A 121,896-nucleotide genomic window follows, 5' to 3' on the forward strand; every position below is an offset into this window, starting at 1 on the left:
TCATAACAAATCCATATTTACAAGAGCGTAACTACCAAACTGTTATAGTTTCTGTTTTCTTGAGGGGAATTGTCCTAAACAGAGGACACATATTTATGTTGGCCTAGCAAAGGTTACAAAGCGTTTTAGTTTTATGTTCTTTGATTTCTTAACTGTTTTATTAACTAGGTGTGTGTGGGGGGGGGGGGGGGGAGGTTTATATGAACTTCTCATGTGGGTCTACTATTATAAAACCTAGACCTAGATATTTTGAGTTTTTTAGTCTGAGCCACAACTTTACCATGAATATGACACGTTATTTTATTTTTTTCTTAACTGTGGGTAATTGGGTGGAAAGACATGCTCCAATTCGAATTCTATTTCTGTAATTCTTCAAATTCTCTTTGTAAAATATCAAATTTTGTGCTGTTTTTATTGCTCTTTATATTATGCAAGCATCTGCAAATAATCTGACTTTTGTTCCAGAACTAATGCAATTTGGTAGGTCATTCATGTAAATCAGAAAGTGTAGGGGGGGGGCATGGACTGTTGCTTGAGGTCCACTTAAGTTTACTGTTACTGGAGTTGATTTGGTGTCATTTATTATTGCAGTTTGTTCCCTGGTGTAGTGGACCAGCTAGGCTGAAATATATTTTTCTAATTGAGCACAAAGATATCAAGGATAAAGTTTTCCCTTTCAGACCTTGCGATCTATGAGGCAAATGATGTTAAGGTCACCTGTTTCTTTGACCGAACGGTTAAAGAGCAGAGTTTCATGTGGCCAGCACAAAGACCAACCGCCTTTACTTTCCCCAAGTCCGGTACCCATTAGAGTTGGTGGACAAGGCTAAAGTAACATAATTAGGTCAACAGGGTGACTATGTAAGAAACAACTTGGAACAATGCTCTATAGCTGTACAGATAACATATCAGTTTCAGACTAGTTTTATTTCAAGTATTGTAGAAAAACAGTAAATTAGTTTCAAAAATAATTTCAATTTTGTTTCCTTTATACCAGGGGTTCTCAACCTGTTGGTCGCAACCCCCTTAGGGGTCGATTGACAATTTGCAAGGGGTAGCCTAAGACCATCGAAAATATGGATTGTTTTTGACTATTCTTCTATTGCTGTGTGGATGGGGTCGCCGAAGAGTGAGATTGTAAAAAGGGGGTCGCCGAGCTTAAAAGGTTGAGAACCGCTGCTTTATACCAATGTAATTCATAATGGATTCTGTAAATTTTTTCAACATTCATAGATGTTTTAATTATACCTGGTTCTTTTTTGGTCAGAACAGTTGAGCATACCTTTCTGCTTAAAATGTAATGGCATAACATTTAACAAATTGTAATTCTTGATAGCCAATATCTAAGTCATTAAGAATAAACAAAAAACACATTTTCATAATTGAGTTGAATTTAATTTAAATTGTGTATCAACATTGTGTATCAACATTGAGTATCAACATTGTGTATCAACAATAAGTATGCATTTTTTTTTTTATATTGAACATTTTCATGTATCGGAGAAAGCTAATTAGAGGTAGCTTTATGGTGTATCAGGTGTACAAACTAAAAGAAGTGTATTGTGTTGGCCTCCTTCAGCGGTTACGACTATAGTTTCTCTTGTAGAATACTTTTTCATGTCAAATACTTGGTCAAATACTGCGTACTAGGGCTATGTCTTCCCAGTGGTAAAGTTCCCCTTTCAGACCTTACGACAGGTTGATTGTTAATCTCCCTGTTATTGAACCCCTTCACACCATGGTTGCTGTGCCACTATTGCAGCTGGAGTTATTGAACCCCTTCACGCCATGGTTGCTATGCCACTACTGCAGCTGGAGTTATTGAAACCCTTCACACCATGGTTGCTATGCCACTACTGCAGCTGGAGTTATTGAACCCCTTCACAACATTGTTTGCAATGCCACTACTGCAGCTGGAGTTATTGAACCCCTTCACACCATGGTTGCTATGCCACTACTGCAGCTGGAGTTATTGAACCCCTTCACAACATTGTTTGCAATGCCACTACTGCAGATGGAGTTATTGAACCCCTTCACACCATGGTTGCTATGCCACTACTGCAGCTGGAGTTATTGAACCCCTTCACACCATGGTTGCTATGCCACTACTGCAGCTGGAGTTATTGAAGCAGATGGAGTTATTGAACCCCTTCACACCATGGTTGCTATGCCACTACTGCAGCTGGAGTTATTGAACCCCTTCACACCATGGTTGCTATGCCACTACTGCAGCTGGAGTTATTGAAGCAGCTGGAGTTATTGAACCCCTTCACACCATGGTTGCTATGCCACTATAGCAGCTGGAGTTATTGAAGCAGCTGGAGTTATTGAACCCCTTCACAACATTGTTTGCAATGCCACTACTGCAGCTGGAGTTATTGAAGCAGCTGGAGTTATTGAACCCTTTCACACCATGGTTTCTATGCCACTACAGCAGCTGGAGTTATTGAACCCCTTCACACCATGGTTGCTATGCCACTACAGCAGCTGGAGTTATTGAACCCCTTCACAACATTGTTTGCAATGCCACTACTGCAGCTGGAGTTATTGAAGCAGCTGGAGTTATTGAACCCCTTCACACCATGGTTGCTATGCCACTATAGCAGCTGGAGTTATTGAAGCAGCTGGAGTTATTGAACCCCTTCACAACATTGTTTGCAATGCCACTACTGCAGCTGGAGTTATTGAAGCAGCTGGAGTTATTGAACCCTTTCACACCATGGTTGCTATGCCACTACAGCAGCTGGAGTTATTGAACCCCTTCACACCATGGTTGCTATGCCACTACAGCAGCTGGAGTTATTGAACCCCTTCACAACATTGTTTGCAATGCCACTACTGCAGCTGGAGTTATTGAAGCAGATGGAGTTATTGAACCCCTTCACACCATGGTTGCTATGCCACTACTGCAGCTGGAGTTATTGAAGCAGCTGGAGTTATTGAACCCCTTCACAACATTGTTTGCAATGCCACTACTGCAGCTGGAGTTATTGAAGCAGCTGGAGTTATTGAACCCTTTCACACCATGGTTGCTATGCCACTATAGCAGCTGGAGTTATTGAAGCAGCTGGAGTTATTGAACCCCTTCACAACATTGTTTGCAATGCCACTACTGCAGCTGGAGTTATTGAAGCAGCTGGAGTTATTGAACCCTTTCACACCATGGTTTCTATGCCACTACAGCAGCTGGAGTTATTGAACCCCTTCACACCATGGTTGCTATGCCACTACAGCAGCTGGAGTTATTGAACCCCTTCACAACATTGTTTGCAATGCCACTACTGCAGCTGGAGTTATTGAAGCAGCTGGAGTTATTGAACCCCTTCACACCATGGTTGCTATGCCACTATAGCAGCTGGAGTTATTGAAGCAGCTGGAGTTATTGAACCCCTTCACAACATTGTTTGCAATGCCACTACTGCAGCTGGAGTTATTGAAGCAGCTGGAGTTATTGAACCCTTTCACACCATGGTTGCTATGCCACTACAGCAGCTGGAGTTATTGAACCCCTTCACACCATGGTTGCTATGCCACTACAGCAGCTGGAGTTATTGAACCCCTTCACAACATTGTTTGCAATGCCACTACTGCAGCTGGAGTTATTGAAGCAGATGGAGTTATTGAACCCCTTCACACCATGGTTGCTATGCCACTACTGCAGCTGGAGTTATTGAAGCAGCTGGAGTTATTGAACCCCTTCACAACATTGTTTGCAATGCCACTACTGCAGCTGGAGTTATTGAAGCAGCTGGAGTTATTGAACCCTTTCACACCATGGTGGCTATGCCACTACAGCAGCTGGAGTTATTGAACCCCTTCACACCATGGTTGCTATGCCACTACAGCAGCTGGAGTTATTGAACCCCTTCACAACATTGTTTGCAATGCCACTACTGCAGCTGGAGTTATTGAAGCAGATGGAGTTATTGAACCCCTTCACACCATGGTTGCTATGCCACTACAGCAGCTGGAGTTATTCAGGGTTTCTGCACCAAAGTCTAATTGAAATTCAAGGAGTTTTCAAGGAGAAATTAAAAAATTCCAGGACATATAATTCGCGCCAAAAAATTTTTAAAAATATTTATAGCCCATATATATATATATATATAGGTTGGAATAATTTAGATTTGATTACTAAATAAAAATAACTTACTCAAGATATTCAAAACATGCAAAAAATACATTATCAACTAGTATGAGTGTAAGGCCTACCATAAAACACATCTTGAACATCCATACTTTACAATATATTTACATATATACAAGGGTTTTTAATGTTTTTTAGAGTCCACTGATCTCCCTCACTTTGGTTTCGATTTCCAAAGTAAGTCTTTCAATATGCTCTTTTTTAAGCTTTGCAGAGCGACGTAAAGCATTGGATTCTATTAAAAATTTGTGACTGTTAGTGTTTTCTGCCTTTTTCTGCAAGCTTGTCCGCAGAGTCAGTGAGGCTTGTAATGTCCCTTTCAAACCTAGCTTTTTTGGCTTTCATTGCCTCAAGTTCTTCAATGTGATCGTTCCTTTTCCTTTTTAGGTTCTTTCTTTTTTCCTCCTCAGCCCTTTCTTCCAGATAAATTCTATACTTTGATCTGGCTGAAGCAGCAGCCATTCGCATGCCTGAAGAAATTGATACATTTTTAATTCCTCCCATTGCTTCAATGCTGTTACAAAATCATTCTCTTGGCTATAAGTGTTCTCTCCATCATGTTGACGCACATTGTCTCTTTATTGGTACTGAAACCTCTTTCGACCTGGGCTTGGCCATGAGACAGAATCAAAATTCCTCTTATTAGTGCCCATAGTTTACTGAATTCACTGTTAATATGTTGGTTAAAAAAAGTGTCCAGTCTATCACTTTGGATACTAAAGGACTGGAATACTATAGAATTTGTGGTGACAATGGAACTGTGCCACTGGGTGAATTCCGACTTGATATCATCACAGACATCTGCGCTGACACGGCCAAGCTGAACTAAGTAGCTCAAAGTGGCATCCAAATCTCTTAAAGAACCATCAAAATCATCAGTAATTAAAGACTGAATGAATTTGTTTACGTGGGGCCATACTTTGAGAGCTCTCTCTGCCACCTCAACATTCTCCACCCATCGATGCTGACAGTGTTCAAGAGGAAAATCACTGCTGCCAGTTAGTGATGTTAAGTCTTCCCTTCTTGCTGGGGTATCTTTGAAAAGCCAAGACAGCGATGAGAAAAAATGACCCAGTTCCCAGCCAGTTGATGCAAGGCCTGCACGAAAAGCATTGTGCATTGTATGAAGCCCACAACTGCCAATGTCCACAAACTTTTTTTCTGATGCTTTCTGGAGGTCCTCACTGAGTAATTTGAACAAGGCCCAGTTGACATTGGGGCCATCCATTGATATCTGAACAACACTTTTTCCGTCAAAGTGAAATTTTTCACATAATTTTTGGAGCAGGAATATAGAAGAATATGTTGTACACTTCAAAACAAAAAAAAAGATGAATACGTTTCTGCAGGCAGCGCATTGTAGAAGTCAATTGTCTGCACTGCTTCAAATTTGTCAAGCAGAGATGTCTGGCTTTGCAAGTAAATTATTTCCAGCTGCAGTAGTGACATAGCAACCTTGGTGTGAAGGGGTTCAATAAGTTATTCTATATTCCTGCTCCTAACGTCTGCTGACACTTTATAACCTCTAGGAAAATCACTTCTGAGTGTTTTTCACTATAAATTCTTGTAAACATATTTGACATTTAAATGTTTACTCAACAGTTTAACTCGGTTCGTGATTTATAATACCCAATCAGAAGTAGAAGATCCATTCAATTTTTTATTAGACATTGACAAGGACTATTCCCCAATATGAATAAGAAGGTGCCTTTGTAATTGAAAAGATCTAGAAAATTCTTTTGGACATAATTGACATTTAAATGGTTTAGCACCAGTATGAACCACCTGGTGATTTTTTAAATCAGAAGATCTAGAAAATTGTTTTGGGCATGTTTGACATTTGAAAGGCTTTTCACCAGTATGAACAAATTGATGCTTTTTCAAATGCTGAGATTGAGAAAATTCTTTTAGACATATCTGACACTTGAAATGTTTTTCACCAGTATGAATTAGACGGTGCTTTTTTAATAGAAACAAACTAAAAAATTCCTCCGAACAAATTTGACATTTGAATGGTTTTTCTCCAGTATGAATCATCTGGTAAGTTTTTAAATTATGAGCTTGAGAAAATTCTTTTTGGCATAGTTGACACTTGAAAGGTTTTGCACCAGTATGAACTTGCTGGTGCCTTTTTAATTGAAAAGATCTAGAAAATTCGTGCAGACATATTTGACACTTGAATGGTTTTTCTCCAGTATGAATTAGCTGGTGAGTTTTTAAATGATGTGACTGAGAAAATTCCTTTAGACATATTTGACACTTAAATGGTTTTTCTCCGGTATGAATTTGCTGGTGTTTTTTTAAATAATGAGACAGAGTAAATTTTTTTAGACATATTGGACATTGGAAAGGTTTTTCACCAGTATGAATTAGCTGGTGTCTTTGTAATTGAAAAAACCAACTGAATTCTTGTAAACATATTTCACATTTGAAAGGTATCTCCCCAGTATGAGTCCTCTGGTGTTGTTTCAAACTTGAAGAGTCAGAATATTCTTGTACACCTATTTTACAAGGCTGATTTTCACTTTCGTTACAAGAAGAATGTTCAATTTCATTTCCCAAAATAGTCTCATTAGCATGGTTTTGGTTTTTGTAATCTTGTTTGCTAGTAGTGAATGCACAAATTTCTCTTTTTGATTCAATTTCTTGTATCTGCTTGAAAAGAAAAAAAAAAGAATTAATAAATATTCACACATCATAAATTTATTGAATAACAAAATATGTATGGTTTAGACTCTTAGGCCTTTGGTCTCATCAAAAGTATAAAGATTTTTTTTATCTGGTCAATGGTTCAAGACATCTGCAACTATATATATCATGTTATTGTTTAGCTTGCTATATGTTATACAGTATAGTAGGAATTATTGACTTTAAAAAAAATTTTCTTTTTATGATTTATCTATATATTTATATTATATTGTAGTAACTCCAGTGGCGGACTGAAAGGGTTAATGTGTGTGTGGCCTACTGATACATACTACTCAGGCCAATCACACAGGTCAAGGGCTGTTGAATAAGGGGGACAGTACTGCTAGTGCCCGCAAGTATGACCTGTGCTGTGGTCATGTGACAGATAACCTTTACAGACGAGAGTGTATTAGAAAGGACAGTAGAGTCCAGGACAGCAAGCAGTAAGGACTGTGTGCTACAAAGCGAGTCATCAAAAATGTAGCTGTACGAGCTAGAGAGACTTGTAGTGATTAGCTAGGCAGTTCTGTTGTGTAGTAAAGCATTTGAAGTTAGTGAAGCCAATTGTGTTTGTTGGCTGTTGTTGATGTATTGGTTATTGAACTGCCACATTGTTTATTGAAGCTCTTGATGTCAAGTTGATATTTTAGATGTGTTGTGTTGTTGGGCAGTGTTTGCAGAAGGCCTGATTGAGAAGATCGTAACAATATTTTTATATTTTTTTTTAGTTACTTTAGTATGAAATTAGCAATAAGAATGGATTTCTGATCTTGTTTGTACAAAGTCAATAATAGAAATTTACTTGACTCACAAACACTTCTGGAACAGTGGTGTGTACAGGCATTATGATAGGTACAGGACAAAAACTGTTGTCTGCCTTCATTGACACTTCCAGTAATTTTGAAGCTAAGGTCCATGGTTTATTACTAGTTGTACAATCATTCCTTTCTATCTCTTGCTTTACAGTACTTTCCTATAAGATGAAAATTGTGACATCATGAGAATTGAAAGAACAAAAAATATAAATATTAACAGAAAGGTAGAAAGCATTCTATACAATTTTCTATTTCGCCTATTCATTATCTAGAATGTACTGAATTCTCTATTTCCTCTATTTTCCACTAATCTGAACAGTTTTGTCTTGTTCTTAAAAGTGTAGAATCCATTTTAATTATGAATTTGTTTTTGCTGTTTTGTGCTGGTTTGTTGATAGAAAAACTATTCCATATCAAAATGTGTCTCATTAAGTATCAGATTATTTTTAAATGCCAATATCTGATGAACTGTGTAGTAGTTTGCAGATTAAGCAAATCATACATTTTGTCTTTCAATGGGTGTCCTGGTCCTAGTAACTTGTTACTTTTAATCAAGTAGGTAACTTTGAAGAGCATCATCATTCTCTGATGACACTCCTCAAGGTTTGCTCATCCCAATTTTCATTTGATTCGAAAATCTAAAAAAAAGGTGCATCATTTTACCAAATGAATTGTCACTTCTGTGTGTGCTACGTGAGCTAGGCAATAAATATTTACTTTAAAAGTTGCAGTGTAGAGGATAAAGAAATACCATTGAAGTGTGACATATTATGTCTATAATAAAATAGCAGTGTAGAGAATAAAGAAATGTCATTGAAGTGTGACATATTATGTCTATAATAAAATAGCAGTGTAGAGAATAAAGAAATGCCATTGAAGTGTGACATATTATGTCTATAATAAAATAGCAGTGTACAGAATAAAGAAATGTCATTGAAGTGTGACATATTATGTCTATAATAAAATAGCAGTGTAGAGAATAAAGAAATACCATTGAAGTGTGACATATTATGTCTATAATAAAATAGCAGTGTACAGAATAAAGAAATACCATTGAAGTGTGACATATTATGTCTATAATAAAATAGCAGTGTACAGAATAAAGAAATGTCATTGAAGTGTGACATATTATGTCTATAATAAAATAGCAGTGTACAGAATAAAGAAATGTCATTGAAGTGTGACATATTATGTCTATAATAAAATAGCAGTGTACAGAATAAAGAAATGTCATTGAAGTGTGACATACTATGTCTATGATAAAATAGCCGTGTAGAGAATAAAGAAATGCTATTGAAGTGTGACATATTATGTCTATAATAAAATAGCAGTGTAGAGAATAAAGAAATACCATTGAAGTGTGACATATTATGTCTATAATAAAATAGCAGTGTACAGAATAAAGAAATGTCATTGAAGTGTGACATATTATGTCTATAATAAAATAGCAGAGTAGAGAATAAAGAAATGCTATTGAAGTGTGATATATTATGTCTATTATAAAATACCTCATGTCCATCTTTTAAATCAGAGTTAAGAGCACAGGGGTAGTTTTCAGATTGCTGGCGACACAGGGCTGATTGATCTGCTTCAATCTTTTCTAATTTTATGTTTAACACTTTAAAGTCTTCACATTGTTGTGTTAGCAAATCTGTTTCATCTATTTCTTCCTTCAGATGTTTTAAAGCATTGCTTAGAGCAAAAACAGAGTCATGGTTTGTATCAGCCATCATGGACATTTATAATATCTCAATGTCAGTTAAGTTTACTCATTTTCCTGGTATAAAAAAAAAATATTAAAAATTTTTTTTAATTAATTACAAACTTTAGGCTCATAAGTTAAAATAATTTTTGCATAATATGTTAAGAAATAGTTTTAATATGCTTTTCAAATGGATTCTAGAATTGTGTTAAGTCATGATCATACCCAAGAGTATCATTATTGACAATATTATTAACTGACTTTCAAGAGCATCTTTCACTTTGAAAGAAGATAAGGAAATGAATTCATGAAAGTAGGCAGGATTGAATGGAAGGTACAGTAAGCATGGGAGGAAGAAGAATTACTAACATGCCCTTAGAAAAATACATAAATGGTTTGAGAGGGACAGAAGAAGGGCTAGCAGGTTCGGTGATGTGTCTAGACAAGACACCCACAGCATATGGCATGTGAATCAATGTCTACACAAATTATGACCGAAAATTGCCAACAGGGCTTTAAATACCGGTCCCTCAAAGCTGTTGTTTTGGGTGAACGAACCGAACCTGAACTACTGGCCAGGATAGCACAGTCCACGGTGGCACTTGCAAAGCTCAAAACAATAGAATTTGGAAAGACAAAGGCATAGACCTGACACAAAAATCAGCCTGATTAGAAGAGAGAGGATCGTAACACTGGGGTCTAGAAGTGGGATTTCCTATTGCTTCTGTAAAACTGTTATATGAACTGAATCTGAAAGAACTTTAACAAGAGCTGAAATGTCGAGGACTGAAGTACTACGAAAGGAACAACGAATTTCTTAACAAACGTCTCCGGCAAGCCCTCATGGATGAAGAGGAAGATCCAAACATGTACCTGTTTGAACTCAAACCAGATTTCGTAGAGCTCATAAACGAGTTCAAACAAGCGATGTGTGCCATGCTGAGAAAGACAGATGAATCATTGGGTACCATGCTTAGGACGACAGATCAATTGATAGGTACCATGATGAGCAAGAGAGATGAATTGATGGGCATGTTTCACTCGAGAACTCCACCAGGATCAACTTCATGGCCGACTAACAGTCTCGGTCTCCTCACTGTCTTCTACTGAACTGCCCTGCTTTACAAATTACACACCCTGTCTCTGGTCCACCAAGGCTTCTGCTATAGTATCATATGACAACACTTCTTTCATACAAACAAACAAGACAATATCATATGAATATTCTAATATTGTAATTTAGTAAATATTGTATTATATAAATACGTTTCAGTAACTGTGAAACAAAATAGATCTAGAAATTAATCTAGAGATAGGGTAGATCTACACCTAGTGGATCTAAAACTAATGATCTATCATTACATATAGATCTAGCTGATTCTAGCTACACTATATCACTATAGACTATAGTACTATAGTCAATATATTTTTGTTTTTCTGAATATCTAGAATCTAGATTTTCTAGTTATAGATAGACTTAAGTACATTTACATTCTATATCTATCATTTACTGAGTTAATTTAGATTCTAGATCTAGATATGCTGATATCTTATTCTTATTTATTATTTAGTTATATATTATTTACTTTAAAAATAAAGTTAAAAGCCTATCTCAGCTGCTAGCTAAAACTAAAACTATAAAAGTCTAACTCTAACTCTAAGTGAACTAACTTAACTAAGTCAGTCTAAGTCACTCTAACTTTAAGTCTAAGTCTAAAGTCTAAGTCGACTAACTTGACTAAGTCTAAGTGAACTAAGTCCAAAGTAAAGCATAAACACTAACAGGCTAAAGCCAGTGCGGCAGTAGTCCGGGCTAAGTAGTAACTACTAGACTAGTACTAGAGTCTAGATCTGGTAGTAGATTTAGAAGTAGATATATGCTAGTAAAGTAATATATTAGTATTAGATCTATTTATATTCAATGTTATTGTTTTGTTTGGAAAAGGAAGTAGCTCTCCATCTCAGAACTTAAAAATAAAAAAATAACAGACAAGTATCACCGAACTATATATATACATTGCTTTTTTTTGTAAAAAAAAAATAATAATAGGTGCCGGTACTCAGTAATGGATTGCCTAACTTTAAACTACAAATAAATTAATAATAAACGTTAAAATATAAGAAAAGTAATAATTTTGCCCACATTGAAAATGGTGCCGGTACGCCGTAACGGTGCGTGCCGGCACAAAAAAAAAGCCCTATATAAGCACAGACGCAACAAAAGTTACAAACTCTAATGACCGAAAAAAATTGTTCGTCACGCGGTACGATCCGTTACTTACAAGACGTGCATCTGGCATTACAGAGTCAGCTGAATCTACTACTTAAACTTCTATTCAAAATAGCTGTGACCACTATCATGTCAAAAAAAAAAACAGTTACAGATGAATTGATTTGTAGAGTTATGTACTTATAAATACAACATAATTCTTTTTTTTTTTTCAAATACCATAGTAACTGTGGTAAAGTTTAACAAATGTCAGTTATCATTAAGATTTTGTCATGCCTTAATCGGTACAATAATATAAAACTTTATTTCATAAAATATTAACTAACTTAATGATAGAACTTAAATAATTTTAAGGGTTTAATTAATAGTCAGTTTTATCCAAGCAGCACTGCACGAATTGCTATTGCTCTCTTGCCTACATTCCATTGGCTTCTTGTGAAAGCGAGAATCGCATACAAGGTGGCCACACTTTGTCATCAGTGTATGAGGGGAAATGCCGTGGCTGATGCTCTAGCACGAGAAGGAGCGCTGGCCGTGCCCACTTTCGAAGCACCAAGTACGTACCAACAGGCTACCACAGTTATACGAGAGTGGGTATATGATAGATGGTTGAAATCCTGGGATGACTCCGAAACTGCCAGGGGAGTCTGGCAGCACATGCGCCGCCCAAATCGAAAGGACCCGTTTTGGAGGCTAAAAAGGCCGGAACAATCGATAATAGAGCAGTGGCGTACGCCGCGTACGGGACACTGCCCCATTGGTGCTTACTTTGCCCGGTTCCGGCCAAATTTTCATGCCCATTGCCGACACTGCGGGGAAACAGAAGAGACGGTAGTGCACGTCTTGCAAGAGTGTCCGCAGCTCCGCGTGTTGCAGGTAGACGTATCCAGTGGTCAAGTAGTTTTGTATGGAAGCTCTGAGGCACTACGCCACAAAGCAGTGTTCCTTACCAGGGCATTACGGGAGACCTAGGTCTCCCTGCCTTGTCACCAATTGGAGTTCATCTCAGTAGTGCCACGTTTCTCCCTCAAAAGCTACGTTTTGCGGGCTTTTTCAGTGCACGAACCAAAGGTATGGAATCCACTCCCGATTGTTCTCAGACAGACAACATGCCACACTACAATTTACTTTTTTTTTTACATTAGTTTGTCATTTTAGCTCTCGTGCCTACATAATGTTTGTTAACAGCGCTCTATACATTAAATATTACGGATACCACAATGATGCAAATATGGTAGGAGTTAACATCGGAATTCAAGCTCATATATTGTGGATTCCAAAGAGGTATTTAAAATATAAGAAAGAAATACATATAGTCCTACAAGCGTGTGAAAGTAGTAACTCCCAGCCTTTTGAATTATTTTAAGAATTATGATAGTGCACCTTGAATAAACCGGCAGGAGGTCTGTCGTAATTGAAATGGAATAAAATGACAGCTTTTGGCAGTTGAAAGGGGAGGCTAATCAGATGCAAGAAAGAAAAGACGTATATTAGCAGTGAGTGTATATAGCGTTTTATTTTTGTTTATATATACCCTATATATATTAATATATATATGTTATAGCAAGTTTACCCCGTGTATATTTATAAACAAACGTTATATTTAAGTTCCTTTTCAAAAGAGTTATATGCAGGTTTCCATCACTAAGAACTACACCTAGTAATTGAACATTGAAAATAAGAGTACGCTCGTCTCACAATTTTAACCACAACGGATAATCCACACCCATAATCTTGAAAGATCTAGTTAATCAATATATGGCTGCCTGGTCGTGCGGTTTGTGCGCTGGACTGTCGTTCAGATTTATCGGTGGTCCAGGGTTCAAACCCTGCCCGCTCCCATCCCCCGTCGTCCTGCGGGAGGTTTGGACTAGGAAGTAATTATCTTCAACTCTGAAGGAACATCCGAAACATGTAAAACATTTTACAAACAAACAAACATTTAAATGTACACACAATGATCACAATTAACAGACTTTAATTATTTTTGTTTAGGATTTTCGAAACATTATCTCCATGGAAACTAACCGGAAATGGCTTTGTTTCATTAGACTTGTTTGACTACTTTGTTAAGGTAGCTCATTCTAGTACAATCCGCGAAATGGTGTAGCATTATTTCTAGACTTTGAACACTAAAGATCTTTACATTTCTAGGTCAAATGTGATCGACTTTACTAGATTCGGGGTGACTTTCCTTACAGCTTGCGTACATAACAATCTCTCTCTCTCTCTCTCTCTCTCTATATATATATATATATATATATATAGTTCGTCCATAGTGATTCAATGATAACCACTTTGTCATCCAGGGGACTGTTTTGTTGTTTTTTTTTTGGGGGGGGGGGATGACAAGTGACTTGCGCTGGAATTCTGATTAAAGTGAGGAGGATTCGCGCAACACGTCGACCTCACTCTCTCGCCCTAAAGCCCATCCTTTTCCGGAAGCAAGATTTGGTCAAGACGTCCGGGGACAAGTTTGGGTGCAGTGGATGACCATAGACTTTCTGTGTGTCTTGTCCTGCTCTTGAGTGCTCCACAGCACTGTGCTGGTATTTGCCTTTCTGTCCGATTAGTCTAGATTTGTGACGTTACGCACAGGCCGCCAAGTCCAGACTTCACATGCTAGGTTTGACAGAACCTCAGTGTACTGAGTGCCATGGACACGTCAGATACCCTCTACCTGGTTTAGCCGGCCAGTCAAAGCCGTTTCTGGAGTGTGGCCGCTGCGCATGCTACAGCTTCTGGGAGCCACAGGTGAGAGTTGGGTACCGAGTGGGGAAGAAGAGTGAGCCAAGCTACCCTCATAAAGAGGGTACGACTGCCTGTCCACTAGAGGTGCTACCCCTCCTAGATACCCCATACACCCCTCTCTCTCTATATATATATATAATTCTGTGATCTATCACTAAAAAAAAGTAAAGTTTCCCCTTTCAGACCTTGCGATCTATGGGGGCAGATGATGTAAAGGTCATCTGTTTCTGTGGCCAACGGTGAACGAGCAGGATGACCAATCGCCTTTACTTTCCCCAACTAATGTCAGGTACCCATTAGAATTGGGTGGACTCAGGGGCGCCCTAAAAAATCCAGAAATTCAAAATCCCAGTGTTCACGAGATTCGAACCCCAGATTCGGTAGCCAAGTGCTTAGCCACCTCGCCCCCATGAGAATTTGTTTCTGTTTGCCAGTCTAGGTATAATATTTATAGGTCTGTGATTACAACAATCTAAAAGGGAGATAACACAAGATTACAACAAGGACTACATATGATCTTCTTATCTTATATAATACAGACGTTACTTCAAAAAAGAAGATGATTACGTCCGCGTGATGCATTTAGTCATGCATATTAACCAATGACTTAAATTCTGCCAAGTCACTGGTTTTCCTGGCTAGCTCAGGCAACCCATTCCATGCTCTAATAGCACTAGGGAAGAAGGAGTATTTGTACAAATTTGTCCTAGCATATGGGACGAGGAATGTGCCTTTATCTTTGTGTCTTTCGGAGTATTTTATTAAATTTTGTTTTTGTATTTGAAGATTATGGTTCAGTGTTTTATGTATGATTGCTACTTTACTTTTGAGCCTTCTGTCCTGAAGGCTTTCTAAATTTAGTGATTTTACTAAAGGTGTTACTCTAGTCAAATGTGAATATTCGTTTGTTATGAATCTCACTGCTCTATTTTGTGTCTGTTCCAGTTTCTTAATGTTTTCTTGAGTTGAGGGGTCCCAAACAGAGGATGCATATTCTATTATTGGCCTAACCAAGGTTAAGTAACATTTTAGTTTTATGTTCTTATTTGATTTATAGAAATTTCTTTTAATAAATCCTAATGCTTTGTTTGATTTTTTTGTAGTTTCATCAATATGTGGATTCCATGATAGTTTTTCATTTATTATAACACCTAGGTATTTTGCGTTTTTAGTCTGTGATACTGGTTTGCCATGAATAAGATAAGTGGAATTAATTTGTTTTAGTTTTTTTGTTACTCTTAACAACTGACATTTTTCTGGGTGGAAAGACATGCTCCAATTTGATTCCCATTTCTGTAATTCATCTGATTCTCTTTGTAAAATATCTGTGTCTTGTGTTGTTTTTATTGTTCTATATATTATGCAATCGTCTGCAAATAATCTGACTTTTGTTCCTGAACTAATGCAATTTGGTAAATCATTTATGTAAATTAAAAATAGTAGTGGACCCAAGACTGTACCTTGAGGTACACCTGAGTTTACTGTTATCGGTGTTGATTTAGAGCCATTTATTATTACAGTTTGTTCTCTCCCTATCAGAAAGTCTTTAATCCACTGATGCAGTGGACCATTAATGCCGAAATATTTTAATTTTTTAAGCAAACTATGGTGGTGAACTTTGTCAAAAGCCTTAGAAAAATCTAGTAAGATAGCATCTATTTGTTCACTATTATCTAAACCTTTTGAAAAATCATCAATTAGTCCTATTAGTTGTGTTTCACATGATCTATATTTCCTAAAGCCATGTTGGTATGGTGTGAGGACATTATGTTTGTCTAAGTGGTTTATGATGTTGCTACATATTATGTGTTCTAGGATTTTACATGTGATGCTGGTAAGTGATACTGGTCTGTAGTTTCCTGGGTCAGATTTTTCTCCTTTTTTAAATAGGGGGGTGACATTAGCTTCTTTCCAGTCCTTTGGTACTCTGCCCTGGTTAAGTGAAGCCTGAAAGAGTATTTTGAACACTGGGGATAGCTCATTACTTAGTTCTTTGAGTAATCTAGCTGGAATACCATCAGGTCCAGAAGCTTTATTTGGTTTGGTGTTGGCTAATAGTTTTTGAATTCCATTTTCTTGTACTACTATATCTTCTATGTTGTCTACTTGGTTCAAATTCAGTAATATGTCTTTGTCTCCTGGGGCTGAGAATGCTGATGCAAAGTATTTGTTTAGAATGTTTGCTTTAGTTTCATTATCATTATGTATTATGTTATGTTCATCTTTTAATGGCGCTACGCCTGTTGTTTCCATTTTCTTAGACTTAATGTAAGACCATAGGTTTTTGTTGTTATCTTTAGATATTACATTGTTTATGTATTCACTCTGCAGCTGTCTGCTTACTTTTTGGGTTAAGTGTTTAATTTTTATATACTTTTTGTAAACTCTTTCTGCATTAGTTTCTTTAAATTTTCTATAGAGGTTTTCCTTCTGTTTACAAAGCTTCTTTAGTATATTATTAAACCAGCATTTATTTATTTTGTTTGATGTGTATTTAGTTGGTATATGATTTTCTATAATGCTTTTAAGATGGTTTTTAATGAAATTCCAGAGGTCATCGACTGGTTGGTTAATGTCTTTTTCTAATAAGAATGTTTGTTGAAAGTTTAGTGCAGCTTGGTGTAGTTGTGTCAGGTTACATTTATTCCAGAGTAAGATTTTTCTTTTGGGTTTTGTATTGGCTACTGCTTTTATCTGACTGTGTATTTTTATGATCTCATGGTCTGATAGACCAGGGATAATTTCATAATCAACTACTAATCCAGGTCTGTTGGTTAAGAAGAGATCTAATGTGTTGTTTAATCTAGTTGGCTTTTTAATGATTTGATCTAAACTTAGGTTGTGTAAAGTTTCTATGAAAAGCTCATTTATGTCCTTAAGGTTTTGGTGTTTATCTATGGTTAGTGTTTTCCAATTTATATCAGGTAGGTTGAAATCACCCATAATCCAAAAAACTGCATTTTTATTTGTCTCTTTAAGTGTAGTAATCTGATTACATAGTTCCTGCATGTATTCTAAACTAGAATTTGGTGGTCTGTAAATGCTGCCTATTATATGATGGACTATTAAAGGAGACAACACTGATAAATAACAAAATTATATGAATGTTAATTGATCCTCAATATTACTCTGTTTATTGATTGGAATCATAATTTATAAGGTAATAAACAAAAAAAGGTAATTCAGTAAACACTACTTAATTGGGTCCATTTATTTTGTTTACAGTTGAGCTTTTAAAATGCTTTCTTTTACATTTCAGTTTAAACTGCAGATGCACCTCTTACAAGAACTGGACCTAACAAACACACATTATGCTCAGGTCATTTGGAATGGGTCTTGAAAAATGTTTTAATTATACCTGGTTCTTTTACTTTGACCAGAACACTAGAATATGCCTAACTGCTTACTACATAATTGCATAACATATAACACGCTTTCATTCTTGATGGTAAATATCTTAGTTAAAAGAATAAACAATGTACCGGTACATATTTTCATAAATTAGTAGGATTTAATTACCCGCGTCTTGGGGGAGCTACCACCTTCTACCAAGCGCGTCCCCAGGTGGCGGATAGGGGAAAGACCCTTAGATATAAGGGTTAGCTGTGAATAGCAAATAAACAGCCGCGGACCAACTGGTTTGCAGTCATGGAGGATGAGGTGAAGTATTCCAGTGGTTAGAATATTTACTAAAAACATCTCAGAAATCCAGGGAAATGATTGCAAAAAGCGAGTATAGGGCGCTCTAACTCTAAACCCGGGTAGATGAAACCCGTTAGCTAGGGATAGCAGTTCATCTAGGAGAGAAAACTCCGAAAATAAACACCTGCTGCCTTGCAGATGATCTTGGATGATCAAAGGCTATGGGAGCACACCCAGAAAGAAAAGCAGGCTGAAGTCGGAGTCATTGGGCCTCCTGGCGCATAACACATTGACACGCAACCTCATCTATGTTGGAGTTCAGTAACGATTCTAATAGATGTGGCGTCCTGCCTGTGGAATCCCGCCGCGCAGGTAGGGGGCCGGGCTCTCCGCCTCGAAGGAGCCCACACAAGCGAGCTGGTGGTTCTTCTATCTCTGCCTGTGGAGCCAGGAGCAGGGACAAGAAAGTAAATACTACTGGCCAACACTCCAAGACCAAAAGTCTAAAAATCTTACAATGGAACGCAGAGGGCATCCAAAAGAAAAAAGAAGCTCAAAAAATATTTCTGCATGAGAAAGAAATTGATGTAGCTTGCATCCAAGAAACTCATTTGAACAGTAATCTTCGTTTCTCCATTAGAGGCTACACCTGCATCAGACAAGACAGAGAAATCAGACCCAAAGGAGGAATCCTCACCCTCATTAAAAATGACATCCCTACCACAGACATAACTATGCCCAACTCCTCAGAATCAGAAATAATGGGAACTAGGCTAATTCTCCCAGATGGAAATATTAATCTATTTAACTGCTACTTCCCACCAGACAAGGAAATAGAGATTGACCACATACAAATACCTGACCAAGAAGACTGTCTAATCTTAGGAGATATGAATAGTCACTCTCAGAGCTGGGGATACCCAGACCTAAATGCCAGGGGAGAAGAAATTGAAGAATGGCAAGCAGAGAACAGACTTATCTTGCTAAATAAACCTGAGGACAAACCAACCTTTTTTTCAAGAGCCTGGCTAACATCAACCACTCCAGATCTAGCCTTTGCAACAGACAACTTATCCAAAAAGTGCACTAGAGAAGTTGCAGACCAGCTAGCCACCAGTGACCACAGACCCATATTGATCAGTATCGATACCTCCTTCAAAATATCAGAAAACTCCACCATCCCCAGATGGAACTACAAAAAAGCCAACTGGCACCTATTCTCAAAGCTCACAGACCTATATACAACTTCAATAAACTGCAAATCAAATCAGGTTAATAAGTCATTCTCAGCTTTCTCCAAAGCAATACTCCTAGCAGCTAAGGAATCAATTCCTAGAGGAGCAAGAAAAGATTATATCCCCAACTGGTCTGATCACCTTCAACAACTCCACAATGCCACTATTGAAGCCAGAAACACAGTAGAAAATAACCCTTGTATAGAAAATAACATAAATCTAAAAGCAGCTAACGCAGTTTTCAGGAAAAATTACCTTTCCGCCATGAGGAAAAGTTGGCATGAAAAAACAGAACAACTAAACGTAGATAGAGATGGCCACAAACTCTGGCGTATAGCCAAATGTCTCAACCAGGAAGAAAACAGAACAACTCCTATAGTAATAGAAAAGGACAACAAACCCCTGAAAGGCCAAGAAGCAGCAAATGAATTCATTAAGTTTTTCCAAAGCGTAGGACAAATACAAATTAATGAAAGTAGAAATAAAGATGTAAACTCAGAAATCCAAGATAAATTTAAAGAAAACAATCCAGCTTACTCCTTGGGAATGACCACTAATCTTAAAATGAAGGAACTAGATGAATCCCTAAAAGTCCTCAAACCAAAACAAGCCCCGGGCCCAGACAAAATATCAAATGACATGCTTCTTCACTTGGGTCCTCAAGCCAAAAGAAAACTGCTACAATTATTCAATGCTAGCTGGAAATCTGGCAGAATTCCAAACATCTGGAAAAAAGCCATTATGATCCCTATACTAAAGCACGGCAAGCCAAGAAATAAACTGGATAGCTACCGTCCCATCAGCCTCACTAGCTGTACTTGCAAACTGATGGAAAGAGTGATAAATAGAAGGCTGACATGGATCCTTGAGTCAAATAACCTACTCACTGAAGCCCAGGCTGGCTTTAGAAAAGGCAGATCAACAGAAGATCAAATTGCCTTCATCACACAAGAAATAGAAGACGGCTTTCAAGAAAAGAAACCAACAACAATTGTGTGGGTTGACTTAGAAAAAGCATTTGACAAAGTCTGGGAACAAGGTCTCTTGCTCAAGCTAATCCAGCATCACATATCCCACAGAATGTACAACTGGATAAAGGAATACCTAAATAATAGAAAAGCCTTAGTTTGCATGCAAGGACAAAGAAGCCACACAGTGGGTATAAAAAATGGTGTCCCCCAAGGAGGAGTCCTATCCCCAACACTTTTCCTAATATTCATAAACGATCTAAATCAAAACCTACCCAAAAAAGTTAAGAGCAGCATGTATGCAGATGACCTTGCCTTAATTAGCACAGAAGAATATTTAGGAACATCGAAATTTCGATTACAAGATGCTCTTGATAAACTCAATAATTGGTCCAAAGACTGGGGCATGTCCATTAACACAAAAAAGACAACATATACCATATTCTCACTGTCAACAAAACAACAAACAATAAAATTAACATTAGATAAGGAAGCTTTAGAAAAAAATGACAGCCCTACTTATCTTGGAGTCACCTATGACCCGAGACTAACCTGGAAAAACCAAATAGATAAAACACAGAGTAAAGGCATCCAGAGACTATCCCTCTTGAAAAAATTAGCTGGCACAGATTGGGGAGCTAATCACAACATCCTGAAAAAGACCTATACCAGTTATGTAAGACCTGTACTAGAATATGGTGCCACAGCATGGGGCTCAGCAGCCCAAACCAACCTAAGAAAAATAGACAAGGTTCAAAATATTGGTCTAAGGATAATGACAGGAGCAATCAAAACAACACCCATAAGAGCTATGGAGGAAACCGCTGCCCTGATCTCTCTGGATGAAAGAAGAGAAATAAAAATCCTTTCCCAATTCACTAAATTGGAAACCTTGGAGAGGCACCCACTCAGAACAAAAATCCACAAAACTGGCACAAAAAACCGTCTCAAAAGGACCAATTTCATACAGGAATCTCTAAACCTAAAAAAGAAACACCAACTTGAAAAAATTACTCTGGAATCCTCGATACACTATAATGAATCTCCACCCTGGGACGAAAGCCCTCTTCCTACTATAAGGGACCATATTGAAAACATAAAAAGAAAATCTGATTACAGACCAACAGAGCTCAAGGAAATAGTGAACTGTTTTCTACATACCAATTACCCTAGCAATCAGTGGATCAGAGTTTACACGGATGGCTCATCCCATAAAGCCACCACAAACGGAGGAGCTGGAATACTTATCGAATGGCCAGATGGAGGAAAACTAGAAAAATCCTTTGCAACTGGAGAGCTCTCTGACAGTCACAGAGCAGAAAGGGAAGCACTAGCACTAGCTGCTACCATGCTAGCAAATCATCCAAGTTCCCCTCACAGTCAGATTGTCTTTCTAACAGACGCAAAAACAACCCTCCAAAGCCTGCAAAACTCTGATTCCCCTTATATTAAAAACCTCAGAACAGCACTCACAAAGCTCAACCACAACAGCAAAAAAACTGTTATTCAATGGATACCAGCTCACATACAACTAGCAGGAAATGAGAAGGCTGACACACTCGCCAAGAGAGGGAGAACAAACTCACAAGTAAACTCTGCACTCTATCCAGAAGAAATGAAGAAATTAATTGTAGATAAAATAAATGAGAAATGGACGAGCTCCCATCCAAATCACAAGAAAGATGATGCTTACTATAAGCTATCCCGACAAGATCAACGTCTAATCTTTCGACTCAGGACCGGACACAACAGAATGCGACAACACATGTTCCGGAAGCTCAAAATTGGAACCAGTGAAATCTGCCCATGTGGAGTATCACCAGAAAATGCCGACCACGTCCTCCAAAACTGCTCTCTCTACCAAGAGGCCCGTATGAGACATTGGCCCCAAATCACCCCAATAGAAAGAAAACTATATGGAGAGCTCCCTGATTTGGAAACCACTGCGCAGTTCATCTCATGTATTGGTCTAGTCATATGAACACTCCAACATAACAATGAGAACGATGAAGAAGAAGAAGAATTACCCGCGTGTACCTAAATTGGCATGTATTTTTATATTGGAGATTCTCATATATTGGGGAAATGTTATATCTAATATATAAAGCAGAATGTAAGGAGTATGTATGTCTCGAATAGAAATAAAAACAATTTGACCAATCTTTATAAAATTTGAAATGAATGTTCTTTAGATCACTGCAGAGACCATAGTGTATGTCAACTCTTTCTTTCCGTAATTATTTACCACATTCTGGTGGAACCAACGTTGGTATCGTCAGTTAGGAGAGAAAGAGTTAAATGTCTCTCCCACAAAAAGACCCTTAAAATAAAAAATGCCTAAATGTATCTCTATTGAAGAACGAAACTTTTTAACAAATCGGGTAAACCCATTTTCACAATATTTTATATTAGCTATGTAAGGAAACATGGCACTAGATCAGTGATACACAAACTAAGGCCTGCGGAATGCGAGTCATACCATGCTAGTATTATATATAGCCAGATTATTGGAGTACTCAGTGTCCAAAATATAGTGTTCACAAGCTATGCCTTAAAATGTACAAGATAATTTGTGTGCGCTATTCAGCAGTGCATAATGACATTTTCCCAGCTCTTGGGTTTACAGCACATATTATTTAAATAAAAACACAAGACTTTTACTTTTTGACCTAATACATTTTAAAAAATGGACAACTAACTAATGGCAATGTCTTCCATTTCGAAGATTAAAGATGAGTGCAGTGCTTCACATGACTATATAATCAAACCCAGTTTGCATTTTCTTCCGCATTTAGCACAGACAAAAGCCGTTGTCCAGGGCTGTACAGGTATGTGTTGGCCCAAGTTTTCTTTTCGTCTTTAGCCCTGTCTTAAATAAAGGCTTTCTTTTGGGCAACTAACTACCAGTATATAAAAGACATTGGATATGAAGATTAAGGAAAAAAAAAAACAATGGAATGAACTAACACAGCGGTTCTCAACCTTTTAAGCTCGGCGACCCCTTTTTACAATCCCCACTCTGCAGCGACCCCCATCCACACACCAATAGAAGAATAGACAAAAACAATCCATATTTTCGATGGTCTTAGGCGACCCCTGGCAAATCGTCAATCGACCCCTAAAGGGGTCGCGACCCACAGGTTGAGAACCCCTGAACAAACATATAACAAAAACATGATACTTATAGAATAACACAATACGTATTAGAATGTAATCCTTTTATGGACCAAAACAATTCATAGTAATTTTTCAATCCTTCAATTAATCATTTCACTTCTATATATGCTGATAACAATACATTGCCCTTGAGGCACAATAATAGCATACTATACATAAAAGAAAGTAGTTGATACCCCAGTACCATATAGATGCCTCACTCACAACAGTTGAGATCTAAATGTAAAAAAAAAAAATTATTTTGTTCACCTACACATTTACATCACTGGAGCTTAAGTTATTTTACATAAATTGTGGTTTGCACAGTAAACCTAACGAGCATATTGGTTAAAGCCTTGCATGATAGCTATTGTTCTGTAACGTAATGAATGAAGTCCACACATAATTAGGGAATCGCAGTTTATTTTCAGACAACTAATGAAGGTAAATTTGTCTTGGATTTGATTATTAGATCTACATCCTAGCTCATAACCCCCCTCCAGAGACAGAGGCAGGCAGGGACAGCAGCCTAAAGCAGATACTACAGAAATGAAATCCCAGAAATGGCTTGGTTTATAATTCATTTGGATATGGAGCTGATATCAGAAGATGATGCTAATTTAATCAGTTTTGTTGACTTGTTTTTGACCACGATAAAGAAGAGTTCGATTGGATCTGCCTTCAACATTGTTCAACAGGTCTATGACCTCAACTTTGTGTTAACTAAAGGGTTTGTACTTTTTTTTTTTAGGAAATCTTTCTTATGAAGAAATGGCAGTTAAAAAAATTTATTTTCCACTTCTGTCACCTAAATTTTTACCATTACAATTGTTGCCAAATGAATTGTTTTGCATCATACCTCTCAGGTCATCATTGATACATTTTGTGCAATATTTTGCAACTTCTGTACTGTATTGCCCACAGAAACTTATCAATCTCTGAGATGCCACAACACATTTATTGTTTTTCCCTGCTCTTAATGACAGCTGGTATATTTGTTTTTAATCTGAAGAACTAGATAATTCCCTTTTGATAAATTGTTTTTGAAATTTTAATTTTTCTCACTAATAATTATAGTGATCAAACTATATTGCTGTTTGTTTGTATAAAATTATCTAATTCTTGTCGACCGATTTGAATGTTTATTCAACAGTTTCAATCAACTGGTGATTTATTAATTCAGAAGAAGATGATCTATTCAATTCTTTTAGACCATTCAAAGGTTTTTCACAAGTATGAATTAGTTGGTGCTTTTTTAAATGTTGAGGCCTTGAAAATCTTTTTAGACATATTTGACATTCAAAAGGTTTTTCACCAGTATGAATTCGATGATGTATTTTTAAATATTGAGATTGAGAAAATTCTTTAAGACATATCAGACATTTGAAAGGTTTTTCACCAGTATGAATAAGCTGATGAGTTTTTAGATGTTGGGGTCGAGAAAATCCTTTTAGACATATTTGACATTTGAAAGGTTTTTCACCGATATTTTTTTTTAAATGTTGTTTTTGACAATTTAAAGGTTTTTCATTAGTATGAATTCGCTGGTGCTTTTTTAAATTATAAGACTCAGAAAATTCTTTTAGACATATTTGACATTTGAAAGGTTTTTCATCAGTATGAATTCGCTGGTGCTTTTTTAAATTATACGACAGAGAAAATTCTTTCTGACATATCTGACATTCAAAAGGTTTTTCACCAGTATGAATTAGATGGTGCTGTTTTAAATGTTGAGATCTAGAAAAACGTTTTTGACATATTTGACATTCGAAAGGTCTTTCACCAGTATGAATTCGTTGGTGATCTTTCAAATGTTGAGATTGAGAAAATTCTTTAAGACATATCTGACATTTGAAAGGTTTTTCACCAGTATGAATAAGCTGATGAGTTTTTAATTGTCCAAAGAGAGAAAATCCTTTTAGACATATTTGACATTCGAAACGCTTTTCACCAGTATGAATTCGCTGGTGACCTTTTAAATGCTGAGACTGAGTAAACTCTTTCAGACATATTTGACATTTGAAAGGTTTTTCACCAGTATGAATTAGTTGGTGCATTTTGAAGTGACTTAGACTGAAAAATACTTTCAGACATACTTGACATTTGAATTGCTTCTCCCCAGTATGAATCTTTTGGTGAAATTTCAAACCTGATGATGTGTAATATTCTTTCAAACAAATTAGACATTTGAAAGGTTTTTCACCAGTATGAACCCTCTGGTGAGTTTTTAACTCTGAAAATAAATAAAATTCTCTAAGACAAGCTTGACACTTGAAAGGTTTTTCAGCAGTATGTTTCACCTGGTGATTTTTTAAACTAGTGGGTTTCTTGAATTTTTTTAGACATATTTTGCATTGGAAAGGTTTTTCCCCAGTATGAATACTGTGGTGTATTTCTAATGCTGAAGATGTATTAAATTCTTTTAGACATATTTGACATTTGAAAGGTTTTTCACCTTTATGAATTAGTAGGTGCCTTTTTAAAGTATAAGGTCTAGGAAATTCTTTCAGACATATTTGACATTTGAAAGGTCCGGCATGAACTTTCTGGTGATTTTTTAAAAAACAAGATTTATAAAACTCTTTAAGACAAATTTCACATTTGAAATGTTTTCCCCCAGTATGAATCACCTGGTGATTTTTTAAACTAGAAGATCTAGTAAATTCTTTTTCACACGTTTGACATTTGAAAATTTTGTCCCCTACATGATATCGCTGGTGCCTTTTCAATTCAAAGGATCTAGAAAAAACTTTGAAACATATACGACAGTTGAAAGGTTTGTCGCCGGTATGAACGACCAGGTGGTTCTTTAAGTAAGATGACCTATCAAACTCTTTAAGACATATTTGACATTTGAAAGGTTTTTCTCTGCCATGGCGTTGTTGGTGCCTTTTTAAAACAGAAGATGTGTAAAACTCTTTCTTGCACATCTGACATGTAAAACATTTCTTCGCAGTGTGAACCCTCGAGTGATTTTTTAAATCAGAAGATCGATAAAATTCTTTCAAACATTTCTGACATTTGAAAGTTTTTTCACCAGTACCAATCCTTTGGTGTTGTGTCAAACTTGAAGAGTCAGAGTCTTCTTTCAGCCATATTTTACCATGGTGATTTTCCCCTTGATGACAGGAAGAAATCGGAGATTCTGTTCCTACAATAGTCTCATTAGGATGGTTCTGTTTCTTGTCCTCTTCTTTGATTGTAGTGAGTGCACAATTTTCTGAAGTCATGTCTTTTTCTGATTCAATTTCATATACCTGCTTGAACAAAAGAAGAAAAAAAAAAGCTATTTTTATGTGTAATTATTCACCATCATAAATTGATTGAAGGAGATGAGAGCACTAAGAAACCTAACCCAATACAGAAACCCAACCTAATTTTATGGTCCCTTCAATGCAATTAAGTAGAAAAAAAATATTCCTAATGCAAAATTAAGAAAATGAGGGTCTCTGATAGGTTTGTCTTTGAGGGGTTTGTCTTTGAGGGGTTTGTCTCTGAGAGGGTTTGTCTCTGAAGGGTTTGTCTCTGAGAGGGTTTGTCTCTGAGGGGTTGTCTCTGAGGGGTTTGTCTCTGAGGGGTTTGTCTCTGAGGGGTTTGTCTCTGAGGCCCTTTGTCTCTGAGGGGTTTGTCTCTGAGGGGTTTGTCTCTGAGGGTTTGCTACCTTAAAACCAATGGGTTTGAAAATTAAAGGATGAGAAGCAACTCTTCTGGTGTGAACACCCTACATGCGAATCATCAGTGACCATCTACAAAGAACTAGCAACTAGCCAGTAGCATTAAAAGTCCTGAAATTCCAAATCCCAGTCTTCACCAAGATTTGAACCCAGGACCCCAGGTTTGGAAGCCAAGCCCTAAACCACTCAGCCACCATGGGACCATATATGCAGAGATAAAGTGGGAGTGTCAAGACAGACTGTCCAGTACAAGTTCAGGATGAGAAAAGACTTCCATTACAAGCTCAGGATGAGACAAGACAGTCCAGTACAAGCTCAGGATGAGACAAGACAGTCCAGTACAAGCTCAGGATGAGACAAGACAGTCCAGTACAAGTTCAGGATGAGACAAGACTGTCCAGTACAAGTTCAGGATGAGACAAGACAGTCCAGTACAAGTTCAGGATGAGACAAGACAGTCCAGTACAAGCTCAGGATGAGACAAGACAGTCCAGTACAAGTTCAGGATGAGACAAGACAGTCCAGTATAAGCTCGGGATGAGACAAGACAGTTCAGTACAAGTTCAGAATGAGACAAGACAGTCCAGTTCAAGTTCAGGATGAGACAAGACAGTCCAATACAAGTTCAAGATGAGAAAGAGTCCACTAAAAGTGAAGGTCAAATGGTATGTGCTCTGGACTGAGGTTCATATGGTCTAGAGGGTGCCAGGTTCATACCCCATTGTCCAGCAGGTTTGTACTAGGATGAAATTATCTTCAAATCTAAAGGCACATCCAAAATATGTAAAGCATTTTGCAAACATTTAATTGTACAGTCAGTGTTTGGTGTACAATATTTTACAGTAATCTATTACGCTCAGTAAAGTAACATCTTATTAGAACCTGAATTAGCTTTGTCATGTTGTCCAGTGTTTACAGAGAGCCAGAAAGAGAGTCCTAGCATTTGTTCAGATTATGTTGCAATGTAAAACATTATATATCCTTTTCAATTGTTTTCTTTTAAACTGACAAAAAAATATATTTAGTATATACTATATTTTTGATGATTAAGTTAAAATTATCAAATTTAAAAATTATTGCTTGTAATTTAAGTTAGCAAAAGAACTTTTATTATTATTATTATTTTATCCTTAAACAAGAATTAAGCCCTTATCATATTTATACTCTTAGTAAATAGTTCCCTTGGATTTATTAAGGTTATTTTTGGTATGAAATTAGCAATTAGTATGGATTTAAGCTCTTGTTTTTTAATTAATAAACAGACATTTACTTGACTCACAGATACTTCTGGGACGGGCATGTGTCCATGCAGTTTAAAAATTGGCATTATGATAGGTACAGGACAAAGACTGTTGTCTGCCTTCATCGACACTTCGAGTAGCTTTGAAGCAAAGGTCCATGGTTTATTACTATCTGTACAATCATTCCTTTCTATCTCTTGCTTTACAGTATTTTCCTGTAAGATAAGATTAATAGATAATTTTTATTGGTCAAATCAAAAAGAAATTCAGTTTGACTACAATTGACCACCTCAGCGTAACTACTGTTGCAATAACAATAAATATGCAAATACGAACAACATTCACACACGAAACGCATGCACACTCACAACCAGCGCTTTATGAATGAGACTTCTGTGTACTACGTAAGATAAAAAAAAAATAGTAGCATTGTTAGATAGGGATATAGAAAACAAAATAGAAAATATAAACAAAAAAAAGTTGGCATACAAATACAAAACAAAACGTTCAGTGACAGTGGAGAAAAAATACCCCAAAGAATATTCCAAGGAATTGTTCATAGCACCATAATCTAGAAGAGTTTATTTTTCATAAAAGGGAAATGGACGAGCTCCCATCCAAATCACAAGAAAGATGACGCTTACTATAAGCTATCCCGACAAGACCAACGTCTAATCTTTCGACTCAGGACCGGACACAACAGAATGCGACAACACATGTACCGGAAGCTCAAAATTGGAACCAATGAAATCTACCCATGTGGAGTATCACCAGAAAATGCCGACCATGTCCTCCAAAACTGCTCTCTTTACCAAGAGGCCCGTATAAGACATTGGCCCCCAAATCACCCCAATAGAAAGAAAACTATATGGAGAGCTCCCTGATTTGGAAACCACTGCGCAGTTCATCTCATGTATTGGTCTAGTCATATGAACACTCCAACATAACAATGAGAACGATGAAAAAGAAGAAGAAATATTCCAAGGAATTGTTCACAGCACCATAATCTAGAAGAGTTTATTTTTCATAAAAGGGAAAATGAAGCAAGATATATATATTGGATTCACTGGTCAATGGTGAATGATTAACAGTAATTAGTTGTTGGTCATTGTGTATTGTTCACAGTGCACAGATTAATATTGATAGTTTTTTGTTTTGTTTGACTATCAACTGACGATTTAATTTACTTTTGTAATGAGAGTGCTACTATAAAAAAAAAGGAACAGATTTTAAGAATTAATATAAAATAAAGTAATGAGAGTTCATATATAAATTTCTTCCATAGTGTTAAGGCTTCAGCGCGGTATTGATTTTTGGAAATATATCTAGTGTAGATCTGACTGGAAGTAACGCTGAACTCAACTACTCAACTACTATTCAACTACACCGGCGAAAGGCCGAAACAATCAAATATGTAGTCGACGCTGATGTTGTTCTACAAATATATTTAATAATCAAGAAGGGAATCGTCCGATGTCAGCTATGTCCGTAAATCCGTATATCTATTGTACTGCTCTATAAGAAGCGTCTTCTTTTAGCGTCATTTAGATCGTTCTTGTTTTTTAACCAACTTTACGTCATCGTCGCTAAGTAAAACTTTACCCTATTCCCGAAACAAATAACTAATTCCTAATCATATCATAACAATAGAAACAAAAGAGTTTTTATAGTAAGGTAATAACTGTTCAACAAAAACCTAAGCGCTGAGCAGAATAATTGTTCACACTCCTAAACAAGCTCAAATATTTTGCTTCTCCCTTCTCCATATCTTGTTATCAAAGCACCAAAGTTTCATTATCAGTGGAAGGGAGATGTCAGTATCTTCCTACTTATTGTCTATTTTATTGAACAAGATTTGTTGCGCGGATGACTCCATTCGAACTTTGTTATGGATGACTCTAACTAAAATCAGGTACTCAATAGAGATGGGTGGACTTAAGGGGCGCCCTCAAAATTTAAAATTTCACTTTTAACTGTGATCCTACTAGAGAGAACAAGACAAAGTACAACAAATTGACAGGGCTTTTAAGATACAAAATTAAAACAGAAAAAAAGAAAAAGTGGACCACAACATGCGAACAACTAGATCTAAACAAGGATGGTCGAAAGGCCTGGACCCTTCTGCACCAGCTAGCAGGAAGAAAACAAATAACAAACCCCCAACCTATAAAAGGCACTGATGATCTAATAACAGAAAACCTTAAAAAGGCAGAAACCTTCAATAAATACTTTGCCAGCATCAACAAGTCAAAACCAAGAAACTGGACCAGGCCTTTAGTAACATCCTAAAGAAAAAAGAAAAAGCTCCAACTGTCAGATCTTTGACACTCCCTTCACTCTATATGAGCTCAATACTGCCCAAAGAAAATCCCCTGGACCCGATAAATAACAAATGAAATGATCCGGGGACTAGGACCACATGCCCAAAACTGTATGCTTAACTTTATCAACCATACATGGAGAACTGGAGACATTCAACAGGAATGGAGAACTGCAAACATAATACCCATTTTAAAGAAAAATAAACCACCTGGAGACCCAAGATGTTATAGACCAATATCTCTAACATCCAACATTGGCAAAATGGCAGAAAAAATGATTAATAACCGACTTTATTGGTGGCTAGAAAGTACTTGCTCACTCCACAGTGCACAAGCTGGCTTCAGGAAAGCAAGTAGAACAGAAGACCACCTCTATCATTTTATCCAGGACACAGTAGAAGGGTTTCTTGAAAACAAGCACACTACAGCAGTATTTATAGATTTGCAACAAGCCTATGATAGAGTGTGGAGAAAAGGTCTATTTTTGAAGATGAAAAAAATGGGCATCCATGGAAAAATGTACAGCTGGATCAGGGCATTCTTAAAAAACAGAACCATCCAAACCCGATTCAAAGGTGCCATCTCTAGCAAAAAAAGTTTGGAAGAAGGACTACCACAAGGTTCAGCCCTTAGCTGCACTCTCTTTCTAATCTTCATGAATGAACTCCCAGACCTCATTTCTGTCAATAAGGCACTTTACGCAGATGACCATTTAATTAAACAGAGCCCATACAACAATCTGCATGTTTTCAAAATTATGGAAAATGGAAATAAAGAAAAGTCAGTTTATTCAATCTTTAGCCACAGCAACAAAATAGCAAAAAGAAACTACATCCTAAAAATAGACTCACAGCCAATAAATAAAGAAGAAAATCCAACATATCTTGGTGTAAAATTAGAACAAAGACTGTCTCTAAAACACTTTATGGCTGATTTAAAAGAAAACGCATCACTAAGATCAAACATAATAAAACACCAAGCAGGAACATCCTGGGGAGCTGAAAAGAAAACCTTAAGACAGTTACACACTGGATACGTCAGATCTGTAATGGATAATTGTCTCTCTATACAAGTAGCTGCCAACAAAACCTATCAATCATCATTAGACACAATCCAAAACCAAGCCTTGCGTCTAATTAGTGGAGGTATGAGAACTACTCCCACAGCAGCCTGTGAAATAGACTCCAATATTGAACCTCTTAAGTTAAGGCGCAACAGAGCAGCATTAGAAGCTATTGAGAGATACAGAAGGTTGGAGGACGATCATTCTAATAAACTACTAACACAGAGAAATAGGAAAAACAACCAAAAAAAAGCAAAGAACTCTAATTCAACTCACTGATGAACTAGCCCTAAAACACCACCTACCCAATAACAGAGAAAAAATTACCAGATTTTCAAACATAACGCCCGGACTAAACTACAGACAACCAACCATTGAAACACATTTACTAAATAACACCTTAACAAAAGAATCAAATCCACTGGAGTTCAAAGTAGGCACGCTCAAAATAATTGAAAGCTATCCAAAAACAGATATCCATATATATACTGATGGATTGGCCTTCAAAGCCACCATCAATGCTGGTCTTGGTGCCTTCCTGGTCTTCCCTAAAAATAAACACTTTGAAATAAGTGTACCATGTGGGGATTACTGCTCAAACTTTCAAGCCGTAATTGAGGCAATTACCATAGCACTACAGACAGTGGAAAACAAATTATATGAAGGAGTGCAATCACCATCAGATATTGTTGTCTTTACAGACTCCCAATCCACTCTGCAAGCACTTAACAGCAACACCTCAAACAGCCCAAGAGAGTTGACAACACTAATTGTGATAATCCACCAGATGATATCAAAATATCAATATCACACTACAGTGGATCCCTGGACACATTGTCTGATTGGCATCATGGGAAATGAAAAGGCAGATAAGCTATCAAAGGCAGGTTCATCTATGGAACAACCTGACAGACCTGTAAGCTACCCCATCCTAAGGTCAATGTTAGTCAACAATCACAAAGTGGAGTGGCTCAACCAATGGGCATCAGGAAACACAGGCAGAGCCATGTACAAAGAAATGACTATGCCTAATAAACTGGACAGTATTAACTTCCTCCTCCCCCCCCCCCCCCCCAAAAGAACAATCTACAATTTTCCAACTAAGAACAGGAAACACCTCTATTAAATTACCATCTGAACAAAATGAACTGCACACAACTCCCCCTTTGCAGACACTGCGCCCACCCTTATGAAACCTTAAACCATATCCTCTTTGAATGCCCCTCCCTAATCCACCTTAGGCAGACCCTACTTCCACTACAGCCCAACATAACCAACACCCTGACAACACACTTTTTTTCCTTGGCACATTCTGCAAAAGAGCTCACAGCTTAGCAGCAATAAAGCTGGCTAGAAGAAGAAGAAGAAGAAAACTGTGATTTAAACCCCCAGGTTTGGAAGCCAAGCGCTCAACCACTCAGCCACTTCGCCCCAGTACCTAGTTACTTTTGATCAAGTATGTAGATTTAAAGAACATCATCAATCTCTGATGACAGCCCTAAAGGGCAATAAATGTTCACTTTAAATATTGCAAGGTAGAGAATATTTATTTTAAATTAATGCCTAGAGTGTGTTATGTCTAAAATACAATACCTGATGTCCAAAGTTCGAATATGAAGTTTGAGCACAAGGGCAGTTTTCTGATTGCTGTTTACAAAGGAATGATTGTTCTTCTTCTGTCTTCTCTATTTTTATGTTTGACAATTGAAAGTCTTCACATTGTTGTGTCGGCAAATCTGTTTCATCTATTTCTTTCTTCAAATGTTTTAAGACATTGCTTAGAGCAAAAGCAGAGCCATGGCTTGTATCAGCCATCATGGACATTTATAAGATCTCAATGTCAGTTAAGTTTACTCATTTTTCTGGTATAAAAAAACAAAACAAATTAATCAATTGATTAAAACAAGTTAGTATGTGGATCAATAAATGAGTTATATCAATATATATTATATATGAGTGTTTCTCCAGTACTGGAGTTCCGCTTGGTCATGCAGTTTGCGCTCTGGACTGTCATTTGGATTTATCGATGGTCCCAGGTCCAAAACCTGCCCGTTCCCATCCCCCATCGTCCTGCGGGAGGTTTGGACTAGGAAGTAAACTATCTTAAACACTGAAGGAACATCTGAAACATGTAAAACATTTAACAAACAAACAAACATTTTCACTGTTGACAAATAGGTATTGGTTCACTAAAAAGTCTATATCTAAAAAATTATAATTGAAATGTCACAAATTTCGGTATTAGTTTACAGGTTTCTTTATTAATTTGAATTACAATAAATGAATATATTTCCTACAGAAAGGGCTAAAAATTATTTTTATAAATTCAATTTGGACTTTTTCCTAGACATCTAGATTTAGATTCTAGAGACTTTTCCTGCAGTCGTTTAAGCTTTCATTTTTAATCATAATGTTCATTATTATTAAAACATTTTTTTATTTGTGTTAAAAGAAGACTAGACTAGATCTAGTCTAATATTATAATACTTATTAATACTAATACAGTTAATAATAATATTCACTAAGAATTCTCTAGATCTCTCTAATATCCTCTAGCACACAGCAGTTGTAACACTAGATCCTAGGACCTAGATCTAGTAGAATAATCTAGATCTAGAATAATTCAATTTCTTTTTTTACTACGCTAGATTACTAGATCTTAGATCATGTCTATAAAATAGTTTATAATAAAAAAATAAATAATAGATCTAGATCTAATTATTTCTAATAGTAAAAAAAACACAAATTGGTTTAGTAAAGCTAAAGTTTACTAGATGTATATATAGTAGATTCTTATATTAGGCACACCGTATTCGGGAACTAGGTCAAATTTTTATTTTATTTTTTTATTTGGTGACGGTTTAACTTACAAAAAAACTGAAAGCAGATTCTTATTCTGCAACTAAAGGACTATAAAAATAGCTGTGTTCCTTTGTATTACCACCCATAGTCAAGATTTTATTTTAAAATAAATCAGGTCACTTCATGCTCCTATAATAAACGCAGTTTTTGTGCTTTCTCCTTTAGCGCACATCGAGCACCGTTAAGAAACACCACTATGTTATTGCTAATAAATTATATCTGTGTTAATTAAAAATTATTTAGATTGTATTAAAAGAAGTAGATTCACTTCTGCAATATGTATTTATAGTATATTGCCTCTCTCTCTCTCTAGTCTCTAGATATATATATATATATATATATATGCCTACCTATATAATCTATGTGTAGAAACAGACAGGAAATAAATTTATAAAATTATAGATCTATTAATTATTATAAAATTTAATAAACATGATATTTTCAACTAGGCTACATGTATTCACTGTCTCTTTCTTTTAATTCCCATCCAAGGACCCTCTTCTTTTCATAATTTGGATGTTCGTTTTGTTACACCTTAACATCCCCTCCCTCCCATAGATGCTTATAATTCTTTTCATGACTCTCTCCCCCTTCCCTCCACTGCCTGTATGATAGGTTGTGACACTACACGCTTAGTGTATACCTCTCCTCACCACCAGCGCTCGCCTGGCATGATCACCTGCAGTGGGCATGGTCTCTGGCTTCAAATTAGCAGCCCGCACTTTTTCTTTCATTCATAAATTATATATTCTAGATATCTCGATCTAGGTCACATTTATTTATTGAAAAAAATCATAGATTTATTAATCCCAATAATATTTCTTATTACGATTTTGCCTTGTGCACTATAGGAGAATGTGTTTAATTCATTATTATTCATTGAAACACCTCCTTTTTAAATTTTATTTAACAGCTAACAGTATGAATGTGATTGGAATGTCTTTCTAAAGATGTTTGGAAGCTTATTTTGATAGATCCACCAGCCTACGATCAAACAGGCTCATAATATAGCCTTTATCCCTTATATGGGTATGAAATGCCGGGGGAGGTTTAAACAATAGCTTTACATACTTGGTTACCGAGAATCTAAAAAACTGCCATCTGCTTTGGAAAAGCGGAACAAAAATACAGGAACTTATCTAAAATTAGACATGCACTGTCCCGAAACATCGTTTTTAGCTCCAAACATAAAAACAAATTAATTATAAACAAAAAAAGCGACGTGTTTCTTAAAGGAGATTTCGATGAGCTGTGCCTAATATAAGAAGCTACTATAACTATAGTTACTAGATCTAGATTATAATTGATTATAATAAATTTGACATCCGGTCACATCCTCACTCTAGAGTCTAGTCTAGTAGTCTAGTCTCTAGTCCTAGGCTAGTACTACTAGTACTAGTACTACTACTAGTACTGTAGTACTAGATCTAGTGATCTACTCTTAGTTACTAGATCTAGTAAGTAGTAGTACTAAGTTAACTAAGTAGTAGATCTAGACTCTTCCAGCCAATCCAGTATTATCCAGGTCTCTACTAACTAGACTAGAAGTAGAATAGCTGCTTTTTATCAGTTAAATATGATAATATTAATAACAAATAATAATTGATATTAATTTAAAATCTCGGTAACTCGTATAAACTCCTGCTAGATCAGACCTCTCTAATAAGTAGTTACTACTCATCGGTAGTCAAAGAAATTCCAATTGAAAGTTCGGATCAAGACCTAAAGCATTATGATTATCAAAAGGGGGAATAACCTGGTTGTTGTTTTTTAAATACCAACTTTAATCACGGAGAGAAAATAAACTAATAGAAATAATAGAGCTGTAGAGCTCACAGACCTATATAAAATACCGACCGTAAATACGGATAGCTATGTAGATTGCATAAACTACTAGGAATATGCACTATTACTAGCAGTAGTTTTGAATGGGGGGGGGGGGAGAGAATAGTATATTATTATATAATTAATAAATATATTCTTATTAATTACATCTAAATTACAATAATTGCAGAAAAAAAATAGTGGATCTAGATGTGGCATTTGTATTTGATATAGAATATAGACTATCACTATGTCTAGGTGCAGATTTTTTGGATTAAAATTTAATGTGCTGTCAACATGTAATAATGTATGACCTAGTTTTTTGTTGTTATCTTTAGATATTACATTGTTTATGCATTCACTTTGTAGCTGTCCTTTTACTTTTTGGGTTAGGTGTTTAATTTTTATGTACTTTTTATAAACTCTTTCGGCCTTAGTTTCTTTCAATTTTTTTATATAGGTTTTCCTTCCGTTTCCAAAGCTTCTTTAATCTATTATTAAACCAGCATTTATTTATTTTGTTTGATGTGTATTCATAGATCTATTCATATATATATATATATTGTACATTACGGTACAGTATATATTTAGTTCTTTGGTGGTGATCTAGATCTATATCTAGATCAAATCTAGTTCAGTGATACTTGTTTCTTATTTTTCTTATTACTTTTCTAGTTCTTAGATGGAGAGTTACTTCCTTTTCAGAACTAGATCTAGATCTAGATGTAGATTCTAATTTGTGTTGTTTCCATTACAATTTACACTTATGAATGATGACTTGGAGTCTGTTTAAATGTGATGTTACGGTAATATTAAATATATTTCTAGATTCTATATATCTTAATTATAGTATAAAATAAACAATAGAGTAGAGGGAGATAAAAAAAAAGATTAATCAGATGAAATCAGATGCCTTTCAAACTTTCACAGAGTTTAGCAGTTTAGACTTTAGCCTTTAGGCCGTTTAGGCAGGCTTAGGTCTGCATCATGATCATGCATGACTCAGTGTCAGTCTCAATTTTCAAATATTAGTTACGACTAAATCGTAAAGTAAATGAGAGTAAATGCAATGATCATTTCATGATGCATGATTCAGATTGCCATGATCATCTTGAACTTCTTTTTTGAAGTAATGTCTGTATCATATTTAACTAATATAAGTAGGTACTTCAACATCGCTATTTTTGTACGCCGGAAGTGTGTTTAAATTCTGGTCCTCATGGTTTCGGTCGCGTCCCCGGTTACCGTCGGAAAAGTGCGTAAAACGTCATTATTTTTGAACCGATCTTCTAGATTAGAGTATCATTTTGTCGGGGAGAAAATGGCGATTCTTTTGATACCAAATTTGACGGGATTGGTTTATTAGATCGTTTTTTTTTAAGTTTCCAAAATTAGGGTGTGTTCCATATATGATTACTTTTTTATTTTTGTTTTGTAATTATTTATATTGGTTAGTAATTTGTAGTATCCATATCTACATAAGAATCACGTGTGACTATAAAGCTATTTTGGATGGCACTCTTGGTATATGAATGCCAAAATGACCACCAAATCGAAAGTAGCCATTTTGCTATCAATTCTACCGGAAGTAGTAATAAAATACTTATAAAATATAATAAAAACGAAGTTTCCTTGTTTATTAATATAGATAATGAAGCAAAAAAAACTCGTATTAATGTAGATCTAGATTTAGTTAGTAATAGATCTAGAGAAGCAACAGATAATGTAGAAAAATCAAATTATTGTTTTAATCATACACTAGAGTGTAGATCTAGGTCTAATACTTAGATTTAGGCTTAGACTTAATCTATTTTCTAGAATAGGAACAGAGATGCTTAGAATGAAATCTAGAATAAGAATTAGATAAGATAGATAGATCTTTAATTGATTTGATATATACTAGTCTAGTCTATACTTAATTGTCTTAATAAACTAATACTAGTTTCTAGATCTAGAATGTTGAGGACTAAATTTAGATCTATTTTTTTATGTGAAATTTAATGGGAGAAAATCTGAGAAATAGCCTAAAAACTAAAACAGCTTTTCAATATATATTATAAATTAGATTTATATAATTTAGATGTTTTATTATAAGTTTGTTTAGATTATGTCTGTATATATAATATATATATAGACTCAGTATATTTTAAACTTTATAAAAGAGACATTCTGATATCTAATCTTGGCAATTTGACTAATTGTATTGATTTCTATTGCCTCTTGCCTCGCTCTCCCCCCCCCCCCCCCCCCCCCCAATATCCAAATATTTTGTAATTTTACATCTGCATTTTTTTTTAAATAAAAAAAAAGGTCAATATTTTAAAAATGTTTTTTAAAGATAACTTTTTCATACTCCAGCTGTTTAAAGTCTCCTTTTAATTTTATGATTAAATATTAAGAAATAAAAACAAGTTCTTGTCAATATTTGAAAAAAATCTAGCTGTTCCCATAGTACAATTTTTAAAAATAAATGTCACAATTTCGAATTGCTTTTTTTCTTTAAAATTATTATTTATTTTTGTAGCAAATAACATGTTTAAAGTTTCTTGAAAATTTGAAATGGTAATATTAATAAATAAAAAAGTTGTGCTTAAATAAGTCAAATTCCGACCAAATTAGTCGGTTCTATTTTTAGCTTCGTCTGGCTGTAAAAGTGTAAAAAATAGATTTAGATGAAAGATTTGGGGGTTATAAAATGATATAAAGAACATGTAAAGTCTCCTGAAAATTTGAAATGGAAATATTGACAAATAAAAAAGTTGTGCATTAATTAAGTCAAATTTCGACCAAATTTGTTGTCTTTATTTTCAGCTTCGCACGGCTGGAAAAGTATGAAAAATCGGTTTAGATGAAAGATTGGGGTAGTATTACGTTTTAAATAACATACATAAAGTCTACTGAAAATTTGAACCAAAAATATTGAATAATAAGAAAGATATGCATGCTTTAATAACAAAAAGTCATTTTTCGGGTACCAAAATTTTTTATTGAATACAAAGCCAAAGAAGGAAAAAAAAATAAATACAAAAAAAATCATAACTTTGCTTCTACTTATCATAGAAACATAAATGTTATATTTTTGTAAATGGGACACCAAGCTCTATTTAATGATATCAATTACAAAACAATATGATCAAAACAAATTTTTTTGTTGAAGTGCCTAATATAAGTGATAAGATAATCGAAACAAAATTATCAGATTCTGAGATTGATTCAGAAGTCGTAGTCTAGGACTTCACTTGGACTAGAATCTAGTTGGATTTGACTTAACTTTATTTTTATTTAGTCTTAGTCTTTTGACTTTTGTAACTTAGTCTTAGTGACACTTAGATTAGTCTGACAAAGCTAGAAATTGAAAGACTTTCAATACTTTACTGACTTTAGCCTCTTTAGGGATGTGAAATAAAAAATTCATTTTTGAAAAAAAAAATTTTTAATATTATTAGTACATCATTAAAATAATACTTTAACAGAACTTTCCAATGCAATGGTGTATTAATTATGACTGTGTATGTTTAACAGTTAGAAAGTTATGATTTTTTTTTTGTGGCATTTTGACCCACCATCGGTTGACATGGAACAAGAGAGAAGAGAGCTTGTTGCTGGCTAAGCTGGCAAGACACACACACACACCCAGAGCAAAAGTTAAAAAGTTGGAATTGAGTTTTGTAGACGATATATCTACTTATTAAATAAGAAATTTAAAAGAGTAGATCTAGTATTAGTAGTAAATTTCTAGCTCACAAATCTGATTTCATTTGTATTTATGAACTTCACTTGTTTAGAATGTAAATACTGATGAAATAAACAAATTATCAGGTCTTAACTAGCTAGTTGCACCAAAAAATTTAAATTTATCCTATACCAACAAATGTGTAATAGAATGAAAGGGGATGAAAAATGCTTTCCAACAACACCAAATTTATTATGCTAGCATTATTGGTTCAAAAGTTATTGTGATTTTAAGTTTGTCCGAGGCGTCCTGACATCCAATGGACTTTATATAGAGAAATAAAAAAAAAAGTGAAGCAAATTTTTTTTTATGTGAATATTTCCAAAACTATTGTGAATACATATACAAAAGTATATATCAAATTGTACAGTTTTAAAGGAGGAATTTTAATTTATAAGTGGCAAATCAAAATGAAATTAAAATTGTAAAATATCATTAGTAAATTACAAAAAAAATACAATTTTTTCTAATTTTCTTAAAATAGCCTATAAAAAGAAAAATGCTCCTGGTTGTCAAGTTTTCAACACAATAAGCTTCTAAATTGATCAAGATCTATCTAGTTATAAAACAATAGTGTAGATTAGAAAAAGAATCTTTAAATTTAAGATTTAGATCTATTTAATTATATTTATTTGAAAGAATATTTTAGATACCTAGATTTACAGATTTTAGCTTCGACATCGACTGACCGAAAGAACTCCCAAGAATACAGATATTTATTATATTTTATGTTAATAAGCAATGATATAGGTATAAAGAAGTGATTCATTCAATTTGACATGTTTTAGTGTACACTAATTTTATTTTTCTTATGTAAGAAACAGATATTATTGATAAAAGGTCATCCCGACCTTAGTGAAATTCTAGTACCTGATAAAAGTGTGCTAAGTTTTAAAATATCGTTGACTCGTTTAATCATAATAAATTTGGTATCATTGGAAAGCTGAATGAATTTTCTAAGTGTATGGTTTAAAACTAAAGATGTACGGAAACCTTTTTTTATTTTCCTTGATATTTGAAAATTTCAAATTTTTCTGATTAAAATATTTAGGACATAGTAATAGAAAAAAAAAATTTTTTCCCCACTGGCCGTTAGAGTAACCTCTTATCTTTAGAATAAAATCAAGAAAATGTCATAAAAACACTCAGTTATAAAGCAATGTCTTTTCTTAGGACATGCTTTCAGTTTTGTAAAACCTGAACAGGAAATTGTTTTGATGTCAAATGTGTTTTTAGATCCAATATGGCCGCCTGTGAGAGTACCTAGTCTTAACTCTTTCCCTCTGTAATTATTTACCACATTCTAGTGGACGTTGGTATCGTCAGTAAGGAGAGAAAGAGTAATGCTTCAAGAAATGTCAGAGTGACCCGGGGGAGGTGTGCACAAAATGACAGCGTTTTGATGGAAAAAAATAACAAAATATTTAAAAAGTGGGATCAAAATCTTCTTAAAATCTTTTTCTTTTCAAATGCGCTTTAAAATTTGTCACAATTTGTGCTAAGGTATTTAGTACATAAAAACTAATGGAATATATATATATGCAGAATATTAGGCTTTACAAAGCCTGTCATGTTTTTATTTTTGTTAAAATTTTTCTATCACCAAAACTGTCCATGGCCATTATTTTCTTTGTTTGGTAAATAGCATTTTCCACTTTGTAAGCGCCGCTAAAGACTTACAGTGATAAAACTTGGTAGAATTATGGCCAGGCATGGTATCTAATATGAAAAAGAAAATTAACCTACTTTGTTCTCTATCCTAACTTCTGTATTGGTGAAAACAAAAAAAGTGATATTTTCAATATTATATAAAGTAAAAAAAATGTAATGAACTTTAAAAAAAAATCCCCATAAAGCATTAATTAGGCCATTGTCTAAAGTAATCGATAATACGACTTTAAAACTTCTCACATTTCATTCAAAGGTGTAATAAATTTCCACATGCCGCCTATGTAAAAAAAACATCAAAGCGCTAATAAATTTCCACATGCCGCCTATGTAAAAAAAAACATCAAAGCGATATCTGTAAATTATCGTTCGTTTTTGCGCACTTCAGTTGTTTTTTTTTTCACATAGCTAAATACTTTCTTCAAAGAGTCAATGGTCAGTGGCAGTGAGTGCCTCAGTCTAGTTCAGTCTAAGATTGTATTTAGTGGATAAGACTAGATGTTATTAAGAGTAACAAAAAAACTAAAATATAAATTAATTTCACTTATAAAATAAATCTTATTCATTGTTAACCAGTAACACAGACTAAAAATGCAAAATACTTAGGACTAAGGCTTAGGTATTATAATATATGAAAAACTGTAAGGAACCCCCATATTGATGAAACTATCAAAAAATCAAACTTGACAAAGCATTAGGGTTTATTGAAAGAAATTTCTATAAATCAAATAAGAACATAAAACTAAAATGTTAATTAACCTAGGTTAGGCCAATAATAAATACTAGAAATGCATCCTCTGTTTGGGATCCCTCAACTCAAGAAAACACTAAGAAACTTAAACAGACACAAAATAGAGCAGTGAGATTCATAACAAACGAATATTTACATTTGACTAGAGTAACACCTTTAGTAAAATCACTCAATTTAGAAAGCCATCAGGATAGAAGACTTAAAAGTAAATGTAACACCCTGCTTTTTACTTGAATGAGCGTGGTTCTTGTGGTTTAACCTCTTCTGGTATTATTAAAATGTTATTGATATAAGTAAGCATTTCACAATATATTGGCAACTTCAGCCATCAAGAAATAGCACCGAACATTTCACATATGGTATAATCCAAATGAATTCATCAAATACATGGCTAATAATACTTTCATCTTAAATACAAGACATGTCTGTCTTCTACCATATCACTGGAGTCTACTACTTGACCATGTAATTAACACCCCACAATTCACTGTGGCCCTTTTGATTTTCCCGTGCGCCCTCATACTCTTCATAAAACAAGTGAATCTCGTACTTCATAACCAATTCATGTCACTCGCTATCAAACAATGATGTGACCGTGAAGTAGCAATTATACATATAACACTGAACCATAAACTTCAAATACAAAAGCAAAATTTAATTAAACACTCGGAATGACACAAAGATAAAGGCACATTCATTGTTCCATACGCTAGGACAACTTTGTACAAATACTCCTTCTTTCCTAGTGCTATGGAATGGGTTGCCTGAGCTAGCCAGGGAAACCATTGACTTGGCAGAATTTAGGTCATTGGTTAATATGCATGACTAAATGCCTGACACGTAGGACGTAATCATCTTCTTTTTTGAAGAGTAAGACTAAGAGTCTAAAATACTCAAAACTTGAGATCTAGATCTAGACATCTACATCAGATCTACTCAATCATCAGATGATCAGTACTGTATTGATCTACTTTTGTCTACTACAGTACAGTACAGAACTAGATCTAAATCAATATCATTAAATCTACTACTACTACTAGATCTAGTTAAAATCTACTAGATTTCGTTTTAGACTTTAAAAAAAAAATCTAATCAGATCATTGTAGATCCATATTCTAGATACATGACTAAATTTATTTAGATTCTCTGTCTGTGGCATTTTACGTCTCGAGAGACGATCTTTTCCCTTTGCAACTTCTTGTGTGACTAAAGAGGCCAATACACAATACAAATACACAGCTGCGATTGCAGCTTGGGCATATGTAATCACCAGGCGCCGTTGCATTTTCCCCCTTCTTTCTGCTTCTGTTGTTTATGACATCTGCGATCCATGACCCTTCCTTTATGCTCTCTCTCCATGTGGATCTATCCAGTGCCACCTCTTCCCAGCAGCAAGTGTCGATTTTGAAGATCTTCATGTCGCGTTTGCATACATCCGTATAACGTAAAAGTGGGCGACCAGCGGCTCTCCTGCCTTCTATTAGATCGCCATACAGAATGTCCTGTGGAAGTTGACCAACTGGCATTCTAAGAACATGACTAAATTTATTTAGATTCTAAACTCGAATTAAACCTAGATGTGTCTATATATTCTCTATACTATTTTATCAGATCTAGACCAGTAATGCAAAGATCAGTCAAAATAAATCTAAAAAAACTGTAAAGGCTTGGGAAACTTTGATTGATGCTATTGCCAGCATTGCTTTGGTTAGTAAGGTCTTGAAATTTTTTGTAAATATCTATTTCGTTGTAAAATGTTTTACATGTTTCGGATGTTCCTTCAGAGTTGAAAATAATTTACTTCCTAGTCCAAACCTCATGCAGGACAATGGGGGATGGCAGGGTTTGAACCCTGGACCATCGATATGTCTGAATGACGGTCCAGTGTGCAAACAGCATGACCAGGCAGCCTTATTAAAGAGTCTTCATACATTATACATAGTTTATATAGTGTGTGATGTTGCTAGTTCAGGCTGTCTTGAAGTCAACCAATTACTCTGCAATCGTTTGGGTGTAATTGTTCGGGTGTATTACGTGCAGTTGAACGACAATCCAAACAAGAACTGGCACATCGATTGTAACAAGTGAAGAGATGTAGTCAAACGATGATGAACAAGTTCACATAGATTTATTCTGATAAAAGGCCACAGTAGAAGTCTCTGTCACTAAACACGTCGTTACCCTGGAGTATTCTATTGCTAACTGATTTTCCGGTCTCTAACCCAACATATCCCAAACGTCACTAGTCCCGTTCAATATGCGTCTTCTATGGTGCGTCGCTAAATAACTAACCTATATAAATAAGGTGTCTAACAGATTCCTCCCCCCCTTGAAAAAAAAATATGTCAATATTTTTCCACTACTGTCAAGTCTTACAAGGGCATTTTCAATTTAAGGGGAAGACAACAAACATAAAATCTTGACATCTTCATCTTGACTTGATAGTTCCTCATATTCAATGTCAATGTTCATAACATTCCAGAATCATCTTCATTAGTACACAGTTCATGATAAAAGAAAATGTGGCATCCTATGGGCACGTCACACGTCACAAGTGTTCTTCACTGGCAGTAATCTGATAAAATACAATATTTCAAAAAACAATTATAGACTTTATTTCCACATTCAATAAATTTTTTTTTTTTTCTTACCACCCTTTTATACGCTTTTGTCCATTTTTCTTTTATACTCACCCTTTTCCATAGAACTAACTTTCGTCAATGATATATGAAATGATTCACACAAAAAAAAAAATATCCATACTTACTTTTAAATGCTTAACATCAAATTTACTTATCTCCCTTTTTCATAACATATAAATGGTGTCAATATATTAATATATATTACATACTCAATATAATCATAGTTTATTTACAAAATTATTTCACTTCAATGTCATTCTAGACAATAGATCAGCTACAATATTCACAGATCCACTAATAGCTTTCACTTCAAATTTATACTCCTGTAGTGCTAAGAACCATCTATAAACACGACTGTTTTTCATGCTCTTTTGCTGTATATACTGAATAGGTTTATGATCAGTTAATAATATGAATTTCCTTCCTATTAAATAGCTCTCTAGCTTAGTAATTACCCATATTACAGCTAAGGCTTCTCTTTCAATGACACTATATTTTTTCTCTGCCTCTGACAATTTTCTACTTACATATAATATAGGATGTAAGTTATCATAGTTCTGCATTAGACAACCACCAATAGCATTACCAGATGCATCAGTTGTGACATAAAATATTTTGTCTTTATCAGGTAGTCTTAATATTAATTCATGACTAAAAACATCTTTAATTCTGTCAATAGCTTTCACACATTCCTCATTACAAACTACTTTTTGAGGTTTTCCTTTTTTAAGTAAGTCATTTAATGGATTCACTATTTCTGCTAAGTTCTTTATAAACTTTCTGTAATAATTTACTATTCCTAATATGCTTTTAATTTGTCTTTTTGTTGTAGGTATTTCAATGTTAAGTACTTTCTTTATGTTATCTTCAATAGGGCTAATCATGTTGTTATTTACTTTATGTCCTAAGAAAATTATTTCTTCCAATCCTATTTCTACTTTTTCTGCCTGAATTGTAAGTCCACTTTCTTTTATTATTTTGAACACTTCTTTTACATCTACCAAATGTTCCTCCCAACTATTATTAAAAATACATATGTCATCCAAATAGCAAATAACATTTTCTTTGTTTCCAATTATCATGTTCATCATTCTATTAAATGTGGCAGGTGCATTTACTAATCCAAAACTCATATAATTCCATTGAAAAATACCATATGGTGTTACAAATGCTGTGTAAGGTTTTGCATTTTCTGTTAAAGGTATTTGCCAATAACCTTTAGTTAAATCCAATTTAGTAAAAAATTTTGCTCCATTTAATTTATGTAAAATATCCTCTATATTTGGCATTGGATATGGGTCAAATTCTGTGATGTTGTTAAGTTTCCTATAATCAATACATAACCGTATATCTCCATTCTTCTTTTTGGCTATCACAATTGGTGAAGCATAAGGAGATGTTGATGGCTCAATTATACCTGATTCTAGTAAATTGTCTATTTCTTTCTTTACTTTGTCTTGTAAATGTAGCGGTATTCTATATGGCTTAAGCTTGATAGGTTTTGTGTCTGTTACTTTAATGTCATGTTTAATAATATTAGTTTTTCCTGGTATGCTGGAAAAAATTTCTTTGTATTCCTGTATTATTTTAGTTATATCTTTTGACTTTTCCTTAGTTAAATTATTAAGATTAATCTTTTGCCAAGTTTGATTCTCTTTTGTTTCTATTACAGGTATTTCCTTAATATCATTTTCATTATGATTTTCATTTGTTATTATCATCAAGCATTCTTCTCTTTCTGAAAATGTATTTTCTATTTCCTCCTGAATGTTTTGTATTAACTCATCTTCTCTTTCATGATACAGTTTCAAATTATTTATGTGATATGTTTTAATTTTCCCATTTATTTCAATTTGATAATTCACATCATTAATTTGTTTTATCACCTTAAATGGACCTTTCCATTGTTTACCAATTTTATTTTTCAGGTCATTTATCAATATTAATACATTGTTTCCTACTTCTAGTGTTTTCAATTGTCTTTTCTTATTTATATTCTCATGAGCACTTTGTTTGTATTTCTTATTGTTGTTATATGCTTGAGTCCATATTTCTTTCAATTCTGTTGTGATTGTTGTTTCACTGTCATTATTTAATTTATTCTCATTGCTTATTAGATTTTCTTTAAAAACATCTAATTCATCTCTGGGTTTTCTTCCATGTATTATTTCATATGGTGAAAATTGTGTTGCTTCATGGATATTGTTTCTATGAGCAAATAGTACATAGTTAATGTAATGATCCCACTTGTTCTGATTATTCTGAATTATTTTTGTTAGTGATCTTTTTAATGAACCACCATATCGTTCACATAAACCGTTACTCTCTGAAGAGTATATGTGTTGTATATTGTATTGTTTAGTCCATTTCTTAAATTGTTCTGACTTAAACTGAGATCCCTGATCACTCAATATAATTTTAGGTATACCATGTCTTGTAATTACTTTTTGAGTTATGGCATTAATGATATTTTCTGCACTTGTATTTGATAATGGGATTGCCTCTGGGTATCTACTAAACATGTCTATTACTGTTAGAATGTATTTGTTATTATTTTCAGTTTGAATTAAAGGACCTATTAAATCAATAGATACTTTCTGAAATGGTGCTGTAGGTTCATCCATTTCTTGAATAGGTGCTTTATTCACTAGGCTTTTGTTAGATCTCTTTTGACATATGTCACATGAGTTTATGTATTTGTTTATTGTTGCTTTCATTTTAGGCCAAAATACTTGTTTTGACAAATTCTTATAACATTTCTTTACTCCCCTATGTGCTGCTAAATTATTATCATGTGTCATGATTAAAACATCTTTCCAATATTTCTGTGGTAAGACAAGTTGTTTTATTTTCTTGTTATCATTACTTGTTTGTCTAAACAATATTTTATTCTCTATACAAAATTTCTCCATTGGATTATTATTGTTTTTATCTGATATTCTTGAATAAATTTTCCCAATAATATTGTCATTCATTTGTTCTAATGCAAATGTGGGTGTTGTTTCTTTTTCACTTTGAAATATTTGTGTTTCAAGACTATTTTGTGTTTCATTTTCTATCTCTCTTTCCTTAACATCTGTATTTTCTATTTGTATTACATTACTGGTTTCTTTTTCTTTATCATTACTTATTACATTTATTGTATTTTCTGTTTCTCATCTTGTTTATCCATTGATCTTGTTATTACCATACTTGTTATATTTTGTGTTTCTATGTTTTCATGATTTTGTCTTATGTTTTTGTATTTGTTTTGCCAGTCTTCTAATTCTTTTCTTGAACATTCTTTAACTCCTTTTATGTTTCCTACTAACATATCATATCTCATTTCTGGTATTGCAATGCCATCACAATAACCAGTGAAAAATGGAGTTTCAATGTATACCCTTATAGCTTTAAATTCCCTTACGGTTCCATCTGCTAATTCTACTTTCTTAGTAAACCCTTTATACCAATGAGGTTTGACAAATTTAGTTTTTACTGCCAAAGTGTTACAACCTGAATCCCTGATTAATTCCACTGGAATTCTATCTACAAACCCTGGGTACACTGCAAAATTGTTCCTATTTCCTTCCATGAAATATACCCTATCTGTACCTTTATTTTTGTATTCCCTACTGTAACTCCTATTTCTATAATTTCCCCTGTCATTCCTATCTCTACTCCTATATCTACTGTTATTTTGTTCATTGTATCTATTTCTACTTCCAGACCTACTATTCCCTCTTCTACAGTTAGCTGCTATATGACCTTTTCCTTGACATTTAAAACAGGTTATTTCACTATATTTTCTATTTCCACTATTTGATCTGTTTCTATTTCTACTTCTATCAACATTTTCTTTGGTGTATCCTATTAAATCTACTTTGCTCTTATCCCTATCAGAAAATGGTTTATTTGGATAGGCATTTTTGTATACTCTCATTATTTCTGTTATTTCATCTATAGTTTTTGGGTTTCTTTCTCTAATAAAAGATTGTAATTGAGGATCACATTTATTTACAAAGTTGTCCACTAGAATAAAATTTTTTAATCCCTCATACGAGTTATTCACTTTTTCTAATTTTACCCACTTATTGAAAAAATCCTTTTCCATATTAATGGTAGTTTGGGGTTCTATTTCTAATGATGGTATATTGTCAAAATATTTCTTTCTAAAAGTTGTAGCATTATGACCATAGGCATTCAATAACTCTCTTTTTAAAACTTGATAGCTATCATCAATACGATGGTCATGATTTTGGCATATTGTTAGAGCTTGACCATGAACAAAGTCTATCAGTATTTCAGACCACTCTTCTTCTGGCATATTAAATGTAGACATTTTTGCCTCATATCTTTTCAAAAAATCACCAATGTCATCCTTCTGTTCATCAAAACTTTGTATCTTTCTCTTTAGCCATGTTTGCGAATTAGGGTTGTCTCTTTGTGTTGTAATATTATTTGAGTTATTTGTGTTATTTCCTTGTTCAGTTTGAGTTCTGGCTTGTGCTGCATCCAATCTCATCTTTTCCATTTTAGCTTCATGCTCTCTAATTTTTTCTCTCTCTTTGTCTTGCCTTTCTTGGTCCTCTTTTTGCTTCTCATATTCTTCCTTTCTGATCCTTTCTTGTCTTTCTATCTCTTGTCTTTTTTCTTCTTTCTGTCTCTCCATCTCTTGTCTTTTTTCTTCTTTTTGTCTCTCCATTTCTTCCTTCACAACTTGCTGTACATAAGCTGCTAAGTCCTTTCCTTTTAACTCCATGGCCTTTCCATCCTGCATAGCTGCTTCCTTAACCTCCTTAAGGTCCACATATGATGATGTAGCCATTGTGTTTTATATTTTATATATATTTTTACTTAGCCTATATTGGTTATGACTATACTTTAAACTTATTTTATATTTAAGTTTTTACAAACTTTTATACAAGTTTTAAATGTTATGTCTCTATCTATAGATTTAGTAAATGTGTAAATCTAGTCTGAGTTATTATGGTTATATTCAAATCTGTATATTAGGTCTAGTATCACACAACTTTAAATCTAGTATATTATAGTATGTATAATAATATTATTTAGATCTATAGTTATCAAGAGCACTATGACTATTAGTATGAATAACTATGATCAATTTTAAAATCTGATGTGACTGAAATGTCTAGAGTACTCAGTAGACTCTAAGACTGTCTAGACTTCTAGAGTAGATAAGATAGATCTAGAAATTATGGTTCTATTTAACCATACGAAATAAATATGTGTATACAATGTCAAATATATCTTCAACAAGATATATATATCTAGAATGTACTACCTTCATTCATCTTTTAATTAATAATATTCTCAAATTAGAGTCTAGATGATTTAATGTACCAAAGAGATGTACAAAATTTGTAGATCTATATTTAGCCAGACGACAGTGTTTGACTACATAGCCAGTTTCGGCATTATTCTCATGGCAAAATCATATTTTATTTTAACCGCTCAAACTAAAATTATTTTAGTCTGATTCACAGTAAAAGAATCCTACCCGCACTTTCTATCATTAAGTGAAAAAAAATTACAGATCTAATTAAATTAATAAAAATAAATAATTTAAAATAATATACACAAATGAAATAATTAAATGAGACTATCGCTATGGGTTGGGATATGACAATATGGCACACAATGATAACGTCACGAAGTAACTAGGCAACAACGGATATGACGTTTACACAAACAAAACAAATTACAATCCTAAACGTATAATATAGCTTTTCATCTAAATTATGTCTTCTTCCCCGAACGGGTTTAAGGCTTCAGCACCACCTGAATTTACTCAGGCTAACATACCAAATTTAGACAAAATCTATTTCTAAGGGAAATCTAAACATACACTAATAAGAAAAATGGCACTTAGCTTTTGATAAGAAAGATCCCTTTGTTCGGACTCCCGAATATGCTAGATCACAACAAATTCCACTGCCTCCCTTCCAGTTCTGACTCTGTTCTCCGGTGCTACCAGTGTCCCACGTAATGCCACAGATGTCCTGATATGCCCCAACAAAATGTTTCAGTTTCTTTGACGACTGTTGATGACCGTATGTGTAGTTCCGACGACTTTGTGTACACAGTTACTGACGAATAGGTTAACGGTTCTTCTGGCGATGACTTGATTTGTGTAGACGACTACTGACAAATAACAGTCTCTTGACGGCAACTTGATCTGGACGACTGACGAATAACGAATTTCTTGACGATGACTTGATCTGGGCTGACGAATAACGGCTTTCTTGACGATGACTTGATCTGGGCTGACGAATAACGACTTTCTTGACGATGACTTGATCTGGGCTGACGAATAACGGTTCTCTAAAATAGTTCACTGCTTCTGCTGCTACTCTGGTAGTACGACGAAGTTTGCTGTTGTACGTTGCTTCACTAGACCAAACTGTCCAATGTAGACTAGGTGAGACCAAGGTCACCTCCGACGACGTTCCGTTAGACGATTAACGGTTTTCAACGAAATTAAGTGGATGTAGCTGTTTCCACGATTTCAATATCAGCACGTCTAGATATCGTCTAGACCAACGAATACTAAATATATCAATGTTCAGTAATGATACATACAACTTTACTAACCTTCCAAAGGTTAAACATAGTGACCGTTATAAAAGTGGCAAGCAACCGGTTCAATGAGCAAACTGCTCCACAAGAATCTCTCCAAGGGTAAGACGACAGAGCGATTTCGATTTAGTTAGCTACCAAACTTGTAGTACTCACAATACTTCTGACAGCGGGCAAACTGTCCTTCTCGAAACTGACGAGGTAAAACTTGATACTCGATGTGGCTCCTATGACGAAGAAAAAATATGTCCAACAGGTTCACTAACGATCTCTCACCCGTTATGAATGAACGGTTTCTCTGGTTGTAGGTCGATTCAGCATATGAAGATCAGGCTTTGATACTATACTGGTTAAGTAGACCAGACGTTGCGATGATTACGGTCCTGACGAAGGTCACCCTGAGTTAACGGCTCGTTGAACGTACGATCAAGAACATGTAGATCTAGAACAAAGTCACTCTGCGATGATGCTGTGTTCAGCCGTACTCCGATGAAATCTTATATCTTCGAGTGCACGACCCTCACCTGAGTAAACGTTCTGCTTCGAGGTCCGGTTCGATGTTCGGCTTCATCAGGGGTCCGGCTTCGAGGTTCGGGGTCGCCACTGTGATGTTGCTAGTTCAGGCTGTCTTGAAGTCAACCAATTACTCTGCAATCGTTTGGGTGTAATTGTTCGGGTGTATTACGTGCAGTTGAACGACAATCCAAACAAGAACTGGCACATCGATTGTAACAAGTGAAGAGATGTAGTCAAACGATGATGAACAAGTTCACATAGATTTATTCTGATAAAAGGCCACAGTAGAAGTCTCTGTCACTAAACACGTCGTTACCCTGGAGTATTCTATTGCTAACTGATTTTCCGGTCTCTAACCCAACATATCCCAAACGTCACTAGTCCCGTTCAATATGCGTCTTCTATGGTGCGTCGCTAAATAACTAACCTATATAAATAAGGTGTCTAACAAGTGACATAATCATACTCATAGTATCTATAGACATAAAGTTGTCATAAGGTTGTTAAAATCAGTCTGACATGATATAGAGTTGTTAAACCTAATGCTCTGAGTAGATTTCAGCAGTTCAGACTAGTATCTATTATAATACTAGCTTCTAGATGATAATATGCTTTGGCACCATGTATATATTTCTCTAAGTTGTACAGATCTTTGCAATATTTTTGACCACTTTTTAAGCACATTTCTTCTTTAATCAAAAGTGTTCCATCATTATTTTCAATCATTTGGTTCTAGCTCAGTGGTTCCCAACTTTTATTTTAGTTCCATGACCGCTTTATACAATTATGCATTGACCCCCAACTGTAAAATCATCTCCAGAGATGTTTTCAATTATTTATCCTATTTTTAATTTAAATATCAAATATGTAGCATTTACAAAACTGTATGTTAAATCATGGAACATTATATAATTATAATTTGTGTAATTTATTTATCTACTCATAACTAAATTGCAAATAGGTAAATGAAATTTATCCTGTGCAACTGTTTCCCCACATTATTACACAATTTTTGTGCCAGTTTGTGATGTAAATACAACTTCATTCTTTCCTGTCCTGGCAATCCAGTCTCCCATGATAATGAGGATAAATTTTTTTTTTTTTCTTTAGTGCAGTCAGCTATTTCATTGTAAACCAGGGGTTCTCAACCTGTGGGTCGCGACCCCTTTGGTCAATTGACCATTTGCCAGGGGTCGCCTAAGACCATCGAAAATATGGATTGGTATTGTCTGCTCTTCTATTGCTGTATGTGTGTGTGGGGGGGGGTCGCGGCAGAGTGGGGGATTGTAAAAAGGTGTCGCCGAGCTTAAAAGGTTGAGAACCGCTGTTGTAAACGCTCTTTAGTACCTCATCTTTATAGTCAGACATTGAGGCATGCGCTTGAATTATTGTTATATTGTGAGGTATAGCCCCAACTCGAATGGCAATTATCCTGCTGTTGATAGGTGAACAGCTTATATTGCAATTAGCTATCTCTTTGTGTACTGTAAAAATAACACCAGGTTGATGGTTCTTTAAATTGCCACCGTACCAGGTCTTGTGACTTTCTGTTTTTGGTCGTACCTGGGGGGACCCATGATAAAATGCTAATGTTTGCTGACTACGACACACAAATTTTTGTTAACTTTTTAAAACAAATGAGCTGACCCGCGAATTAGCATTACCCCCCCCCCCATCTTTTTTTTTCCCCAGAGCCTCGCTCTGTCGTCGCCAAAGTTATGTGGGGTAACTCTGCTTGCGTTGTTTTGTTGGGTGATGAAAAGAATTATATATAGAGATAATGCACATTTTTTTAAATTTAAATTCGCTTTAAACTTTTTTTCTTTTACACCAGGACAATTAGATTAATAAGCAGAGGTTGAGATCCACTAAAAGTTCCATGATGGCTGAGACAAGTCATGGTGCTACTCTTGCTCTGAGCTGTATATTAAAACAACTGAAAGATGAAATTGATGAATCAGATTTGTTTGCGCAACAATGGGAAGAACAAGACTTTAAGGTGCCAAACCTAGAAATTGAGAAGATTGAAGAAGAACAATCAGCCCCGTGTAGACAGCAATCAGAAAGCAGTCCCTGTGCTCAAACTTCAGATTCAAACTCCAGACATCAGGTATTTTATTATTACTCCTATGTTTCATTTAAGAATTCCTCTTGTGTATCACACTATTATGGTCCACAAAACTGTGTTGCAGTACCTACACAAAATGGCATCTGTTTTAAAATGTATACTTTCTCCACTATACTTTCCCTACTTTGCAACTTTTAAAGTGAAGATTTACTGTCTAGCTCACCTATGGGGATGAACACTATTTTCAACTCCAGTCTCAATTCAGACTAGCAAAACTTGCCCTTAAGGAGTGTCATTTTGCTCTTCAAAGCTACATACTTGATTCAAAGTAACAAGGTATCAGGCCCAGGGCACCCATTGAAAGACACTTTGTATGGACTTTTAAATCAGCAAACTACTACATAGTTTATCAAAGAAATTGGCGTTTCCAAATTTCCTAATAATTCATCATGCACATTTTCACTTCTTCTAGCCAGCTTTTTGCTGCTGAGCTGTCAGCTCTTTTGCAGACTGTGCCAAGGAAAAATAGTTATACTGTTATACAGGGTGTTGGTTATGTTGGGCTGTAGTGGTGGTAGGGTCTGCCTAATGTGAATTAGGAAGGGGCATTCAAAAGGGTACGGTTTACGGGTGGTCGCAATGTCTACGAAGGGGGAGTTGTGTGGAGTTTATTTTGTTAAGATGGTAATTTAATAGAGGTTTGTGTCCTGTTCTTAGTTGGAAGATTGTAGATTGCTCATTTTCAAATGGAGTGGATATCAACACGTTAACCGGCACACACAAAAATAGCATTGCAGAGATACATTCATAATCAAAATGGATTAGATAATTAGATTCTACACTTTTAAGAACAAGACGAAACTGTTCAGATTTGTTGAAGAAAATAGAGGAAATAGAGAATTCACTACATTCTAGATCATGCCCAGGCAAAGAAGAAAGTTCTATAGCATGATAGATTTCCTACTTTGTTGTTAGTATACATATATATATATATATATATATATATATATATATATATATATATATATATATATACAGCGTTTTTTTGTAAAAAAAAAAAAAAGAAAAAGTAGGTGCCGGTACTCAGTAGTTGATTGCCTAACTTTTAACTACTAAAAATTAATAATATACGTTAAAATACAAGAAAAGTAACAATTTCTTCAAAAAGGTGTTGGTACCGCCGTACCTTTTTGTTCCCATTTCTTATTTTGTATTAATTTTTAATGTTAAAATTTTTGTCTTATAGGAAATTGCTGTAAAGCAAGAGATGGAAATGAATGATTGTACAGATAGTAATAAACCATGGACATTTGCTTCTAAACTATTGGAAGTGTCAATGAAAGCAGACAACAGACTTTACCCTGTACCTATCATAATGCCTGGACACGCCACTGTCACCGAAGTGTCTGAGATTCAGGTAAATATAAACTTCCTACAGACAAGATCAGAAATCTTTACTTATTGCTAATTTCATACTGTGAGAAGATGCAATCGCACTATTTACTATGTATGTACCGGGTATCTAAAAAGTGTATATTTGATGATGTCCTGATTCTTGTATGATGATCAAACATTCAGGTGATTAGCAGGACACTCTATCAACTCAGCCATACTGCTTTGGGCAAAATAAATTCTTAGATATGTTGAAGTAGGATAACTAGAACATATTTTCGTATTACTTATTACGCCAACATAATGTAAAGATGTCATGTTATCTCATAATATATAAAAGAAGCACAACTGTTGCTTCCCTCTAAGACCAAATGATCATTCTACCCACCATTCCTCATTCTATTCCAGCACAAGTTTCATTATTCTTACATATAAGCACCTGTTTTACATATTAAAAATTACACACAATTTTTTTTTCCAATTGCGAAGTAATTCAATCATAGTCATATGCCTTTGTTTCATTTGAGATCTTATCTCAAATACAGTTATATTCTTAATATTGCGTGAAATCAGGTCAATGAGCTATTTTTAGCTCCGTTCATAATATTTTTTTATTCATGAATTCATGCATTCGCTTTACTTATGACATTATTATTTTCTTTAATTGTTTCTAATGCACTATATCAGTGACTACATCAGCAATACGCAAGTTAAGACCCGCTGGCAGCGGGTAATATCTAGTAATATATATTTTGATCATCAAATCTAAATATATCTGCCATACTTTTTTTTTTTGAATAAGAAAATTGTGGTCAATCTTACTGTCAATTCTTGAGTGTACCCCTTTCAGACGTTTTGATCTAAAAGTTAGATGATGTAAAGGTTATCTGTTTCTGTGGCCCACATCTATGAGGGTGTCGTGTGGCCAGCGTAACAACCCACCACCTTTTTTACTTTCCCAAACTAATGTCAGATAGGCCATTAGAGCTGGGTGGACTCAGAGGGATCCTAAGTAAAATCCTGAATTTTAAAATTCCAGTCAATGCAAGAATGTCTCAAATAAATCTTATGTTGTATTGGATGTCACTTTCTTCTTCCTTTGAATCCCTACTAATCTCTACTTTGGTTATTGCAAAATTTGAATCATTTTATTATTGAATTAAAACATTATTATTATTATTATTATTATAGCTTTTATATAGCGCTACTTTCATGCTTATAGCATGCTCAGGGCGCTTTGGTCCAATCTCATTTGTGGACCGGTGGGGGGGAGGGGGTATCTAGGAGTTGGTTTTCCGTGCTGCCTTTGGGCGCTCAGTAAACACAACTCTGCCCGAGTCGGGTGTCGAACCTCGAGCCCCCTTCTAGGTAGCCAAGCCAAGTTCAAGCGCACTTGGCCTCTCGACCACGCTTCCCACCAACATAGTAAACATAGTAAAAAAATTTGAATCATTTATTTCAACAATTTTTCATTATTCTATCTAGCTGACATTTTGAACATGAACTAACGCTGCATAACTAGAAATAATGTTAAATATCAGAAACATCACTTCATTCATTATTGAATTAATTGACAAACAAATTTTTTTTTTTTTTACTGTTAATGCCCAGTGGCACTTTGTGTTCCATCTGTGAGACTGAGGGGAGCTAATATTTATATATTATTACTTGAACATAAAGTGGGGAATTGATTTTAAACATTTTATAAGCCCCTATTAATTAAACCCTTTTAGTCTTTGGCATTGCCTTTTAATTTCAAGCTGTTTCCCTAGTATTCTTTGTTACATACTGCTTTCATCTTTTAAAGATTTAACATGCTTTTCAGAATCTCTAAGCATTGCAGTTTTTTTTTACAAAGCTTATATCATCTCTGTCAGTCTGGTAAAAAAGTTTGTACACATGAATTCTCCCACATCTAATGTAGGATCAATCAGAAAATTTTTGCAAAATTATTTCTTTTATCTGACGACAAAATAATCAATAAAAAAACAACAAACAATTAGCTAATTAATTATTTGTAATTAATTATTTTGTTTGCTATTAAAAAAGGGAAAGAAATTGTACTTGACAGATGTGGTGGCCTAAGCTGGATTAGTCCCCTTTGTTCTTTGAGTAGAGAACTAGGCCATTGCTTATTAGCTGGAAACTAAATATAGAGTTCAAGCTAGGTGCTGAAACAAATGTGATACATATATATATACCGAATAGTGGCTCCGGCTTCTGTCGAATATCCGGCATTTTTTACTATCCGGTGCTATTCGGCTCCGGTCGGATATCACTACCAGATAGTAAACCGGATAGTAAAAATACACCTATTTAATATGCATAAAGTGGACCTCGTTCCATTAATGTCTGTTGTAGAATGTATTAATGTTTATATTGAAACAAAATAATGTGCTTAAAGATAGAGCCATTATGAATATGCACCAAACATCGTTTATTATAAAGACAAGATAGATAGAAATGAAACTTTACATCATAAATGTGCTTTACATACAGAGCAGCAATGGCTGACACTTTTTTCAATTTGTCTTGACCTTTGAGTAGGTTAGTTAACATGTTAAAATGCTATATTCCTAGACGTCTGTCTAGCTGTGCGGGTATATCTCCAGAGGTAGAGATGAACAACTCCCACCCCTTTTATTTGTTTAGTCCATCACATTGAGTTTTTTTAAAGGCAGGTGACCACAAGTTAAATACGATGGACGTAGGTTAAATGTCAGCGTATTGACTCTCTAGTGGTCACACCTTTCGAGGGAACTGAGTTTGTTTATTTAGTAGTTAATCTTTATTACGAGGGCTGGACTACCATAGCCACACCTCTAAGGTAACCAGGTATATTTCCAGATGAACAACTCCCTCCCCCTTTTATTTGTTTAGTCCATCACATTGAGTTCATTGATTGACAGGTGACCCCAAGTCAGATACGATTGACGTAAGCACTCTCTAGAGGTCACACGAGGGAACTATGTTTGTTTACTTAGTAGTTAATCTTAATTGGGAGGGGGGTGGACTGGACTTCAAGCCAAACATCTACACGGGTATCCGGACAAAGAGTTTGTTTATTTGGAGAAAAATCTTAATCACGTGGTTGGGCTAGAGGCCACACCTTTTCAAGTGTGCCGAGTTACTTGAACATAAATCTCCATTAGTAAGCTGGACTAAAGATCACACGCACCTAAACGAGTGACCTTTAGCTACACAGAACACAAACCGCGAGATTATATAGCCCAGTAAGCCAGTAACTAATTATTTTGTAGAAGACACGACCAGGACAATCTTTAAATGGAGAGCTAAACACCCCCCTACTCTTTATTTTATTTCTTTGGTCCTTGACACCCAATTTATTGATAGACATTGACCATTTTAAAACCAGAATGAAAAAACACAACGTGCTAACAAAGGATATTACACTGTCAATAAATATTAAGATTAAATAATTTTTCTAACGTGTTAACTTGAATATTACTCCAGCAGTTAAGTGTCTTGATTTGATAACAATATTCTTTATAATTTGTGACAGTCAATTAATTCCTTGTTATTACTTTTTTTTTCACTTAAGATGCGTACTTAGCCAGTGTGTATCAGGCTAGGACGACTTTTACACACCTGACATCCATAGGCTTACTATCGTTCCCTTTTGTAACAGTTACTGAAACCACGAATAAAATAATTAATAAGTATTAATTAAGGAAGATATTTCTAACATACGTTCTTTGCATTTAATGTTTCTTACGTACGTTCTTTGCACAATAAAATAAAACAAAGATGTGCATGTTTGCATGTGTGTATTTTTTCCTTGTATTAAAATCATTAGAAAGAAAGCTAATTTCATTGTTTAATTCTTTTGACTTAATAAATAACGGAAAACCTTACAGTAAATTTTAAAATCGCATAAAATAAAATGAATAATAGTACCGCAGTTAGATCTAGCAAATAAAGAAACAATATGCTGGAGTGTAAAAAAAAAACAACCCTTGACCTCTAACTAGTGGACGAGTATAATTTATCTATATTTTGACTGACCATGCCAATGTGTTATCTTTTTTGACTGACACCCAACTCTATTGCGTGCGTATGCTCAAGGAAAAAACAATGCTTGATGGTTAACACAAACAACTATACACACTACATTAGGACTACATGTGTAGGCTCACAAGGTATATCTGACCAGGCTGTTAGTCTGAAATTCATGAACACATACATCCGACCACTATACAAGGCAGATTGCACTTTACTTATGAGATTTACATTAGTAACTAGTTAAATATATACTAACATTATTTACATTGACCTTCCTACACACATCCTTTACAGTTGGTGGCATCGTACACACAGACACACTCAAGCTATACAGAGTTTTAGAAATACTGTTAAGTTTGAATCAATCAATCAGTAACAGAGTTTAAAACAATAACGTATATAAAAGGAAGGAAAAAAAAACAGGTATGTTATTTAACAGTTTAGTAAAATGTTCAGCAACACAAGATATTAGCAAGACACTTAGGTATCCGGCCCCGGCCGAATATCAAATTTTACTATCCGGTCATATCCGGCCCCGGCCGGATATCAAAAAGTACTATCCGGTGCACCCCTAATATATATATATATATATATATTCATTTATGTTTAATATGGCTGGAAACTAGCAATGGATGGCTATGAAACCTTTTATATTCATACGCATTTGCCTGACACAGTATTTACAGCCATACAACTTTTTAAAAAAATAGAATACATTGGAAAAGCTATCACTGTAATTAGATGTAGTGCATTGAGAAAGCTAAAATCATGTAGTGGTGCTATACACAAAAATAGTTGGTCAAAGCATTTCTAATCACGCATTTATTATTGTTAGTATAGATTCTAGATCTATAACATTAATTTTATAACAGGTCTGATACATTTACACTTAGCTTAATTTTTTTTTTTTTTAAAGTATTTTTTTTTTTTATATCTTACTTTTTTTGTTTTGTTTATTCAAGCAGATACAGGAACTCATATCCAAAAGAGATTCAGAAAGCTGTTCATTCACGACAATCAAAAAGGAGGACAAGAAACAAAACCATCCCAACGAGGCTACTTTAGACAACGAAATGCAGCTTTCTTCTTGCCATCCAATAGAAAATCACCAGTGTAAAATATGTCTAAAAGAACACTCTGACGCCTCATGTTGTAAACAACACCAGCAAATTCATACTGGTGAAAAACATTTCAAATGTCCAATATGTCCAAAAACATTTTCTCAGTCACAATATTTAAAAAAGCACCAGAGAATTCATAGTGGTGTAAAACCCTTCAAATGTCAGATATGTCTAAAAGAATTTTCTCAGTCTTATAATTTAAAAGAACACCAGAGAATTCATACTGGTGAAAAACATTTCCAATGTCCAATATGTCTAAAAGAATTTACTCAGACTTCTGCTTTAAAAAACCACCAGCGAGTACATACTGGTGTAAAACCCTTCAAATGTCAGATATGTCTAAAAGAATTTTCAAAGTCTTATAATTTAAAAGAACACCAGCAAATTCATACTGGTGAAAAATGTTTCCAATGTCCAATATGTCAAAAAACATTTTCTCTATCTCATTATTTAAAAAAGCACCAGCGAGTACATACTGGTGTAAAACCCTTCAAATGTCAGATATGTCTAAAGGAATTTACTCAGTCTTATACTTTAAAAAAACACAAACTAATTCATATGGGTGAAAAACATTTCAAATGTCAAGTATGTCTAAAAGAATTTTCACACCTTCATAATTTCAAAATGCACCAGCGAGTTCATACTGGTGAAAATCCTTTCAAATGTCAAACATGTCTTAAAACTTTTTCTAAGTCACGGTTTTTAAAAAAGCACCAACTAATTCATACTGGTGAAAAACCTTTCAAATGTCAGATATGTCTAAAGGAATTTTCTCAGTCTTATAAATTAAAAGAACACCAAAGAATTCATACTGGTGAAAAACCTTTTAAATGTCAAATGTGTCTTAAAACTTTTTCTCAGTCTTCTAATTTAAAAGAACACCAAAGAATTCATACTGGTGAAAAACCTTTTAAATGTCAAATATGTCTTAAAACTTTTTCTCAGTCACGGGTTTTAAAAAAGCACCAACAAATTCATACTGGTGAAAAACCTTTCAAATGTCTAATATGTCTAAAAGAATTTTCTGAGTCTTGTAATTTAAAACGGCACCAGAGAATTCATACTGGTGAAAAACCTTTTCAATGTCAAATATGTCTTAAAACCTTTTCTCGGTCATGGTTTTTAAAAAAGCACCAACTAGTTCATACTGGTGAAAAACCTTTCAAATGTCAAATATGTCCGAAAGAATTTTCTCAGTCTTATGATTTAAAAACCCACCAGCGAGTACATACTGGTGAAAAACCTTTCAAATGTCAAATATGTTTAAAAGGATTTTCTAAGTCTCAAAATTTAAAATCACATCAGCGAATTCATACTGGCGAAAAACCTTTTAAATGTCAAGTATGTCTAAAAGAATTTTCTAAGTCTCAAAACTTAAAAGAACACCAGAGAATTCATACTGGTGAAAAATCTTTAAAATGTCATATATGTCTTAAAATATTTTCCCACTCTCAAGTTTTAAAAGAGCACCTGCTAATTCATACTGGTAGAGAATTTTTTCAGCCTCATGATTTAAAAGAACAGCTGTTAATTCATACCCGTGAAAAACCTTTCAAATGTGAAATATGCCTAATACAATTTTCTCAGCGTCATAATTTAGAAAAGCACCAGCAAAATCATACTAATGAAATAAATTTAAAATGTCAAACATGTCTAAAAGAATTTTCTCAGCCTTCTTCTTTAAGAAAACACCAGCGAATTCATACTGGTAAAAAACCTTTTAAATGTCAAATATGTCTAAAAGAATTTTCTCAGGCATATAATTTAAAAGAACATCAGCATGTTCATACTGGTGTAAAACCTTTCAAATGTCAAGTATGTCTAAAAGAATTTTTTCATTCTTCAACTTTAAAAAAGCACCAGCTGATTCATACAAGTGAAAAACCGTTCAAATGTCAGATTTGCCTAATAGAATTTTCTCAGTCTTGTAATTTAAAAAAGCACCATCGAGTTCATACTGGTGAAAAACCTTTCAAATGTCAAGTATGTCTAAAAGAATTTTCTCAGGCTGGTCATTTAAAAGAGCACCAGCGAATTCATACTGGTGAAAAACCTTTTAAATGTCAAGTATGTCTAAAAGAATTTTGTAAGTCTCAAAATTTTAAAAAGCACCAGCGAATTCATACTGTTGAGAAATCCTTGTCAAGTCCAATCAATTAAATAGATCTTCTGGTTATTGATTGAATTAATGATTGAATTAATCACGTATTGATTGAAACTGTTGAATATCTTTAAAAATGTTACTGGTGATACAGTATGTCAGAAGTGAATGTCAATTTGTCAAGCAGGGATGTTTGGCTTTGCAAGTAAATTTTCTCCAACTGGAGTTGTGCTGTAGTATGGTTTCATCAGGACCCACAAATGAGTTTTTAAACAAAATAGAAAAAGAATAAATATGTATAAAACATTTTTATATAATTCCTTAGCATTTTTGTTGTTGTTTTTTCTGACAAATATTTTTAAAAAAGGAGGCATTGTGGCTGAGCGATAAAGCGCTTGGCTTCCGAACCGAGTTCGGGGGGTTTGAATCCTGGGATTTTTATTTTTCTGATCTTTGTCAGCCTCTTTTGAGTCCATCCAGCTCTAATGGGTACCTGACATTAGTTGGGGGAAAAGTAAATGCGGTTGGTCGTTGTGCTGGCCACATGACACCCTCGTAAACCGTAGGCCACAGAAACAGGTGATCTTTACATCATCTGCCCAAGTTCTGAAAGGGGAACTTCACTTTTTTTTTTTTTTTTTTATTAAATACCTGGTATAGGTATTAATTAACAAATCAATGTTAACCTGTGTGATGTGTTAGGGCATGAATAGGAATTGTTTCGGAATAGCAAAAGTGTTGACTTAGTGACAATGGTGTGATTAGTAAAACAAGGATCGGCTTTTTTAAGGAACAGAACGAAATAGAAGTCAATGTTGAACAGTTCCCTTCGTTGTTCTGAAACTTGTTCGATAGTCAGCCTCAGCGTCAAGCAGAAGTGCCTAACAGAGAAAAAAAAATTGCAGTCATGCACCATCGACCTGTGATTACACTTATTTTCCACAAAAAACAAAATACTTGTTCACATATGTATGTGTACCCATACAATGTTAAAGCTTAGCAGCATATTTTTTTAAAGTGTGGAAATACAGCTTCTGGCACCCATTAAGCTACCATGGAAGTACTGACTTGAACTTCTCTTACAGGTCATAATTTGCATGAAGTTATGTTCTCTGGAGCTGAATCAGCTTCTGCACTAAATAGTGAGCTGATGGTATTGAAAACTGTTTTTTGACTTCTTAAAATTTGCCTTTATAAATTCCATAATTAAGGAATCCAAAATAAGTCTGGTACTATTAAACCATTTCACTAGAAATATTTTCACCTTTCAACAAAGGAAAATGACAAAACCTGTTTTCACCTGCTGGCCTGGAGAAATTGGAAAGCCTTGTTTGAAAAGATTTAACATGCATTACATAAGCAAGCAGCCCATTGCAATAGCTGCCATGAAAAACATAAAAAGTCTTCCACTCTTCATTAGAAATATTAGTTTGGGAAAAGTAAAGGTAGTTGGTCGTTGTGCTGGCCACATGACATCCTCGTTAACCAAAGAAACATGACCTTTACATCATCTGCCCTATAGATCACAAGGTCTGAGAGGGAAACTTTTAAAATATTTTTTGTTAGTGTTAATGCGAATTACTTTGTGTTCTTAAGAATGAAAAGAATGTCTTGCAGCATCTTAGTCTCTCATCTGTCCCTTGACTTTCGTCATAGGGTGCTGTGACAGGTGCTGTGTTACCGAATCCCTCCACTTTTCACCAGCTGTGACTTAGCACAGGGGTTCTCAACCTGTGGGTCGCGGCAGAGTGGGGGAATATAAAAAAGGGGTCGCCGAGCTTAAAAGGTTGAGAACCGCTGTCTTAGCAGGTCCATTCTTTTATTATCCAGCCAGCTTTTCTTTGGATGACCCCACCACTGTACCATGAAGAATAACTTTTTGTAGTGAGTCATGTCCGGATCTAACAAAGCATTGGGGTTTATTAAAAGAAATTTCTATAAATCAAATAAGAACATAAAACTAAAATGTTATTTAACCTTGGTTAGGCCAATAATAGAATATGCATCCTCTGTTTGGGACCCCTCAACTCAAGAAAACATTAGGAAAGTTTAGGAAACTGGAACAGACACAAAATAGAGCAGTGAGATTCATCACAAACGAATAATCACATTTGACTAGAGTAGACCTATCACCTTTAGTAAAATCACTCAATTTAGAAAGACTTCAGGACAAGACTTAAAAGTAAAGTAGCAATTATACATAAAACACTGAACCATAATCTTCAAATACAAAAACAAAATTTAATAAAGATAAAGGCACATTCCTCGTCCCATATGCTAGGACAAATTTGTACAAATACTCCTTTTTCCCTAGTGCTATTAGAGCATGGAATGGATTGCCTCAGCTAGCTAGGAAAACCAGTGACTTGGCAGAATTTAAGTCATTGGTTAATATGCATGACGCGTAGGACGTAATCATCTTCTTTTTTGAAGTAACGTCTGTATTATATAAGATAAGATGTCTTACAATATGATCAAACCAGTTCAGCTTTCGTCTCTTCATAGTATTCAGGACTTGTTCCTTTTTGCTAGGCATAATCTTATCTTATAAAATGCAGACTTATTACTTTAAGAAAAGAAGAAGATTACGTCCCACGCGTGTAATGTTCCTAGGTCAATATAGTCATGCACGGTAACTGATGATTTCTGCTAAGTAGCCTACAGTTGTAATTTAACTTGGAAGCTGGTGTTAGTCTTCCAGGGGTTCCACTGTCCCTGGTTGTGCGGTATGTGCGCTAGACTGTCGTTGTGTCGTCTTGCTGCCTTCGTCCTGCGCGAGATTTGGTCTAAGTTTGATCCGAAACACGTAGAACCATTTACAGTTTAATCATGACGGCTGATGGCAAACTCAAGTGGTTTTTCTTCTTTTTTTTTTTAAATTGTTCCTCCATCTCATGTTGTATGTTTGACCCTAAATTAGTCAACTTTTAGTAATTATCAGTTTAAAAGTATAAATATAGTAATTTATGTGTTTATGCTAAAGTCATATAATTGTAGATGTATGACGTTTTTAAAACTTGGATCTTTGTCTACTAGTGAAATGGACGACCGAAGTGATTCCGAGGAAATTCAGTCAAGCCATTGAAATATTCAGTCAAGCATCAACGCTCGTCTGGCCACCCATCAGTATGCAGTGCCCCAACATCTGCGCCGTGATCTACTGACACACGTGACTCAGCTGATGACACAGGTCAACGGTTGTCAATCTACAAGGGACAGTACTAGTACTCGCAAATATGTGCGCGAGCTACTGACACACGTGACTAAGCTAAATGGCACAGGTCAACGGTTGTCAAGGGACAGTACTAGTGCACGCCAATATGACCTGATATGGTCATGTGATCGAAATCCTACGTGGACCAGAGACAGTGTGTAAGGCAGTTCGTTAGTCCAGCACAGCGAGCTAGGAGACCGGCACAGTTCGTCGACCGCGAAGTCAGTCCATGTACAATGGAATCCTCGCGTGAAAAGTACGAGTCCAGGTTGAGGTAGACAGTAGCCCGAATACGCTGTTCTGCCTCAACGTGGAGCCCGGGTGGAAACGGTTACTTGAGGGGGTAACTAGGCTAAATGAAAGGCAAAACAAAACTCCCGTGGGAGTGTCCAAGGGTACGCGAGAGTGAACCCATCGCACGGTGCGGAGTTGAAAGAGAGCTCTCACGACCCTGTCGATAATCCATGCGCCGTTCCTCAAGGGACCGTTACATTAATGGCGAGTTCCCCCATGGTTAGCTTGGTATAACAAAGGAAGATGGCGGAGGCTCCCGGTAAACTCGGTCCTTTGGCCATGTCTAGCCCATACGTCTAGAGGCTAGTTATGTCGGAAATGGTATCTGGAAATTTAGGCACCGGATATTTAGGCACCCGGATAATTAGGCACCCGGAAATTTAGGCACCGGATAATTAGGCACTTTTTGACAAGGCGGAAAATTAGGCACCGGATAATTAGGCACTCTTTAATTAGCGACCTTAATTTTGAAAGTATTTTTTAAATGTTAACGTATATGTTATCCTTAGGCTATGGGCTATCGGTGACGTTATAAAAAAAAGAGCAACTATAACGATTCTTACTGAATTTTCATGATATAAAAGAAAAGCTGACAAAACGAGGAAAAAAATGACAATCGTGAGAATGTGTGGAAAAAATGACTCCGGATTAATAGTCATTATAAAATATAGACCTCACAGGATTCAGGGAAGGAGAGGTAGAGTTGATTCTCCTCTCATTGCTTCCTGACCTTACCCCTTCCTCCTCTACGCATTCCCACTAAAGGGAGAGGATTTGTGGCGGGTAGATGTTGAACTAGGTCGTGAAAATGACGCAATGAGTCTCAAGGCTACACACTGGAGTACAGGGCAGGGTACAGCATTGAACATAACTGCTAAAATGGAAGTCTGGAGAAAATTGTCTTCTTATAGTGGGAATGGAAATGAGCAGGATGGATTTGCGCGCGTTACTTATAGGAATTAAATATGTTGATAAACTAAAGTAGTATACATATTTTATAATACCATTAATATCTATTATCAACACTCCTTCTTTTCTATTGTTAATGGGTAACCCCTTCAGGAAGATCTATTGTGTGAGTGTATAGGTGTGTTACGTCCTTCAAATGTGGTAATTAACTTTTATTGGATATATATATATATAATGTAAATGTATGTAAAATAATATTTATATAAATTGCAATGGAAATCGCAAAACGGCTAGAAATTACGATAAAATATAATGTTTTAAAAATTTAAAAAAAGTTTATGGAAAAGACAGATGAGTTAAAAATTTAAATATCATTTTTTTTTTAATATTGGTCTCTTATTAATACTTATTCTGCTTATAGAAGATTGTTGATGTTCCAATTTAACCCCGCCTTCTCTATCAAAAACCAAATATATTTATTACAATTTTCGAGAAGGTATGATTCCTCCATTCCTTGTGTGTTCAGTAGGCCTACCTTATACAATTTTTTTTTCTTCAGAATGAAAAAAAAAAACAACGACAAAAAAGGTTTCATACACACATTATTAAACACACACACACACACACACATATGATTAAAAAACAACACTCGTTTCCTTAACATTCAACACTGCCAATGAAATTTAACTATCTTCAATTCCCTTATATATATATATATATATATATATATATATATATATATATATATATATATATATATATATATATATATATATATATTATTTTTATTACTTTTTTATTATTATGATGGTTTTAACAGAAATGTGTCTACCAAAGTTTTTGGAAGGCCTCTAAAATATAATCCCCAGACTTCCATTCGAACACCTTTGTGTTTCCATACCCTTTAGTCCAGTGTGTAGCCTTCAGATTCACTACGTAACTTTTACGACCAAGTTTACGTCTACCTGCGAGAAATCCTCTCATTTAAGTGAGAGTGTGTGCGCCCCCCGCCCCGCCCACCCCATTTTAAGAGTACGACCCCTCCCTTTCCCACAAGCAGAGGGCGATTGCGATTATATTTATCACCAACACTCCCCGACATAATAAAAATATTTTATAATACTTTTTAATCATAAGAATTTACATTAGTAACTAAATATTCACACAAATTGAATAATCATCAATTTAAAAAACTAGCCATTCAACCTTAGGGGTTGGTGATGGACGGAAGCAATGAGCGGAGAATCATCTCTACCTCCCCTCTCCTGAATCCTGTGATGTCTATATTATATAAACTCAGGAGTCATTTTTTTTCCACACATTCTCATGATTGTCATTTTCCCCATTCTGTCAGCTTTTCTTAAGTTAGAATCGTTATAGTTGCTATTTATTATAACGTCACCGATAGCCCATAGACTAAGGATAACATATACGTTAAAATTTTAAAACTACTTTCAAAATTAAGGTCGCTAATTAAAGAGTGCCTAATTATCCGGTGCCTAATTTTCCGCCTTGTCAAAAATTGCCTAATTATCCGGTGCCTAAATTTCCGGGTGCCTAATTATCCGGGTGCCTAAATTTCCGGGTGCCTAAATATCCTGTGCCTAAATATCCGTAAATACGCGGTGCCTAAATATCCGGTGCCTAAATTTCCTAAATTCAAAGCACATTACTTGTTCCACATGCTAGGACAAACGTGTACAAGTGCTCGTTCTTCAATAGTGCTACTAGAGCATGGAATGGGTTGTCTGAATCAGCCAGGAAAAGCAATGACTTGGCAAATACTCAATCACTAATCAACTAGCATAACTGTATTCTCACAGGCCGTAATAATATTTTCTTTTGAAGTAACGTCTGTCATTCATCAGATAAGACAGGCGCAGTTGAAGAAAAAAAAAATTAAGACCCCAGAGAACCTGATTTTTATGAATAAGTTGTGGCAAAATATGCAGGTCGCAACTGGGTCTGCTTGGCCAAATTAAATGCAGCATTCACACTTAGTCACATAATCTTGGGAATCAAAGGGAAAGAGATGAGTATGAATGAAGTTACTATGAAGCAAGCAGCTCGTGATCTCGTATGATGTAACCTTATCTCACTGCTCGCTGCTACAACACAGCTGACCAGAGATTGATGTGCTGTTAATGCGCAGACTCCCATTGTTGCAATAGGCCTACTTATCCATACTCGCCCCATCTCTTCTTTTGTGTTTGGGGGAAAAAAAAGAGGGTGCGAGTCAACACCTACGCAAGAGACGGAGGTCGGTCTGCACGACTGGTTTAAAGTCTCCGAGATTGTGGGCGCTTAGCTGGACCTCACAGACCTCTAAACTTCAATCAACTACATTTTATAATAATGGGGAAAAGAAAGGGGGAGAACAACAAAAGAAAAACATTTTTAAAAATCGTTAGGAAGCATAATTAGACTTTTTAAAAACTGAATTTGTGGAACTACTCAATGAAAGCCAACACGCGTTCTCTCCCTTGTTTTTTAGTGTTTAAAAAAAGTATTCCTTTCAGACCTAGCCATTTATAGATCAGATGATGCAAAGGCCATCTGTTTTCAGGGCCGCATTTAAGGGAGACCCATAAAAACAAATGAATTACAAACAAAAAAAGCGACCCGTTCAGAAATGAGAATTCGATGGAGTGTTCAAAATATAAGAATAAATAAAATAAAAAATTGACCTAGTTCCCGAAAGTCGGTGTTCAGTTATAAGAATCTACATTACATCCTCCATAAAAAAATAAAAAAAACATACTCGAATTATGACGGGTTAGTAACTGTTTTTTTGTCAAACATTTTATACGGATTTTTACCACCTACACTTTAATCTTACGTCGGCTGGCAAACATTGTCGTGATTAAGAAGTGCCCGCTTGTTGCATGCCCATATATGAGTCATTAATAATATGTAGCCTGAATGTAGCTCCGGATTTACGGCAGTGCCGAGTGCGACTACCAAAAGCCTTACCATCCACAAACTTCAAGACTATAGGCCCACACTTTTTAAAACTAAAATATGCATTTTATTATTTTTAAAATAAGATTAAATGTAAAAGTAGGCAAACTATTTCTTTCTTCTAAAATATGACATCCATTTTGGATGTAAAAGTACGGTAGTTTTATTCATATTAATCATAAGTGGATCCTTTTAAAGCTTTTCGAAAAAGTGTAGGGGGCCTTAACAAAATCCTGCACCGGGGCCTCCACGTGCTTTAATTCGGCCCTGTCTGTTTAAAAAGCCGACGCCTAAGCACAACAACCAATCGTCATTACCCCGCCCCATTAATGCCATGTACACATTTGAGTTTTGTAGACACAGGAGTCATAATGATCACGAATTTAGAAATACCTGTCTTCAGAAATTCTTGCCTGAGACCTCTCAAAAACCAAGTGCTTCACAACACATGTAGTAATTACCCCTTTTTAGAGCAAATAAGGTAAAATGGAGCTGGGGGTGGTAGCTATTGCACCCACCCACGTTCCCCTGTATCGACCTACTGACCTTTATACTGTTACGAAGTGTCCAGTTGGGTTGATCCATCGACCAGTTCAGTCTTAGTCTTACAACTTCATCCCGCGTCACAGACGTCTGCAAGTCTATCGTCACGACCTTCTATGGCAGGGGTTCTCAACCTGTGGGTCGCGACCCGCTTGGGGGTCAATTGACGATTAGCCAGGGGTCACCAAAGACCATCGAAAATATGGATTGTTATTGTCTATTCTTATATTGCTGTATGTGTGTGTGTGGGAAGGGGTCGCGGCACAGTTGGGGATTGTAAAAAGGGGTCGCCGAGCATAAAAGGTTGTGAACCGCTGGTCTATGGCGTAATCTTCTCCTTTGCTTGATTTTTATTTCTGGTAGCGCTAACATCGAAGAAAAGTTAGTCACGGAGAGTTCCTGATGCTGTCGTTCCCGAGCGGGTCCTTCGCGATCAGCTCAGTGCAAAACTTCATCGTAATTTCATGTAGGCCACGGCGAGTCGTGCAATACGTTAATGGACTTGACTTACCCTAGCACCCCTTTCCCAAAATAAACTATTCCTAATCAAATCTTGGCTTTTTTGTTATCAAACAATCGTTATATTAATTACCAACACTGATTGATTGACACACTACTAATTACCTACAATATTTGATTGGTACATTATCTAATTAGATCTACTTACACTCATTGAGCTATAAATTGTGTGCCAATTATTATTTTTGAATCTTCGTTTCTAAGACATTTATTATAAACTTGTTATCTTGTCCCTGATTGGATATTCTTACTCCCTCACCCCTAGCGACGTCACTAAAAACTTGACACTCAGACTTGGCAGGTATCAAGAGTTGTCTGCATTGATGGGCAGACGTCCGATGACCTTATTCTGTTCCCTATGTGTACTAGCAAAAGGTCATGGTTATTAATGGTTGGAGATCTCGTGGCATAGGCCTACTTAATGTTGCTTTGTCAGAGACGCGCAATCTTTCCAACCTAATAGGCCTAATATTACGATACCGCTACTACAATAAATTATTTTTAAAAAAATATTTTTAAATAGATCTATATTTTCCGGTGATGAAAAAAGCGAAAATTAAATTTCTAACATGTAGCCCATTCTTATTACAAATAGATGAAATATCCCCCCCCCCCCTTTTCCAAAAACAAGTCTTAGATTCTTGACTAGATCTAGGTCCATAACTTAATTTAACACTTAAAACAAGTCATCGCTTGCTATTTTAAGATTCAGAGTAAAGTGGATCTTGTTGCGTACCCTTATCTTCTTGTCTTATATATTACAAACGTTACTTCAAAAGGAAGATAATTACGTCATATCACGTGTCAATCTAGTACCAAGTGTCTGCAGTCAACCCCGCAACGTGTCATACAGCCCAAAAGTATCTCCGTGCTTCAGCACAGCCATCGCGTGTGTCCATTAGCGCACGAGTTTCTCGTCAAAATAATGCCAACATTGGCAAGACTGCACTGGGTCGGAAATAAGGAAAGTAATTCAAGACATTATAATAGATTAATGAAGGCCTGCTGACCACTGTAAAAAAAAAAAATATTATTATCACAATACCACTATGTCCTCAGTGCTTGCAAAGTCCTTCTTTTAGAGAAAGTTACCAAGAAAAAGAAGAGGCAGGCAGAGAAAGCGATTAGGTTGAGAATGAAAGGTATACCTGACCCCCCCCCCCAGTCCCAGTCCAAAAAGTCCGACACGCCTTTCCACATCAGAGACAAGTGGCGGTCCTTTTGTGGCTGTTACAGAATAGAAATAGGAAGAACCCTCGTGGTCTGCGCGGTCTCCAGCCGCTTTTAACTAGTGGGGTCTGAGAACTTATCTGGAGCTCCAGGGTCACGCCTGTCCGTCAACTAATTAGTTCACCGGACAAGGAGTTTGTCGACAAACAGCTCACGTGACAAATGGCGCGAAAAGCATACAGGGTCATTACTACGACGAGAGAGAGGGAAAGAGAGAGAGAGGAGGGGGTAAGAGAGGAAAAACGAGAGATAAATAGGGAGCCAGTGGCGTAGCTAGGGTGGGAGAGGAGGAGGGAGAATTTGAAAATACCCCCCCCCCCGGCCCCCATTTGAAAAAAATGGGGGGGGGGGCAAATAATCGTTTTTACATTAATATTAAACAGTACGCAAAATGCAGGGGCCCCTAAAGAGGTCAAGCCCCCTCCCCCCCCCCCAGCATCCAAATGATGGCAAATTCTTAGCTACGCCACTGGATAGAGTGAATGAATGAAAGAGAGAGAATTAGAGATAAAGAGGAAAAAGAAAAAGAGAGAGGGGAAGAGAAAGAGAGAGATTGGAGCCCCTCCACAAAGAGAATCTTTCGTCACCATTATACAAACAAATATTCGTGTCCCTAATGACACTCGCCCAGGGCCCCGCCCAATGCTGAGACCGCCATTGATATATGCTATCTTCATTTTTTTTTAAAATAAAGTTTTGTAGAAACAAAGGGAGGAGACTAGAATCAAAGCATATCAAACGACGAGAGAGAGAGAGAGAGAGAGAATAAGAGGAAGAAAAATATAGATGATGATATTGTGTTTATGTGTATGTGTTTGTATGTAGAGTTATTCCCCTTGGTAAGAAAGCTCATACTGTGTTGTGCGTAACCTGTATTATAGAGAGTGTGTCATGAAAGAGTCTGATGTATCCAGCGTGTAGTCTTCTTAAGTGTTATATTAAAGCCAGGGGTTCTCAACCTGTGGGTCGCGACCCCCTTGGGGGTCGATTGACGATTTGCCAGGGGTCGCCTAAGACCATCGAAAATATGGATTGTTATTGTCTATTCTTCTTTCGCTGTATGTGTGTGTGGGGGGGGGGGGTCGCGGCAGAGTGGGGGATTGTAAAAAAGGGGTCGCCGAGCATAAAAGGTTGGCTGAGAACCGCTGTATTAAGCTAATGAGTGTACATTTTTTTTAAGCTAACAAGAGAGAAGGATAGAAAGAAAAAGAGAGAGAGAGAGATCGGAACCCCGCCACAAAGAGAATCGTCATCTTCAGCCCATCCAACAAATATTCGTGCTCCTAAAGCAGGGGTTCTCAACCTGTGAGTCGCTACCCCCTTAAATTGGGGGGGGGGGTCAAATGACGATTTTCCAGGGGTCGCCTAGGACCATCGGAATTATTTTTTTTCTAAAAAACGTGACTTAGTGCAAAATGTACTTTTTTTTTTTTTTACTATAATGGACCTCATTCACCAATCGTAAACAAACAACATTTAGTCACGTGATCTTATATTGATAAAACAACGAAATAAAACTGTCACGTGACAACCATCATGAATTAAACATGAGATCGTAAATTATATAGAAGAGATAGAGCACCACGTGGCTAAATGTTGTTTGTTTACGATTGGTGAATGAGGTCCATTGTCCATTTGCTAATAGATATTGCAGACAACTGAATCCAAACCATTTCAAACTTTTAATTGTCAGAGCATAAGTATTTTGTTACAGTTGAAATCATGGGCGTAGCCAGGATTTTTTTTCGGGGAGGGTTTTGGGGGGGGGGATTCCCCCGAAACCCCCCCCCCCCACGCGGAAAAAAATTATATATATATATGTGTGTGTCTGTACATTATTAATCTTTATTACATTCTGACCCCTTCGGAAGACATTTATTGCTTATTGTAGACTCCCCGCCCTTGCTAGCAAGGGGGTCTGGGGGAGTTCGCAGCGCTCCCCCAGCGCGGGGCGAAGCCCCGCCGCCGAGCACTATTTCTGGTATTGAAAGCCAACAAAATGCATATTCTGAGGTATCTACAGTGCATTATCTTGCTATTAAAAAGTTTTATTTCAAAAATCTAATGTGCTATTCTTACTGACTTAGACCCTCTCGCGCCGTATTTTCCGGCAAGCTGTTTCCGCGTAATTCATTTTGTGTGAGAACATGTCCCGCAAAACCTCATGCGACGCTCTGTCACAACCTTACTAAGGATTCGACTCCCAGTTCGGCATATGATTTCTTTGATTTAGACCCGATCTCTATGACTGACTCCTAAAATCTGTCTTAGCCACCTTTGTTGAGACACATTTAATGATTTTCAATTTCGGCAGAAGACTACTCACACTTTATTAATGGAGCCCAAGCCACTGGTAGAAATTTGTAACCTTTCTTGACTACGCTCTTGGAATTACATGCCTGTATTTTGCTTTAGATTTTATATCGAAAAGGAAAGTTTTTTCGTCAAATCATCTGTTGAGGGGTTTTAAACTAAGAAATCTATGGAGTTCTTTTGTTTTGTTTTTAATTCAAAACATCATTTAGCTACGATCTTAGAATTTGGTGACTGTAGTTTGCTTTAAAATAATATTGAAGAGAGAGGTTTTCAACTCTAAACGCTCTGTAGGGGAATTTTAAACTCAAAACCATCTGGAGGGGTTTTAAACTTTAAAGAAAAAGCCATCTGGAGGAGGGGAATTTAAACTCAAAACCCCTTTGGCTACGCTCATAGATTTTATAGTGTGTAATTTGCTTTTTTTTTATATTGAAGAGGTACTTTTTAGCTTCAAACCCCAACTGGAAAGGGGGGGGGGTTAACTCAAAACCCCTTTGGCTACGCTCATAGAATTTTGAGTGTGTAATTTGCTTTTTTTATATTGAAGATGGGGTTTATCGTAAATTTTGGAGGGGGTTTTTAAATCAAAATCTTCCTCAACTGTGCTGTTGGAATTTGGGGATTGTTGTTTGCATTTTTTTTTTGTTTTGTTTTATAGAAGAGGGGGATTTAACTGCAAAAACCTCTGGTAGGGGGTTTAAATTCAAAACCCCCTGTAGGGGGTTTAAACTCAAAGCCCCCTAGTAGAGGGATTTGTATCTCAAAACCCCCTGATAGGGGTTTTTTAAATCTCAAAACCCCCTGGTAGGGGGATTTAAACTCAAAACCCCCTGGTAGAGGGTTTTTAACTCAAAACTGCCTCGGCTGTGCTGTGGTAAGTGATGATTTAGTATTAAAATCTCACCTAAAATAAACAAAATGAAAGCAAAAATCAGTCACTTAATTCCGTTCCCCCCCCCAGGGGGGGGGGGAATTTCATTTCGGGGGGGGTTTGAACCCCAAGAACCCCCCCCTGGCTACGCCCATGGTTGAAATGACTGTTAATCAAACGGTGTGACGAGACGCAACGTTAAACCAGTGCGGAATCAAGAGATTTTATTTCCATGGGGAAGATTTACGCATGTAATTGAAAACCACATCCGTTTATAATTAGCACTACACAATTATTGTAAAGGCTATTCTAGAAATTTCCCATGTAAATGAGCGTTAAGAAAAGAAAATCTAATGACGATTTTTTTACGCGTTGATTTATTTCATGGTTAACCACAATGGGTCATTTGTAATGACGTTCTATTATCAGAATCGATGAATCTGAACAATATGAAAGTCATTTTGATATCAAACATCCGAGCCGACAACGATGAAATACTGAGTCAAGAAAGCCCAAACTTGACTGCTGGCAAATAAACAAAACATGGCAGTCGTCGGATGATTGAAACTTCTTATTTCTTGGCCGTCAGAATTGCTAGAGCAATGAAACCTCACATCATAGCTGATGATTTGGAGGCGCGGTGGCTGAGCGGTAAAGCGCTTGACTTCCAAACCGGGGTCCGGGGTTCGAGTCCTGGTGAAGACTGGGATTTTTTTATTTCTGGATCTTCGGGCGCCTAAGCTCTAATGGGTACCTGACATTAGTTGGGGAAAAGTAAAGGCGGTTGGTCGTTGTGCTGGCCACATGACACCCTCGTTAACTGTAGGCCACAGAATCAGAATCTGCCCACAAGGTCTGAAAGGGAACTTTACTGTAGTTGATGACTTACTGTTGCCAGTGACCAAATATATTGTTCGAGTAGGCCTAATGATTGGAGCCGAATTTCTTAGATCTAAATTTAGTTCAAACTCGTATCTAATGATAGAAATGCTGTCTAGTGATTTATCGGTACGATAATCCTGGACATTATATAAAACTCTGGGTCCCTTCTGGGGCATAGGCCATCTACTGCCTTCCTCCAGGCATCTCGGTTCTGGACAAATCTCTCCAACTGTCCCAACATCTTACCTATCTGCTTAGCGTAGGCTTCCAAATAACGGCGCCATCTATTCTTTGGGGGTTCCAGGTGAAGGCTAGTATTGTAATGTTGGATGCAGACTTATGAAAGGTGTGTGCGACGATCACACTTGCCGGAGATTATTATTATCAAACTTGACAAAATTCAATGAAATGAAGAAAGAAACATCTCTCTGTATTTTTCTTAAACTTCTTTAATACTACCTACTTCTTCAACTTTCACATCAAATTAACTTCTCAGTTCAATCACAACTTGACTTGATACTTCATAAATAAAACTTAAAGATACATGAAACTTCACTTAGTATAACTTCAACTAATAAAACTTTAATTAATGGACCCGCTAATATTACAAAGCTTATAAACATTACTAATCGAGGACTGAGTGAGGACCCCGTCTTCCCGTCTAACTGACTTTCCCTTCATTTTTACCTTTCTTAATCGTACATTCCAGAATCATGGAAACTTCTCCCCTAATTATTTTAGTAACTTTGACCTTCTAGAAGCTGACGTGTGCTATTTTTTTTCCTTAACCTCTTTCTTTGATTGGATACCTAAAATTAACTTGTTTACGCTGGACACTTGCACTGATTTGACCCACTAGCGGATCCAGAACTTTGGAGTGGGGGGGGGCGATTTTTTTCCAAACCCTAACCCTAAAGCCCAGTAAACCCTAACCCTATGCATAAACGTGCGTACAGCATATATATATATATATATATATATATATATATATATATATATATATATATATATATATATATATATATATAATATATATATATATATATATATATATGAGATAAAAAGCGCAGCATTTCTCAACCTTCGGCGAAAAACAATACAACTGGGGCAGCGCTATATGGTTTCATAGTTGGTTTCGGGGCAAAGCTCCGACGCCAAAAGCGTTTTCTTGCTTTTTTCACTGAAGAAACGCATTCTCCTGACATATACAGCTCATTATTCAAAAAAGAATTCGGGGCGAAGCCCCGACGCCAAAAGCGTTTTCTTTCATTCTTCAATGCAGAAACGCATTCTCCTGACATCTACAGCTCATTATTTATCAATGGAGTTCGGGGCGAAGCCCCGTCGACAAAAGCGTATTTTTTCCATTCTTCAAGGCAGAAACGCATTCTCCTGACATATAGAGCTCATTATTCATAAAAAGAATTCGGGGCGAAGCCCCGACGCCAAAAGCGTTTTCTTGCTTTCTTCACTGAAGAAACGCATTCTCCTGACATATACAGCTCATTATTCAAAAAAGAATTCGGGGCGAAGCCCCGACGCCAAAAGCGTTTTCTTTCATTCTTCAATGCAGAAACGCATTCTCCTGGCATCTACAGCTCATTATTCATAAAAAGAATTAGGGGCTAAGCCCCGACGCCAAAAGCGTTTTCTTGCATTCTTCAATGCAGAAACCCATTCTCCTGACATCTACAGCTCATTATTTATCAATGGAGTTCGTCAAAAGCGTTTTCTTCACTGCAGAAACGCATTCTCCCGACAACTACAGCTCATTATTCATAAGTGGGATTCCGACGCCAAAAACCTTTTCTTGCATACTTCATTGAAGAAACGCATTCTCCTGACCTAAAGCTCATTTTTCATACTATTAAAAAAGGACCTTTCGAATAATGTTGTACTTGAAAAATATTCTAATATGAATTTATAGGCCCTTAATACATTGCAAATAAAACCGATTTGTTCCTTGAGAAGATTTGATACCCCACATATTTAGATTTGGCTTTGAGGATCGCCGCCGAAAAAAGAATTATTCGATAAATAATATTCAATAAAATTAAAGTATACATTGTGAATTAGGCAAATTTATTTAACTAGAAAAATTTCAGATTGAGTAAAGGTTGGGAAAAGGCGACTATGTTCTGTATTATTTGAGTGTAGAACTTCTCAATCATGACTCTTATACTAAAAATTTCGTTTGAATTCTAACTTTCTTAAAATAATTATGATAAATTCATGTGAAATTACATAAACTTTGTCTGGAAATGAGAGAGCGGTAGAGTGAAAACGATTAATCCTCGCTCCTTTAATAATTTCTGCTAAAGATTGCATTTGGCATTAAAGAATAGGAGTGGGGCGACTCAACTAATTTTGTTTACAAACTAGGGCTAGAGTGGGAGGGCACTACACGCAATCACTCTCCCCCCAACTCCACCGAATCGGCCAAGATACCAGAAGGGGATTGACATAATATAAAATTTATATATTAATTGAATTAATTTTGTTCACAAACTATGATTTCTCCATAAAAGTAGGACCGCCCCCCCCACTCAAAGGGTTTAGGCAGTAGAGGTATTCGCCCCCCCCCCTCCCCCAATCGGCAAACAGGGAACGACATAATATAAAGATCGGTTAAAATATTAATAAGTTTTAATCATATAGGCCTATATATATATATATTTAATTGTTTCTGTTAGCAAGCTGTGATTTCTACAAATAAATTGGACCGCCCCCCCCACTCGAAAGTGTATGGGTGGGGGGGGGCGGGATTGATACCATCGCCCCCTCCCGACCCCACCAAATCGGCCAACATACTAGAGGGGGGGGCGAAATAATCTAAAAATAGGTTGAAATATAAATAATTAGTATATATTATTAACATAAGTAATAAATTCGTATACAAATTGTGTGAATTCTATACTAAAATTCGTCCGCCCCCCCCCCTTCGGGGGGGGGGGTCGGCCGAGTGGGGGGGGGCGATCGCCCCTACCGCCCCCCCCCTGGATCCGCCAGTGAATTTTGACCTCGATCGATGCTTCTAGAAACTGGTCGAAATAGGTCACAGACTCGACTCGTGACAGTGTGGCTCATCTTCAGATTTTTATCATCCAGCTTGAAGAATTCAATAATGTTGCAAATTGATCACCAATAACTTGTTAACGTGAGGATGACCGGTTGTAAAGACTGGTTTCACTTCTTGAAAACGACTACTACAGCACGTGATGACTTTAATTAACAAATGTGTTCATTTCTGAAAAAGTATAAAAATCTCTTGCAAAAATGTTTGCAGTGTCTACGACGTTGCTGCTTCAAGTATGCTTGGATGTTGGTCTGGATTTCAAGTTTTGGTACAGAATGAGTCCACCAAAAGTCATCAAAACTCATTGATGAGTATTAGTAAATGCCACAAGCTATTAGAGCATGGACTGGGTTGCCTGAGCTAGCCAGGAAAACCAGTGACTTGGCAGAATTGAAGTCATTGGTTAATATGCATGACTAAATGCATGACGCGTAGGACGTAATCATCTTCTTTTTTTGAAGTAACGTCTGTATTATATAAGAAGATAAGCAGTAATAGAACACGATGTTAATTATTTAATTCTATAAATCTGTGATCACGCAATGTGAAAGTAAATAAATGCGGTAATAAAGTTAAAATTTGTTTATTATAATTATTATAACAACTGAAATATTTCATGATTAAACACACACCTTGCTTCTTAGGTAATTCATATCGGATATTTAAATTATTAGCGAAAATATGATTTTACGGTTGGGGGTGGCCGCATAGTGGCCAATTGTAAATAGGGTTCGCGGCGGAGCTAAAGAGGTTGAGAACCGCTGTCCTAAAGACACTCGGTCAGGGCCCCGCTCAATGCTAAGGCCGTATCTGAAGACTGCCCACTCTTTTGAAATATATGCTTTAGGCTACTTATTTTTAAGATTAGAAGCAGTAATACCATCGTCCGAATAGCTGATGCCTTTTATTAGGCTATCTGCTGGTGTGTGAGCATTTTAAACTACACAGACTAAGATTAATAAAAAAAAAAAACAATTATTATTATTCCAAGCCCAATGTTGAAAAATTAGCTGAACTGTTAAAGTCCAAATCTGTAAAAAAATATATATATATTTAAAAAAAACAACTCAGTATATTCATAACGTCAAGTCTGGCTTTTTCAGAAGCTAAATCCTACTCTAGAATTCGATATTGGTATTTTAATATATAACTTTATTAAATTAGTGACATCATTATTTTCATATTGTGTGCTGCTATGTCAATGGTTTGGATTGTAATTTGGTTCTAGATAACAATTTCACTGTTTGTGAATCACGTGATCTGATAGTTGCGGTATTGTTGTTCATTATTATTGTAATTATAATTTAAATTACCGATTTCATTATTATTACTTTTCATTTATTTTAATATTGATCATGTGTAGGCCTATATTGAAGCTTTATCTTAATTGACTGCCTTAGTAGCACTTGTGCTTTGTGGCAAAGCAAATACATTATTAAATTGATGAATTGTTCTTGTAGTACCGTAATGCAATCTTTATTATTTTTTTTAAATAAAATTTTGATTGTATAAAGTATAAACCAAAGGAGGATTCTAGCACCCAAGCGTAACAGAGGAGGAGGAGGAGAGAGAGAGAGAGAGAGAGGGAAAGAGAGTATTATATAAGAGAGAATCATCTTCTTTTTTGAAGTAACGTCTGTATTATATAAGAAGAAAATAAGAAGAATGAGAGAGAGTGTTAGCTTAAATAATACACGTATAAGGTTAGCATTACACTAAGGAACACTGAACTCAATAAGCGAAGCCAACACTAGACGATAGATACAACAGACTCTTTAATCACGCACTTATCTTATATAATACAGACGTTACTTCAAAAAAATGATGGTTACGTCCTACGCGCCATGCATATTAACCAATGACTTAAATTCTGCCAAGTCACTGGTTTCCCTGGCTAGCTCAGGCAACCCATTCCATGCTCTAATAGCGCTAGGGAATAAGGAGCATTTGTACAAATTTGTCCTAGCATATGGGATCAGAAGTGTGCCTTTATCTTTGTGTCTTTCTTAGTATTTTATTAAATTTTGTATTTGAAGATTATGTTTCAGTGTTTTATGTATAATTGCTACTTTACTTTAAGTCTGCTATCCTAAAGGCTTTCTAAATTTAGTGATGTTACTAAAAGTGTTACTCTAATCAAATGTGAGTATTCGTTAGCTATGAATCTCACTGCTCTATTTTGTGCCTGTTCCAGTTTCTTAATGTTTTCTTGAGTTGGGAGGGGGGGGGGTCCCAAACAGAGGATGCATATTCTATGTATTGAGTGGCATTGAGACAATAATGACCAAAACCACTGATTCTTATTATTATTTAACCAACTCTGCACACTTCTTGTAATGTCAGAGTAAAAATCCCAGAAAAATACTCTCTTTACCATTTAGTTGGGAGGCGTGGTGGCTGAGTGGTAAAGCGCTCGTATTCTGAACCGAGGGGTCCCAGATTCAAATCCTGGGATTTTCTATTTCATGATCTTTAGGGCGCCTCTGAGTCCACTCAGCTTTAATGGGTACCTGACATTAGTTGAGGAAAAGTAAAGGCGGATGGTCGTTGTGCTGGCCACATGACACCCTCGCTAACCGTATGCCTCAGAAACAGATGACCTTTACATCACAAGGTCTGAAAGGGGAACTTTACTATTTTGTTGGGTACTCCAACAATAGAGACCTTGAAACAATAGCAGAGAAGGATGCTAATGTAGTCCATTTTTTGACTTGACTGATGCCAACTAATATAGAGAAGAGTTCCATTGAAACAATAGCAGAGAAGGATGCTAATGTAGTCCATTTTTTGACTTGACTGATGCCAACTAATATAGAGAAGAGTTCCATTGAAACAATAGCAGAGAAGGATGCTAATGTAGTCCATTTTTTGACTTGACTGATGCCAACTAATATAGAGAAGAGTTCCATTGAAACAATAGCAGAGAAGGATGCTAATGTAGTCCATTTTTTGACTTGACTGATGCCAACTAATATAGAGAAGAGTTCCATTGAAACAATAGCAGAGAAGGATGCTAATGTAGTCCATTTTTTGACTTGACTGATGCCAACTAATATAGAGAAGAGTTCCATTGAAACAATAGCAGAGAAGGATGCTAATGTAGTCCATTTTTTGACTTGACTGATGCCAACTAATATAGAGAAGAGTTCCATTGGATCCGCTACTACATTGTTCAACAGGTCTATGTCTATGACACCATTTTAAGGTGATGTAAGTGGTCTGCACTTTTTAGTATTGTTTACAAATCTCTTCCAACTCTAAGAACATAATGAGAAATTGTGGTGTCGTGACTTATAAGGCTTCTACTCCATACACTATAAGACATAGAAGGTCAAGTGAAGACATGTTTGGTTCACAACATTTTCCAGTGAATGACCCGGAAGTGATGTTATTTATTAGTAACGTGAATAAACATAAGTATATACATTCGCATAATAAAATAATAATAATAATATGCCACAGAAATCTAATGTATCACAGCTAAGAAATTTCCTTTATTACTCATGTAACCTTAATTTTGAACATCATGATTGTTGCCAAATTAGCATTTTGGTATCATACTTATACATGGATTTATTGTTTATTGACCAGAAATTTAGCACAATAACAAACAGAAAGCTAAGAACAAATATACATTTAAATTCTTAACACCTTTTGTTTTCGATATTTTAAAGTTCCTGCCTGGGCCCCTATTTTTAGTCATGGGCCCAGGTTGGACTTCGTACCATGGTCTCTACACTATTGAGGCTACTGGAAAATAATGGACCAGCAAAGCCAGACAATACTGCTTGATAAATGTTTAGAAGTGCAGAGAATTGACTTCTACACTGTGTTGCCTGCAGAAATGTATTAATTGATCTGTGAGATGAAGTAATACATCCTTGTTTTTACCTATTCTTGACGACTGCTGGTATCTTTTTCAAAGATTTACAAAATTTAACAATTGAATGTTATTCATAGTAATTCTTGTAGACATATTTGACATTTGATTGAACAGTTTAAATTAATTGATTTATTCAATACCTGACATTAGTTGGGAAAAAATAAAAGGGTTTGGTCCTTGTGCTGGCCACATGACACCCTCATTAACCGTAGGCAACAGAAACATATGACCTTTACATCATCTGCCCTATAGACCATACGGTCTGAGAGGGGAACATTACTTTTTTTTTTTACTTTATTCAATCAGAAGCCGATCTAATATAGTGGATGGGGGTTTAGTAATACTGTACAAAGATAGTCTAGCCAAAGTAGTAACATAAGACCTAACAAGTCAACATATGTGCGGGTGTCGCTGCTCCCACCACAGTAGAACACAGACTTTCATTTTCTTGTATCGCCCAACACCAAGCAAGAGAAATAAATTGACAACAAAGGCTTTCATTGAAGAATTTCAAGACCTCATTGAGTCACATAGCTACAAAAGATCTATTTATCAAAGGCAATGTGAACCTGCATTTTGACAGTAAAAATGAGCCATATTCAGTGTCGCTGAAAAATGCGCTAAAGGATTGCAACTTAGACAAACTGATAAACATTCCAACACACATCAAAGGCAATACTCTTGACTGGATTATCACAAATGCAAGTGAACATATAGCCAAACTCAATGTTATAGACCAGGGTTGTCAGATCATTTTCTTGAGCACTTTGAAACGTACCTATCAAAAACAAGGAAAATGTTATTCCCCATAAACAACAGAGCAATACAGACATTCTAAGCAATTACAATTCTCGCTTGAAAAAGTTGCTGGATAGCCATGCTCATATTATCACTCGTATGGTCTCAGTTAGGCCATCTGCACCCTGGATGTCGGTAGTCATAAATAAAGCTAAACTTCTTCGCCGACGTCCTGAACACACATTTCCAATGACAGGTTTGACAATACATCGACAATCTATATACAAGAAAAAAACAAGGTGAATCACATGAATAGAGATACAAAAGCTCGTCATATTTGGAAAGCGTGGTTGTTAACAGCACTCTATAAATTTAATAATCAATATACAATTCTTTTAGACATTCAAAAGGTTTTAAGCAGTATGAATAAGCTGGTGCCTTTTTAAATGATGAAAATGAAAAAATTCTCTTAAACATGTTTGACATTTAAAAATTTTCACCAGAATTATTTCGCTGGACCAAATTTCTGCAGAGCTAATTAAATATGGAGGAAAAGACTTACATTCTCAAATACACAGACTAATATCAAGAATTTGGGAAGAAGAAGTAATACCAACAGAATGAGAAACAATAATAACCCAATACAAAAAAAGGGATCCAAGCTAAAGCACTGTAAATACAGAGGAATCTCTCTACTAAATGTGACTTATAAGATCCTGTCTAAGCTTATAACTAATAGACTTGGAAAATACTCTGAAGAAATCTTAGGTGACTACCAATGTGGTTTCAGATCCAATAGATCCACAACTGATCACATCTTCACACTAAGATGTATACTAGAAAAATGCCATGAATACAACATACCAACCCACCAACTCTATATAGATTATAAAAATGGCTTATGACAGTATCAAAAGAATATATCTATATGACACTCTACAAGATTTTGGAATACCTAACAAACTGACAAGACTTATACATATGACATTAAACAAGGATTACGAAAAGGTGACTCACTTTCTTGCATGCTCTTCAATTTGACACTGGAGAGAATAAGAAATATACACATAAACACAAGGGGAACTATTACTAACTACTTCAGGAGAGAAAACATGGTCCACAGCCAACAGGGACGATATACAGCCAACCCCTACAATACCTTGCTTATGCCGATCACATTGCCTTATTGGGTAAAGAAACCTCTGACATTGCTAGAGCTTTCACACAACTAGAAGAAGCATTTCTACCAGCAGGACTTGAGGTCAATGACAGTAAAACCAAATACATCACAATGACAAGAGACAATCAAACAGACGAACAATATATTAAAATCAAAGACCATAAATTCGAAAATGTCCAAACTTTCAAATATCTAGGAAGTACAATTGATTTAAAAAATGACCTACTAACAGAAATATAACAGGAGGCAACAGAGCATTTTTTATAGCACCCATCATTTACTTAAGAGCAAAACAATATCAAGGAAAACCAAGAAAATAATATACAAAACCATAATAAGACTAGCAGCAATGGATGCAAGTGAGACCTGGACTCTGACAAAGACAACCGAAAATCTACTAAATACTTGGGAAAGAAAAATTCTTAGGAAAATCTATGGTGCAATACAAGATGAAACAAAGTGGATGACACGCACTAACCCTGAGATATATCAATTGTATGAAGATCCACCGATAGTGACAGAAATAAAAAAAAACAGACTATGTTGGGCAGGTCACCATGAATGTCAGATAACTGAGGAGCCAAAATTGTATACAGGCAACAACAAAAAGGCAGGTGACCCAAAGGCAGACCCCAAATGCGGTGGATTGATGATGTGGAGGCATATCTGCAACAGCTTGGGGTTAGGGCATGGAGACGAAAGGCCCAGGAGAGATCTGAATGGAGGGTTGTTTTAAAGGAGGCCAGAGCCCTCCATGAGCTGTAGCGCTACTGGAGTGGATGTATGGATGAATTCGCTGGTGAGTTTTGAAAACAGAAGATTTATAAAATTCTTTTAGACGTATTTGACATTTAAAAGGTTTTTCACCAGTATGAATTTGCTGGTGAGTTTTTAAATCAGAAGATCTATCAAATTCTTTTAGACATATTTGACATTTAAAAGGTTTTTCATCAGTATGAATTTGCTGGTGAATTTTTAAATAAGAAGATGTATAAAATTCTTTTAGACATATCTGACATTTGAAAGGTTTTTCACCAGTATGAAATCGCAGGTGAGTTTCTAAATCAAAAGATGTATAAAATTCTTTTAGACATATTTGACATTTAAAAGGTGTTTCCCTAGTACAATTATGAATTGGAAGGTGCATTTTTAATTGAAACGACGTAGAATATTCTTTCGGACATATTTGACATTTAAAAGGTTTTTCACCAGTATGAATTAGCTGGTGTTCATATAAACTATAAAACCAAGAAAAGTCTTTCAAGCATATTTGACATTTGAAAGGTTTTCCCCCAGAATGAATTCGCTGGTGAGTTTTTAACTCATAAGAGTGAGAAAATTCTTTTAGACATATTCGACATTTGAAAGGTTTATCAATATGAATTCGCTGATGAGTTGTTAAATCAGAAGATCTATTAAATTGTTGAAAACATTGTTCACATTTGTAAGGCATCTCCCGAGCATGATCTATTTGGTGTTGTTTCAAACATGAAGAGTCAGAATGTTCCTTTAGATATATTTTACAAAGCTGCTTTTCTCTTTCTTGATTAGAAGAAACTGGAATTTCTTTTCCTAAAATAGTCTCATTGGGGTGGTTTTGGTTTTTGTTCTTTTGTTTGCTTGTAGTAAGTGCACATTTTTCAGATGTTATTTCTTGTTTTGATTTGATATCCTGCACCTGCTTGAACAAAAAAAAAAATATATATATATATATATATTATTTCAATTTAATAAACATTTTCACATAGAAATAATTACTTATTGCACTGGTTGATTTTAAATTATCTTTCTGCTAAATTTTATTCTACAAGATACTTCAACTCGCGTTAAATATTGCCGTATTCGGCGTGTTGGATACAGCTAGCATCCATAACTGTCATCGTGTTTTCAATTTTAAAAAAATCTTTTACTAATAACATATCTGTTAAGAGATTATAATTCAGTGAACAGTAGATGGCTAAAACTAAAATGAGGTCACTAAAATAATTAGATGGACAATAAAAAGAAAATGTTTTTGCCACATCTAGACCAACAATCAATTTTTTATTTTCAGTTTAGAATAATGTAAGCTATTTCCAGAGGCCGGCGTTTCTCAAACTGTGATTTTTATTGATTAAATAATTTTTCAAACAAACTGGCCCATAGCCCCAGTGTATAAGACCCCCACCTGGGAAAATGAGTATTTTTGAAGCTTTTTTATATTCTAAAGGTATTAAAAGTATATATTTTTTTAAACTAGACATATCATTCTATTTTTAATGTTGTTTGTTTATTTATTAGTATTAGATCTTAAATTGCATTATTTTTTCAAAACATTTATTTTGTAGGATTTTTTTTCATTCAGGGTTATCCCTATTATGGCCTGGGAAGGGTTTATCCGAACCAGAAATAGGAGCATAAGGGTCAAAAAGCAATACTTACATAGCTAAAGACTTTCGAAATTTGCTCTTAATTAGAGATAACATTTGTCAAGTCAAATTAAGTTTCTAAATTTATTCATTTAGTACTACTTATCAATTGATTTTTTTATGTGTATTCCAAAAGAGGAACAAACTCCATTTGAAATAGTGGTTACATGTATCATTATTAGTTCTTGGCTCTACCCTGACTTTAAAAAAATGAATTGATAGAAGTAACAAATTTAAAAAAAACTATAGGCCTAATTGTTTTTTTTTAGCATTTATAGGTCTACCAACATGAGGTTTAACATTCCTTTTTACATTCATGAGGACCATTTTGTATCATCATAGTTTATGCTGGTTATAATACATTTTTGATACTGATTCATGACTGAATTTAAGACAAAACGATTTTAAAAATTCAGAAACCCCACGGAGTATTTGAGTTCTTTTTAACATGTAAAACAGAAGAGTATTATGTAAAAGTAAAATTATTGTAGACATTTTAAGGTTGTCTGTTGCAGACAGTGGAAAACAAATTATATGAAGGAGTGCAACCACCATCAGATATTGTTGTCTTTACAGACTCCCAATCTACTCTGCAAGCACTTAACAGCAGCACCTCAAACAGCCCAAGAGAGTTGACAACACTCATTGTGATAATCCATGAGATGATATCAAAATTAAATATCAATATCACACAACAGTGGATCCCTGGACACATTGGCATCATGGGAAATGAAAAGGAAGATAAGCTATCAAAGGCAGGTTCATCTATGGAACAACCAGATAGACCTGTTAACTACCTCACCCTAAGGTCAGTGTTAGTCAACAATCACAAGGAGGAGTGGCTCAACCAATGGGCTTCAGGAAACACAGGCAGAGCCATGTACAAAGAAATGACTACGCCTAACAAACTGGACAGTATTAACTTCCTCCCCCGCAAAGAACAATCTACAATTTTCCAACTAAGAACAGGATACACACCACTATTAAATTACCACCTGAACAAAAAATACTCCACACAACTCCCCCTTTGCAGACACTGCGCCCACCCCTTTGAAACCGTAAACCATATCCTCTTTGAATGCCCCTCCCTAATCCACCTTAGGCAGACCCTACTTCCACTACAGCCCAACATAACCAACACCAACGGCAGTGCTGAACAACTGAAGAAAACAGCACACTATTTTTCCTTGGCACTGTCTGCAAAAGAGCTCACAGCTCAGCAGCACTTAAGCTGGCTAGAAGAAGAAGAAGGTTGTCTGTATTGTATAATTATTTAATACAATTTATTACAAATGCTCCTTCTTCCCTAGTACTATTAGAGCATAGAATGGGTTGCCTGAGCCATCCAGGAAAACCAGTGACTTGGCAGAATTTAATTCTTTCTCTCCTGATTGACCATGGCAACGTTGATTTGACTCCCATTAAACTAAATTGGTTTTTGGACTTATAAACTTTAATTTGTTTTGTGTAAAAAGAACATGCATGTTCCTATAATTCAATACCAAAAGTAACATTTTCTGATAACAAACTAAAAAATTATTGACGTTTGATCATAACAAGAAAGTGAAATACTAATAAACGAAACTAATAATAATATCAGAACGAGAAAAAAAATTACAGAGAGAAAGAGTTAAGCCATTTGTTGACATGCATGACTAGATGCATGATGCATAGGACGTTATCATCATCTTCTCTTAAAGATTGCAATGTCTAAAAGGGGTGCTTGTGTCTTTGATTTTTATTTTATTTTATTTTTAAATGAAAAATAAAAATATGAATTTATAGCATACTCTATTATTAACAATAAAGTCGGAATTATTAACTCAAAAAATCATTACTTCTAATTTAAATTTGGAAATGAAATTTGTTTTATTATTATTTTATCCTTTAAAAAAAGAATAATCCCTTACCTAATGTATATTTTTAATATTTAGTAAATGGTGCACTTCCATATTTTTATAGTTACTGTAAGTACAAAATTAGCTATCAGTATTAATTTCTGTTCTTTTATTTGTAAAAAGTTATTTACCTGACTCACAGACGATTCTAGCACAGGGATGATTCCAAGCAGTTTAAAATTGGGCATTATGTTAGGCACAGGACTCACAGACAATTCTAGCACAGGGATGATTCCAAGCAGTTTAGAATTGGGCATTATGTTAGGCACAGGACTCACAGACATGTCTGGGACAGGGATGTTTCCAAGCAGTTTAGAATTGGGCATTATGTTAGGCACAGGACTCACAGACACGTCTGGGACAGGGATGTTTCCAAGCAGTTTAGAATTGGGCATTATGATGGGTACAGGACTAAGTCTGTTATCTGCCTTCATTGACACTTCCAGTAGTTTTGAAGCTAAGGTCCATGGCTTATTACTAGTTGTACAATCATTCCTTTCTATCTCTTGCTTTACAGCACTTTCCTATAAGATAAAAAATTGTGACATCATAAATTAATACAAAATAATAAATTGAAACAACAAAAAATATTCACTTAAACAATAAAGTAGGAAATCCATCATTCTATTAGAATTTTCTAGCTTGCCTAGGCATTATCTAGAATGTGGTGACTTCTGTCACATTTGATTAGTAACACCTTTATAATATAATCACTAAATTTTGAAAACCATTACATATAGAAGACTTAAAAGTAAAGCAGCAATTATACATAAAACACTGAACCATAATCAATATAGAAGACTCAAAAGTAAAGTAATAATTATACATAAAACACTGAACCATAATCTGCAAATAAATACAAAAACAAAATCTAATAAAATACTCAGAAAGACAAATATAAAGGTACATTCCTTGTTCCATATGCTTGGACAAATTTGTACAGATGTTCCTTCTTTTCTAGTGCTATTAGATCATGGAATGGTTTCCTGAGTCAGCCAGGAAAACCAATGACTTGGCAAAATTTAAGAACTTGATTAAAACATGCATGGCTAGATTGACCCAGGAACACACAGAGGATGCAATCATTTGGTTTTTGAATTAACGTTTGTATTTTATAAGATAAGATAAGATAGGATAAGATTTCCTCTATTATCCACTAATCTGAACAAATTGTCTTGTTCTTAAAAGTGTAGAATTCATTTTAATTATGAATGTGTTTTTGTTTGGTGCTGGAATGTTGATACAAAAACTATTCCATATCGAAATGTGTCTCATCAAGTATTAGGTTTTAAATGCCAATATCTGATGAACTGTGTAGTAGTTTGCAGATTAAACAAATCATACATTTTGTCTTTCAATGGGTGTCCTGGTCCTAGTACCTTGTTACTTGTAATCAAGTAGGTAACTTTGAAGAGCATCATCATTCTCTGATGACACTCCTCAAGGGCAAGTTTTGCTCATCCCAATTTTCATTTGATTCGAAAATCTAAATAGTGTTCATGGCATTTACAAATAAGTTGACAGTTTTAGGCAAGCTAGACAATAAATATTCACTCTCAAAGTGGAACAGAAAATAATACCTTATTCAATATACATTTTAAAGCTAATGAAGTGTAGCATTTTATGTTAGTAAATAAATACCTGATCTCCTAAGATCGAATCTGAAGTTTGAGCACAGGCATAGTTTTCTATTTCCTGTTTACACGGGGCTGATTTTTCATCTTCAATCTCCTCAATTTTTATGTTTGGCACCTTAAAGTCTTGTTCTTCACATTGCCGTGCAAACACATCTGTTTGATCCATTTCTTTCTTCCGATGTTTTAATGTATAGGTTATATAGCAAGGTAGAGTCGTGTTATGTATCAGCTTTCAAGGACAATTAATTGGGCCACAATGTCAGCACACTGTCCTAGAGACTATTAAAACAAACAAATAAAAAGCAAAGCTTATCTAAGGGAAAGAGTACAGTTACAATAATAATGTTTAAAAGCTATTTCCCTTTTTTGATATCATTCAAATTCACTGATAATAATTAATTGACTAATTGGTTATTTTTTTTTATTGATTAGTATCATTCATTTTTTGTTTGGTACAATAAAAATAAAATAATACATTTTCAGAAAATTCCCATCACTGATTATTTGATGGACAGTGTCTGCCACATCACTGGCCTACCACACACATCAGCATAGAGCAGCAGTTCTCAACCTTTTAAGCTCGGCGACCCCTTTTTATATACCCCCACTCTGTCTCGACCCCACCCCAACACACACATACAGCAATAGAAGAGTAGACAATAACTATCCCTATTTTCGATGGTCTTAGGCGACCCTGGCAAATCGTCAATTGACCCCCAAGGGGGTCGCGATCCACAGGTTGAGAACCCCTGGCATAGAGCATTAAAAAGGCAGCAACAAACTGTAGAACTTACTATCTTGTCAATTACAAGCATTACATCAAAAAAGAAGATGATTACGTTCTACCATCTACAACTTAGCTCCCCTACACAAAATTAGTTTAAAAATTCTTTCTCTCCTAAATGACGATGCCAACGTTGTTTGACCCCTTTTAAACTGAATAGAATAGATTTTTGGATTTATAAACTTTAATTTGTGTTGTGCAAATTTTCAGAAAATTCCCATCACTGATTATTTGATGGACAGTGTCTGCCACATCACTGGCCTGCCACACACATCAGCATAGAGCATTAAAAAGGCAGCAACAAACTGTAGAACTTACTATCTTGTCAATTACAAGCATTACATCAAAAAAGAAGATGATTACGTTCTACTATCTACAACTTAGCTCCCCTACACAAAATTAGTTACAAAATTCTTTCTCTCCTAAATGACGATGCCAACGTTGTTTGACCCTTTTAAACTGAATAGAATAGATTTTTGGATTTATAAACTTTAATTTGTGTTGTGCAAAAAAGAGCATGCATTCTCCTAGAATTCAATACCAAATATAACATTTTCTGATAACAAACAAAAAAGTTATTGAAGTTTAATCATAACAGGATAGTGAAATACAAATGAGCAAAATGAAGAATTATATATAATTATATCGGAAACGAGGAAAATAATTACGGAGAGAAAGAATTAATGTTACACTGCATTAATGTTACACTGCAACAGGCATTGCATGAACATCAAGCTTGATTCATGAATTATTGAATACCCTGTTCCAAAATAGCAAAAAGAAAAAAAAAAAATAATCAAATATATAATATTATCTATTATAACTAACAATTTTAAAAAAAACAACTCTCTTTACCTTTACTTTATAGTGGGGAGGGGAACAAACCCCACAGGCACAGTAACTTAGCGTTACACACTTCACTTTAACATTTTCTACATGTAACATTACATCACTACACTGTAAAAGTCACTGATACTCACTGTAGTGTAGCCTCTAAAGTCTAAACTCTAAGCCTGTACAGTCACAGTGTACTACTACTAGTAACTACTATTACTAGTTTTTTTTACTACTACTATAGTAGCTTCTTATATTAGGCACAGCTCATCGAATTCTCCTTTAAGAAACACGTCGCTTTTTTTGTTTATAATTAACTTGTTTTTATGTTTGGAGCTAAAAACGATGTTTCGGGACAGTGCATGTCCAATTTTAGATAAGTTCCTGTATTTTTGTTCCACTTTTCCAAAGCAGATGGCAGTTTTTTAGATTCTCGGTAACCAAGTATGTAAAGCTATTGTTTAAACCTCCCCCGGCAATTCATACCCATATAAGGGATGAAGACTATATTATGAGCCTGTTTGATCTGAGTTTGAGCTGGTGGATCTATCAAAATAAGCTTCGAAACATCTTTAGAAAGACATTCCAATCACATTCATACTGTTAGCTGTTAAATAAAATTAAAAAAGGAGGTGTTTCAATGAATAATAATGAATTAAACACATTCTCCTATAGTGCACAAGGCAAAATCGTAATAAGAAATATTATTGGGATTAATAAATCTATGATTTTTTTCAATAAATAAATGTGACCTAGATCGAAATATCTAGAATATATAATTTATGAATGAAAAAGTGCGGGCTGCTAATTCGAAGCCAGAGACCATGCCCACTGCAGGTGATCACGCTAGGCGAACGCTGGTGGTGAGGAGAGATATACACTAAGCGTGTAGTGTCACAACCTATCATACAGGCAGTGGAGGGAAGGGGGAGAGAGTCATGAAAAGAATTATAAGCATCTATGGGAGGGAGGGGATGTTAAGGTGTAACAAAACGAACATCCAAATTATGAAAAGAAGAGGGTCCTTGGATGGGAATTAAAAGAAAGAGACAGAGAATACATGTAGCCTAGTTGAAAATATCATGTTTATTAAATTATAATAATTAATTTATAGATCTATAATTATATAGATTTATTTCTGTCTGTTTCTACACATAGATTATATAGGTAGGCATATATATATATATATATATATATATATATATATATATATATATATATATATATATATATATATATATATATATATAATAATATATATATATATATATCTAGAGAGAGAGAGAGGCAATATACTATAAATACATATTGCAGAAGTGAATCTACTTCTTTTAATACAATCTAAATAATTTTTAATTAACACAGATATAATTTATTAGCAATAACATAGTGCCAAATAGTGGTGTTTCTTAACGGTGCTCGATGTGCGCTAAAGGAGAGAGAAAGCACAAAAACTGCGTTTTTATAGGAGCATGAAGTGACCTGATTTAGTTTAAAATAAAATCTTGACTATGAGTGGTAATTCAAAGAAACACAGCTATTTTTATAGTCCTTTAGTTGCAGAATAAGAATCTGCTTTCAGTTTTTTTGTAAGTTATACCGTCACCAAATAAAAAAATAAAATAAAAATTTGACCTAGTTCCCGAATACGGTGTGCCTAATATAAGAATCTACTATAGATTATAGATCTACTACTACTAGAACTTTTTCTAGATCTCTAGTAGTTACTGTAGTAGGCTGGGTTTCAGGAGTCAAATCAAACAATATACTATCTAGAAACTAGAATAGATTAAATCTAGAACTAGAATCTAGCTAGAGTTTTAGATTATAGTATTATATATAGGTATATACCTAGCCTAAGTCTTCAGACCAAAATGTTCTAATAACAATACATAAATCTAAATCATAAATAGATCTACATATCAATCAGTAACGAGGAAGAAGTCATCTCCACTGACCACTATGAGACTCTCCATTCCATGTTTTTAAGCATACTGATCTCCCTTAGCTGTATTGAACCTTTAATAACTTTTTTTTTAAAGAGAGTTTTTTTTTTTTTGCTCTTATGCTGTCAACTTATGTGTTTTTTTTTTACGTTTATTTGCTGCAATAAAGGTCTAAATAAAATGTTAACAATAATTTGAGCTTATTTCTTCTTTTTTTTTGTCTCCTTATCAAATTATTAATAGACAAAAATATTTGGTTAACAATTAGATCTATCAAAATCTATTACTTCACCATGCAAAGCGAAATATTGATTAAATTAAAATATTTACATGTTTAATTATTTTTCTTTGGAACAATTATACTGTATGACTTTGAGAGATATATAGAACAATAACATAGTACGGGACTCGTGTTGGTATAGGAAATAAACATTTTATTTTAGAAGGGTAGATTCACTACGTAACTTTTACGACCAAGTTTACATCTACCTGCGAGAAATCCTCTCATTTGAGTGGGAGTGTGTCCCCCCCCCCTCCCGCCCATCCCATTTTAAAAGCACGACCCCTCCCTTTTCCACAAGCAGAGGGCGATTGCGATTATATTTATCCCCAGCACTCCTCGACATAATAAAAAAATATTTTATATACTTTTTAATCTAAAGTATTTACACTAGTAACTTAATATTTACACAATTTGCATAATCATCAATTTCAAAAACTCACCAGTCAACCTTAGGGGTGGTGATGGAGGGAAGCAATGAGCGGAGAATCATCTCTACCTCCACTCCCGTGAATCCTGTGAGGTATATATAAAAACTCAGTAGGCTAGTCATTTTTTCCACACATTCTCGTGATTGTCATTTTTCCCCATTTTGTCAGCTTTTCTTTAGTTAGAATCGTTATAGTTGCTATTTATTATAACGTCATCGATAGTCCATAGACTAAGGATAAAATATACGTTAACATTTTAACATTATTTTCAAAATTAAGGTCGCTAATTAAAGAGTGCCTAATTATCCGGTGCCTAAATTCGTCTGTATCATATAAGATAAGATAGATTGATTTTATTAAGCTGACACAGATCTAGTGATGACGTAATCTCCTTTCTCCTAGCTGGCAGTCCTCAATGGAGTCTACTGTCTACAAGCAGGGCCCATGCCTTACGTAATTGGAGGTAAAACGAATAGGGATGCCCAATGCGAAGTGAATAGTGTGGCCTCAAATAAAATAGAAAAGCAAAAAATCAAGACCTAAAATATGCAATGAATTATAAACTGTTCTGTATCACCTGTATCTATATCAAAATCAGCGAATAAGTTAAATTCACATAGCGCCGATGGCACTATTGTGCTTCATGGACGATTCGTGATCAGCAGACTAGAAATAACCACATGTCAACACAAGGAAGAAACATTGGTCTTCTAACATATATAATCTAACAAGTAGATCTAAATGCCTGTGGATAAACCTTGAATCATAGTAGAGACTTTAAATTAGAGCTAGGCTAGAAGACATAGAGACATAGAGTTCTGCTTGAGATTTAATTCCCTAAAAAAACAATTCTTTGAATCCTTTACGAGACCCCTCACCATTCGGAGGCCAAGGGGGCTGCCTAGTTTGCCTGTGACTAAGGACGTTTACTTTCTGGGCAGGGAGGGTGTATAACTATTTTAGTGTAAAGATATATCTACGAACATGCTTGACTAGCCACGCCAGTGTGTTATTTTCTTGTCTGACTTCTCCACATTAAGCAAAACACTATTGCATAACACTTAATGCAGGGTAGTCTTACAGTATTATCGACTACACACGTACAATACACTTGGCCTACACGTGGTCATGTGTATGTCTAGCTGACCAGGCTGTTAAAATCAGTTGGACACAGTCTATTTACTTTATGGTCAGAGAGGGTGTGGATAAAGATTTTTTTTCTAGAGTTGGTTACCCTAATGTTTTTAGATCTATATAGGCCTATCTGTTGATTTAACTTAATAGATCTCAATAATAAGCCTTCAGACTATAAAAGGGTGTACTTAATGTTCCTGCAATTAAACAAATATTGTTTGCCGCAACTGAATTAATTAAAACCACTTAATATTGACCTAACTCATTAATCAGATTCCCACTAGAAACAGAAATTAAACACCTCCACGAGGCTCACTAAAAAATTCGGAACAACCTCATTCATAATACTGCATAGAAGCTTTTGGCAAAAAAATGTTTAACATTTTATAATACTGCTACTTTCAAGTGCAAATATTTACTCCCATAACTTCTACCAGGATCTTACTTTACCCTCTTCAAATGCAGACTGTCTAAATAGTTGTTAACTGCATCATTTTTTTTTTGATAATCAAAGTTATTGATATCACATGACCAGAAAACAGGGAGTGCGTTTCAACCCTGACCACATGTTGAAAAGTTTTACAAATTTTAATTAAACTCCTTAGTTAGTAACTAAAAAAAATTAATTAAACTTTTTTTTCCAGTTAAACAATGACCTTCATAAATTTTTTTTTAGTTAAACTAAAAGTTTCTAACTTTTTAGTTAACTTTTGCCCATCTCTAATTACTCTAAATTTGTTTAACAATGTGAGGTTGGGGGTGGGTAGCGATTCCACCTACCGCCCCCTCTCTTTTCATAAATCCACTAGTATTACATTCTGTTACTGAGTCCGAGCCTGAGATGAACTCCTATTGAAAAATCAGAGCAGGAAGGACTAATCCTCCCGTAGTGCTCTGGCAAGAAACTTAGCCGTCCGGCGTAGTGCCTCATAGCTACCATACAAGTCGAGTGACTGCACAGGCAAGTTCCCCCTTAGCTCGCGGAGCTGGGGACACTCGTACAAGACATGCGACACTGTTTCGACGCTCTCTCCACAGTGACGGCATCGGGAGTCAAAGTTAGTGCGGAACCGGGCAAAGTATGCCCCAATAGGACAATGTTCCGTCCTGCACTGCGCAACTATTGACTGCTCTGACCTCCTCAGTCGCCACCATGGATCGTCGCGATCTGGGTGACGCATGCGCTGCCAGACACCACGTGCTCTGTCGGATTCCTCCCAGGACTTTAACCACTTCTCATGAATGAGTGCTCAGATTTGTGTCGTTGCTTGTAAGTACGTGCTTGGTGCTTCGAGGTGTGTGGCTGCCATTGCAGCCTCCCTTGCGAGGGCGTCTGCCGATTCATTGCCCCTCACGCCGCAATGTGAAGGCGCCCACTGCATAAAAACGACAGCTCCAATAGCTCGCGCGGATGTTATCTGCGGCGCCGATTGCCTCTTCTATTACGGGCGACCCTCCCCCGCCGCCACCCATAACTTGGAGACTGGAGCGAGAGTCGGTGACCAACACCACCGTAGTGGCGCTAGTCTCGCGTTGGAGCATTCGGGCCCTAATGACCTCGAACGCCCTAGTTATCCGAGCCAGTTTTTCTCTCCTACCGTACCGGTGGCTATCCCCCCCCCCCCCTTCTTCCGTACCCTACCTTTCAACACGCGCGGACACATAGGATCGTTGTCCTCGTGTAATCACCTCCCCCCCGTTCGGATACTTTTCAACTGAAGTCGAAGTCGAGGGCTCGAGACCATAATGTGACGGAGCATAAACGATGTCCAGATCAAAACTCTCTTGGCTGGATCCTATAGTGTCGGCAAAGCTTCTATAAATAGTTATGTACGACCAAAAAAACTCCCGTGGTTGAATATACGAAAGAGGAGAGAGAGAAAGGGGGGGGGGGGGGAGGCAGTGACCGGGCGCGGCTAGCAGAGCGCGCGCGAGCAGGTGAGGTCACGTCAGTACATCATCATACGTGCGGATAGACAGCTGCCAAAATAACTGACCTGAAAAACTAGGGTCCTGCGATGTAAAGTTTTACCGAATATACTATGTTGTCGGCCAGCTTCTATAAGCAGTTATGTATGACAAATACACTCTGCTTGTCATAGTGTTTCCCATCTCCCCTATTTGGTCCAGAGAAGTAGTAACACTCATTAATAAAATAAATTATAGCTTCTATATAGCGCTACTTTCATGTTTATACAATGCTCAGAGCGCTTTGGTCCAATCTCAGTTGTGGACCAGTGGGAGGAGGAAGTATCTGGAAGAAAGTTTACCGTGCTGCCTTAAGCGCCGCCTTCTCACTCTGCTTGTCACAGTGTCTCCTCCCCCCTCCCCTATTTAGTCCAGAGAAGTAGTAAGTCTCGTACTTTTGCATCTTGCTGCTCTTTCATCTCATTGAAGAGATTTAATAAAGTCTTTGTTTTTTATCAGCCCAGTCCCTATTTGGAGCAGCGGTTCTCAACCTTTTAAGCTCAGCGACCCCTTTTTAAAATCCCCCACTCGGCCGCGGACCCCCCACACACACACACACAGCAAAAGAAGAATCGATGGTCTTAGGCGACCCCTGGCAAATCGTCAATCGACCCCCAATGGGGTCGCGCCCCACAAGTTGAGAACCCCTAATTTGAAGCCATCACAAGGTTACTAACAGCGATACCATTGTAACATTTCCAGAATCCTCCCTTCCATGCCACGATCCAATCACGACTTTCTCTACTTTGTTGTGGATATTGCTTATTTTTATATTGTTCATTGTTGGTTTATTTCTCTTTTTACTATTTCGATTTGCGTGTGTCAGGCCTACCTCCGTATATGCCGTAGTTATTAGCAAATTTTCCAACTATTGGTAAATAATTATTTTGTTTGGAATCAAACAGGTGAAAATATACATGAATGATGTGGTCGTATAAATATTTTTTAAATTATTATAAATATTTAAACAACGAAGATTAAATTACGTTATAGCTACAACATGCCAAGCTTAATCTATCCATCCATCCCAGTGGCGCTACAGCCCAAGGAGGGCTCTGGCCTGCTTCAACACATCCTTCCATTCAGATCTCTCCTGGGTCTTTCGTCTCCACGCCCTAACCCCAAGCTGTTGCAGATCTGCTTCCACATCATCAATCCATATCTCATTCGGGGTCTGCCTTTGGGGTTTTGCCTGTATACGATTTTCGCTCCTCTGTTGTCTGACATTCTTTCAAGGTGACCTGCCCAACGTAGTCTGTTCTTTTTTTTTTTTTTTTTTTATTTCAGTCACTATTGGTGGGTCTTCATACAATAACTCATGGTTAGTGCGTGTCCTCCATCCTGTTTCATCTTGTATTGCACAATAGATTTTCCTAAGAATTTTTCGTTCCCAAGTATTAAGTTAAAAGTATATTATGGTTTAGTATTTTATAAATAATTGCAACTTTACCTTTAAATCATCTGTCCTGAAGTATCTCTAAATTCAGTTATTTTACTAATGGTGTTACTCCAATCAGATATGAATATTTGATTGTAATCTATCTCATGGCACTTTTCTGCCTTTCATCTAGTATTTTTTTCTTGAGTTGTGTAATACACAAGCAGAAGATGCATATTTTAATATTGGTATAACAAAGGATAAACACCATTTTTGTTTCACGTTCTTCTTTGATTTAAGGGAATTAATACTTTTCGTAGGAGCACACCCATCTGACTGCATAAAATTGGCCACAGGTCGTGTTTTGTGAACATTTTCAAAAAGCACAAACTGATAGTAAGGTAATAAAAGAAAAAAAAATGAAGTGTCCTTGACTTATTTCTGCACTGGTTCTTCATTCATTCCTTTATCTTCCTGTCCTTTTAATTATCTATCCTTGTTCTATAGGTATAAATACTTTAAACTTTGGCATTAACATTCAGTGACACGTCCACAGAAGACTACGTTCTTAAGTCTAAGGTAATTGTTCACTATATCTTATTCATGATAAACCAGTAACACAGACTGAAAATGCAAAATTTAAAGATCTGGATCTAGACTCTTGATGTGGATATGACTCTCGATCCGGATCTAGACAAATCTAGACTCTTGATCTAGATTTAGATCTCGATTTAGAATATAGACTAGGTCTAGAGTCTAGATTTAGACTTGGTGTAGATTTAGACTATATAAACTCTAGATCAAGATCCAGAACTAAATCTATAGTCTATAGCCAAATCAAGACTAGATCTAGAAACAGAGTACACAAAAGACTACGTTCCTAAGTCTAAGGTAATTGTTCACTATATTTAATACATATGATTACAAGTTCTTCTTATATAAGCTTACGACCCATGAAAATACAAATACATCTGTCAAAGTTAATTTAAAAATCGTGAAATAATCGCGTATAATAATCAGGCTAGTCTTCGATTCCGAAGATATATGAGAAATGCAGAATTTCCCGGTGCTGCATAGCCCCAGCTGTGACCTACATATTTTGCGACATGCGACGCAGGCATAACCACCGCATAAAATTAAAAGTAATAATAGTTTTTTAAAAACTGATCTCAAGCTGCATGCTTCATAAAGTTTACAGTTGTCTCTTGGCAACGTATCTGGTTATCAAAGACAGTCGAAAAACTCGACCTTATTTTCTATTAAAAGCCAAGGAGGGGGGACAATTCACGTTCTCTGCCTTTCTTCTCTTGGCTTGTACTCCCTAAGAGAAGTGTCAGTTGTTTTTTTTTTTTTTTTACAAAGCTTATATCAACTCTGTCTGTCTGTCTGTTTGGTAAAATGTAATGTACATGTTATTTCTCCCACACCCAATCTCGGGTCAAGCTGAAGTTCGGCACAATTATTTCTAGCACCTGACAAAACACGAATCAATAATAAAAAATAATAATAATTATTTGATTAACTACTGACAGGTAATTAATTATTTTGTTTGGTATCAAACAAGGGAAAGAAATTGTAATTGACAGATGTGCCGGAAGACTGAACCCTGAGTGAAGAGGTTTTTTCTTATGCATTTAAAAAGCGATCATGGAATCATTAACAGAGATACATTCTCCCCCCCCCCCCCCTTTATTTCCCACATAAACTGGTGCTGCATAAAAGTGAAAGATCACTTCATCAATGGACCTCATTCACCAATCGTAAACAAACAGCATTTAGCCACGTGGTGCTCTATCTCTTCTATATAATTTACGATCTCATGTTTAATTCATGATGGTTGTCACGTGACATTTTTTCCCCGTTGTTTCATCAATAAGATCACGTGACTAAATGTTGTTTGTTTACGATTGGTGAATGAGGTCCATTATTGTATTAATGGAGAAAAACTATGTACCGTTACATCCCAGTGCTTCACCTATGGATCTCATGGGAACTGTACTATTTTTTCTTCTTAATGAGTATCAGCAATATTCTTTATGCATAGGGCCGCAAACCATCCGAAGGTTAAATATAATCTTTCTTTTATTAATAGATTATTTGAAGCTAAAGTAAAGGGGAGCATAGACTAAGCCTTCCTGTTTCTTTTCAGCTTCATCTTATTAGCAATGGACTAAAACAAATTGTCTAGATCAGTGGTTCTCAACCTTTTAAGCTTGGCAACCCCTTTTTACTACCCCCCCCCCCACCCTTCCACGACCCCCACCCACACATACAGCAATAGAAGAATCGACGAAAACAATCTAATTATCGATGGTCTTAGGCGACCCCTGGCAAATCGTCAATCGACCCCTAAGGTGGTCGCGACCCACATGTTGAGAACCCCTGGTCTAGATAATAATAAGGCTTGTCTTCGAGTCCGAAGATTAGTGATAAATGCAGCATTTCCCGTGGCGGCGGGAAAATTGTCTAGAATAATTATTATGCTATTGTCGGCTTATTGCTTTAAGAAGCAATGCTGCAATCTTATCTTATAAACTAAAGACGTTTATTAGTAAAAGAAGATAGGAACGTCCCACGCGTCTATCAACTTGTGCATGTTAATTTTAGACTTAAACTTTACTATGTTGTTTTCCTGGCTGATTCAGGCAACCCGTTCCGTGCTTGGGAAGAAGGAGCACTTACATGAAAAGAACACTTGTATGAATGTACTGTAGTGTACTTGTAGTTCTATCTGTATCTCTAAGTTCACTTAGTGCCAAATGAGTGCCTACAAGTGTACTTTGTGTTGACCACAAAAAAAATATAATAAATAAATCCTTTTATTCTTCACTGGCCTCTTTTTGTTTTTTACTCCAAGATAAGAAAAATGTAATTTCAGGCGGCAATGCTGACCTACAGGCGTCTTTACAATGCACAGGTCATGTATCTAAAATAGGGCTTGCGTTAATAACAATGTCATGTGTCTAGAGATAGGTCATGTTCTTAAAACAATGTCATGTTTCTAGAACAGGAGTTCTCAACCTTTGAGTCGCGACCCCTATGGGGGTCGAATCACAATTTTCCAAGGCTCGACTTAGACCATCAGAAAAAAAAAAAAAGATTTTTGTCCAAAATAAAAACTCGACATTGTACAAAATTTGTCTTGGGGTAGCTACTATTTTTTTTATTAATATGATTGTCTTTCGAGAATAGATGATGTGAACAGCGTGAATCATAACCATTCCAAACTTTGCATTTGTCGCAGCACAAGTATTTATTTGTAACCATTGAAATTACTATCCACCAAACGGTCTGACGAAACTCTCCGTTTCAAATCACCAAATAAGTATTTTAAAAAAATGAATATCTTGATCACGCTATAAAAGTAAATAAATGCAAGTCATAAAATCATAATTTCAGTTATTTGTCATTAGTTATAAACAGCAATATTTATATTTTAGTGATTAAAGTTACAGCTTTGGTAATTCTATCAGATATAGACGTTATGGTTATGGTTTTATAACATTAACAAAAACATAATTTCACGCCAGGGGGTCGACGCAATGTTAAAATTGTAAAAAGGGGGTCGCGGAACTGAAAAGGCTGAGAACCGCTGGTCCAGAAAAAGGCAATGTTTCTAGAATAATATAGTGTGTCTAGAAAGAGGCCATGTGTTTAGAGTAATGTCGTGTGTTTAGGAAGAGGCCATGTGTTTAGAGTAATGCCGTGTGTTTAGGAAGAGGCAATGTTTCTAGAAAGAGGCCATATGTTTAGAGTAATGTCGTGTGTCTAGAAAGAGGCCACGTGTTTAGAGTAATGCCGTGTGTTTAGGAAGAGGCAATGTTTCTAGAAAGAGGCCATGTGTTTAGAATAATGTCGTGTGTCTAGAAAGAGGTCATGTGTTTAGAGTAATGCCGTGTGTTTAGGAAGAGGCTATGTTTCTAGAAAGAGGCCATGTGTTTAGAATAATGTCGTGTGTCTAAAAAGATGCCATGTGTTTTGAGTAATGTCGTGTGTTTAGGAAGAGGCAATGTTTCTAGAAAGTGGCAATGTTTTTAGAATAATGTCGTGTGTCTAGAGAGATGCCATGTGTTTAGAATAATGTCGTGTGTTTAGGAAGAGGCAATGTTTCTAGAAAGAGGCTATGTGTTTAGAATAATGTCATGTGTTTAGGAAGAGGCAATGCTTCTAGAAAGTGGCAATGTTTTTAGAATAATGTCTTGTGTCTAGAAAGATGCCATGTGTTTAGAATAATGTCATGTGTTTAGGAAGAGGCAATGTTTCTAGAAAGTGGCAATGTTTTTAGAATAATGTTTTTAGAATAATGTCGTGTGTCTAGAAAGATGTCATGTGTTTAGAATAATGTCGTGTGTTTAGGAAGAGGCAATGTTTCTAGAAAGAGGCTATGTGTTTAGAATAATGTCATGTGTTTAGGAAGAGGCAATATTTCTAGAAAGTGGCAATGTTTTTAGAATAATGTCGTGTGTCTAGAAAGATGCCATGTGTTTAGAATAATGTCGTGTGTTTAGGAAGAGGCAATGTTTCTAGAAAGAGGCTACGTGTTTAAAATAATGTCAAGTGTTTAGGAAGAGGCAATGCTTCTAGAAAGTGGCAATGTTTTTAGAATAATGTCGTGTGTCTAGAAAGATGCCATGTGTTTAGAATAATGTCATGTGTTTAGGAAGAGGCAATGTTTCTAGAAAGTGGCAATGTTTTTAGAATAATGTCGTGTGTCTAGAAAGATGCCATGTGTTTATAATAATGTCGTGTGTTTAGGAAGAGGCAATGTTTCTAGAAAGAGGCTATGTGTTTAGAATAATGTCATGTGTTTAGGAAGAGGCAATGTTTCTAGAAAGAGGCTATGTGTTTAAAATAATGTCAAGTGTTTAGGAAGAGGCAATGCTTCTAGAAAGTGGCAATGTTTTTAGAATAATGTCGTGTGTCTAGAAAGATGCCATGTGTTTAGAATAATGTCATGTGTTTAGGAAGAGGCAATGTTTCTAGAAAGTGGCAATGTTTTTAGAATAATGTCGTGTGTCTAGAAAGATGCCATGTGTTTAGAATAATGTCGTGTGTTTAGGAAGAGGCAATGTTTCTAGAAAGAGGCTATGTGTTTAGAATAATGTCATGTGTTTAGGAAGAGGCAATGTTTCTAGAAAGTGGCGATGTTTTTAGAATAATGTCGTGTGTCTAGAAAGATGCCATGTGTTTAGAATAATGTCGTGTGTTTAGGAAGAGGCAATGTTTCTAGAAAGAGGCTATGTGTTTAGAATAATGTCATGTGTTTAGGAAGAGGCAATGTTTCTAGAAAGAGGCCATGTGTTTAGAATAATGTCATGTGTCTAGAAAGAGGTCATGTTTTTAGAATGTTTTTTTTTTTTAAATGTACCTAGCTGAGAAAATGTATGGGCCGTTGGTCGTTGTTTTGGCTACAAAAACAGATAATTTTAATTATCAAAAGTACTATTTATTTTAATGAACTAGTGTACAAGCTTGCAGAATAAATACACACTACTAGTCATTATTGTTCTAAAAAAATATTGACAGCGTATTAACCCTTAAAATGCGTGTGATAGTTTAGCCTCTAAACATTAAAATTGTAATTTCATTTTGTATTCCTTCATTGTAAAACAGCCCTGCACTTTAAGGGTTAAACATCAAGATTTTGGGCTCCATGCAGAACATAAAAATGAAATTTTTACTTTCAGAGCATAAAAATGAAAATTATCTATTTTATTTTATTTATAGAGTGCTGTTAACCAACCAAATGTAGGCTCAAGGCGCTGTGATAACAATACACACATAAACACGAGAGCAACAATGACAAACTAATCTAAAAAGTTTTAAACAGATTGGTCTGAATGTTCAATTAAAGGGGGGCAATCATTGAGATGAATCACCACGTTATTGTTATTTTTGATGGTCGTTGAGTGACATTGGGTTCATATTATAATGTTATATGTAGGCATTATCAGGATGTATTCTTGCACGTTCACACCTCTTCTAAATGAGGAAATAACTCTTGATGTAGCAGACACATAATATGCATTCTGCAATGCACACACGCACTACATAGAAAATATGATACACAATCTAAGAATAATCAGTAAAAATCCTTTATAGAACTACTTCACAAATATTGTAATAACTTATTAGCTGGTACAATTCTAAACTACCTTATCATAACTCTATAGTGGACTGCTTACAATACCTTTTTAAAGTGACTATCCTCAAATACTGACTCTTACTGACTGCTATCAAGTAACTACCCAGCTCAAGGTAAAAAGTGTTCCCCTATAGAAACCATGACTCACATTATACACCCATAATATCAAAATAAGGTATCCACTGTATGGAACCAGCTTTAAGGGGGTGACCAGATGCCCTATTAAACAAAAAAAAACAAAAAAACAAATGGCCAGTTAGAATAAAAAATCTGAGGCCTAAATGTGAATTGAATTCTTCAAGCTCTCAGATGTAAGATTTTACGGCGTGGTCAAGATCTCGTGAATCCTCGAGGACAGTACGGGATGATGGCAGCCAGGTTTGGTATCCTCAAAGGAAAGCTTCACGGCCAATTATTTATCGACAGGTCCATTACTCCGGAGACAGCGAGGTCAAGCGGTCACGTGACCCACCCCCCAAAAAAAAAAACCAACACCCATATATCGCCACTGTCGTTTCCACTACAGTTACAACAATGATGACAAAAAAATTGAAATACCACCGGGGCATGTTGTTCTGTTGAGAAGAAAGAGAGAGAGAGATAGAAAGAAATAGAGAGAGAGAGAGAGAGAGAGAGTCACTGACGCACCAAAACAGATGGGAGTAGACACTATGAATACGAACATTGCCCAGCATCTGCACTAAATGCCAATAAAATCTCTTAATAAAACCCTAAGAGGCTCGATCGATCAAGCGTCATATAAATTTCCCACACGCCTGGGGGTCTGGTATGTGCTCTGGACTGTCGTCTCGACAATATAATAATAAATTGTCCCTTTCAGACATTACCATCTATGGGGCAGATGATGTAAAGGTCATTTGTCTATGTGAGACAAGGTCATCGAGGGTGTTATGTGGTCAGCACAACGACCAACCGCCTTTATTTTTCTTCAACTAATGTCAGGTACCAATTAGAGCTGGGTGCACTCAGAGGCGCCCTAAGATCCCAAAATTACCCCCCCCCCAGGTCCTCGCCAGGATTTGAGCCCGGAACCCCCAGTTCGGACGCCAAGCGCTTTAGCACTCAGCCACCATGCCGCCCGTCTCGACAATGCCTACTTCAAACCCTACCCGCGCCATGCCCTAGCGTTTTGTGAGGATGTAATTAAGTTCAATTCTTAAGGAACACCACAAATTTGTAAGGGAAAAAAAAAACTTCCGCATTGTCCTCTACAGATGAATCGCATCGGGTTCGAATCCTGGGCTAGGTCAATGTCACATGATTGTTTGATAGCCATTGACATGAGCTAGTCGGAGATCAAGGGGTACAACTATTTATTGTGTTTATGCTGTTTGCGAGTCTTGGACGCTGACTGCAGAGCTAGAGATCTAGAGAGGAGGATCATAACAATGGAATTGAGATGCTATAGAAGGATCCTAGGCATCACTTTCAAAGACCTTAACCCTAACCAAGAGATTAGAGACATGGTTACTGCAGCGATTGGACCCCATGATGACCTGCCAACTATTGCAAAGAAACGCAAGCTTAAAATATATGGCCATATTGCAAGATCCACGGGGCTCGCAAAGACCTTCCTTCAGGTAACAGTACCAGGAAAAAGAAGAAGAGGCAGACAGAGAAAGCGATGGTAGGACAACATAAAAGAATGGACGGGCCTAACATTGATAAAGGTTTCAAACGAGGCAAAGGACAGGGAGGAATGGAGAAAGACGGTCGACAAGTCTTGCTTGGTGCCCCAACGGTCCAACAGACTAAGGGATAGGTAAGGTAAGGTAGGATGTTTCAGGTGGAGAGTTATGAAATATGGGCAAGAAGTCTCGTTCTGAGAGTTGACCACATAGTCAGAAGTGAGTAGTCGCCATGTACTTGAAGCGCATGGATGTTTAATGCAGTTGATTTAGTATTACCAGTTGTGTTCTATATTTCGTTGATTTATATTGTGAATTTTGTGAGATGAAGCTTGTGCGTGTATTGATGGCTGGAGTATACTAAGTATTTCATTTTATGGTCAAATAAATATTTTGTCTGCTGATGAAGGACTTAATTGATGAATTTTAATATTTGTTGTGCTGTACTAATTAGAAAATACGAAAAACATGCATATATGTAACCCTGCCGACCAAGTAAAACAAAGGACGTTTGGGCCATGCGGCCTTCATCAGCTACAGAACAACATAAAAGAATGGACGGGTCTGCCATTGGTAGAGGTTTAAAACAAGGCAAAGGACAGGGAGGAATGGAGAAAGACGTAGACCTACGCGACAACAAGTGAAGGAAGACATCTTTAATTGAAGGTGAAAGTGAAGGAAGACATCTTTAATTGAAGATGAAAGTGAAGGAAGACATCTTTAATTAGACACTTTTACATGCATAATCAAATGTCACTTAATACGTAAAGTAAAGCTCCCCTTTCAGACCTTGTGGTCTATAGGGCAGATGATGTAAAGGTCATCTGTTTCTGTGGCCTACGGTTAACGAGGGTGTCATGTGGCCAGCACAACGACCAACCGCCTTTACTTTTCCCTAACTAATATCAGGTACCCATTAGAGCTAGGTGGACTCAGAGGCGCCCGAAGATCCCGAGATTAAAAATCCCACTCTTCACCAGGATTCGAACCCCGGTCCCCGGTTCGGAAGCCAAGCGCGTTACCGCTCAGCCACCGCGCCTCCCACTTAATAAGTAGTGACAGTTAATCCTACATATTGGCCTAATTACATCCCTGATTCAAATTAACTGATACAATTACACTTAATATAAGCTTTCTAAAATATACATTTTAAAAAATGTTTTTCATGTTTTTTGTATTTTAAATTGTTACTAGAGTCTTCACAAAATTTCATTCTGATTTATTTCCAAATCGTGACTTCCAACTGGCAATCGTAAAAACATTTCTGTCGGAATCTAAGTCTTCCGATAAGAATCTACCATTCCTACGACCGACATTGTGACGTAATTGATAAGGAAACAGATTTAAACAATCAAGACCGAAAAACGTGTAAACGAAAATGAATTAGATCTCGATCTGTTACGAGATTTACGAGATCGTAGACCCGCGGGCTAAATCTGAATAAAGCATGAGCAGAGGCCATATTCTCTTCAATGTAAATACGCTGTATCTAAAGCATGTTATTTTTTTATTTTTTGTGTGTGTGAAGAAAAGCATAGATTAGATCTAATTTTCTTTTACTTTTTTTAAAATATTGAATATGCATATTTTTCTAAACATTTATTATATATATTTTTTAAATGTGGACGCCCCTTTAACAGTGATACCGTTTTCGGCTGAACGGTCTTACCATGTGGTAAATGAGGTTCTGGAGTGGCTAAGTAGCCTTTTTAGTATACTTCTGACTAGTTCTGACTCTTAATTGTCACGTCTCAACGAGCTTTCATCGTCAGTATTAGTGTACATGGTTTACTAAACTATAAGAATATAAGCATTTTTTTTTTACTAATTCAGTTATACACATCAGTGTTTCCCAAAGTGTGGTTCGCGGACCCCCATCTCTCTATTCCAACCCTCTCTTTGTGGATTCCATTGATTCCATTATTAAAGAAATGAATTAATTTTCAATAATTTGTCACTGCCAGGGTCGAGCTTCGATGAGGGAAACGAATTTTATTGAACTCCCATTAACGCCTGTTCACTGAGAAATCTTCTGTCGAGTGACAACCTCCTAGAGTTTATGAATCTAACTTGATTAGAGGCAACCTTTGCCCTTAGTGAACGACTTCCCCAGCTAAGTACGTTGTCGTAAACTGCTATATGCGTATGATTCTATTTTCTGGTCAACCGGGAAGCGCGTTAGTGTGCTTTAACTCTTTCTCTCCTAACTGACAATATCAACGTTGATTCCACTAGAATGTGGTAAATAATTACGGAGAGAAAGAGTTAAGAAACGCTCCAAAAAGGAATCCAAGCAGATGTAAATTCGTTACAACCCTGTTACCTATGGCTCGCATCCGAGGACACTCTGGCTAAAGTTGAGGCCCGATGGTGGTGTTCTCCGGTAAGCCGCATCGGCTGCGGTAAAGTACACAAAAAAGTACTGCATGTTTAAAATACTTAGCTTCTCAACGCTGTCTTATTCTGAACATCGGATGCACCAAAAAATCTATGAGGTCACCTTCATTTATGAAAATCTCTACAAAAAAATCTTTTAACTCTTTCTCTCCTAATCGACGATACCATCGTTGATTCGACCTCATTAAATTAAGTTAATGTTTCATTTCATAAACTTTACTTTGACTTAGATAAAAAAGAGCATGCACTCCCCTTTAATTCTATACCAAATAAAACATTTTTTGATAACAAACGAAAAAGTTATTGACACTTAGTCATAACAGGGGTAGTGAAATAGTAATGAGCAAAATGAAGAATTCCTTCAAAACGTGGGGAAATAATTACGGAGAGAAAGAGTTAATCCATGTAATCCTTTCTCAACAGAAACTAGTCCAGCAAGATGTTCTCATTCCCACGTGTTGCTCAGATCACTCTGCTGAGTACTGCACTGACCCTTGTAGGTAAGTCAGCGACTAAGTTGTATACATTGTTTAATATGGTGGCTACTGTAAAAGGTTGGCACAAGCTGGCCGAGGGTTAGAGCATATGACAGTTATCCAAAAGGTCTGAGGCTAACATCTTAACTTTTTGATTAGCTTTACCTTTTTAACCTTTACCTATCCCTTAGTCTGTTGGACCGTTGGGGCACCAAGCAAGAATCGTCGACCGTCTTTCTCCATTCCTCCCTGTCTTTTGCCTTGTTTAGAGCCTCTTTCGATGGCAGGCCCGTCCATTCTTTTATGTTGTCCTACCATCGCTTTCTCTGTCTGCTTCTTCTTCTTTTTCCTGGTACTGTTCCCTGAAAGAAGGTCTTTGCTAGCCCCGAAGATCTTGTAATATGGCCATAGATTTTGAGCTTGCATTTTTTCCACTATAGTTAGCAGGTCATCATGGGGTCCGATCGCTGCAGTGACCCTTTCTGATAAAGAAAAATACAATGTAAGAAAGCATTGCTTTTTTTTATTGTATTATTATTTAATGTCAATGAGTTAACTAGGTCATTAGAGTTTTTAAAAGTCCAACACCTGGGCTTGACGTGTAGCCCTAACTCTGCTGCCTTGAATACCCAAACTGTATGGGCACTTGCCATTCCTCTGGATACATCAGCTGTGTAGAGAGGGTGGAATTATTGTGTTGGCGTCAACGTTACGAGGCCCCGTGGTGGATTGACCTGTATAGGCCCCCTGCGTTTTGACATTCGACATCATGACATGAGATAATCTACTTAATAAATATATGAGTAAAATTCTATTTGTTACAGTATATAAGTGAAATAAATAACAAAACAATAATCATTAAGAGTCTTTGAATGAATGATACCGTTGTTTATTGGCGACAAGCGACAAATCTCAGTTCATATCGCCTCACGTCCTGCTTTCTGTAAGGCAAAGGTCATCTATAACATCATTTCAATCAAAGCTGTCTAGAATTTTTGACTACACTTGAATAGCAAGAATACATGCCAGTGGCGTAATATTTAATATTTCATGTAAAATCATTTTTCACATTCATTTGGGGGACTTTCGAAATCGTCCCATCCTCCCACCCTAACTACGCCACTGCATTTACCTCATTTCTATAAGATGATCCATAGCTGCTACGCGACTGAAGGAGGCCATAGAATATAGAGATTGACAAACAAATGGATATATATATATTCAGTAGAGTGTTGGATATGATGGAGCCAAGGTAACAAAAGTGATCAACAATTTCTAGTGGTTGGCCATTAATGCTTACTTGAGGACATCCTGTATGGCGATCTAATAGAAGGCAGGAGAGCAGCTGGTCGCCCACTTTTACGTTATACGGATGTATGCAAACGCGACATGAAGCTCTTCAAAATCGACACTGGCAACTGGGAAGAGGTGGCACTGGACAGATCCACATGGAGAGAGAGCATAAAGGAAGGGTCACAGATTGCAGATGTCATACACAACAGAAGCAGAAAGAAGGGTGAAAATGCAACGGCGCCTGGTGATTATATATGCCCAACCTGCGATCGCAGCTGTGTATCAAGGATTGGCCTCTTTAGTCTCACGAGAAGTTGCAAAGGGAAAAGATCGTCTCTCGAGACGTAAAATACCACAGAACAGAATGTATATATTATATATATATATATATATATATATATATATATATATATATATATATATATATATATATATATATATATATATTATATATATATATATATATATATATATATATATATATATGTATAGATAGATAGATAGATAGATAGATAGATAGATAGATAGATAGATAGATAGATAGGTAGGTAGGTAGGTAGATAGATAGATAGATAGATAGATAGATAGATAGATAGATAGATAGATAGGTAGGTAGGTAGGTAGGTAGATAGATAAATAGATAGATAGATAGATAGATAGATAGATAGATAGATAGATAGATAGATAGATAGATAGATAGATAGATAGATAGATAGATAGATAGATAGGTAGGTAGGTAGGTAGGTAGGTAAATAGATAGATAGATAGGTAAATAGATAGATAGATAGATAGATAGATAGATAGATAGATAGATAGATAGATAGATAGATAGGTAGGTAAATAGATAGATAGATAGATAGATAGATAGATAGATAGATAGATAGATAGATAGATAGATAGATAGATAGATAGATAGATAGATAGATAGGTAGGAAGGTAAATAGATAGATAGATAGATAGATAGCTCTATAGATAGATACATAGATAGGTAGGTAGGTAAATAGATAGACAGATAGATAGATAGATAGATACACACCTATATGATATTGGGTGAAGTTACAGCAAAAAAAGGATGGCTAGAGTGTGTTATTGTTTTCTGTATATATTGACATTATAAATATTATTTAAATGCTATTGGCCAACATTCTTGTAGTTGTTCAGCACCAGCCTGACTCAATAGTGAAGCAACACCCGTTCTCCGATGTATTCACTGTATTAGTATTGTCATTATTTCTTCATTACACAGCGGGCAGAATACTATCAGGCTCGGCTGGGTCATCTCGAGGCCTGCTCACTCTGGACGAGGTCATTACGACCTATACAGGGAGGAGCTCCCTGGATTACAATGAATACGGGTGCTACTGTGGGTTGGGCGGAGGAGGCACACCCGTGGATGCAGTAGACAGGTACTGGACCTCACTCACCAACCGTAAACAAACAACATTTAGTCACGTGATCTTATCGAGAAAACAACGGGGAAAAAACTGTCACGTGACAACCGTCATGAATGAAACATGAGATCGTAAATTATATATAGAAGAGATAGAGCACCACGTGGCTTAATGTTGTTTGTTTACAATTGGTGAATGAGGTCCAATGTGATATAAAGTTTATTTTAGTAAACAGGTAATTTAGATCTATGTTTGTATAAGTAAGCGGCTCTATGCTTCTAAAGTAGAGCGCTGCTGAGTTGTCATGGTACTAGAGTAGGGCTACAGCGAGGCTTTTAATTACTGGAGCCATGATTCTAGAGTAGGGCTACAGCGAGGCTTTTAGTTACTGGAGCCATGATACTAGAGTAGAGCTACAGCGAGGCTTTTAGTTACTGGAGCCATAATACTAGAGTAGGGCTACAGCGAGGCTTTTAGTTACTGGAGCCATGATACTAGAGTAGGGCTACAGCGAGGCTTTTAATTACTAGAGCCATGATACTAGAGTAGGGCTACAGCGAGGCTTTTAATTACTGGAGCCATGATTCTAGAGTAGGGCTACAGCGAGGCTTTTAATTACTGGAGCCACGATACTAGAGTAGAGCTACAGCGAGGCTTTTAGTTACTGGAGCCATAATACTAGAGTAGGGCTACAGAGAGGCTTTTAGTTACTGGAGCCATGATACTAGAATAGGGCTACAGCGAGGCTTTTAGTTACTGGAGCCATGATACTAAAGTAGGGCTAGAGAGAGGCTTTTAGTTACTGGAGCCATGATACTAGAGTAGGGCTACAGAGAGGCTTTTAGTTACTGGAGCCATGATACTAGAGTAGGGCTACAGAGAGGCTTTTAGTTACTGAAGCCATGATACTAGAGAAGGGCTACAGCGAGGCTTTTAGTTACTGGAGCCATGATAATAGAGTAGGACTACATCGAGGCTTTTAGTTACTGGAGCCATGATACTAGAGTAGGGCTACAGCGAGGCTTTTAGTTACTGGAGCCATGATACTAGAGTAGGGCTACAGCGAGGCTTTTAGTTACTGGAGCCATGATACTAGACTAGGGCTACAGTGACGGCTTTTCGTAAGTGGAGCCTATGGGCAGAACTTTTTTTTGGACGGAGTTCCAATTCTCTTCAAGCTTTAATATAGATACACTCAATAATATACATATACGTTGGAAGCCAAATCTTATTGAGAAGAATAATACAGAGTATTTGTACATACACTCTCATTATTTTCGTATATTAATATGCTTTTGAGTAAAAACAAAAATTGTATATGTTTTAAATGGTGAGGCACTGTACAGCCTCTCTCTGTCTTAAATACGGCCCTGGGTTGCTACCGTGTAGATCAGTTAAAGGATGGGTGTGTATATTTGCATGTGTCTGTGTGTGTCTATTTAAAGTAAATGTGTCTATGTATGTGTCTATTTAAAGTAAATGTGTTTATGTATGTGTGTATTTAAAGTAAATGTGTCTATGTATGTGTCTATTTAAAGTAAATGTGTCTATGTATGTGTGTATTTAAAGTAAATGTGTCTATGTATGTGTCTATTTAAAGTAAATGTGTCTCTGTATGTGTCTATTTACAGTAAATGTGTCTCTGTATGTGTCTATTTAAACAAATGTGTCTATGTATGTGTCTATTTAAACAAATGTGTCTCTGTATGAGTGTATTTAAAGTAAATGTGTCTCTGTATGTGTGTATTTAAAGTAAATGTGTCTATGTATGTGTCTATTTAAAGTAAATGTGTCTCTGTATGTGTGTATTTAAAGTATACGTGTCTACGTAAGTGCGTGTTTAAAGTAAATGTATATATGTATGTGTCTATGCATGTGTCTTTGTATGTGTGTATTTTAAGTAAATGAGTATATGGATGTGTCTGTGTATGTCAAGATATAAATAGCTTATTTGAATCCTAGATCAGTGGTCAAAGGTTAACTACGTTAATAGGCGGATAGAATAAAAACCAGCCACCTTAGCAAGTCATATATCTATTAGTATCAACAATCCACTTGCTTCGGTTAAAAGCGGACAAATGTGTAGCCGAAATAAAAAGAGATTCACAAAAACGTTTACGCTTTTTTGTCTTTAACCCTTAAAGTGCGTAGTTGTATTAGGCTACATTGAGTGCATAAAAAATGGAATTACAATTCTGATGCTTAGAGGTTAATCTACCACACGCGTTTTAAGGTTTAAAAATTCAGTGTCGTAATGTGACTATTAAAAATTAGATGCAAGCATTCATTAATGTGATTAAAGACAACCGGATGTCAACTCTTGTCTTTTGAAACATGTCTAGATGTTGCCAGGCACATGACCGTTGCTATGGAGAAACTAGCTGTTGGATTACACATATTACCTGGACAGAAATCTACTGTGCTGCTGGGTACTGCGTGTGCTTAGGTAAGATTTCCATAAGCGTGTACGTTTAGTTTCATTTCTGAGATTTTGCCTATGACAGTGTCTCCGTAACTGTTTCATGATCCGTGAATAGGTGCTCTAAGAACTACTGGAATAATTAACCCACGCGAATTCATCTCTCTTATAAAAATAACCCATTGTGTTCCGCTGTCTACTGAGAGTGTGCGAATTGTTCCGTTAAGAAAGCACTGGCTTATGTGATTTACCCCATTCAGACCTTGAGATCTTCAAGACCTAATGTAAATGCCCTCTGTTTCTGTAGATGAGGGTTAATGGGGGCGTCCTGTGGCTAACATTACCACCAACCGCATTTACTTTCCCCAATTAAAGTCAGGTACCCATTAGAGTTGGGAGCGTCCTAAAAAGCCCGGAATTTAAAATGTCCAGTCTTCACTGAGATTCGAACCCAGGACCTCTTGGTTCGGAAGCAAAGCGTTTAACCACTCAGCCACCACGACCCACTTCCTTTAAACAATAAGTTCAGTTTTTTTTTGTGTTTTGACTTGATAAGAACTCTGTAAACTAGCTTACGTTTACACTGAGCTTATGCTAAGCTACATACATTTACCTACATTTACCTACATTTACATACATTTACATCCATTTACATACATTTACATCCATTTACATACATTTACATCCATTTACATACATTTACATCCATTTACATACAAATACGTACATTTACATACAAATACGTACTTTTACATACATTTACATACATTTACATACATTTACATACATTTACATACATTTACATACATTTACACATGTGCCTTGATATTGCACTCCAGAAACACAATTGTTAAATGAATACAATCAGAAAGAAAAATCAAATGACTTAAAAAAAGTATCAGTCGCTAATTAAAACACACACACACACAACTCAGTTAATACACGCCAATACTCGTTGAATGTAATATAATCCCACTTTTTTTTCGCTGTAAGAATGTCTGCAATTTATACAATATTTCGCAATGGTTAACGAGGTAGATTCGGCTTAAAGCGTTAACAATTACGGGTTAACCGATTGCCAGAATGGCTTTATACAGAGAAGTAAACAGCATATTTGGATATCGCCGTACAAGTTTCTAATATTTCATTATATAATTACAGTAGCAAAATTTTTTTGTCATTTCTGTTTTAAGTCAGTCAAAACATTTTCTCTACATTTCACTGATTCAGTCAAATAATTACTAGGCTATAATCTCTTACCGTGGTGACCGCTGTATCTTGCCGTGGTGACCGTTGTATCTTACCGTGGTGACCGCTGTATCTTACCGTGGTGACCGCTGTATCTTTCCGTGGTGACCGCTGTATCTTTCCGTGGTGACCGCTGTATCTTTCCGTGGTGACCGCTGTATCTTTCCGTGGTGACCGCTGTATCTTTCCGTGGTGACCGCTGTATCTTACGCTGTATCTTTCCGTGGTGACCGCTGTATCTTACGCTGTATCTTTCCGTGGTGACCGCTGTATCTTACCGTGGTGACCGCTGTATCTTACGCTGTATCTTTCCGTGGTGACCGCTGTATCTTACCGTGGTGACCGCTGTATCTTTCCGTGGTGACCGCTGTATCTTTCCGTGGTGACCGCTGTATCTTTCCGTGGTGACCGCTGTATCTTACGCTGTATCTTTCCGGGGTGACCGCTGTATCTTACGCTGTATCTTTCCGTGGTGACCGCTGTATCTTACCGTGGTGACCGCTGTATCTTACGCTGTATCTTTCCGTGGTGACCGCTGTATCTTACCGTGGTGACCGTTGTATCTTACCGTGGTGACTGCTGTATCTTACCGTGGTGACCGCTGTATCTTTCCGTGGTGACCGCTGTATCTTACCGTGGTGACCGCTGTATCTTTCCGTGGTGACCGCTGTATCTTTCTGTGGTGACCGCTGTATCTTTCCGTGGTGACCGCTGTATCTTACGCTGTATCTTTCCGTGGTGACCGCTGTATCTTACGCTGTATCTTTCTGTGGTGACCGCTGTATCTTACCGTGGTGACCGCTGTATCTTACGCTGTATCTTTCCGTGGTGACCGCTGTATCTTTCCGTGGTGACCGCTGTATCTTTCCGTGGTGACCTCTGTATCTTTCCGTGGTGACCGCTGTATCTTACGCTGTATCTTTCCGGGGTGACCGCTGTATCTTACGCTGTATCTTTCCGTGGTGACCGCTGTATCTTACCGTGGTGACCGCTGTATCTTACGCTGTATCTTTCCGTGGTGACCGCTGTATCTTACCGTGGTGACCGTTGTATCTTACCGTGGTGACTGCTGTATCTTACCGTGGTGACCGCTGTATCTTTCCGTGGTGACCGCTGTATCTTACCGTGGTGACCGCTGTATCTTTCCGTGGTGACTGCTGTATCTTTCCGTGGTGACCGCTGTATCTTTCTGTGGTGACCGCTGTATCTTACGCTGTATCTTTCCGTGGTGACCGCTGTATCTTACGCTGTATCTATCTGTGGTGACCGCTGTATCTTACCGTGGTGACCGCTGTATCTTACGCTGTATCTTTCCGTGGTGACTGCTGTATCTTACCGTGGTGACCGCTGTATCTTTCCGTGGTGACCGCTGTATCTTTCCGTGGTGACCGCTGTATCTTACGCTGTATCTTTCCGTGGTGACCGCTGTATCTTATGCTGTATCTTTCCGTGGTGACCGCTGTATCTTACCGTGGTGACCGCTGTATCTTACGCTGTATCTTTCCATGGTGACCGCTGTATCTTACCGTGGTGACTGCTGTATCTTACGCTGTATCTTTCCGTGGTGACCGCTGTATCTTACCATGGTGACCGCTGTATCTTACGCTGTATCTTACGCTGTATCTTACCGTGGTGACCGCTGTATCTTTCCATGGTGACCGCTGTATCTTACGCTGTATCTTACCGTGGTGACCGCTGTATCTTACGCTGTATCTTACGCTGTATCTTACGCTGTATCTTACCGTGGTGACCGCTGTATCTTTCCGTGGTGACCGCTGTATCTTACGCTGTATCTTACCGTGGTGACCGCTGTATCTTACGCTGTATCTTTCCGTGGTGACCGCTGTATCTTACGCTGTATCTTACCGTGGTGACCGCTGTATCTTTCCGTGGTGACCGCTGTATCTTTCCGTGGTGACCGCTGTATCTTTCCGTGGTGACCGCTGTATCTTTCCATGGTGACCACTGTATCTTTCCGTGGTGACCGCTGTATCTTTCCGTGGTGACCGCTGTATCTTACGCTGTATCTTACCGTGGTGACCACTGTATCTTTCCGTGGTGACCGCTGTATCTTTCCGTGGTGACCGCTGTATCTTACGGTGGGGACCGCTGTATCTTTCCGTGGTGACCACTGTATCTTACCGTGGTGACCGCTGTATCTTTCCGTGGTGACCGCTGTATCTTACCGTGGTGACCGCTGTATCTTTCCGTGGTGACCGCTGTATCTTTCCGTGGTGACCGCTGTATCTTACCGTGGTGACCGTTGTATCTTACCGTGGTGACTGCTGTATCTTACCGTGGTGACCGCTGTATCTTTCCGTGGTGACCGCTGTATCTTACCGTGGTGACCGCTGTATCTTTCCGTGGTGACCGCTGTATCTTTCCGTGGTGACCGCTGTATCTTTCTGTGGTGACCGCTGTATCTTACGCTGTATCTTTCCGTGGTGACCGCTGTATCTTACGCTGTATCTATCTGTGGTGACCGCTGTATCTTACCGTGGTGACCGCTGTATCTTACGCTGTATCTTTCCGTGGTGACTGCTGTATCTTACCGTGGTGACCGCTGTATCTTTCCGTGGTGACCGCTGTATCTTTCCGTGGTGACCGCTGTATCTTACGCTGTATCTTTCCGTGGTGACCGCTGTATCTTATGCTGTATCTTTCCGTGGTGACCGCTGTATCTTACCGTGGTGACCGCTGTATCTTACGCTGTATCTTTCCATGGTGACCGCTGTATCTTACCGTGGTGACTGCTGTATCTTACGCTGTATCTTTCCGTGGTGACCGCTGTATCTTACCATGGTGACCGCTGTATCTTACGCTGTATCTTACCGTGGTGACCGCTGTATCTTTCCATGGTGACCGCTGTATCTTACGCTGTATCTTACCGTGGTGACCGCTGTATCTTACGCTGTATCTTACGCTGTATCTTACGCTGTATCTTACCGTGGTGACCGCTGTATCTTTCCGTGGTGACCGCTGTATCTTACGCTGTATCTTACCGTGGTGACCGCTGTATCTTACGCTGTATCTTTCCGTGGTGACAGCTGTATCTTACGCTGTATCTTACCGTGGTGACCGCTGTATCTTTCCGTGGTGACCGCTGTATCTTTCCGTGGTGACCGCTGTATCTTTCCGTGGTGACCGCTGTATCTTTCCATGGTGACCACTGTATCTTTCCGTGGTGACCGCTGTATCTTTCCGTGGTGACCGCTGTATCTTACGCTGTATCTTACCGTGGTGACCACTGTATCTTTCCGTGGTGACCGCTGTATCTTTCCGTGGTGACCGCTGTATCTTACGGTGGGGACCGCTGTATCTTTCCGTGGTGACCACTGTATCTTACCGTGGTGACCGCTGTATCTTTCCGTGGTGACCGCTGTATCTTACCGTGGTGACCGCTGTATCTTTCCGTGGTGACCGCTGTATCTTTCCGTGGTGACCGCTGTATCTTACCGTGGTGACCGCTGTATCTTACGCTGTATCTTACCGTGGTGACCGCTGTATCTTTCCGTGGTGACCGCTGTATCTTTCTGTGGTGACCGCTGTATCTTTCCGTGGTGACCGCTGTATCTTTCCGTGGTGACCGCTGTATCTTTCCGTGGTGACCGCTGTATCTTACGCTGTATCTTACCGTGGTGACCGCTGTATCTTACGCTGTATCTTACCGTGGTGACCGCTGTATCTTACGCTGTATCTTACCGTGGTGACCGCTGTATCTTACCGTGGTGACCGCTGTATCTTACACTGTATCTTTCCGTGTTGACCGCTGTATCTTTCCGTGGTGACCGCTGTATCTTACCATGGTGACCGCTGTATCTTTCCGTGGTGACCGCTGTATCTTACCGTGGTGACCACTGTATCTTACCGTGGTGACCGCTGTATCTTTCCGTGGTGACCGCTGTATCTTACGCTGTATCTTACCGTGGTGACCGCTGTATCTTACCGTGGTGACCGCTGCATCTTACCGTGGTGACCGCTGTATCTTACCGTGGTGATTCAAACGAGCTAAATTCTTAAAAGGTTCTTCTTAAAAATCTTGATCTTTGATGAAATATATAATTACGTCATTTAAAGAAAATGTCAATATTTGTGGATGAAGAAAGATAGGGAAGATGGCTGTTTTTTAATTTACAGTCAGTTATAAATATCTAGAGGCAGTAGGTTTGATTTCGTATTATCTAGGGACACTGGAGTTCATAGAAAGATGGAATCTGCTCTTCGGCTACGAAGGAGTTGCTACTACCTAGAGGCAGTTGATTTGATTTCATGGTATTATCTATTTCTTTTTCAGATCCTGTCGGTACGTGCGAGCACGAGGCTTGCTCCTGTGACGTCGAGTTTGGGGAATGTTTACAGAGAGCTCACTACAATCCTGCACACAAAAACTATTGCCCCTAATTAACAACACATGGGGTCTCAGGGAAATAAAGACTAAGACTGCTATATTGATCCTTACGGAAATTTGTTGTGATTACAAGTTTTCTTATATAAAGACAACACAACAGAAACATACACATAAAAAGAACAGACACAATTTAAAGAGTTCATTCAGCGACAACACACAGGCATCTTGGTTCTTTTCACGTTTCCTGATCAACGGCTGGCGTTGATATAGTCTGACCGAGTAAGGCAAGCAAAGGAATAT

At 36.4% G+C, this 121,896-nt stretch overlaps 4 protein-coding genes and 1 long non-coding RNA gene across 11 annotated transcripts; 2 read left to right on the plus strand and 3 right to left on the minus strand.

Moving 5' to 3' along the window:
• Positions 1–5,690: 5,690 nt before the first annotated feature.
• On the minus strand, positions 5,691–11,180 carry LOC106051335 (zinc finger protein 347-like). The gene is made up of 4 exons (XM_056036770.1): positions 11,136–11,180; positions 9,159–9,427; positions 7,647–7,808; positions 5,691–6,802 (listed from the first exon to the last, which is right to left on the minus strand). The coding sequence occupies exons 2-4, from the start codon at positions 9,387–9,389 to the stop codon at positions 5,828–5,830; spliced, it is 1,368 nt and encodes a 455-aa protein (XP_055892745.1). The 5' UTR covers positions 9,390–9,427; positions 11,136–11,180; the 3' UTR covers positions 5,691–5,827.
• Positions 11,181–23,381: 12,201 nt separating this feature from the next.
• Positions 23,382–94,991, minus strand: LOC106055084 (zinc finger protein 345-like). 6 transcript variants are annotated; one of them, XM_056034547.1, is made up of 4 exons: positions 94,945–94,991; positions 91,480–91,754; positions 89,970–90,362; positions 23,382–26,591 (listed from the first exon to the last, which is right to left on the minus strand). In XM_056034547.1, the coding sequence occupies exons 2-4, from the start codon at positions 91,639–91,641 to the stop codon at positions 24,477–24,479; spliced, it is 2,670 nt and encodes an 889-aa protein (XP_055890522.1). In that variant the 5' UTR covers positions 91,642–91,754; positions 94,945–94,991; the 3' UTR covers positions 23,382–24,476. The 6 variants fall into 6 exon arrangements, with proteins under 6 accessions (XP_055890522.1, XP_055890521.1, XP_055890527.1 ...); XM_056034546.1 differs by lacking the exon at positions 94,945–94,991 and adding an exon at positions 93,115–93,857; XM_056034552.1 differs by lacking the exons at positions 89,970–90,362; positions 91,480–91,754; positions 94,945–94,991 and adding exons at positions 28,288–28,464; positions 33,227–33,495; positions 36,151–36,229.
• On the plus strand, positions 37,024–63,224 carry LOC106071790 (zinc finger protein 271-like). Of its 2 annotated transcripts, none has more exons than XM_056034544.1 (4): positions 37,024–37,125; positions 54,046–54,321; positions 55,526–55,696; positions 60,657–63,224. In XM_056034544.1, the coding sequence occupies exons 2-4, from the start codon at positions 54,091–54,093 to the stop codon at positions 62,973–62,975; spliced, it is 2,721 nt and encodes a 906-aa protein (XP_055890519.1). In that variant the 5' UTR covers positions 37,024–37,125; positions 54,046–54,090; the 3' UTR covers positions 62,976–63,224. The 2 variants fall into 2 exon arrangements, with proteins under 2 accessions (XP_055890519.1, XP_055890520.1); XM_056034545.1 differs by having other exon boundaries at positions 60,660–63,224.
• Positions 44,583–51,051, minus strand: LOC129927186 (uncharacterized). Its single transcript, XR_008778782.1, has 2 exons — positions 50,401–51,051; positions 44,583–45,046 (listed from the first exon to the last, which is right to left on the minus strand). It is a non-coding gene; the product is annotated as an uncharacterized LOC129927186 (long non-coding RNA).
• Positions 94,992–100,681: 5,690 nt separating the features above from the next.
• Positions 100,682–121,696, plus strand: LOC106055097 (basic phospholipase A2-like). Its single transcript, XM_056037008.1, has 5 exons — positions 100,682–100,809; positions 110,845–110,921; positions 113,437–113,596; positions 115,924–116,027; positions 121,543–121,696. The coding sequence occupies exons 2-5, from the start codon at positions 110,861–110,863 to the stop codon at positions 121,647–121,649; spliced, it is 432 nt and encodes a 143-aa protein (XP_055892983.1). The 5' UTR covers positions 100,682–100,809; positions 110,845–110,860; the 3' UTR covers positions 121,650–121,696.
• The last annotated feature ends 200 nt before the right edge of the window (positions 121,697–121,896 follow it).

Source organism: Biomphalaria glabrata, chromosome 7 (genome assembly GCF_947242115.1).
Source record: "Biomphalaria glabrata chromosome 7, xgBioGlab47.1, whole genome shotgun sequence".
NCBI lineage: Eukaryota > Metazoa > Mollusca > Gastropoda > Planorbidae > Biomphalaria > Biomphalaria glabrata.

Excerpts from the sequence above, each read along its gene's own strand:
- LOC106051335 (XM_056036770.1), bottom strand. The coding sequence starts at position 9,389 with ATGTCCATGATGGCTGATACAAACCATGACTCTGTTTTTGCTCTAAGC. Across the intron at positions 7,809-9,158 it reads ATTTAAAAGATGGACATGAG|GAAAGTACTGTAAAGCAAGA; the intron begins GTATTTTATAAT and ends TTCATCTTATAG. Across the intron at positions 6,803-7,646 it reads CCACTGTTCCAGAAGTGTTT|CAGATACAAGAAATTGAATC; the intron begins GTGAGTCAAGTA and ends TTTCTTTTCAAG.
- LOC106055097 (XM_056037008.1), top strand. The coding sequence starts at position 110,861 with ATGTTCTCATTCCCACGTGTTGCTCAGATCACTCTGCTGAGTACTGCA. Across the intron at positions 110,922-113,436 it reads TACTGCACTGACCCTTGTAG|CGGGCAGAATACTATCAGGC; the intron begins GTAAGTCAGCGA and ends TTCATTACACAG. Across the intron at positions 113,597-115,923 it reads CCCGTGGATGCAGTAGACAG|ATGTTGCCAGGCACATGACC; the intron begins GTACTGGACCTC and ends AAACATGTCTAG.
- LOC106071790 (XM_056034544.1), top strand. The coding sequence starts at position 54,091 with ATGATGGCTGAGACAAGTCATGGTGCTACTCTTGCTCTGAGCTGTATA. Across the intron at positions 54,322-55,525 it reads ATTCAAACTCCAGACATCAG|GAAATTGCTGTAAAGCAAGA; the intron begins GTATTTTATTAT and ends TTTGTCTTATAG. Across the intron at positions 55,697-60,656 it reads CCGAAGTGTCTGAGATTCAG|CAGATACAGGAACTCATATC; the intron begins GTAAATATAAAC and ends TGTTTATTCAAG.
- LOC106055084 (XM_056034547.1), bottom strand. The coding sequence starts at position 91,641 with ATGGATCAAACAGATGTGTTTGCACGGCAATGTGAAGAACAAGACTTT. Across the intron at positions 90,363-91,479 it reads ATTCGATCTTAGGAGATCAG|GAAAGTGCTGTAAAGCAAGA; the intron begins GTATTTATTTAC and ends TTTATCTTATAG. Across the intron at positions 26,592-89,969 it reads TAGAATCGTCTGTGAGTCAG|GTATATGAAATTGAATCAGA; the intron begins GTAAATAACTTT and ends TTGTTCAAGCAG.